Here is a 144,179-nt window from a genome sequence, read left to right as displayed (position 1 = left end):
ACAGGATCATATTGTCTGCTACCTCCAAGTGTCACTGACAAAAAATTAAAATAAATACATTTATACATAATGCACACAAATCATACATACTCTCACAATCACAATCATAGTGTCAGAATCACATCAATTACAACTTCTATCTGTACATTGTGTTAGGAGGATTGCTATCAAAACGTTTATATTGGAAGAATAACCTATTTAATAAAAGGTCTTTTTCTCTCACCTGTCAATACAGGGAGCTCCGCTACACCAGCCTCGCCACTGGGCATTGGAGAAGACTGATTGCCAGCCTCCTGCCATGTGACTATGGCCCCTGGGATGTATTGCCTGCTGATGATTGCTACCAACTAGGTGGATTTGGCTATGGAACTTGTGTAGTGCCCTCTGTTTTTAGCAACAGTAATATGCACTACCTGAATAGCAAGACTGGTAATTTGCATATTTGCATATCGCTAATTCTGCATGCAGGAGAGACATTTTGTGTTAATTATGGTCTTCCACACCCATTTATAAATATATAATTATGTTATAATAAGTCACTGTATGTTGCCTGCTATGATTTGACTGTTTGTAATTTTATTGAGCTTTCACAGCAATGTTAATGTAATGACCATATGGGCTAGCCTCAAGTTAAATAAAGTTTTAGTTTCACATCATATTCAATTTGGAGTCATGTCTCTTGTTGGGGCAATTTGCTACAAGTTATTGCTATGCTCTGCACATTCCCTTGTTATAATCACTCCCAAGCTCTTTTAAGAGCTTGTTCCTGCTTTACTCTGAAGGAAGAGAGATTTGTCCTGTGGTGGTTGTGGTGTTGGTTAGAGTGCTTGGAAGTCTCAAGAAGTGCTAGGAGCATCCATCAACGGAGGTACCTAGGTGGGATGCCAGGTGATCCGCTACACCCTCTATGTGTCTCATCCCCCCAGCCACTCCATGTTTCTCATTTCCCCCCAGAAAATTCCCATTCCCCAACCCCCAGCCTCTCCATGTGTCTCAAAAGGTTTGCTGTATCTCCCCCTTTTCTCACATAAGCATTGCTGGCAGCACAACAGTCTTAAGAATACTACAAGGCAGCCATTTTCATGTGCTGTCATGCATTGCATATGCCTCTCTGCTGTATTCAATAAGCAGTGTGTTATGGTTATTTTTAAACTGAGGCACTAATATCCAAGTTGGATAATTGTTTATCTCAGCCCTGGCCAATACAAAGGCAAAAGGTGCTGTAACCACTGCAATCAGGTGCAGTGGTTATGGTGATCAATTTTTCTGCAGCATACTCTTGTTTCTTGATTGCATCAGACTATTAGATGGTAAAGTGAGATTCATGCCTCCAGAGAACATGTTTCCAAAGCTGCAGAGTCCAGTGGTGGTGTTCTATATGACCCCAACCGATGCTTGGGGAAGATACAAGCGCACCACATTGATGTGAGGTTTGCGCACAGCTCCTCATCCATGGAAGCCCATGTCATTAAACTCCCACAGTTCTCATGCTTCTCAGATTCATGGCGAGCTTCAACCCCCTGCATCTCTGTGGCATCTTCAAGGCTGTTGCTGACAAGCTGACCTGTGCCTATGGTGGAATGCTATGACAGTGCCACATTTAAAGTCCCTAAGCTCTGGGTAAATCAACATACAAATCCTTCTATTGAGTACCCTGGCGTTATGTAATAAACTGAGAACGGTCCATTTAGGGACCAGGATTAACAGCTGTGGATCTCTAGAGTTGGTTAAGCCCGAAGCACTTTGTCTTTTTTACAGTAATCTCAAAAAAGTTGAATTGTAGCTTTTGTAGAGTTCATATCTCTTCAAGTACTCCGAGGGTTAATACAATTAGAAATGTGGAGTTTGAGCCAAATGGTGGCCTAATTAAACAGATCAATGTATTGGTTCTAATGTCTATAGCATGTCCCTGCAGGCTTTTTAATGTAAGCACTGCCTAGAACATCTCTAGTGGCAGTCATTCTAGAACCTAAATAGTTAGTTTAACTCTATAGTGACAGGAATACCTGTTTGTGTTCCTTTAACTCTCGCGTTTGCTCACAGCATTCTCACAGTCGTACACATGACTCAGCACTGGGCGTCATCGGCAGTTTTTGGCATCTAACGATGCTGGCAGATGTTCAATTTGTACTGAAAAATATTATTTCTGATCCAGCTAAAACAAAGTTTCACTTGTCCCCTTCTAATTAGTTCTCCATGAAAACAGTTCATTGTCTCACTTAAAGTGGCACTCTCACCGTCTGGGGACTTAGCATAATTTGCACAATTTGGCATCACCGATGGTGGTCCATGGCTGGGGGAGGATAAGGTGAGATTTACTTACCTGAACTTGTCTCTCACAGGCATTTTTAATTCAATGTCTTTTCCTCTATTTTTACTACTAACAAATTATGGTGGATTTTTACATTTTAAACTCAGCCCTTCCGCGGGTAAAGTGTTATACTGTCCTAGTTGCCAAGCCTAAATTCAGTTTGATAAAATATGTTGTAAACTAGGAGAGGTTTATTACAAAGAGTATTTTCTGTTCTTAAAGAGACACTATATGCACCCAGAGCATCATTGAAGTGGTCTGGGTGCAGTGTCCCTGTCCCCCTCAGCCCTGCAGACGAAAACATTGCGATTTTAGAGAAACTGCAATGTTTACGTTGCAAGGTTAAGGCTGCCTAATAGGTAGCCACTAGAGGCGCTCATGCCGTTTGGCGGAGTTTAACTTTGTGAAATGATGCTGGACGTCCCTTAGCATCTTGTACAACCCTATAGGAAAGTATGATTCAATGCTTCTCTATGAGAAAGGCCTAATACGAATGCCGCACTCGCTGTGCATTAGGTTCCCCGTCGCTTTGACATCAGCAGAGAAAAAGACTGAGGCAGCGACAGAACTTGCGCTAATTTGGTAAATGTTTAAAGGTTTTTAACCCTTTGATAGCTGGAGGCATGGGGAGGGGGGGGGGGGTGCAGGGGGAAACTATAGTGGTAGTAATACAGCTTTGTATTCCCAACACTATAGTATTCATTTTGTAGCATTTAGTATGAGGATACTGGATATTATGTTCTGAAGGAATTTTTATAAATATAGCTAGGAATCCAAATCAGACGTCCATATTTTGTTGTAACAATTATTACAGGCATACCCACAAACACATACCATTAGTGGGCACAGTCCCTATTGTCGATACAAATCCCTCTGTCCCTCTTTTCTAGGAGCTCCATATTGTTGGCGTTTCTGAGTGTACAACGGAGCTCCCCAGCAATAATACTCCCAGTAATGTGTCTGAGTGTATAACAGAGCTCCACAGCAATAATACTCCCAGTAATGTGTCTGAGTGTAGAACAGAGCTCCACAGCAATAATACTCTCAGTAATGTGTCTGAGTGTATAACAGAGCTCCACAGCAATAATACTCCCAGTAACGTGTCTGAGCATATAACAGAGCTCCACAGCAATAATACTCCCAGTAATGTGTCTGAGCGTATAACAGAGCCCCACAGCAATAATACTCCCAGTAATGTGTCTGAGTGTATAACAGAGCCCCACAGCAATAATACTCCCCGTAATGTGTCTGAGTGTATAACAGAGCCCCACAGCAATAATACTCCCAGTAATGTGTCTGAGCGTATAACAGAGCTCCACAGCAATAATACTCCCAGTAATGTGTCTGAGCGTATAACAGAGCCCCACAGCAATAATACTCCCAGTAATGTGTCTGAGCGTATAACAGAGCCCCACAGCAATAATACTCCCAGTAATGTGTCTGAGTATATAACAGAGCTCCACAGCAATAATACTCCCAGTAATGTGTCTGAGCGTATAACAGAGCTCCACAGCAATAATACTCCCAGTAATGTGTCTGAGCGTATTACAGAGCTCCACAGCAATAATACTCCCAGTAATGTCTGGGTGTATAACAGAGCTCCACAGCAATAATACTCCCAGTAATGTGTCTGAGCATATCACAGAGCTCCACAGCAATAATACTCCCAGTAATGTGTCTGAGCGTATAACAGAGCTCCACAGCAATAATACTCCCAGTAATGTGTCTGAGTATATAACAGAGCTCCACAGCAATAATACTCCCAGTAATGGGTCTGAGTGTATAACAGAGCTCCACAGCAATACTACTCCCAGTAATGTGTCTATTAACTATACTAGTTGGATAAATTGTTGTTTGTATGTCACCTAAAGCAACTCAGCAGTCACGCCCCTGGCCATACCCCCACTCACACCCTAAAATTGAAGTGGCCCTATTTGTTTATTTGAAATATTGGGAGTTATGCAAAGATTCCATAGATTGGTGCAATTTGACTGGAAACACTGTAACACTTGGTTCTTGCTTCATACTTCGATGGGAGATGACTGGAAGACAACCTTGGAAGACATTACCTCCTTAGAGCCCTCTCTCCCTCATACCTGCTGTATGAACACAAATGCCACCAGGGCACAATAATCTGATTAGTGGATGTGGTTTGGTTTGACTGTGACTCATTTGTTCCTTCCAGTGTCTCAACAAGTTTTCTAAATTGGCTGAAAACTTGTTTCAGCTGACCAGTGAGGCCGATATAAATAGTATAATCATGGCTTGGAAGAGTACGCTAGCAGACGTAATGTGAGAAAAATTTTCAGCAGATATTAATATTATTTTGCCCAAAGTTGTTTCATAACAGGTTTAATTGATTTCAAATGCAGCTCTTTGTTATAAGGAACTGGGAGAAAGGTCTAACTGAGGACAAATACGAAGTGATACCGGAGAAACTGACGGAAGCCAAGCACAGAGAGATGGACACAGGTTTCTTCAGGAAGGAAGAGATTCTTTATTGGATCACCGATCGGGACTCAGAGGGACTAGCGTCACCAAAATACAGCAAAGTCTGAGTACTGAATACATAGAGTACATTCCTTATATAGCACTGTAGCTCCTCCCACAATTAACTACACCCACACATACCCTTAACCTATTTAATGAATAGAGTCTAAACTCATCCATCCGGTCTAACCACGTGGCTCATCTGATACAAAGGAGAGGGACGCGTAATTCCAGTTCTTACATTCCTGCACCTGGTCAGTACAGTGATGACAGTATCTTAGCTACGTGTTATTAACTAACTGATACTACAAACACATATACATACATATGCCTTGTGGCAATCTTAGCCTGCTAAACTTGTATTTTACTGGAATTACATCACATTCCCCCCTTTGATGCCTCTGATATTTCACAATTACTTGAGGCATCACTTAACCTTGGTTTGCATATACCTCAGGTTACCATGAACCAGACCAGACTTATCTTATGATGTGAATCTTTTAACACTCATCTTCCTGCATTGGTTCTCCTTGATCTAGAGCCTTATACTTATATATCGCCATTATCTGTGCAGCAGCCTTCCTCTCTGCTATACTTCCTATCAGGCTTTGCACAGACCTAACTACTAAGGGTATAAGACACGGTAGGAGTAGACACAACAGTAAAATCAGTAGGACTCCACCTACCACTGCCTTAAGCCCTCCAAACCACTCATACCAGCTACCAAACCAACTACTTGGATTGTACCCTTTCCATACCTGAGTAGGCACATGCGCTAGTTTAACCATATGGCTAGTAAGCTCAGCTATTGCTTGCCCTTCGTCATCTATTTGAAGACAGCAATTACTTAGGTTAAACTTCCCACATACACCTCCCTCTACTGCCAAAAGGTAATCCAAGGCTAATCTATTTTGGTAGACTGCTGTCCTCATCCTGGTGTTATGCTTCGCTAGAAGATTGAGCGCTTGTGATGTCTCATTTGTGATAATCTCAACCACCGCCTGTAATCTTATAATACGGTTGAGCATATAAATAGGGGTTCTATAACCAAAGGTACCATCCTCAGCCCACGTGGCTGGCCCATAGTAATCTATGATACGCTGGGGAGGCCATTCATTATCTTCCCAGGTGCCTATCTCTAAGGGTCCCCTTTTCTTCCTATGATTCACATCATACACTTTAACACCTAAAGTCTCACCTGTTTCAATCGGTAACAAGAAGAAGGATGGTTTGAGCATACCCAACACACATGCCCCTTCCCAGTCCTGTGGCAACTCCGAATAGGCTTTCTTACCACAGATCCAGTACAAATTTGCTGGGGCTCTCCAGGTAGATGTGATGGATAAATCAAACCACACATCCTTTAAACTGGCATATCTAGCAAACGGGTTAGATGGTTCTGAGACATTTGAAGCCGACCACCAAGTTGTATTTTTAGTATCATCATCATAAGCTTTTTGCCCTAGACAAGTTAATTCTCCTACAGAAGTATTATACATTATTCCTTTCCTTGCTATGCAAACATAACCTATGATGGAGGTCTTTAATCTCCACTCAGATTTACCTCTAACACTCATATGATAATCGGCTTGTGTAGATATTAATTGGTCAACTGCCTCAGAACCGGACATTACCTCCTTTGCTTCCCAAGGCCATTGGTCTCCCATGTTAGTACCTCCACACACATAGCAGTTGGTAACATTAAGACTACCGGCAATACTTTCAGCTAAATCGATGAACAGGTTTTTAGCATTATGGGGGATCTTATTATCTATACTCATCTCTTCGTAAAAGGAATGGTATACTTGATGAGTCTGGGAGGATACCGTATCAGTCTCTATTCCTATAAACAATAATGTCCCAGGATCTAAACCCGTCCCGTATATTTGAAACCCAAATAAATTTCCATACTTATCTAAGAACTTGTCGGGGTTATTAATGAGTATATGGACTGGGTTGCATTCCATAGACTTACAATAAGGGCTAGTCGGCAACTTAGTCACTATCATGTCTTTGTCTACTGTCTGTCCCCAAGTTGCCCACCCCACACAAGACCAATATGGACAAAAGTTATAGTCTTTATTTGGGCATCTAGGACTCACATATTTATTTTTACTACTGGGACAAATATATTTATCATTAGACCCATACGTCCTCTCCCATCTAAGATCCCCACATACATTCCACGGTTTTCTACCACTTGATATCGCCTTACATGCATCAAATAGCAGAACACCCGAAGAATGTACGGATTCTAACACCGTCTTATTAATTAGGGTCCCCTGAGGATCTCCATTCCTGAGAGTCAACCAAATTGTACGAGGTTGATACTCTGGACTGAAGCACTTAGGTTCTCCTACTCCTAAATGGCACACACTATAGTCTATATTTAGGTATCTACATCTTGATACCTCTCCTTTACATTCGTATTGTGAATGCCAAATTAGGGTTTGGGAAATATGGTTACCTGTTCTCGTAGTCTTAATGCATACCTCACAGCTAGGAGTGTCGGTACCTCTACCTTCCTGAATATAAAAACACATATAAATAAACACAATCAAAAGCACATCTTTCGCCGTCATCCTCAGTCTTCGTCCGTGCGATGGCGCCTCAGCTTCCAGGATGTGAGGGGCTGCAGGGAATGGAGTTCTGCTCATCTTCACAGGTGTCCCTTCGAGACTTTCCTGGCTTATACACTATGTGATGGTAAGCGGACAGGCTTTATTATGGCCTTCTCACTCACACCTGTAACAATAAAATTTGTAATCCACAATAATTCCTCGTTACTCCGACTGAGTAGTGCGTTTCAACCGGATCTTGCAGGGATTCTCTGGATCTGCTGTAATTTGCCAAGAATCGACTGCTGCTGGTTTAACCCTGGAGTGATGTATCCACGGAGTTACTTCGGCTACTTTTATCGCTGTAGGGGTAGACAAAAGAACAACATAAGGACCTCTCCACTTGGGCCCTAACGGTACATTATTCCACTCTTTAATCCACACTTGGTCTCCTGGATGATAACTATGAACAGGGGGATAAATATTCACAGGTAATCTATCTTGTACCCATTTCTGTACCTCCTCCATAGTCTTACCCAACTCTACAACCTGCTGCCGAGCAATTCCTTCTCCCAACTGACTCAAGTCCCCCCTTAAGTTACCAAGTACGGGAGGTGGTCGCCCATACATGATTTCAAAAGGAGAGAGGCCCATCCTTCTGGTAGGGGTACTGCGGATTCGCAATAAAGCTATGGGTAAGAGAACGTTCCACTTAAGTTGGGTTTCCTGACACATTTTAGCCAACTGGTTCTTTATAGTTCTATTCATTCTCTCTACCTTACCAGAACTCTGGGGTCTATATGCAGTATGAAGCCTCCACTTTATACCAAGCATATGAGTCAGTTGTTGTAGGCACTGATGAACAAAAGCTGGACCATTGTCCGATCCTATAGAACAGGGTAGTCCATATCGGGGTATTATTTCTCGTAGCAGGAATCTCACAACTTCTCCTGCTTTCTCTGTACGAGTAGGACATGCTTCTACCCAGCCTGAATAGGTGCACACAATTACCAGCAGGTAACGATGTCCACCCGACTTAGGCATCACTGTAAAGTCTATTTGTAGATCGGACATGGGGAGTCCCCCCATAAACTGAACTCCTGGTGGCTTTACTGGTCCTTGTCTTGCATTATTCTTAGCACACGTTACACATCTGCGTACAATGGCCTGAGTCAAGTTGGACAATCTTGGTATGTAGAAATGTTTTCTAAGAGATTCTTCAGTACTGTCTCTCCCAGAATGTGTCCCGTTGTGATAATTTTGGACAATTTCTACCGCTAGCGATGCTGGTATAACTATTCTTCCATCTTCTAGCTGATACCACTTGTTCTCCAGATACTTTCCCGGTTCAGTCTTTAACCACTCCTCTTCTTGAGCTGTATAAACTGGAGTCCATTGGGACAGTGGAGTTGGTATAAGAGCAGCTATATGCCCTACATACTCCTGTCTTCCTGATTCAGCAGCACGCTTAGCTGCACTATCTGCCATCCGATTTCCTTTGGTTACATCACCATCTCCTCTCAGATGCGCTCGACAATGTATGATACCGACTTCTTTCGGCTCCCACACTGCTTCCAATAGTTGTAGGATTTCGGCTGCGTACTTGATTTCTTTGCCTTCTGAATTCAGTAGTCCTCTTTCTTTATACAAAGCTCCGTGGGCATGAGTGGTTAAAAACGCATACTTAGAGTCCGTATAGATATTTACTCTTAAACCTTCAGCCAATTGTAACGCTCGTGTTAGTGCTATTAATTCTGCCTTTTGTGCTGATGTTCCTTTCGCCAGTGGCCGAGCTTCTATCACCTTGTCTATTGTTGTCACTGCATATCCTGCATAGCGGATCCCTTCTTTCACATAACTACTGCCGTCGGTGTAATATTGAACATCGGGGTTCTGGATGGGAAAATCACGAAGATCTGGTCTACTTGAAAATACTTCATCCATTACTTCCAAACAATCATGTTGACTTTCAGTAGGTTGCGGCAAAAGGGTAGCTGGATTTAAGGTGTTTACAGTCTCTAAATGCACTCTTGGGTTTTCACACAACATTGCTTGATACTTGGTCATACGGCTGTTACTAAACCAATGATTTCCTTTGTAATCCAACAACGTCTGTACTGCATGTGGGACTCGTACATAAAGTTCTTGACCCAGAGTGAGTTTATCGGCTTCAGCTACTAGCAGGGCGGCTGCAGCTACGGCTCTTAGACAAGGTGGAAGTCCGCTGGCCACTGCATCCAGTTGCTTAGACATGTAGGCAACAGGTCTTTGCCATGATCCCAAGTACTGTGTCAATACTCCCACAGCCATTCTTCTTTGCTCGTGTACATATAAGTAGAATGGTCGTGTGTGATCAGGTAGACCTAATGCTGGGGCACTCATCAAAGCCTTCTTCACATCTTCAAATGCCGTTTGCTGTTCTTGGGTCCATAAGAAGGGGTCGTGCTCTGTACCTTTGATAGCTGCGTACAGAGGTTTTGCTAGTATCGCATAGCTGGGAATCCATATCCTACAGAAGCCTGCTGCCCCCAAGAATTCTCGCACTTGTCTTCTATTCTTGGGTATTGGTATTTGGCAGACAGCTTCTTTTCTCTCTGGCCCCATAATTCTTTGACCTTCAGAGATATGGAATCCTAGATACTTGACAGTTGGCAAACACAACTGAGCCTTCTTTCTAGACACCTTGTATCCTGCCTTCCAGAGAATATGTAGTAGATCGTGCGTTGCTTGCTGACATTTTTCTTTTGTAACTGCTGCTATCAACAAGTCATCTACATATTGTAACAATACACATTCTCCTGGGATAGACTCGAAATCCAGTAGATCTTGACTTAGAGCTGAACCAAATAGGGTAGGTGAATTTTTAAACCCTTGGGGCAGTCTTGTCCAAGTCATTTGGCGTTTTGAGCCCGTTACAGCGTTCTCCCACTGGAAAGCGAAAATACATTGACTTTCTGCGGCAATTCGGAGGCAAAAGAAGGCATCTTTGAGATCTAAGACTGTGAAGTAAGTAGCCCCGCCCGGAATTAAAGCAAGCAGGTTATATGGATTGGGTACAACTGGATGTATGCTAACAACCGCATCATTGACTGCTCTTAAGTCCTGTACAGGTCGATACTCATCTGTACCGGGCTTTTGAACAGGCAGCAATGGGGTGTTCCAGGGGGAAGTACAGAATTTTAGGATACCATACCGTATGAACTTATCCAGATAGGATTGGATGTTCTTCTTAGCCTTCTGCGGAATGTGATATTGTCTTAGGCTCACTGGATAAACCCCATGTTTCAGTTCAATTTTTATTGGTGGAATATTGCGGGCCAGTCCTGGTGGGTTGTTCTCTGCCCAAACTCCTGGTATGTTAAACAATGTCTCATCACTCCTAGGGTTTTGGCTAGTCAACACTGTATAAAGTCGCCACTCTTCTTCCTTTGGTACGGATAAAGTCATAATACCTGAAGGTCCATTAAACTTTAAAGATGTTGTTCCATCTGGTAGGAACGTAATCTGCGCTTGTAATTTGGATAGCATATCACGTCCCAGCAATTGGACTGGACATTCAGGCATATAAAGGAATTGGTGTTTTACTACGTGGCCTCCCAATGTACAGAGTCGACTTTTAAGAACCGGTCTTTCAGCACTTCTTCCAGTTGCTCCTATCACAGTAATAGTCCTTCCAGATGGAGGAGCAACTAGATTAGTCACCACTGAATGTTCAGCACCAGTGTCGATCATGAACGCACTCCTCTTTCCCCCTATTGATACATCGACCATAGGCTCCGCTCGACCAAGGGGGATGGAGCCCGGTCGGTATCAATAGTCCTCCATGACAGTGTCAGCCAATCCTACAAAGTCCCTACCTTCTCTATCGCGGGACCTTTGCGCTGCTGGAATATACCTGTCTTCCCTAACACTTCCTCTGTTCCCATTACTCCCTCTATAACCATTACTCCCTCCGGGGCCTCCTCTACCTCTCGCTCTACCTCTAAAGTTTCCGTAGCCTGCCCTGGGTTGGTCTCTCTCGTACTGCTCTCTTTGCGGACATTCGTTCCTCCAATGCCCTTCTTCCTTGCAATACGCACACTGATCCCTACTCAAAGGCTCCCTACTCCATCTATTATTGCCTCTATCTGGGCCCCGTTTATCTACGCCTGCGATCGCTACCGCTAGCATATCAGCCTTTTTACGCATCTTGCGCTCCTCCTCTTTCTTGCTTTCTGTTTCCCTATTCATATAGACCTTATTAGCTACCTCCATTAGTTGGGAGATTGACATACCTGCAAACCCTTCTAACTTTTGTAGCTTGCGCTTAATATCTCCGTAAGCTTGGCTGACAAAGGCGGAGTTAACCATTCGGGAATTGTCTGCGTCTTCCGGATTAAAGGGGGTGTACAAGCGGTACGCCTCCAATAATCGGTCATAAAAGACACTGGGCGCTTCATCGCTTTTCTGGATCACCTCAACTGTCTTCGACATGTTAATGGCTTTCTTTCCTCCGGCTTTCATGCCAGCAATTATAGCGTCTCTATAGGCTCTGAGTTGAACCATATCAGCACCATTTACGTTCCAATCGGGATCGGTGTTGGGATAGTGTGTCGCGGCCCATGCTGCTGGATTGGCTTGGTTCAAAGCACGGGCTCTATCCTCTAATGCTTTAATGGCTGCTTGATTTATTCTTGTCCTTTCCTCATTGTTAAATAAAGTCATTAGTAACTGCTGGCAATCAGCCCATGTCGGATTATGCGTCTGTACTATTGAGGTGAACAGATCAGTCATGGCTTGTGGTTTCTCAGTATACGAGGAATTGTGGGTCTTCCAGTTTAAAAGATCGGTTGTAGTGAAGGGAACATATACGAAGACAGGGTCAGCTTGTGCCATTTGACCTGCGGCATTAATATAGGCTGACCCGGGATTCAGACGAAGAGGCATCTGATAGTGTCTCAATTGTTGGGCACCGGTCAACTGTCGGGTCTGTATGGGGCTACGTGGAGGGGCGTCAGTCATGGGTTCCGGTCGGGGAGAGATAGGGTATGGGGATGTGGGAGGTTGGTTTTGGGAAAAGGTGGTAAATAGAACACTTCGGGCCGAGCTAGATGAAGCTTGACCGGAAGTCTGAAGTGGCGCCAAATCAGGATATTCGTTTCTAATGGAGGTTGGTCTATCTGGTTCCGGAAGGGGGGATTTAGTACGAGGGGGGGTGGATCCTGCACTGGAGGAGGAAGCGGAAGTGGATGAGGGTAATGAGGGAAGGGTTACAGGACTTCCTGTATTTGCGTCACTTCCTCTTACCGGAAAGTAAGGGGGCGGCAAAGGGATCTCGGACTCAGGGGGCGTGTCCAAAATGGGCCTAACACCAGTCCTAGTGGACGAACAAGTCCTAGCTACCATGAGGCGACACTGCTCCTCGTGGCATGTCCGGAGCCATTTTGGCGAGTCATTTACGGCCTGTCTCCAACAGTCAATATAAGGAAACTGGCCGTAAAGTTCAGGCCTACCCGATACAGCCACGTGTAAGCGCTGTACCAGAGTTGGATCCAAACTGCCACGTGGCGGCCATGCCGCAACCAAAGTAGGCCACTCCCTAGTGCACAAAGTGACCAAACGTACAGGAGACATCTTTACCCCAAAATCACAAACTTTGAATCCCTTTTTAAAATTCTTAACCATACATCCTAAGGGATCCGGAATCGTTGACTGCGACGCACCCATACTTAACAATGGAACGTCGTCGACAACGAATACTATACACGCGTACTATTCAACAGTCACACCCGTTTCCTCTGGCAACAGCACCACGTGGTACGGTTACCAAGTGAAACGTACACAATAACAATAAACACTCAGGGAATTCCCGTACACACACAGCTGTTACACCAGTCACTATATAATCAATATTATGCCCTTTGGCGTAACTATACAGTCACCCACGCTATAATTCTCTATATACGAATTACCCGTCTATAACACACCCCAGTAACATCGTCTTTTACAAATAGCGGTTACAGTACGGTTAGCATAGGTCAAAGCACAAGTTAAGGTCACAATACAATTATTAGTGGTTATGGTGTTAAACATGCAATGGACGACAATGATTAGTACTTATTATATAATGTCAGTAAATATACAGGGTTATGGTACCGTGCACTATAATACAGCAACACACTATTAACACTCTCGCTAGACGGCTGAGCTCGCGCTATCTAACAAGATATACACTTTACTAAAACAATCGTTAACACATTTACAATTCCCAACTAAACTATTGGCCAGTACCTTGAATGGACTACCTAAAACTATATACACCCGTTTTGGTTAGCCACACTGCCCAATCACCACATATACATAGCGAGCTAGAGAACCGAATTTACACAGGCGCCTCTTAGTCGCACTATACAACGAGCTAGAGATCCGAATTTACACAGGCGCCTCTTAGTCGTACTATCAAAAGTCTAGTGGGTTCCAAATTTACACGCCTTCCCACTTAGCCCAGATAGGATGAGAACTAGCGAACCGAATTTACACAGGCGCCGCTTAGTCTCCCGGTCCCTCCGACCTAGCGAACGTAATATACACCCTAGAACGCTAGTCTAGACAAGACACCGGTGTCCGGCTAGGGCTATCTTACACCAGGACCCCGCCTGACTAACCAAATCAAACGGTCTGACTAAAGAGCGTTCGATCGAGCGGTGCGCCTTCGCTCCTTCCCTCCGACAGAGGGGGCAGATACACAGATTCAAAACCCCTTTGGGCCTACCGCACAATCGGTATACCCCTAGTGGGTCCTGCCGTCTAAAACAGCAGTTATCTTACCTCCTCGTTCCTGAACCTGAGTTCACACTCATCGACGGGGACACCCCAGCACTTCTCACGTAGAGGCCGATGATCTCCTGGACAACAGACCAGTGGCGCCGAGACGAAGGGAGGTCCACGCAGAAGTTCAGGGGTGCAGCCGTAGAGAACGTGGGCAAAGATAGACCGTCTCACGCCTCTGCCTCTCAGCTACCGTTGAACGATGAGCTTCCCGGCCAATGCACCAAATGATACCGGAGAAACTGACGGAAGCCAAGCACAGAGAGATGGACACAGGTTTCTTCAGGAAGGAAGAGATTCTTTATTGGATCACCGATCGGGACTCAGAGGGACTAGCGTCACCAAAATACAGCAAAGTCTGAGTACTGAATACATAGAGTACATTCCTTATATAGCACTGTAGCTCCTCCCACAATTAACTACACCCACACATACCCTTAACCTATTTAATGAATAGAGTCTAAACTCATCCATCCGGTCTAACCACGTGGCTCATCTGATACAAAGGAGAGGGACGCGTAATTCCAGTTCTTACATTCCTGCACCTGGTCAGTACAGTGATGACAGTATCTTAGCTACGTGTTATTAACTAACTGATACTACAAACACATATACATACATATGCCTTGTGGCAATCTTAGCCTGCTAAACTTGTATTTTACTGGAATTACATCACAGAAGTGGGGTGAAAGTCAGAGAGTATGGCCAGATGGATTAGGTGGAGAAAGGGGATTTTCACAGAGGGTCACAAGAAGGTATGGCCAGATAGGCACAAATAGGGTAGAATGAGAATATAGACAGATGGACACAAGGAGGTATGGGGCTTGGAATATGGGAGGGACACTAAAGAATGTTATAAACATCAAGACTCAAGTACAGGACAGAGAGAGACACAAGTAGGGGAAAGTGGGTTTGGGAAAGTGTGACTCAAGTGGGAAAAGGAGCCACAAGTGAGAAAAGGGGGTATAGGCTGATTTTATAACACACTCTCAGGTAACTAAAAAAACAACAGGGCAAGTGATGCCAGAGAAGAACTTAAATAGGCACAAGTTGGGGAACAATAGGGGTAATTAGCAATGATAAGATAAATGTGTTTAGCTGGGCTGGGTTGTCTCTTTAGTTTAGGGCGTAACTAGGCATTCCGCGTCATAGATACATGAAGTCAGAGCGCACAGCCCCTATTTCATGTGTGCTTGCACATTCTGCATCTGCCAAATGCCGGTGACGTGGTGGACGAAGAATCAGCATTAGCCGAATGAAAATGGCCTGGACTTGGAAATAGCATTTTTATGAAATACTCGTACTCTTCCAAGCCATGACTACTTTGTCTTTGTATATTTCCTACACCCCACACTTCTAGACACTGGACAGAGTTACCGCCATCTAGAAGTGTCGGCTGCAGGGAATTGGCTCTGTCTTTGGATGATCCAACGGTCTTTGGATGATCTCGTGGTCTTCAATAGACCTCAATGCCATACTCTTGTACATGCGCGAGAGTGCAGCAATGTCCCTGTGTTAAAGCGCCAGGAGGACCCGCCAGAGGAAGATGGCTGCACCCGTGAGGGATAGGTTCAGGTAAATAAATTTCCCCTTTGCCTTCCCAATCACCCGGCCACCAGATACCGAGCGGCGATGTCATCATCAGGGGCCTTTACGAATTCTGCAAATTCCCCAGACGGTGAGAGTGCCGCTTTAAGAGAGAGAAAGGATGATTGCCAGTAAAAAGATTGTGTATGTAAAATAAGGGTCTATCACTCTACAAATAAAGTAAAAAAGCAGAGCACCCACTCAGGCAGTTTTTATAATTTAATCATTTCGGTCCGTTATCCCTTTGATCTTTAGTCTGCTGCTTACTCTTCAATGCAAAGCACCGTCACTAAATACAAAAAGCACTAAAATGCAGAAACCTTTTAAGGTGCTCACACTGTCTGTAGTAAGGACATTGAATCTTGTGGGTTTTTTTTGGAGCTTTGTTATGAACTTTTATCTTTTGGGCCATACATACCTTAAACGTGCACATTTCTGCTGTGATAAAATAAATAGAAATATTTTATAATCTGTGTAAGCTCAATGTCACCACTTAGTGGCATTATATATAAATGCAGACGATGCACAACAGTGTATACACACACCTTTTTCTTTCAAATATAGTTTTTATTGAGATTTTTTTGTTTATGTTTTCAGAAGTGAGAATTCGAAATGAACAGAGGGCCTCACAGGGCCCGTAATCAGTAAATACCAAAACATTCAAGTCTTACATCCATAGCAGTTGTTTACAATAATAGTATGAAAAACATTGTATGTAAGCATTTTTGGCTTGACATTTTTTAACTACCGTCTTTCCCCGAAAATAAGGCCGGGTCTTATATTGATTTTCCCCCTGAAAAACGCAAAGGCTTATTTTCGGGGGAGGTATTATTTTGGGGAAAAATGTGTGGTAGAAAGCAGGTCGTTGTTCGGGGGAATTCCCCAGTTCACAAGGCCATGGAATCCTTCAAATCTATGTTTGGGGAAACTTTTGTGAACATAGGTTAACTTACTCGCTAATAGAATAGAATCTTGCGTATCTATGTTCCCCAAACATAGATAAGCTTACTCGCAGATGAAATTCCACAAATCTATGTTCGGGGAAAATTTCCCAAACATAGAATAGCGAACAACGAGGGCTTATTTTTAGGGTAGGGCTTATATTAGGAGCAACCCCCGAAAATAAGCTAGGGCTTATTTTCGGAGGAAGTCTTATTTTCGGGGAAACACAGTAGGATAGCGTACTACCATACCCATAGGGTGTATTTTAGGGCAGTGCATTACCATTCCCTCAGCATATCATGAAAATTAAAGATATTGTGTATCCTTGCCCTAGTGTGTGTTGCTTTACACGCACCTTTTTATCCTGCAACTACGCACCTACATTTTATCTCCATGTCATTCATCTTTAAAAAAATCTGTCCTTTGCTCCTGGCAATGTATATTCCAGTAAAATGACAAAGCAGATTTAAGAATAAAATTTTGGAGTGATCAGACAATTCATTTTTATATAGCAGAAAATCAGGAGAACCCAGAAAAAAAATCTTCTAATATCCATATATTAAAAGAAACCACCTTAATTTCACACTTTAGCACAATAAAAAAAAAAGAAAAAAAGTAGAGTGCAAAACAAAGCAATTCACGGATACACATGACATAGGCACTGTCGTTATTCGGCAGGTGTTAGTTTAAAATTACCTTAATAAGACTCGGACACCAGTTATTCTGTTGGAGTATAACGTCCACAGCTTTATTAAATCTCAAACAAATTAACAAATTTAGGGTCATTGTCATTTCTGACATTTTGTTACTATCCCCCCATACAATACCCCTGACAATGACCCTAGCACTTAAACAATAAATAACATTTCAATAACATTTAACTTATAACACACGGCCTACCAAAGAGGCCCCAACCAAACGTAACTGTAGGGGTGTACCCAGACACCCCTACCCCCTAGGTTCGTAGCCACCGAAGAGCTTGAACCTACCAACACTCTTATCCACCTGGCCTACTCCGGCCTAGGCCTTCCAATTCCAGCCAACTTCCGACTTTACCATGCCCTGTTCCGCCATAGCACATGCCTTGACCCCTTAAGGACATGCGCGACCCCCACTACACAAAAACAGGGCCCTATCAACACCCTCCTGAAAACCCAGGTTCAGCAAGTCAGTCCCTACATCTGACAAATGAACCCCGTCTCTCCTGAAATAACCGGGCAACATGCCCTCCAACTCCCTGTGTCGGACAACTACTCCCCCCAAACGTCTAATAAATGCTGACATTGCCCTATTCACCTTGCCCCTGCAACGGGCTACCGCATCCAAGTCCCTAGCGTGCCTCCACGCAAATCGGGGGACCATCTCCGACCACACCACTACAACGCCAGGGACCAGCCCTACCAGCCGGTCCATGTCCCTCTTCATCCATCTCACTAACTCCCTCTGAGGGACAAGACCCAAATCATTCCCCCCGCCATGCAACACTACCACATCAGGCTTCGCCCCCCCATACACTTTCCTGAACAAAACACTGCTCAAACCTTGCCAGCTAAATCCCCTAAAACCAAACCATGAGATCGCCACCCGCTCCCGAGGAAAGCCCAGCTGTGTTCCGCTCCTTCTAGCTGCAGCTCTCTTCTGTGCCCAATACACGAACGAATGGCCGATCACCCACACCGTCCAACCTGAAATGAAATAAAAGTTAGTACTTCGTCATCCAAACCACCGTCCCGTCACCAACACCACCACTCAAAATACTTAACTTTCAAAATGCGTTTTTTTTTTTTTGAACTTACACCAGCCTGTCTGGCCTCACATACGATCGGAAACGCAAGGATTCCCACCTACCAATCCTTTTTATCCTCTCGTCACCCAGACCTAACCTCGCCGCCTCTGTCGCGGCCCCAATACGGAATGAATGAGTACCAAACTGCATGGGCTCCAGGCCCATCTTCCCCAGGCCTATCCGGAAGACCCTGGTAAACTGGAAACGTGACAACGCTGACCCGTCAGCGTGTATGAAAAAACAGCCCTTACCCTCTGGCCGGAGCGCTAAATAACTAGCACCCCGCAACACCGGGCACACCTTGGACCCCGGAAACCCGTACAATACCACCGTGCAGCCTTTTCCAAAAACATCAGTTTTTGACCTGCACAATCTGATACTCACCCTGTCAGCGCTGACCACCACGTCTTCCTGCTGCAGACCCCCAACCTCCGCCTTGTTCGCACTCACCAGCTTGCCGACTCGAAACGCCCCAAAAAAGGCCCACACAAATGCACCTGCAAATAATTTAACCTCGAAAGGCGAGCGGCATATCGAGGGTAGCAGCTCCACCAACTGTTGAAGCATCCCGAAAGCCTCGAGTCAGCCGTTTTCTTCCCTCTCCTGAAGCCCTTGATAGCCTGCCGAACCAAGAAATGTTTAGTAACATCTTCCCACCCGTTGAACTTAAATAAAAAAGCCAGAGCCGACATATGTCTGTCGACCATGGCCGGCGAGGCCTGCTTAACAAACAATTGGCAAAGAATCCACAACAAAACGTCCAGCCTCCTCTCCGCGGAAAGCTCCCCCCCTACCTGAAGCACCGTCTCCTCCCATACTTTCCAGACCTTAACATACGCCGACCAGGTGCTTGGCGCCAGCGACTTCCTTATGCACTCCCCAAGCAGGCCATCCCGAGTTGCCACATTTCGACTGGGCACACCTGCCCCACCTTCGCTGCACCAGGAGCCGCTTCCCAAAAACGTTCCCACTGTAAACGAGATAGAGCATCAGCCACCACCTTCTTACACCCCGGAATGTGCCTAGCCTTAAACACAATGTTAGATGACATACAGAGCAAAACCAACCGCCGCAACAATCGCACCACCGGAGGCGAGCTAGCAGACAGGCTATTAATCGCCTGCACTACCGCCATGTTGTCTGAATGAAATGTGACCCTCTTGTTGGCAAGCTCCTTGCCCCAGAGTGACACCGCGACCACCACGGGAAACAGTTCCAGAAACGCCAGGTTTCTGATAAGCGGGGATGACAACCACGTGTCCGGCCACCCCTCCGCGCACCATTCTCCCGCCAAATAAGCACCAAAACCAATACTGCCCGACGCGTCCGTAAACAACCCTATAGCCTCAGACGACACAGACAGCTCCCTAAAAAACACCGTTCCATTAAAATTGGTCAGAAAATGATCCCACACCTCTAGATCTTCTCTCATGTCGGCGGACACTCTAATATAGTGAGACGGCCGCCGCGCCCCGCTGGTTGCCTGAGCCAACTGTAACGGATCCACTGGCACCCCGACTGGGTACCTCCGTTGAAAGATGCTCCTAGCGCTTCCAGAGGACTCCAAGCACTCCACCAGACACCATAAGCACCGCAGGCTGCAGCTATCTCCCTTCAGAACGAAGCAGGAACAAGCTCTTACAAGAGCTCAGTGATTATAGCAAGGGAATATGCCTAGCATAGCAATCCCTTGTAGCAGATTCCCCCAATAAGAGACAGGACTCAAGTTGAGGGTAAAAAATAGAACTCTCTGGCTGCTAGCTTGCAGCCCTTTTTATTAGGTGCTCCCATGAAGGGGAGGGACACACACAGTAACGTACATAAACCAATCACACAATAGTTACATCCCACACATAGCCCTCCCCTCTACCTGTAAACTAATTATCTGTACACACAGGAAAATACAATTATCCTAGGTAGGGAAAATACAGTTTTTACACAACATTCATAACTCCCAAAATATACATCACATTCGCATAAATACATATACACAATCAATCCATTCGGGGGAACAACATACTCAAAAATCATACGAATTGGACCAGGGGTTCAAAAGTTAGTACAAATGTGCATTTGACCTTCTGGAAGCATGGTTTTTAGAAGCTCAAACTAGTTCCCCAGAATCCTCTATCCTGGAGACAATGGAGAAGCTGATTTAATTATATCCAGGGACAAACACAGCCTCCATTAAGCACATGTTACCAGCAACCACCAAAAGACATAAAAATACATAACTCCTGTTATACTAAACAGAACCCCCACATTCAACCCATCCCCAGATGGCTTGGATCTGAGCGCTCAACATATCCAAACAGCGTTTAGATGCCACAAACACAGTTCAAACGCCATGGGGTTTAAGTTTCGTATGGGCTGATGAGAGGGCCCATAATCCTGGGGCAGCCCAATAACCCACAGTATGCCCAAATACCGTGCATAAAGGGCCAAATCGCCCAGGGACCGTAGTCACAGGGTAAGAGGCGGGCAAGCAGCCCCCTCCAAACCACAGTGGCGAAGTGGCTTTCGCTACACCAACCTCCTACAGCATATCCTCCCCATAGGAATGACCCTGCATGCAAAGTTAAGGCTCCCTAGAAGAGATTGCAAGCCCCGTAACGTAACCTTCCTTGCCCTTTTTGCCGCGCCTACCACCTGTCGTATAATCTGCAGCTTATCTACTGGCAACCTGCACTCACCAGCACACGAGTCAATCTCCAGACCCAAGAAACAAATGCACGTAGTGGGGCCCACTGTCTTATCCGCAGCTAAAGGCACCCCGAATGCATGCGACACCCACTGCAGAGTCCCCAGCAGCTGACCGCACCTACCCGAATCACGAGGGCCGACACATAGAAAATAATCGAGATAGTGCACCACCGATCCCCCCCGCCGACTCTTTGCGCACCACCCATTCCAAGAACGTGCTAAACTTCTCGAAATAGGCGCATGACACGGAGCAACCCATAGGCAGGCACAAATCTACAAAGAACCCGTCCTCGAAATGACAACCCAAGAGGTGATGACAATCCGGATGGATGGGGAGCAGCCGAAACGCTGCCTCCACATCCACCTTCGCCATTAACGCCCCCCGACCCGCTCTCCGTACCAGCTCGACGGCTTTGTCGAATGATGTATAGGAGACCGAGCACAGGTCCGCGTCAATGTCATCATTCACCGAACCCCCTTTCGGGTGCGACAAATGATGAATCATACGGAATTTACCCGGTTCCTTCTTGGGAACCACACCCAAAGGGGATATCCGCAGATCCGCCAATGGCGGGGCCGCAAACGGACCCGCCATCCTACCCAAGGAAACTTCTTTCAACAACTTCTCCCCAACCACCCCCGGATGTTCCATTACAGACTTAAGATTTGCGCTAACCCCACTCGGACCTTTTGCCTTGAAGGGGATCCGGAAGCCTTCCGTGAAACCCTTCCATAAAAACTCTGCATCTTGCTGACTATCGTATTGCCTTAGCCAAGGCAACATCACGTCGACCTTCACCGGGGACCGCCCCAGCGGTAGTCGCTGTAGCAGCGGTTCCTGTCGTACCTCCCCCTGTGCTACTCTTCCCTTTTTTAAAGCATCTACTGACCCCGTGGCTCCCGCCGCAACCGGAACACTCGTGTCTAAACCTACACGAAGCCCCCCATTTACACTGGCCCTCGTTAAACGCCCAGCAAAAACCTTTTTTCGGACCCGCCGACGCAGCGCTCCCAGTGGCCGCGCTGGCTGTCCCCGGAAAGGGAGCAGATTTCTGCGCCATCATCAGCCGCATCCATAGCGGCAGGTCCATCTGGTCCCACCGCATGGATGCATTCGCTGCTAGCCGTTGACGAAACTGTTCGTCGTACTTCCACCATGCCAGCCCCCCATAAGTCCGGTACGCATCACCTATTCCGTCGAGATAGCAAAATAGCTGGGAACAGCAATCCAGACGCTTTTCGCCTATAACGCTGGCCAAAATACAAAATGCCCGCAGCCAATTCCCAAAAGTCTTCGGGATCTTCCTATACTTACGCCTCTTTTCCTCCTCCTCTTTCTTGGCGTCCTTTTTGTCCTCCTCCTTGAGGTCTAGGAACTCCTCTAGGGGAAGAAGGGAAAAGATTTCCACGAACTCACCTTTCCATATCTTTTCCTTCACCTCCCCTTTTAAATGACAGCCAAGGGGACCCGCGAAGGACACGTGCACGTTTTGCCGTGCGGCCTCCGAGATGTCCCCAAAACCTGCGTCCTGCTCAAACGCCCCTTCAGTCGATTCCACCAGCGGAAGCGCGGCATTCGCGTCCCCACTGGCAACCCCCCCCGATAACGAACCTCTACTAGTAACTACCTTACCTCGGTCCCCGTCTGTGGCCCATACTCTACCAAACTGCTGTGACTCCCTACCTTCCTCCCACGAGTCCAATAAAGATTTCAAACAGCCTATGAGTGTTCCTGGATGTAATGCAGAGCTCGACTCACCACTGTTGCCCCCGGCCGCCTCAGGCCCAGGGGATGCCGTCCTTCCACCGGCCCTGACAGGCCCCGGAGCTTCCGTAAATCGCCGACTCCTGCTCTCCTGGTCTCTCCTCGGAACCGCTGGCGTGTGACTCCGCGACCTGTAAGGAGACGATAACCTGGGCAGTCTGTTCGATCGGTCCCCTGCCCGCCCGTGCTCCCTACGCTCTTCCCTTCCGTCCCAGTCCCGGCTCTTCCTTGCCGCCCTACGGTCCCTGCTGACAGACCTCAGCCTCCGATCCCGGCCACTCCTATCCGAAGAACCGGATGCACTCAGCCGACTATTCCCCCTCCAATTCCTAGAAACGGACCTCCGCTGCCTAACTCCGCAACTGTGCCTGGAGTCGCTACGCCTGTCCCGCGACGGGCTCCTGTCCTCACTCATCCGACCTCTGTCCGTGCACCTACTTCTGCTGTGCCTGGCGCTAGCGCTGCGCCGCTCTTTGCTCCTTCCCCTCCAAACACTAGGCCTCCTATTCACACCCCCCTGGGAGCTGCCTGCCGGGCCCTCCCGCACTTCTCTGCCTCGCCTGCCTCCACCAGCTGTCATGGGCCCCGGCCCATCCCAACCCGGCTGGCCGCTACTCGTCGTCTCCTGTCCTCCGCTGACCACTACCGCCTGACTACCAGAAGCATCCCTGGCTGTTGCCGCTCTCTTCGAATTGTGGCTGAGCTCGCAGCGCCCCCTCTCTCCTCCCTCTGTCCTGCTCCCCGACCTGGCTCTCAATAAGGCCGCCCTCTGTCCACTGCTGACCTGATCCCCTTGCTCCTGAGACGGGACCGCTAGAGAAGAGCCTGCAGCAACACTCTCGCCCTGACTCCCCAAACCCCCCCTGGTGTTCGACTCACCGCTTCCCGACAATCTGGCCTCCCTGGCCTCCTGGCCGCTTCCCGACCCACTCTTCTCGACAGCTGTCCCGGAAACCGGCTCTGTTCCCGCCTTCCTGCCAACCGCAGATCCGCAGGGCGCCATCTTCCCCCGCGCTCCCTTCGCTGTGGCCTTCCTCGCCTGGCTAGCCGTCCCAGTGACCGGCGCCGCCTGCTTCGACAAACCGCTGCCGGAACCAGTCGCCATTTCCCTATCCTCTACGGGCTCCTCCTCCGACGAGTTGCGGGTGCCACACCCGGGCTGAGACGCTGCGGCGGCCTCGTCCTCCGTGTAGGCCTCCGCTCCGACTCCCGGGAAGTTGCAGCAGCGCCGAGCTGCTGATGTAGCCACTCCATGCCCCGGTCCCTGACAGCCGCTCGGACTCCCTCCAGGATTTCTTCTAACGACGCCATACCTGCAGAAACGAGAAAACAGAGGAAACCCACAGACCTGACAAAGAACAGGTGAGTGAATTTCTGTTAAAATGGCTCCTCTCTAAGATGGCCGCTATTTAACTCGCTCTTAGACCACCCCCACGCTGCATTACCCTAAGCCCACCCCCAATTCTTAACCCTGCCCACTCTCTGGCCCTGTCAAGGCCCACTCCCCCTCTGCGTTGTTCCGTGGGCTTCATCAAAAGCAGCTCTCTGACAGCAAGGGGGGACATTTGAAAAGGCAGTTCTATCTGGAGGGCTCTATCCAGTTCTATCTGGAGGGTTCTATCCAGTTCTATCTGGAGGGTTCTATCCAGTTCTATCTGGAGGGCTCTATCCAGTTCTATCTGGATGGCTCTATTCAGTTCTATCTGGAGGGTTCTATCCAGTTCTATCCAGTTCTATCTGGAGGGCTCTATCCAGTTCTATCTGGAGGGTTCTATCCAGTTCTATCTGGAGGGTTCTATCCAGTTCTATCTGGAGGGCTCTATCCAGTTCTATCTGGATGGCTCTATTCAGTTCTATCTGGAGGGTTCTATCCAGTTCTATCCAGTTCTATCTGGAGGGTTCTATCCAGTTCTATCTGGATGGTTCTATCCAGTTCTATCTGGAGGGTTCTATCCAGTTCTATCTGGAGGGTTCTATCCAGTTCTATCTGGAGGGTTCTATCCAGTTCTATCTGGAGGGTTCTATCCAGTTCTATCTGGAGGGTTCTATCCAGTGCTATCTGGAGGGTTCTATCCAGTGCTATCTGGAGGGTTCTATCCAGTTCTATCTGGAGGGTTCTATCCAGTTCTATCTGGAGGGTTCTATCCAGTTCTATCTGGAGGGTTCTATCCAGTTCTATCTGGAGGGTTCTATCCAGTTCTATCTGGAGGGTTCTATCCAGTTCTATCTGGAGGGTTCTATCCAGTTCTATCTGGAGGGTTCTATCCAGTTCTATCTGGAGGGTTCTATCCAGTTCTATCTGGAGGGTTCTATCCAGTTCTATCTGGAGGGTTCTATCCAGTTCTATCTGGAGGGTTCTATCCAGTGCTATCTGGAGGGTTCTATCCAGTGCTATCTGGAGGATTCTATCTGGAGAGCTCTATCCAGTTCTATCTGGAGGGCTCTATCCAGTTCTATATGGAGGGCTCTATCCAGGTCTATCTGGAGGGTTCTATCTGAAGGGTTCTATACAGTTTTATCTGGAGAGTTCTTTAGGGTATGTGACTTCCAGCAGTGGTTGCTGTTTGGCATTCCCTATAATTAAAAAAAAAAGCCTCATCCCTTTTGTGTCTCTCCTTACCACTCTCATCTTTATAGGCATGTCTCGCCGTATCCCATCACCCCATCCCTATATGTCTCTCCATAAACCAATTACCCCTTGTTTGTCTCTGCATTCCCCCTTTTGTGTCTTTCCTTTCCTTCTCACTACATTTTTTGTCTTTCCTTAGCTCCTCACCGTTATTTCCCGTTGGCTGTGCTATCCATTACCTCCTTGTGTCTCCCCTACTTTCCTAGATGCAGATTGATAGAGCCACTATAAATTGCAATGAAACCGCTTTTTCACATGTTTCTCCATTGCTGCCAGAGAGCTGCTTTCACTCTATATGTGTGAACTTATAATAATGGTAGAGCAGGTCTGCAGAAAAGGATGTTTCTGTGCCTGGTGATCAGTGTGCCTGGTGAATGGAGAGAGTGTGGGATATGACTTTGTAGTTATTTGAAGTCATACACCTCACCCTCACTTACACTGCTGCAACCCTCACAGAGCATCCACTGCGGTCCTGATCCACTCTGCTACAATGAGGGACAGAGCAGGAAGGGGTGGTTGTATGTGGCGGAAGAGAACGCGGCGGAAGAAGAATCAGCATCAGCAGAATGAAGATGGCCTAGACTTGGAGACGCGTCACTGCTCAATTCTCTGCCAATTAAGAGTTAAATTACTATGTTTATGGGGGCGGAGTCTAACCTTCCATGGAACCAGACGTGTGATTCCTGAGCTCTCTTCCCCCCGGGCATTGTAACTGCCATCATCCGCGATTTTACTGAACAATCCCTGCAGTTGAACATCCACATACCACCCACAATCCGATGAGGGGAAACAAGAGAAAAAGAGACCCGACTCCATCAGTGGCCACGATGTTTTGCGGGCCTAAAGACACAGGGCGGCCATCTTTGTCACCAAGCCTTCCCGACACGGACACCGACTCCGACGACAGCGAGGTAACCGCAGGGCCAGACGCCCCACTCACTAAAGAAGACCTCCGAAAAATGCTAAGAGAGGCCACAAGGGAAATCAAAGCCCACACCAGCGCAGAGCTGGAAAAACAACTCTCGGGCCTACGTGAGGACCTGGAGGCTCTCTCATCACAGATGACGCAATCTGAAACTCAAATAACAGAAATCACTAACAGAACAAACTTCCACAATAAAGAACTTACGCGGCTTAATGAGAAAATCTCACAACTGGAAGATGGTCTGGAGGACCTCAATAATCCTTCGAGACGCAACAACATAACCACAGTCCTTACACAGCACGGCTGGAGGTATATGTGGGGACACCCATTTAAGCTGATTGCTCGCAAGGGCAACCTTTCCTACACTTTATTCCAGGTGACCGACATGACTGACGTCACCAGGAAGATCCCACCGCTCTGACCCCGCCAAACTCCAAAGAAAAGGCCAGCGACAGCAGCCACTAGAGGACACCCACAATCTACAACCTGACCACAGACATTACACCTCATGGACTCATCTACGGAACAGCCGCTCAGCGCTCAATAACCCTTCCAAAAGACACCAGTTTCTAGGCTGGGCGAATAGGACCTGGGCAGACATACTCCTGTTACAATAAATACACTTCATCCAGGGCAGACTACTCCCTCTCCTGAGCCAACATTGAAACAAATTCTACACAGCTAATTCCTCTTCTGGCAAACAAAACGTAATAGCAATCATACTATGGAAATCATGTCCCTTATAGATCCTACGCAAGCACGCAGACCCCCAAGGGAGATACCTCACCATCACTGGAAACATAGACGCCTGTAAATACACGATCACCTCAATTTACGCACCTAACCTCCCGAATAGTTCCATTTGGCAAGCGCTCAAAGTACACCTGTCTCTTTTTCCTTTCCGCCACCTTATAGTAGGAGGGGACTTTAATGCCACCCTACACCCCACCACAGACAGACGACGCTGAAACACATCTGGGCAGCACACAAACCGGTACTCCGGGGCACAATTATAAACCTTGCCTCCATAACCAAAAAACAATACCGCACCAGCCTAGAACACACTGTCACGGAACTGCGAACCCTGGAACACCAGTTCACGTGCAACCCTACTCCGACCCTTAAAATGCAAATAACTAAATGCCATACAGACCTTAAATAATTCATGGCCACTGACTCAGCTAAGGCCCTGCTGGACAAAACAACTATTCTATGAAAAATCGAACAAAGCTGACACCCTCTTAGCACACAGATTACGACAACGAACTGCACACAAACACATTCACAAAATTGCCACCCCAGACAGACAATTAAAAGAACTCCCCAAACAAATAGATAAAGTCTTCCAAAATTATTTCTCCGCACTGTACGATCATAACCCACAAGCTGGCTTGGAGCTTGAAGTGCTCCAGACCCTAACTGAAAACTACTTAAAATCGATACAGCTACCAACCCTATCCCAGACGGCATCAGACATGATAACAGCAGAAGAAATAGCACGGATACTCAAAATGCTCAAACCAAACTAAAGCCCCTGGTCAGGGACCCTTATTCCATATCTGTGCGATTCATCCAATACAATTTTACAGGGGGATCCGTTACCACAAGAGATGCTTAAGGCCAACATTTGCCTCCACCCCAAGCCAAATAAGTCCCACCTGAAACTTCCGCCCCATATCGCTACTGAATGTAGATATTACATTATTCACTAAACTACTGGTGGAACGCTTAAACCCCTTCCTCCGCAAATTAATTCACCCTGACCAGGTTGGATTTATCCCCTTCAGACAGGCATGCGACAACACCCGATGTATGTACGACCTCATTTGGTATTTGCCACCACTGCTAACAGCTTTACACGAATATGCCCAGATTTCAGGCTAAAAACTAAACATAGAAAAAACTTTCCTACCACTCCACATAGACACACAATCACTCCATATTCTCGAACATACTTACCCATTTGACCTCCGGAAAATGGACATACAATAGTTGGAAACCCGAATCCGGACAGACTGAACACTGACATACCACCTTAACTACATCCCACTTCTCCAACAAGCAACAACAGACCTAAAAACCTGGACAGGCCTATCAATCTCATGGATGGGGAGCTTGGCATCCATAAAAATTAATTTATTACCTAGATTCCTATACCTGTTCCAGGCTTTGCCCATCCACATATCCGCCCCCAACTTCAAGGCCCTGCAAACCTAAATAGATCAATTCATCTGGGCAAACAAGAGGGCCAGGATAAAATGAGCAACCTTCCTAACCGGGCCAGAGGACTTGGGCTCCCCCACTTCACGCACTATTAACACGCAGCACAAATGGCACAAGTTCAACATCTGCATGCACCATACGGAATAAAACGCTGGGTGGATCTGGAACACATCATTGTGGATAGGGATTTCCCATCCCTCCTTTTCTGGCTTCTTAAACAAGCCAGACCCCAACTACCCACTACCTCCCGCGCTTCTTAACTCAGTCAGGGTATGGGACAAGCTCGTAACCAAATGCTCCCTCACGACACACCCGTCACCCAAATTCTGTGCAACACTCAATTTACCCCGGGGATGACCCCCTAACACTTCGCTACATTTGAAAACAACGACAGATACATAGCTTTCTGGACACACCCGCCAACAAAGAAGCAGGTACCAGGTCCCTTACTTTCTTCAAATGCACATGCATGCAAATCCCGATCCATAAAAGCCAAATATCCACTCTGTACCCTGTCATACTCACAACCTCCTACAAAGGTTCACTGTCATATGTGTTGGCTTGGGAGAGGGATCTGTAAGACCCAAAAAACTGGGGGCCATCTAGGAAGCCTCTGCCACAATTTCCATTTGTGTCACCCACAAGGAACAAGCATACAAAACCTTAATGAGATGGTACTGTAGCGGAGCTCCCTGTATCCCGACTGGGTACCTCCGCCAAGGACCGCTTCCTAGCTTGAACAGGGGACAAATCTCAGCACTCTTGCTCTCAGTCGGCGTGGCTTGACTGGGGTCCTGGAACCACTCCCTCCTGGAGCCGAATGGGGAATTAGCTCAAGACACCCCCAGGCACTGGACGACACTCAGTCCTGGGAGCTCTAGTCCTTACAAGGACTTTCCCCGTTGAATCCCCTGCAAGCTGGAACAGCAGACACAGGAGTAAATATTTTCTCCCTCCAATAACAGGACGACACACAATTTTGGACTGTGAGCTGGAATAGATTTTAATGGAGCCACACTTGGCCCTATATGACAATCCCCATGCAAGGGATATGCCCACATGGACCTTGTTGGGGACAGGGACACAAACTTGCAAACCAATAATAACACATTTACAATGTAAGGCACTCGCACGTATGATGCACAATCCCTCCACTCTGCTTGGGAGATAATTGGATCAGTAACTGTACTAATTCTAATCCAATTATCTCCAAGCACATAAAAAAACATACATTTCTAAAAAGTCCTAAAAGTACCATAAAACCCCACAAATGTTACATCCCCTGATAGTCCTGATCTGGGTGACCAACATATCCAAAAATCATCCAGATCCGTTCAGGGGCTCAGGAATTTCCTGGAAGTCTTATTTTTGACCCACTGTGCACATCCAATGCCCAAAACAGTTCCAGAGAATTAGGGCTAACGGTAGGTCTCTCTGTCTGGAGTACACAAGAACAGAGCCTTTTAAAGTGCATTGGGCAAGGTAGATTGCAGGGCCCATAGTCCTGAGGCAAGAGCAGGCCCCTCCAAGTACCTGTGACGAGCTTCAGTTCGTCACAGGGCCATAATCAAAGGGTAGAAGGCTGGCAAACAGGCCCCTCCAAAAGTCAGTGACGAGGTTACTTTCGTCACTGGTACATAACCCCTCTCCGACTAAAACAAATGGGCCTATCAGATTCGGATTTGTGCTGGAAGGCTTGCGGGTGCAAAGGCACATACCTTCACCTATGGTGGGAATGCGCTGAGATAGCAGACTTGTGGCTCCAAATTTCACAACTAATATCCAGGGTACTACATACAGACGTACCACTTGACCCCTGGATATGGCTCCTCTCAAAACCGCTCAAACATACCCCACGATGCCAAAATAAATGAATAACTAAGGTAGCACTAGCGACGAGGAGAGCAAGGACAAAAAAAAAAAATGATGCAGCTATAGTCACACCTCCCCTGGTTGAGACTCAGGCAGCCTCTCTATAAACTTCCTGGAAAAGAGTCTAAATTTTTGGACTTCTCTTATCGCACAGTATTTTTAATTTACAATGTCTTATCTCCTGGTCTGTTATTCGCCTGCAAGAGTCTGCAAAAGTCTACTGTGCATGAGTCAAGTTTAAATGAGCAGAACATGAGATAATTTCTAAAGAAAACACAATGTGTTGTAAGATCTAATTGGAAATTAAATAATTTTTTCCTGTAGGTTGTGTGAGTCATAGGCGGGTGAGGTGTGGCTAAGGCTGCATAAACAGAAACAAGTGTCTAACTCCTAAATGGCAGAAAATTGAGCAGTGAGATTGCAGTGGCAGTAAAAATGAGCAGGTAGTTACTGATAGAAGATTGTTAGTAGAAGTGTAATTAATGGGTTACTGCAAGCACCATTCCCACTTCAGTAATTTTAAGTGGTCATGGTGCCTGGAATCTGTATGTGCAGACTTTGGCAATGAAATGCTGCACATAAGGAGATTATTATTATTATTATAACGCCAACAAATTGCGCAGCGCTTTACAATTGGTGGACTAATGAACATGTAATTGTAACTAGATAGGTTTGACACACAGGAACAGAGGGGTTGAGGGACCTGCTCAATGAGCTTACATGCTAGAGGGAGTGGGTTTAAGTGACACAAAAGGTAAGAATGGTATTAGGGAAGTAGATTGGTAGAATAGTATTCACTGAAGGCTTAGTGTTTTTTTTATTTTATTTTAAATGACAGTTGCAGGAGAGAAATCCGTTGGGAGCCATTAACAGTTGAATTTATACGCTTTTGTGAAAAAGTGAGTTTTTAAAGATTTTTTGAAGGAGTGGAGACTCAGTGAGCATCTAACGGGAAGGGAGTTCCGCAGGAACGGTGCAGCCCTAGAGAAGTCTTGAAGGTGAGAATCACAGTTGGGAGTATAAACAGAGGATAGACGTAGGTCTTCAACAAAGCGTAGGGGCCTAGACGGGACATACTTGTGTATTAGGGAGGATAAATAGGTGGGTGCAGCATTGTGTAGAAATGTAAGAGCAAAAACCAGAATTTTAAAATGAGCCCTATATCTTACGAGACCCCTCTTCTGCAGGGTGTGTAACTACACCGCTACAAGAGTTACTGGGGTGTTATCAGCCTGCCCAGAACCAAAGTTTCAGACTAACTAATAATGTCAATTCTGTGTAAATTTCTATGCATAGAATTGCAGTCATTCGGTGAGAGCATTGCACTGAAACTGGGGCAGAGCTGTAGTGATGCTTGAAGTAACTCTTCTCATTGCTTTTATGTTATCTAGAACACGGAGTGTCCACAATATTCCCACATGGAATATAATAAGTGTCCTGCAGAGGGCAGACCTTACACACTCAGAGTAATTAGATGTTTTATTCGAGAACGTAACTAGGAGACAGAAATAGAAGTTATAGGGGGAAAATAAGAAAATGAATATTAAATCAACGAGTAATCACTGGGCAGAAGAATTAAGGTGATCTAATTCTATAGAGGAATTTGCAAACTGGACAAGTAGACAGCACTTGGAATCTAAGGTGTCATGGTCAGAATTCTGTTTGTACATAGAAAAAAAAATAACACCTCGGAACACACAATGAACAAGAATTTCTTAAGGCTGCTCTGCCACTTTCTGGCATCTTTGCATATTTTGTGGACGGTGGCACCTGGAAGCAGCGGAGGTGGGTTATAATTAGTTTATGTTGTCCCCCGTTGGCTCTGCCATCTTCAAATTTCAGGTCCTGCTGCTTTACCCGCCAGGATCCCATGGCAGTGCTGAGACTGTGAGAACCTCCACAGATATTGACTGGCAATGAATGAAACAATGACTTATTCCCTATAGCAACACCTGTGGGATGTGACAAACCGTGAGTGTGGTAACTCTGCCTTTTGTCAAGTTTGGTCAACGTCAGGATTAGACATAACACAAAATAGCACTTTTGTTTTATGATATATTTTGACTGCATTGGAATTTTAATTAAATTCCAACACAGTCTTTATAAGGTTTTCTTTTCTTTTTTTTTTTTTTTAATTCTTTATTTTTGTTGTGCATAGGGGATTACAACAGTGCTTGTATAGCCACATTCGCTCTCACAAGCTCTATTTTCAAAGAGTGATAACAGATATGTGGTATGTAGAGAACATGCACATTTTTTTTTTTTTATAATTTGACTTTACATAGGCTTATTGACAAGTTTAACGAAATAATAACATTAAAAATAGGTAGACATATGTGTAGAGTCGAGTAGTACTTTAAAAAATATTCTTTAGGCTTGCAGTGCATTTCAATGGTACACATGCCAGCTTATGATAGGTTGCGAGAAACAGGTAACGGTTGCAGGACATATCATGAAAACAGTAATCATAGAAAAAAAAACAATGCACTTATTAATATGATATAGACAATCATTTAGGAGTCGGCATTTCAGATCAGATTTTGTTATGTTATAACTAGGTAGACTAGGTATGTCTTGCTCGTGGGTTGAGCAACATCTTATTGTGTAGGTGGTGCAGGCATGTATCACCCTGCGTTCTTGTGCAGCCTGATTGTGAGTATGTAGGTCAGGGAGGGAAGGGGGTGAGGGGCTTGGGTTGCATACGGGTTGTCTTGGCCCTGCCGGGTCTGTTCAGGAGATTTTCAGGGTGGGTCGGCAGCGAATGTCTTCACCTATTGCCTAGCTTGTCAAGGTGCAGGGTGAATGGGGTTGGGTGGTGCATGCTATGCGGTCACATATTTCCGACCCCTAACCTAAGGGGGCCAGGCAGGGGGGTCTATAGCGTGTTCGGGCGAGAGCCGTTGGTAAAAGAAGTGAATGTATAAGTTGGAGTAACTAGCGTGTAACAGTGTAATGTACATTATGTATAACAATCATGGAACATATAAAAGAGACTTGGGCGTAAGAGGACACCGTTGTTGGCTCACGGTTCATGTGACTGCCTCCTTTCCCTTGTTTCTTCGTGGGACGAATGGGACAGTCCTGCCTGGGTTCCAATTGTGTGGTATTGGTTGAGTAGAAGGGGACATTGCCCCCTGTGGAATGCCCAGCGCCTGAAGGAAAGATGATGCCTCCGATACCGAGGTGAGTTTCAGGATGGTATTGTCCCGGGTGACTGCCAGGGCCCTAGGCAGGTGCCATCTGTAATCCACTTTTGCTGTGCGGAGGAGGGTGGTAATTGGCGTCAGCGTTTTTCTCCACAGTAGTGTGTTTCGGGTAATGTCCTGAAAAAAGGTAAGCTTGGCAGATTCAAATAGGTATGGGGTCTTGTCCCGTACTGCTATCAGTAATCAGCGTTTGTCTAGTAGAGAGTGGCATCTCACTATGACATCCCTCGGGGCTGTTATGGGTGCCTGCTTGGCTTTGTTGATTCGAAATTGTCCGTCAAATTCCATCCTTTTGGCTTGCGTGTGTGGCAGGAGTTCCGCAGTGAGTCTTCTTAGGTAGTGCGGTAGTTCGGTTGTGCCGACGGTATCCGGGATTCCCCTGATTTTTATATTTTTCTGTCTGCTCCGGTCCTCTATGGTGTCTAGTTTTGTTTGGACTGCTGTGTTTGCGGATTGTAGTTGACGGAGGGTGTCCCCCATGTCCTTCACCTCCTGGTGTAAGTCCGTGATGTTATCTTCTGTGGCCTGGACTCTCGTGGTCACAGCTTGTATCTCTGTGTGGGCCTTGTTTAAGTCTGCCTCATACATTCGCTTCACCTCTATTAAGAGCTGCCTAATGTCGTGCTTTGTGGCCTTGTCATCGCTCTCACCTCATGGATTGTGTTGTGATTGGGGTTGTTGATGTTCTCCCTGGTCTTCTGGGCTCATCGCTGAGCAATTGGAGCTCGTCTCCGGGTCGGGCTCCGCCGCCATTTTGTGGCTCGTGGGTCGCTGGAGCAGAGTCCGGATGTCTCGGGTGTCTTTGGGTGCTCCCGTTTGCTGTTTTGGGGTTTTGCGTCCCATTTCTTCGAGAGGCAACCCCTGCTTGTTTGCGGGGGGTGTTTGGTACCCGAGGCCTTGGAGCAGCTGCAAGGTTAGCCGCAAGGCTTCTGTTCATTAGATTACGTCGCAATTGTTCTCTTCTAGAGGACTTTGAGGAAGAGTCTTTGGAACTATGTCAACGCTTCTTGGATAAAGATTACGATCCGAGCATCATCTATCAGGCATACCAAAAGGCTAGAAACATCCCTAGAAGCTCACTCATAGATCCCTATATTGATCAAGAGTCTTCAATTACACCATCTCTGTTATCGGTCAAACATAGGGAAGTGTTATCCCTTTTGGAAAATTCAACTCCTAAAAGATGACCTAATTCCCAGAACAAATTCAATATCAGCACCAGGGATGTTTCTCTCAATAAAGGTCCCATATTCACCACTACTTTTAATAGGGCATATGACCAGATTATCTCTATTTTATGCAAACATTGGTCCATTTTATTATTGGATCCTTGGTTGAAATTCAGTATTGCTGGGTCACCCAGAATAACCTTCAGGAAAAATAGAAATTTGAAGGATCTGTTGGCTCCATCTAAACTTGCCTTAGTAGAATCCCATAACACATTGGTACTCTCTGGTGTAGGGAACTTCAAATGTGGCTCGACGCGATGTTTGACATGCCAGTACATATGCCATGGAAGTTCTGATTTTTTGTCTTCCTGGAATAATGAGATCTTCCAAGTAGCTTCAAGGATTACCTGTAACACCCCATACGTCGTCTATTTACTGAAGTGTTCATGTGGACTACTTTATGTTGGCCAGACCTCTAGGTCATTGAAAACCAGATTTAGAGAACACAGACTAGCGATTATCAACCAGGATAGGAAATCCCCGGTAGCTAGACATTTCCAGATAGCCCATGAGAGTAACCCTTTATATATATCAGTTATGGGTATTGAACACATCCCAGAGAAGACTTTCAATAGAAAAGCAGCCCTTATTGTAGCTGAGACTAGGTGGATTTTCCGACTAAATACACTTAACCCTTATGGGTTGAATGAGGAATTGGAGCATATTACCTAAATTTTCCCCCCTTGCTTTGTTTATTTCAAGCTTTATTCGTTCATGGTTTTGTTTTAGTAGTGGGGAGTGTATCATACGGGATATGAGGGTTAATTAATATATTTCCAGCCATATGACCCTATCCCTCTCGGTTCTGTTTAATTATAACCTGTTCATTTGGACAATTCACCCATTGTTCAATTTATATGATTGTACGATATGAAATTTCCCTAAAAAAGTTTTTTCATATGCTACATATTGATCATATACAAGATGTATGTGTTTCCTTGTGTTTCTTTATTTATGCAATTTTTAGTGATTGGGATCATTATTATTAATTTTTCTATAATTTTTATTTGCTGCACTTATATCTGTTTTATATATTACTTTAGAAGCTTTTGAGAGGTTCTAATCAATAAAGTATAAGTAATGAAGTTCTTTATTCACACACAAAAATCCTCTGTGTTTTGGTTGATGTGAAAGGATATATACATGTATGTATTTATGTATATACATGTGTGTATACATATAGAAACATAGAGAACCATAGCATATAAGTATTCTTAAAATATGAAAAAGATAAGAGACACATGTAAAAAGTGGCTTTGTTGCATGCAGCCTTGATTTCACATGTTTTACCTGTCAATATTATCATTAAATAGAGAGAGTGATATCACTTATTAGCTGATGATTATTAATACCATATTTTGCATTACAAGATTCTTTATGATTTACAATTATTAATATTATTTTGATGTTTATATTGCAGTTTGTGTTTATTTTATTTTTTAAAATGCACACCTTAGGCGATCCGCCCTCTATCAATTTACTTTTAATCTTCATTATTTCTTAATTGAATGACCACTCCTTTAGATGCAGGGTATATAAACCCAGTTTGTGGACAGCAGATCTTTGTCTTGAGAAAGTCCTCCAAAGGGGACGAAACGCGTAGACGATCTGTTTTCCGTCTCCTCTGTTTTCCACCCGGCTTTATATACGGTCCAGGAGGGATTTTCGGCAGCTGTATAATTCGGACCTACACATCCTATCTTGTGGTAGGGAGTTGGCGTGCTCCTCTTACCTTACACGAAGGTCGGGTGAATAGGGTAAGTTGCTCTGACTTACTCCCTAGGTTTGCAACTTTGGGAGATTATTCACAGCGGCACCCTCTACCTTTACCTAGTTGTTTGGCGGGTTTAAGAGCTCCCTCCCCCAGGAACGATATATGTGTTTGGGGTCTGATATTCATTTTTTGATGTTCTACATTTTTTAATTTTTAATTTTGATGTGCACAGTCCTTTGGTTTTTATTTTTATTTTTGATACACTATCAATATTAGTGTTGGGGGCCCCACACTGTGTATCTTTGAACTTTGGCCTGGACATATATTTTTGTGGCAACATTAATTTTTTTCATTGTATTCATGTTTGATTCATTTTATTGTTTATATATGTATAAATAAATACTTTGTGTATATTTAATTTTTTATTCAACAGCTGCTGCTTTGGAGTATAATTTCTAGTGGTCATATTTTGATTTGGAGCGCTCACATACCATTGTTGGTTTGTGTGTGTAGTGAATGCACTGTCTGTGTAGTGAATGCACTGTCTCTGTGTAGTGAATGCACTGTCTCTGTGTAGTGGATGCAGTGTCTGTTGTGTAGTGAATGCAGTGTATGTTGTGTAGTGGATGCATAGTGTGTGTAGTGAATGCAGTGTCTGTTGTGTAGTGGATGCGGTGTGTAGTGGATGCAGTGTGTGTGTGTGTGCGTAGTGAATGCAGTCTGTGTGTAGTGGATGCAGAGTGTGTAGTGGATGTGTAGTGGATGCAGTGTTTGTTTTTTTTGTAGTGCATGTAGTGTGTTTAGTGGGGTTGAATTGGGGCTGTGAGCATTAAAAAAACAAAACAAAACAAAAAAAAACTTTAATTAGGCTTCTTCCTCCTCCATGCCTCGAACCTCTGGTGAGGAAGGGGGGACACTAGATTACTTAATAGTCCAGTGGCACAGCATGTTTGTCCTGTGAAGAGGGGGCCCAGAAGTCTAATCTGACAATGTTCCAGTCTTATAATGTACAGTTTCCATAGCAGATACCCTGATCATTTATAAAGTTGAATGCTCATGCATTGACTGTAATTAGACCTACACGACATATTTTAAAACGAGACCTTAATGTATATTTCTTGGTAAACCACTTGGTAAATAAATATCTCTTGCTGTGTGTTCTTGTTTAATGTGAATTAATTAACTTCCACTAACTGGCCTTATAATTACTTAGTCTGCTATTACTTTTAGTTTGACCCTGTCTTTCTTCAGCATATATAACAAGCCATCTTCAGATAGCAGCATGTTAAACAAAAAAATCCACAGACCACAATAATAGTTTCTATTACACAGCTCTGTAAAAATGGCGTCACTAAGAAGAGTCAGAGGGGCCCATGCCTCCCTAACATGATGCAGTGCCTCCCTTGTGCCCCCTGAATGAAATGGTACCCAGGACTGCAGGTCGGGCTGGCCGATTGGGATATTTCTGGTGTTGTTGTACCGCACTGAGTGGTTTCTCAATGGCGAGCGCTCCCTTGGGGCCAGGCAGGGTGTATGGCCGGTTGAGCATTGCCTGCACAGCTCCTACACGCGCCCTGTATTGCTGAAATGTAATGTCACTCCAGCCCAGGCACATACAAACATAGAATGTGACGGCAGATAAGAACCATTTGGCCCATCTAGTCTGCCCAATTTTCTAAATACTTTTAATTAGTCCTTGTCCTTATCTTATATCAAGGATAGCCTTGTGCCTTGCCAACTTTAGCAGGAAAGCTATTGCATGCATGCACTAACTTCTCAGTTAAGTAATACTTCCTGATATTATGTTTGGGGAAGAAGGGTGGTGGTGGTGGTGGTGGTGTGGTGTGTGTTTTCAGCAGGGCCAGCCCAATACATTGTGCAGCCTGGGTCCAAGGATGAAATGTTGCCCCCCCACTGATACGCTGTCACTTCCTCCCAGTTCTCTGTGCAAAATAGAAAGGACCCGGTCGCGCTGTTAAAATGCCACAGCGCACGACTGGGCCCCTCACTGCATATGTCCATCTTAAGGGCATGGGCCACACGATGGACCCTCACACAGGTTCCCAACCCATGCGGTGCAGCTGCACCGCCACCATGAGTTGGGAACTACTGTTTTAGATTATGACAAAATGCCACCCCTGTCAGAGTGCCACCTGGAGCCGTGGCTCCACCGAGGTTTATGGACAGGCCGGTACTGCACTTCAGCTGTACCTAAGCCACCAGAGAGATGGAGCACAGTCCCCCACAATACACCCCAAGTATAGTTTGTTTAAGATTCCCAATACATGAGACCTCATTTTGTTTACAATTTAAAACTCTTTTGTGTATTTTTTATCATTCCATAATGACGTAACTCATAACTTACAATAGAAGCTTCAAATCACTGTTTCCACTTAAACTAACGTAACAGTCTCACTCTGTATGTAGGGTTTAGTTCTCTTAATGCCAAACCTCCAGCTTTTGCCTCTGATTTTAGACCAGCCTCACCACTTATGTTCTGGAAGGTGACTGTAGATGGCTGGAACCTTAGTCATGCCAAGGCTGGTCGGAGTACCAAGTGCAAGAAACCAATAATAGTGAACCTCCCTTTACTAAGTTCTACCTTTGTCTGGTAGAAGTACCATATAATCAAAGACATATATATATTATAGTATTTTTTGTTGTTCTTTTTCTTCCTGTTAACGTGTTTTGGGGTGTTTTATTTTGTCCGGGGTGACATTGGATTTTTAAATTGTGCCGGTGGTAGTCACTTAGTTACTGTTATACCTAATTCACTGTGGTTTAAATTAACCAACTGAGGCCCACACTTTCCAAACTTTGGATGACCACCTTGATTTTTTTAACCCTATATGTAGAACTGTATGAACTCAAAATGTAATCCGGTGTTGCACACTGAAGAAAAGAAGCGAAGATCTAATGCCCAACCCCATATAATGTGGAGGAAGTCTTTTGCCCTCCAAAAAATAGTTGAGAATCCATGGGTTCAACAGGGTAGGCACAAAAATTAAAGTATACTGGAAACAGGCACACAAAATAATTTTCTTATTTTGTGTTCCTGTTTCCAACAAATTTTTATTTATGTGCCTAACCTGCTGAACCCATAACTAATGTTCTTACATTTTGGTCAATCCATGGCCGGATTTACCATAAGACCATTGAGGCCTTGTAGTCGCGGTGGTAGACAGAGGAGGAGAGACATTGCCAGAACCCTGTATCATTGGTGGTACACAAGGAGTGCTCAGGCAAAAAATAAAATAGCTCTTTCCCCCTTCTCCTCCAGGAACTATGGCAGCAGGTCATCACTTCCTGAGTAAATTACAGGAGAACATACAGAGATGGCGTCAGCGTCACAACCCTGCACAACCTTCTGTACCTCCAGCTGCTTATGATTGCTGCTTAAGCCCTGAGAGTTGGGGTATGCTTAGGGGCAAATAGGAAAACAACCAATTGAAAAGGGGAGATTAGACAAGTAGGGGGAGAAAAGAACAATTGTCTGAAGGAGGGGGACAGAATAGGAAAACAGGTGACTGAAGAGAGGTACAAGTGAAATATGGAGATAAAGTAGTAGAGAACACGTGAGAGATGGGGGAACGAGAAGAGGGGAACAAGTGAGGGATGGGGGAATGAGATATTTGGGAAATGAGATGAAGGGAACAAGTGAGATGGGGGAACGAGAAGAAGGGAACAAGTGAGGAATGGGAGGAATGAGAAGAGGGGAACAAGTGAGAGATTTGGGTAATGAGATGAAGGGAACAAGTGAGAGGGGGGATGAGAAGAGGAAACCGTGAGAGATAAGGAGAACAAGTGAGATGGGGAAGAAGAAGAGGGGAACAAGTGAGGGATGGGGATAAATAAGGGGGGGGGAACATGAGAGGGCAAAAATTAAGAAAGGGAGGGATATCAGGAGAGGAAGACGTGAGAGAGAGATAAATGAATACATAGTACATAGTTCATAGTGCAGCCTCACAATATGTACCAACATTCACTTATTTGTTTGTCATTGGATGACGGATATAGAATCTCATAAAACGTGACGGATATAGAATCTCATAAAACGTGCAGTTTTAAAACACACAGAGCTATTACGAGAGCCATAAAAGTGGGGGAAAAAATTGTTCTTCACAAGTTATTTAAATAAATATACTTTTAGGTCCATAATGTCAGACTTTGTCATGGCTGAACACTCAAGGTATATTCCAAGTTTATGAAAATACCACACTGTGGAGAGATAGGCACCTGCATATGAAGGTGTGCAAGTCCACCTCATTGTAGCATCAGACTACACACAGTGACTGGGATCTCCTCATTTAACCGATTGGATAAGCACTCACAAAAGTGAGACTGGATTTAAAGGATTGGCTGGTAGGCTTGTTTGCTTTAGTCATTTACCAGGTCAATAAATGCCACTAGGTATCATCCACCAAATATAGTCCAAGCTATTGTTTAAGGAGTAGAGCAAACTGAACATTAATGGGTAATGCAGAAAGTTATAGAAAATTAAGAGAGTGGGGGCATTAAACTTTACATGGGAGGTTTGAACCAACAAGCAGGAAAAGTATTCAGCAGGTACGTTCTAGAGGCAAATAAGAAACTAGTTTACTGAAATTTGCAGAGTCGTGGATTCCAAGCTTTTGTAAACTACCCACCTTTGACCAAAGGCCCACAATTGAAGACCCTACTCTGTCTCAGGCTCAATATAGTTCATCAAACTCTAAATTCAAGTTATTGGGTGTTTGAGGGAAAAAAAAGGCCACAATAGTGTTGACCCTGGGGTCGAAGGACAGCAGGTCTAACAGAAAAGACCACAGTGGTGTTGGTCAAGATTCGGGGTACAGCAGGATGTCACAGAATTTAATGACATGGCCTGGACATTCTCTTGCTCTATGGACCTATTTACCCTCTTCAAACAAACATTCACAACTATATAGATCAACAGAAATAATTGTTTTAATAAAAATTAAAAATGATTTAACTATCTTTAACCCCTTAAGGACACATGACATGTGTGACATGTCATGATTCCCTTTTATTCCAGAAGTTTGGTCCTTAAGGGGTTAAACCTATTTATCACACCTTGCCTCGACACCTCAATTTCTTTGGTGTATGGAGTACTGCTAGGGAAATTAACAGAGTGATTTCATAACTTCGGAAATCAAGAGTTGCTCGACGCCACTTTCTTCGAAGCATGACATCTATTTTTGGAGTTTTCCATCTACAGAAGCCATTTTGTTAGTAATGTATTTTCATAACTTAGACACAGTTCTCAAGATGTTTTCACTTCATGGTAATGCTTTCTAACGATTGATAACTGTGCCCTGTAGCGTTTTTAGGGAAGTATCACTTAGCTTCATGTACCCAAGCACTCTCATTGCTATTTGTCTAGTCCAAGTGAAAAGTCTAAACCACAGGTTTAATGCTCAGATTGCTTCTATGCTTCATGTATCATGCAACACAGTAAATGCATGAAAATTGCCCATTAAGGCAATTAACGTAATCAGAATAATGAAAATGTATATGCATTTCACAATACACTACATTTGTTATATAAAGAGATTATACTGTTACAAATAGACAGGTTTATAATAGTATTCAACAGATTAATCTTGGCCTGATGCAATGGACAAGCCAAGAGATCAGAGGAAATCATAGCAATCCGGCTTAGTATGGTTTTGATTGTGGATCTGTGAAGGTAGAGAGCAGAATCTAAATTACTGGATTTCCCCAGAGAGCTTTTCCTTCATTCCGTAACATATGTGTATGAAGAATGGAAAGAAATTATTGGCTAAAAATATCCTGGGCCGCTCATGTAGCAGAGGCAGGATTGTGCCTCTGTTTTTTGCCACCTAAGCCAAACCCAAGTTGAGAGATACAATTGAAATGTCATCAATCGAAGTTCCTCCAAAACTTCTCAAACCCCTTTTCACAAAATAAGAGATTCCACATGGACGGTCTCTGCTCAATAGACTTCTTGTACTCCTCTCTACGAATCCCCCCCATCTTCCATATGCATCTGTAGGGTCTTTACAGTTACCAAATAATGATTTTGTCTTTTAATACATTGTTTTATATTATACATTCATAAACGGAATGGGCACAATACTATACACAACTTACCTTAGCTACCTTAAAAATTGTATTACCAATCCATTCCTAAGATACTTATGCAGTACAGAACTGATAATTTTATATGTTCTTGTTCTTTACTTAAAAAAACAAACAAAAAAAAAACACCTGTGTGTAGTGTAATACCCACAAATATTATAATGAAAACATTTTGAAAATGATAGCGTTAATTACAGGCTTTGCCATTCAGTTTAAAGGGACACTATAGGCACCTATTGAACTGGTCTCTGTGCAGTGTCTCTCTTTCCCCAGAGAAATTGCAATGTTTACATTGCAGTACTAAGTCTGCCTCCAGTGGCTGTCCATCAGACAGCCATTAGAAGGCTTCCTGGATTGAAATAGACCTTTGGTCCGGTATCTGACACTGGACGTCCTCACGCTCTGCATGAGGACATCCAGTGTCAGATTTCCCCCCAAAAAAACGCCTGCCCGCTCATCGAGGGACATCGGAGGGAGCGGAGCATCGACCCAGCACTGGGATAAGGTAAGTAAATAAAGGGGTTTTTATTTACCAGGGTGGGGGGCGAGGGAGGGAGGAGCGACAGTGCCTGGAATACAACTTTGTATGCCTGGCCCTATAGAATCCCTTTAACCCCTTAAGGACAGTGAGCGTACTATGCTATCCTCGAAAGGATGAGCCTAAACGCCAGAGGGCGGCATAGTATGCCCAGCCGTCCTCCCGCCACCCTGTACTTACCTTGGCCTAGTGATCCCGGTTGGGGGCTGAGTGCCTGAGAGCCCAGTAGTCCCGCTGCAGCAGCACCAGATACTCCAGCCCTCCAGGGCCATGTGATCATCATGATCACATGGCCGCAATAGGAGTCTATGGAGCTGCCTGCAGGGGGACTATCTGAGCTGTCAGGCAGTCCCCCAGCCTGCTAAAATTTAAAAAAATAATCAAACATGTTAAAAAAAATATATAATACATATATATATATATAATGTATTATAAAATAATTCAAGCATTTTAGAATATATTATACATATATATGCATGATATATATATATATATATATATATATATAAAATCTATTATAATCTTCAATTACCGTATATACTCGAGTATAAGCCGACCCGAATATAAGCCGAGGCCCCTAATTTTTCCCCAAAAAACTGGGAAAACTTATTGACTCGAGTATAAGACTAGGGTGGGAAATGCAGCAGCTACTGGTAAATTTCTAAATAAAATTAGATCCTAAAAAAAATATATTAATTGAATATTTATTTACAGTGTGTGTATAATGAATGCAGTGTGTGCGTATGAGTGCAGCGTGTGTGTGTATGAGTGCAGCGTGTGTGTGTATGAGTGCAGCGTGTGTGTATGAGTGCAGCGTGTGTGTATGAGTGCAGCGTGTATGAATGCAGTGTGTGTGTATGAGTGCAGTGTATGAATGCAGTGTGTGCAGGGCCGGTGCAAGGATATTTGCCCCCCCCATATGTCCTGACCTCCCCTCCTCCTCCCTCAGTGGTCCTTACCTCCCCACCCCCGTGTTCCTTCACCCCCCTTCCCCAGTGGTCCTGACTCACCCCTCCCCTAGTGGTCCTTACTTCCCCCTCCCCTCCCCTAGTGGTCCTTATCCCCCCCTCCCTCCCCTAGTGGTCCTTATCCCCCCCCTCCCTCCCCTAGTGGTCCTTATCCCCCCCTCCCTCCCCTAGTGGTCCTTATCCCCCCCTCCCTCCCCTAGTGGTCCTTATCCCCCCCTCCCTCCCCTAGTGGTCCTTATCCCCCCCTCCCTTCCTCCCATAGTGGTCCTTATCCCCCCCTCCCTCCCATAGTGTTCCTTTTCTCCCCCCCTCCCTCCCATAGTGGTCCTTATCCCACCCCCCTGCCTCCGATAGTGGTCCTTATCCCCCCCCTCCCTTCCATAGTGGTATAGTGGTCCTTATCCCCCCCTCCCTCCCATAGTGGTCCTTATCCCCCCCCTTCCCTCCCATAGTGGTCCTTATCCCCCCCCTTCCCTCCCATAGTGGTCCTTATCCCCCCCCTTCCCTCCCATAGTGGTCCTTATCCCCCCCCTTCCCTCCCATAGTGGTCCTTATCCCCCCCCCTCCCTCCCATAGTGGTCCTTATCCCCCCCCCTCCCTCCCATAGCGGTCCTTATCCCCCCTCCCTCCCATAGCGGTCCTTATACCCCCCTCCCTCCCATAGTGGTCCTTATCCCACCCCCTCCCTCCAATAGTGGTCCTTATCCCCCCACCCTCCCTCCCATAGCGGTCCTTATACCCCCCCTCCCTCCCATAGTGGTCCTTATCCCACCCCCTCCCTCCCATAGTGGTCCTTATACCCCCCCCCTCCCACAGTGGTCCTTATACCCCCTTTTTTTATTATTTTTTTTTATTATTATTATTTTTTTTTATTATTATTTCTTATTTTTTTTTTTTTTCGTCCCCCCTCCCTGCTTGATACATGGCAGGGAGGGGGGCTCTCCTTCCCTGGTGGTCCAGTGGCAGTTCAGTGGGGGGGAGAGGGGGGCTGGCAGAGCTGTACTTACCTGTTCTGCAGCTCCTGTCAGCTCTCTCCTCCTCTGCGCCGTCCGTGCAGCTCCTTCTATCAGCTCACACTGTAAGTCTTGCGAGAGCCGCGGCTCTCGCGAGACTTACACTGGGAGCTGACCGAGGTGCTGAACGGACGGCGCGGAGGAGGAGAGAGCTGACAGGAGCTGCAGAACAGGTAAGTACAGCTCTGCCAGCCCCCCCTCTCCCCTGGTCTGTATTATGGCAATGCAAATTGCCATAATACAGACCTTGACTCGAGTATAAGCCGAGTTGGGGTTTTTCAGCCCAAAAAATGGGCTGAAAAACTCGGCTTATACTCGAGTATATACGGTATTTTACAATATATCATATATATGTATAATACACATAAATATTAATTTTTAAAAATTTAAACACACACACACACACACACACACACACATACCCCCCAAGAGAGTTGTGGTGGGGAAAAAAGTGTGGGTGACAACCCCTTCCACCTGAAGTAAGTGGGTAGTTAATACATTACTAAACACAAATACACACACCAGTCAAGTCATAAGACTTGCTTTTCCCACAGAAATCTCACTTTAACAGTGCTCTCACTACTGCAAGGGATTCTGGGTAGGCGTATGCAAATAAGCTCAACAAAGAACCCCATTTGTGCCTCATAATTACACTTTATACATGGATTCCTTGGAGTATGTGTCGATGGGGTTAATTTTCATTACTGGGCTGCTATATGGTCTCAAAGGCAACATAGGCCCAGCAAACCAATCTGGCAAATTTTAATGTGCAAACATGGAAAAGGGGAAAGCCCTACATTTGACCCTTGTAAGTTTCCTAAAACCCATAAAACCTGTACATTGGGGCACTGTTTTACTCGTGACACAATTCTGAATACAAATATGTGTAATTTATTTCAGTAAAATCCAACAGTATTATGACATTCACAGTTAACAAATGTCTTGCATAACTTGAAAAATAACAAAATGTCTTAATTTATAATACTTTTAAAGTTTTTATTCATATTAAATGATGTATCACATATAAATATGTGATATGAAATAAAAGCCCTGTTTCTCCTGAACAAAATTATATTTAATAAGTGCGGGTGCACTTTATATGAAAGAGGTGAATTATGGTTGAACCACATAAAGCACAAATTCCAGGTTTTGTTTTGATCACAACTTGTACAATTGGCTCCATCCTTAAGAGGTTAATCTAGATAAACAATAATGACTAGTACAAAACACACACACACACAAAAAAAAACCAAAAAAAAAACCAAAAAAAAAAACCACAGAATGAAACCAATTTAATTTCCATTAAATTTTTATTGAACCAAAACAAGAAAAAAAATTCTACAAGTAACAACAAAATAAAATTTTAGCAAGTATAAATGATCTACTTTTACAAACAAACCCCGTTGCTCCGTACCTACAGTATAAATATATTCTTCAAACCTTCAAAAAAGTGCAGATTTGTGAATTCCTGTTAGCATGTTATTACACACACGCGCACACACTCTCACACTCGCAGACATCTGTAATTTATACTGCATCTTCCGAGCTCTCGCTAAACATTACTGAAAATCTGATCCTCATTTGCAATTGGCACAATAACCCCTTCAGTTAGTATAGTAGCAATGTATTACAGGCACGTGTTGCTCTCCTCTTAAACACTGAAGGAGGGTTTAATTGCAAGTGTACATAGAATTTAAATCAGACATAATAATAATAATAATAAAAAAGTTAGAATTTGCAGTTTTGCTAGCACAGCAAAAGCAAAAAAAACAAACAAAAGTCTAACAAAAACGCTAGTGTAATTGTATCCATTATATCTACAGTCAGAGTAAAACCTAAAATGTACAATATAACATATAGAGAGAGTAGCCTATATTCAGCACCCTTTGGTTTGATGCCAAACACTGCTGTACTGATTGAGTAGAGAATCGAAAAAAAAATCAAAGCAAAACCAACTGATTCTAAGTGTTTTAACAGTTAATGAGAATAATTTGACATGATAGATTGTTGAAATGTCATCAATATCTTGAAGCAGAGATGTCCAACTCCAGTCAATGATTTATTGCTTGCCTATAACGCTCAGAATTCCAGACACCATTTGGAGAACAGCAAAGGATTGTGGGAGTCAAACAAACAAACGCAAGACAGTCATTGAAGGGCATCCCTGCATTAAAAAAAAGCAATAATTCCTATTCACATAACATTTCGAAAAGTTAAGGACAGAAAAGAGATGAGATTTTATGACAAGTTTTGGACGCCATGTCATGAAATCATGAACCTAAACAGAGGGAATTTTGTTACAAAGAAGGGGGTTAAGTGAGGGGTTGGAGTAGGGGAACCACATACCGCAGAAGCAAATTTATATTTATTAAACCCAGTCTGTGTATAAAAAAAACCAAGAAGTAAGGCATTTATATAGTACATCTTTCTTGTCAGCACACTACAGTCCTCCACAACAACAAAAAAGCAGAGAAACAAAAAAAAATGAAGACGATAAAAGAAGATGATAAAAAAACAAACAAAAAAAAGAAAACGTATTTTTCAACTAAAGTCGATTACGGTTAGACGTAACTTTAGTTTAAAGAAGCATAGTCTCTACTTCATCTGGGTCCATTAAGTAGCAGTTTTAATCTTAGTTTAAGTGGATTTGTTGAAGAAAAAAAAAAAAACCCAAAAGAAAACAATGAAAAAAAAAAAAACTACCAGATTGTAAACCAGGAGTAAAAGGATATTGGCAAAACGTGCCAGCTTTATTAAAGGGAGCGATTGCAAGTAAATTGGAAACATGGGTATATGAAAAAGTTAAATTCACATTTTAACACTGTCAGCCCCTTAAAATTATATTTTAAGTTCTACTCCTTAAGGGGCACAAATGTACTCATTTTCCTGTAACAAAATAGTTTGTAAACTTTTACTGATACAGCTCCATCAATGTTAAAATATGCAAGATAATTCTATAGTTTAAAAAAAAAATAAAAAAATTTCACCCTACACATTTTACAGAATTCAGTATATTCAGTATAGCCTCATATACATGGTTAGTCAGGGACAGAACGCCAAGAACTTTCAACTGTTTATGAGTTATCATCGTGAGGAGCAACAATAGGTAGCACATTGCTCAATCTTGACATATGGCCTTGGTTAATGACTAAACTCCCATAAATATTTCTGAAATCGTAATCGTGTGCTAGCTACTTATTGAAACTAGATAAGTTAAAAGACCCTGCTGTATTAAAGTGACTGTGTATATGTAGAGGTAATAAAATGACACTGTTCTGATTTAGACACTGTAACTACGTGAAACCCAAGAAGTATCACGGGTTCCGTTACTAGAAACATATTTTAGTAATTCTACTTATATATGGACCTCTAGGTCACGGATGTGTGCTTCACATTACCCAACGGGTATATCTGCTGTTAGCAAAAGAGAAAATACTTATTTTCCTTACAAGTGGAAATGAGTAGGCAAGCTTATACTGTGGGTGAGGGGAAGAGGAAGAGTACCAAAGAAATAAAATGATATATTTTTTATTTACTTATTTTTTAGCTCCAAGTGTCCTCCCAAAAATGGACCTAAAAATTGAAGGTTCAAAAAAAGATTTTCTACCAAATAAACCTAATGGTTTTTTCAAATGCGGTAATTGTAGCACCTGTAAATATCAAAAAAGATCCACCACCAGCTTTAAAAGTTCTGTTACAGGAGAACTTTTTGAAATTAAGCACTTTATAACGTGTAGTAGTAAAAATATAGTATATTTGCTGGAATGCGTATGCGGTATGCAGTATATAGGCCGCACTATACGTAAACTTCACGAGAGATTAAGAGAACACTTTTATGGTATAAATAAAAAAAGTGACAAACACAATGTTCCTCGACACTGTAATCAATGTCCTGTTTTTGTCTTTAATAATTTTGTATGTATAGGTATCGACAAAGTGGTTCCACACTGGCGTGGGGGCGATACTACGAAAGCATTAGCCAAAAAAGAAACAGAATGGATATATAAGATGAAATCTTCCACTCCACGAGGTCTGAACACAGACCTAGATATTTTAGCTTTTATGTAATATGGGTTGAAATGTATTTTTTCCGTAGTTTTTTTAGCATATCTATTTTGATGTATGTGCAATGTCCCCGATGCTAGATATCACACATGGGTATGTTTTTCTGTGTTCTATTTACTATGCTTTAGTGCTATAGATTACTTAGGCATTAATGATATTTTTTAAAAATTTAAAAATTAGGTATCAATTTGCATCACAATATGTCTATTGGAAAGCATGTATATATTTTGTATCTATGTCGATCATTATATCTAGATGGTTATGGAAGTTTAACATATGATATACACCCTGCTAAGTGAGAAAGTTTTTTTCTTTGACCTTAGATTGTAAAATTTTGCCCCTAGAACCTCTGATTTTAGATTGTAAGGTTTGCCATAAATTTACTGGTACACACCACATTTAATTGATCATTTTTCTATCTACTAAATACAATTATTTCCAATATATTTTTTTATTATTTATTTATTTTTTCTACATATATAACTTTTATTTGTGGCAAACTGTAGGCTGCATATAGTAATTGTGAGCATCAATTGTAACGAACAGTTTTGACACATATAACGGCTTTGAATGGAGCCTAATGTTATAATGTGTCTCTACTTCGGATGCTAATAAAGTTTTCAGACGCACAATTTTAGCCACGCATGCGCATCGGCCATTCCCGACAGACACTGGGGGCGGACACATCTATGTTGTGTTCCGGCAACATTTCAGACGGAAGCTGATGTCCGTTTTGCGCATGCGTATAGGGCTAATTTGCGCGCGAATTTCAGAAGATAAGAAGAGACCCCGGAAAGAACAGAGGCCATCCACAGCTCCTGAGGAAGTCCCGAATACAGCGGGACGAAACGCGTTGAGCCACATCTATCATCCAGCCGACGTCCAGAGACCTTAACATCATTACCACTGACCGAGTTGCAAGTATTTTCAGCCCTGGAGGTCGCGACCAGGAGCTGATTAGTCTATCTTATACTTCACTCTGGTTATATAGTGGTTTATGCAGGGCTTGTTTTTCCCAGGTCTCATAATAGGACTGTTCACTGTGTATTATTTGTGCATTAGAGATTATTATATCTTGTTTTTATGTTTTTTATATGGTTTTACTGCACTGTGATGCAGAATAAAGCTAATTTTTTCTAAGAGATTACTCTATTGTATATAGAGTTTTATTGCTTCACTATTTTTTACAAGGGTACTGTTTATTCCTTGCGATTAGCGCCCCCATTAGGTGTGATTTATTTCCACCTTTTTTGTGTGTTTATTTTTTGCTAATACTGATCAATACTATCAAGCTACTAGTAATTGACGTTTCACAGCATATCACTTATCTTGAGGACAAGATAATAAAATTAAAATCTAAATTTGCTGGTAGTTTGATAGCCCTTGAATGCCAGATGGGTAGGAAAGCCAACGCATTTCACACCCATCTGTAACTTGAAAGGCTAATACATTCATAAGGATTCTGTGCAGCAATATTGAAGGTACAAACACATTTGTATCCAGTTCTTTTATGAATCCATTCAGTGCTTGGATGGGCCTGCAACATGTCACCTTAGCAAGTTACAGTTTAAGAAATATACTCCGCCTGATTCACAAAAGGATGAAAGGGATCGGTCGCATTATGTTCAGTGCGACACGGATAGTGACACTGATCTCCAACATGTTTTGGCCGAAACAGTGATGGCTAAGCACTCAACATAACACTTCTCAAAACTAAATGAAAAAGGCAAAACTATGCAGTCTAACTACAAAGGGACATATAAAAAGTGCTATTCCTACCACCTTGGGCCAGTCTGATTGTGTTGCAATAGTTACAGATTGTATAGGTTAGCAAACTACTGTTTAAGCTTATAACATGAATTACACACCAGACAGAGGTCCACGTCAAGTCATGGAGTCCCAATTTCATGTTGAGTAATAGTATTCATTAAATAACAACATAAAGTGTGAACTGAGATCTCATGAAACCATCCAACATGTTATACTTAAAAAAAAAAAAAAAAAAAAAAACACTCAAACCTTCTGCAACACAGCAGGAAAATACACAAATCAAACACAAAGTTGAAACTAGTGTATTCAAAAAACAGATTTCCTTATGCTTCATTATTTTTGCTCTTTGTATTGGTAACATAAATTTCAGCAGCAGTTATCTAAACTTTTGTTGTCCCACATATTCCAGAAAACTCTGCCATTAATGATTTCTGTGAGATATAATACAACAGATATGGGGACTGCCAAGGTTGACAAACACTGGTTAAAAATATTCAAGAAAGCCAGTCCCAAAGTGAGGAGAATTGGGAACCAAGTTGTAGGTATCTCCTATTCATGAGGAGTCTCACTCAAAAATTTTCAACAAATCAAAAATAAATCTGGAGAGTTTTGAGGAATTAATCACTTTTCACGATCTACTTTGGCCTTTTAGAATAGTATTTATTTGGTTAACCCCAGTTAATAAAGTGATGGACCATTACAATATTTAGAGCACAATACATTCAAAATCACTGATCTGACAATTCATAACAGCTGATAAACAGTCAGACTGAGACACAGCTCCTAGTGTCTTATAATTACAAGATTTGGAGACACCGTATGAAAAAGCACCCAATATTCACAAACTGGATGTACGACAAGCTCATTTTGATAGATAGGTATATCTATATCTATAAACTATGCGGGCAAATTGTCAACACGAGTATAGCTTGAGAAACGTACTTACTTTTGCTACCTCCATGTACAGATTTGAGTCTTGGAGAGGACATGGCGACCAGAAAGAATGGGTGACCTATAACTATAAGCATGTGCTAGCAGTTGTGAGATGCCGTTGGGTCACTCGGAGGCTGGTTTGGCTGCATGTGAAGCCACTACAGCGCTCCATGATTGTACCCTTTACTGCTGTGCCATCAGTACAGCAGGAAAATCTGAAAAAGGTCATATTAATGTAAAATTAAATCACTTTATCTTTATATGAGAGAAGACCGATAGCACAATGTACAAATAACCTGTACTTGCTAAACTCAGTGTCTTCAATTACTCAACTAGTGAGATGACCCAGGTTTTAAAATAAATGAAACGCTATATAGGTTATAAAGACCATATATTTATTTGCACATTTTTGTTAGGCCTTAAGTGTTTGTTGGATGAAGGATGGCCTACATGATGAAAAAAAATAAAAATGTTTGGAAATGTTCTTAAAAGTATAACAATTGATTCAGCCATGGGGATATTCTATGAACTCAAACAGGACTGGGGAAAGCACAAATTCATCAACAACAAATACATTTTCATTCTAGTCTAGATCAAGTTGGATGCTTAGACACTGCTCTTAATGTCTGACTATCTTTTGGACAATGCATTATGTCAATCAGCTCAATGCATGCTTAAAATGGGCTTACTATAACAATAGTCACAAAATCGAAGGTAAAATTTAACAGGCCTCCCAACTGTCCTGACTTGACTGGACAGTACTGATTTTTGGGTCCGGTTTGCCATCTTGACTTCGTTCTTGTGCTACAGACATATCAAAGAGGTGGACTTTTGAATGGACAAGAATAAGAAGGACAGGTCAACCAAACAAATGTAATATGGTGGGTTTGACATAAAAACAAATAATAAAACAGTTTCTTTTTCTCTATAAAAACCTGAAAAAATATCCTGATCACAGAAATCAACTTAAAAACGGCCATTTGCAATATCTTAAAATGCAGAATTAAAAGCAAAACTAGCTCTTATAATTTGGTAGACTGTCACCATCTACCATCACACTGAAAATGTTTATACACTTACCGAACATCGCGCGTGTTTGCAACCGCGAACACGCTATGTTCGCTGGTGAACGGTTCGGGACATCACTAGCAGAAATAACACACACAACTGATAACATACAACAGAAAATTAACAGCTGGTATATGGTCTTTAACTTTTGTAATGCTTTGGCTTTTAAGTGTATTTTAAACGTGCACCGTTTCTTTTCTAATAGGATAGAAAAATAGCCAACAAGAAATTAATATTTTTCTCTTTTAAAGGAAAAGGCGAAAGAAAAAAATATATATTTTAAAGTTCACAGGGCACTTCAAGCCTCACTCATACAAAAGGAGCTTGTGCTAGATCAAAGGTGGTTTTAACAAAGGACCCCAAAGAATTATGGGAGCTGTAGTTCAACTTCACCTGGATTGGGACTCTGCTTCCACACCCCTACCCTAGATTAATATTGCACGTTTACCTTTTTTTGTTCACCAACAATGCACACCTGTAGAATCACAGCTTGGAGCCACCATTAGTATACTTATGGATGCAGGTAAATTATTCAGAGTAAACATTTCTAAAGTTAAGAAAAACAAAACAAAAAAACCTAACAACAAATAGGTCAAGTACAACAGGCATCCTGCTCTTGCATAAGCAATAATTATGGACACTAAAAGGATGTGCAAAACTTGGTATTTCAGGTATTCCTCTTCCAACTCCTTTGAGGACCAGAGGAGTTGTGATACTATGTTGCATCATCCCTCTTGTAATGTTGAGTTAAGAGCCTTTTGCTGGTGGGCTTATAACACTTTTTGTATTTAAATGCACAATTGGCCTTTTAGGACCTAAATGGATGAAGGCACAGTCTTGTCTTGGAACAAATTGAGACATCGGGGCATTGTCAGTAGAGGTGCATTTTAAATCTCCTTCCATATTTTATTCTGATAACATTTAACTGTTAAGGACCAAGGAAGGTCAATGGCATCATAATAACTTGGTCTTAGAGGACATATTCTAAAATCAAATGTCTTACTCTTTTGTCAAACGCATGATGTGTTACTGAAGGTGGCCATTTTATGTTGGTGTAAGGTCATTCTGGAGAAGACGGTCATTGGTCCTTAAGGGTCCAATTGGTAGAGTCACCTATAGGACTACTAGTTTTAACATATAATAAGCATTTTGTTGGAATAGCAACAAACCTGAAAACAAGAAACAAGAACTACCGTAGCCTCACTTTTGTCATACAGGAAGCTGCCATCCTACAAGATACATGTAAATAGTATATGAGCTGTGTGCAAACATGGTCTTTTAAAAAGGCATCTTGTTTCTTTTTACTGATAAACCATGAATAGCCAGCCACTTTGCTACATGGCTGATGGCTGCATGAGAGGTTTGGTAATGTACGGATCCACATGTTTACTAGATTAAAGCTGTTTAGCATTCATATTGTGCAGTACTACTGCAGTCCCAATTTACTAAGAGTTATGGAGGTCAAATATCCACAATTGTGCATCTGAAACAAGAGTGCTATTAAATCGCAAGGCGTAGAAATATATTGAATTCAGAGGATTGAAAAGAGAACGAAATTAGCATAGTTGTATGTATACACATGTACATTTGAGCTGTGTACTGTGAGTAGCTTGCTGCAGAATATACTATAACATACTTAAACTTTTCACATTTTTTTTTCCTCTCATTTAAGCCAGAAACCAACATCTACTTTCAAGAATGTCCTTTTAGCAGAGTTGGGAGAATTAAAGCACCAAAACTAGCTCGCGAGCCTGCAGATGTAGACGTAGCTTCACTTTGCTAGCAAATAATATGTATACATCTAAAGATTCCATTTATGGCACATAATTGTGTATTTTTTTTTTGTTAGCAAACTGGTTAAAGGAAATAGAAAAAAAAAAAAAAAAAAGCTTACAATTTATATATGTAAATATACATTTTTAAAAGTAGCCAGGTCAGCTGAATTACCTTTTTTTTGTGTTTTGTTTTTGCTATGGCAAGCAAACACACTACAGTTAACTGGAACAAGTCAAACCTGATTTGCTACAATGAAATGAGCTTAATGAAGATCTAAACAATAAGGTTGTTGGAAAGGCAGTCTGCATTGCAGTGGCTGCTTAGAAAATAAGAATAGTAAAAATTATAGTAGTGAGATTTCTGCAATATTAGTATTGAAAAGCATCAGATATAGAAAACACAGATCATTGCACATAACTGCCGCAAGTGTGGCAAACGTTGACGCTAGATATGCATATATGTTTGATGCTACATCACAGACCACTTCTGTTGCTATCTAGTTAAAAAGAGAGAGAATTGGTTTTGCAGGTAGTCGCTTTCTATGCCCAACACTCAGGTCAAGTGACGGGTTATGGCACGGAGGGCGTACAGAAGTTCTGCTTGCATGCGAGCTTCCATCAAAAGCAGGTTCACGTGGACCTGAAACACACAAGAGACCGTTAGGAATATGGCATGACACAGAAACTCTCACATGAGACAATGCAAGAAATCAAATCTTTGATTTGAGGCACTATAGAGCCTTTTGACCCCCATCTCTCCCCCAACTTAGGCAGCTAAAGGGTTAAAAAAAAACACACTTTAGTCATTGTCCCTAGTCACTGGGTCAGCGCCCTACCTCCTTCAAAGTCAAGCTTAACCTTTTGTCAAGTTTTGTCAATTTAGTCTTTGACTATAAAATAAAGTAGCTCCTATGATAACTTTTCATTGCATTGGTATCAGGGATTACATTTCTTAATTTGAAAGACTTAAGTACAGATTTATTTTGTGGCTAATGCTCATTGCTTTCCTGTGGGGATTTTACGAACGCTGGATGTCCTCATGCAGAGCGCGTAAGGACGTCCATCGTCAGTTAGGCAACCAAAAGTCGGTTAGCCACCAGGAAGTGCCTCTAGTAGCTGTCTGATTGACAATCACTAGAGGCAGTCCTAGTCCTGCAATGTAATTAACGCACTTTCTCGAAAACTGCAGTTATTTACATTGAGGGACTAAAGGGGACATGGACACTGCACCAAGACCACTTCAATGAAATGACATGATCTGATGACTATAGTGTCCCTTAAATCCAGTGGAGATTGTATTTGCAGGTTTAATGCTCTTAAATTTAAAGCTAGGTTGTGCATACAATTCCCTGCACCCTCTTGCACCCCAATTCTTGTTACACTCTTAATAGAGATTTATCAGAACATGGGGGGCGGCACACCATGACTCATATCAACATAACCACCGGAGAGACCTGCAGTGGTTATATTGCTTCGAGTTTCCATTAAGGCTCATCTTTTTGTCTATATCTTTTGTCACAAAAAACACCAAGTGAACCATTTTTAGCTCCTGACACAGACAATTAGGACAGCAGATAACACTGTGCAGCTACAATAAGGGAACTGCTTCATAGTTGGTGTGGATAGAAAGTGAAATAGTCTGCCAAAACCTTTTCAGCAAAAGTGAAGAGTAAGTTTAACAAATACTCAATAAAATGTTACAAACATGAATTTACTAAAAGGTGCCACATTCAATCTACACATACAGCAACATAATTAATGCTATAAAGTAGTAGGATTTGATGGTACAATTAGGACAAGTCAGTGCCATGCTTTAAGACATATAAACTAGAATATAAACAGCTAAGACAAGTAAATGACTTGGTTTATTGCAAACAATGGATGAGACACAACATAACTGTCTCAGTAGTAATATTTTTACAGAACACAGAGCTGGCTTTCTGGGTTTGCATCACGTACCTTCTCAGAGTGCTTGAACTGACGCCAGTAGCCGTCGTACATTCGTTTGGTTGCTCGTTCGGGGTAACAGGTCACTGTTTTAATGTAAACCTTCAAGCTCCGCTCAAGTAACTGATTAACTTCTCCATAATCGTAGTCGTCGTACCTAGGGAAAATCAGGTCAGACAAAGAATATCAGCTATGTTTCACACAATTTTAATTGGTTGGAAAGCAGAACTCTCGTGTTAAATACTCTTACAGTTCTACGAAAATGTGAACGTGCAGGGTTTTTCCTGACATTGTGGAAAACGTGTAATAGATCAATAACTTTAAAAACACTTGTACATTATTAATTTATCTTTATCTGTCTCTATATCCATCACCAAAATCATCTACCTTCAGATCTATCCACCCATTTCCATCCTTCTATTATATCCATACCCACCCATCTATTTCCAGATCTATCCAGCTACCTATGCCCATCCATCTACTCTTTCGTCCATCTGATTTATGTAGTTATCTGAACGATTGTAATACTTTAATTTAAATGGCATACAGAACCTACAAACCGAATTATTGTAGAAATATATTATACAAACTGAAATGTATTGCACCAACACTGGCAGTTTGGAGATTATTAGAGTATTGACCGTATGGGCAAGAACATGTAAGAAAATGATGATTTGAAGTACAGAATGGAATGTTTCCATGATGTTTTATGGCTGGTAAAAGCTAGAGAAGGGATGTGCACAGACTTGAAAGTCTTGAGCATCACTATAAACAGGAGTCTAACTTGTGATGAATAACCAGCTCAAATAAAAGTCTTTAATTACACTACTTATCCCAAAAGACTATCCACCTACGCCAGAGTGGAAAACTACCATCAGGATAAAATAAGTTCGATTTGGATGAATATAGGCTATTGTATAAAAGGTCATCAGTGCGGTTTTACATATAACAAAACCTTCCTCACTCCCAAGGTGGTGTAAGGGGACACCCAGCAGGTAACATGAAGATATATTTAACAAAAAGTCCCCGTTGAACAAAAGGTGACTACAAGTGGATGCATGGAATAGCCTTCCAGCTGAAGTGGTAGAGGTTAACACAGTGAGGGGGTTTAAGCATGCATAAGGCTATCCTAGATATAAGATAAGGCCAGGGACGTTTTAAAGCATTTAGAAAATTGAGCAGACTAGTTATTATCTGCCATCACATTCTATGTTTCTGTGTGCATTCCAACTGGAGAAATTTAAAATATAAAAGAATGATAACTACTTGCTAACTGGCTTCCATTCACATTGATTCTATGGAGTTTATCACAACATGCACCTTCTACTATAGAAATCAATGTGAGCATAAAGATTAACTGAGAGGCCTCAGACAGTTCCTGATGGAACCATTATTCAAATGGTTCTGAAGCCATCTGACAAAAAACGGTAGCATTCCCTGTCACACTCAGCACCTGTTAAAGATGTTCTAAAGAGGAAATTTCAATCATTAGATTCCCAAATATTTGTACAGCAAGAGTACACACTGCGCAATAAAAAGCTGCAAGCATGGGAGAATAAGAGAATTTGGACACTGAATCTCTGTAAGCGGTTTGGGATGGCCAAATTGTCATTGACCCTTTTGGCTACACCAAATTCATACAAGGGTTTAAGAGGGCTAGAAAAAAGAAAAAAAACCAAAAAAAAAAAAAAAAAAAAAAAAAAAAAAAACTCTTGCAGGTTTACATCCATAATAAATGTGCTCGTCTTTACAATTAGGAGTCAACCATGGGCTGCTCTTGAATTTGATAGCTTTGCTGCAGAGTTAGATTGCAATGCTTTTACCAAGCACACCTTAAGGTGCAGGCCGTTGCATGACACCCCAGTCAGAATCCACAGGATGAGATGAATATTGTTTTACTAGAATTGTACGTGTGTCGTAATACATGGAACACATACCTGATCCCAAACATACAATGGACATAATTAAATAAGGCTCTTCTTAACATGGTGGTATCCACATCCTCGTGGGTAGCCATTGTGTTATATGTGAGATTGTAGACCATTCGGAACTTGTCGTCTAGTAGGTGTCCGATATCGGAGTAAAGTCTGTTAACGAGCGAAAAGCCATGATCTTCCCAAGAGTAGTCCTGTTACACAACATTAAAAGAATCCATGGTTTAATAATGGGAACATTGCTTTGAATTGAACAGATACAATATAAATAATAAACCGAACACTAAGTGTCTGCTAGTAGCACAGATGGCATCACATGGCTTCTATATTGCATAATCAACCTTGGCAAAGTCAAAATTGAAACCTTCCATGGGTCCTACTGAGCAAGACTACACTATCTTTAGAACCCACACTCCTTTACTATGAGCTCAAAATGTGTAATGTTTGTAAGTGAATCCCAGAGCTGCACAGCTTAACCTGAAAATTTTTTTTAAAAAAAATCGCTCTGGCTTCAACAATGCAAAGAAAAACATACATCGGAACTCCACAATATCGATGGCTGGTGGAACTGACAAAACATGAAGCTTAACCTTTTGTCAAGTTTTGTCAATTTAGTCTTTGACTATAAAATAAAGTAGCTCCTATGATAACTTTTCATTGCATTGGTATCAGGGATTACATTTCTTAATTTGAAAGACTTAAGTACAGATTTATTTTGTGGCAAATGTCCATTATTACAGCTGGACACAAAGTGGACCTACCTGTGCCCGGAATGTAGGCAGATGTTCCTCTCCACGTCTGGCAAAATCCTTATAGCCAAACCCAGGATCCTCAATGTAACGAGAGGCATTTGTCATAGAAACCATATCAGTATCGAAAGCTGAAAGAAGCAGAAATTGCAGGTCAGAAGAGGCCAAGGAAAATTGCAACACAAAAATAAATAACTTCAAACACATAAAATTGCTGTAACAAGTTTGCTCAACTGTTTGCAAAATCTTTTTTTTTTTTAAATTGTTAAATATTTCTGTTTGCTGTTTGCCTTTAACAGAACCAAAAACACTGTAAACTGAAATGGTCTTCTTAGTTATTTTCAAAAGGCATTCATGGTAGCAGTGAGATTTGCTTGAGAGATTCTGCTATGGTAAACTTAAGGATGGAGGGGGACAGATTTAGGGTAGATAATTATACGGTAATGTAACAGATTTAGAGTGATCTTTAGGTAAGAGGGGCTTAGAGTGGTGGGTCAAATTGACTTGGTCAGCATCAAAAGAACTGGATTGGAAATGTGTAGCAGTGCACCGGTTTGTGGATAGAATTAGAAAACAGAGACATATGCCTGCTTTCAGAATTTGCAATAAAGGAAGTATAAACATTAGATGACTCTTTACAGGAAGTGTTTAGGAAAACTGCAAGGTGTGACTAGGGCTGCATAAACAAAGTGATCTAGCTTCTAAATGGCAGAGAATTGAGCAGTGAGGCATGATCTACACACCAAAACGGCTTCATTAAGATAAAGTTGTTTTGGTGAATATGGAGTCTCTTTGATGCTTACATTTCTCCAATATCATCACTTTTTTTACCCAAAATTTTACTATTCTGTAATTTTGCAGTTTTTATTTCACTACCATTTGGTGTTTACTAAATAAACTAATCAGCTTGAAATAAAGGATCTAAAAGCACGTGCAACATAAAGCTTAATCACTGGAGATATAAATAAAAATACAGCTATAAGATGCGGCTGAAACGTCAATTCAACAGATAGGAGTCTAGGTAGGCAGGGGGAATCAGGGCTGAAGTAAAGCCAGTATTTGCAGTAACTAGGCATTTCTCTAGATCTCTAACAATGTTTTACTTGGCAAATAAAGTTCCTTTATCTATAGTGAGAGAGTCGTTTATTTCTGAAGAGGCAGGTGGCTATATTGTGTAACCACCTTGCATGGAGTTAATTACCGTCAGGCTGACTGCATCTGACCTTGGTGGTAATTCTCAGACTGCATGCTTCAGAAATAAAAATGCCATATGGCCTGAGATAGCTGGCAACTAGCACTAGTTAAAGGAGAAGTTCCTTTGGAAAAAAAAAAAATTCTCTGACCTTTTGTCTTTTATTGTTACATACTTACTTATGCCATTTTTTTTGCAGTGAAGAGAATAAAAAAAAAAACAATAGCATTTGAACAAGAGTAACAAGGTACTCCTGCTTTTTTTTTTTTTTTTTTTTTTTTTTTTCATTTGGATTGGTTTTGAATAATTTGCTGTTCTGTCCCAGCCTGGCATGTGATGCAAATTAAAAAAAACGTCCCATAATTCCCTGGGGTAAGACCTTGCATGAAATCAAGGAAAGTTAATGTCAAGAGAATATTATTACAGAGTGTCTGTTAGGGAAAAAACAAACAAAAACCAACTGTGTACCTCACCTACATATGCAGCAGAGGTAAGTTTGTTTTATACTTACCTTCCCGACATGCATCACCAACATACATATTTCAATTCCATTAAATGGGAGAGAGAAAAAGGAACACCAATAGAAAAAATATTTATCTTTAAAGTGGACATCACACAGAGATGACATGATAAGATGGGCACATATTATGTGGACATTGTGCTATCCAAATAGCTTGCAATTATGTAGCCGATATTTTATTTTAACTTGGATTTCAGCTCCCACAATTCACAGCCCTTCATATCTCAGTCCTTTATGTTGCTCCACGCTAAGCATTATGGTATATTGTGCCCCGTATGGTTTAAGTGAATGCATGTGTACACCTGGCCAAATCCGTGCAACTTGCAGCATTATTTATGCTCTGCCTGTACAGCAATATATTCAATATTCCAATCGTCATCAGTGAATTCCTGGAATACGAGCCGACTAATAGTAATTTGGGATTTAATTCAGAGTTTTGGTCCTTGGGAATTACAGCCTTGTTCAATCTGTTTTTGAGAAATGTTGATGTTTAATGTGTAAGTAAGACAAATCAGCAGTGTGATCTGTAAACATTGCAGCCAGTTAGGGTGTTAGCTTAATGGTTTAGAAACAGCCAGTTCTATCTCGATAAGACGTCGCTCAGCCATGATCTCTGACTCTTTAGAGGAAACTTTGCCAGCTAATGGCACAAAGTACAATAAATAAATCAAAATAATATACTAGACATTGATGTCCTGGAAGAATAGTTGTTGAAATGCTTTTTATATAATGCAGTTGGGTACGACAACATTTTCAAACAAACATGAATCAAATTTGTAAATTTTATATTAAATATTTCTATGAAGCGTTAAAAAAACAAAAGCACAAACAAAAGAAAAGAACCACCTACTCCCAAAACGCTTTGGGGGTTATATAATATTTATTTCCTATTTAATTTGATTTCACTAGGCATTCCATTTTTAGCAAAGTTTATGTGTGTCATATTTCCAGGTTTGAGAGTTTACCTGGTTGTTGACGATAGCCCCCTTTTTCACACACCTCTTTAATAATCTGTTAGTTTCCCAAAATTCTTTAGGCATGGACGCTGTAGTTGGGGATCTCAGCTTTGGCCGTTCCTGATAATGCATGCTGCCTGGTTTAATTTTTAACACTGCCTCAAGTAATGCTCTGTAATTGTGGTTTACAGATAGAGATTGAGTTGCAGATCTATCTGGTTCCCACAGCTGCACCCTGGCAATCCCTATTTTTATGCGATTTTACAAGGGAAAGGGGTCACAAATATTTCCTAGGCTCAGTTTGCCGAAACAGGGATTTACATTTACAAGATACTTCTCCTCACTCCATTTAAGAATCAAAAATATTAAACAGCCCAGTCTAGGCACTATAAGCACCGCATCTTATTGCACTGGGCACTCCAACATAGGACTGTCTGCCTAAAGAGGTAGGCGGAGCTCTGAGCTCTCCTTTAAAGCTCTGTCAGAGAGTTCCTGGCACTGAGGATGTACGTGTGTGGGGGAAAGGAGGTGGGGGGGAGACTTCCAGGAGCTGCACCTTGGGAGAAAGCACAAAGACTGCCCCATGCCATGTGCCAACCGATAAAGAGCACCCGTAGCCATCCCCAGAACCAATCAGAGAGACAGCGGCAGTCTTCGACTTTCAAGTGTCCTTCCGGGGAGCAGTGACATACTAATGTCACAGTTATGTGAGCTGGGAAGTGAGATTTCTGGGATTCTCAGTAACAGGGCTTGTAAGTGGGGCAATGAGCTTTGCATTCAAGCCCTATTTTGTCAGTCTGACAAATTAATCAAACATAATATTGCATGGATGGCACTGCAACTACATAAATAAGCTGAAGTGGTTATGGTTCAGAGCATATCCCTTTAAGAGTAGAGAATAATAGTGTTACCTTGATCTGTGTTTGGTAAAAGTAGGCATGTGGAAAAAAGTATAGCAGGTATTATGGATAGATTACCTAAAACCAAACACAGCACTGGTGCAAATGTATAGGATGACAAGACTAAATAATATTACCATTTATAAAGTGCAACGCTGGACAAATGAGGGAACTAAACAGTACAATATAAAAGACACACTAGTACAAAATGAACGGAGGACTTATGAGCCTAAAGTCTAGCATTGCCAAAACGTTTACACACGTTTACACAAAGCCACGAAGGGTAAAAATAAAATAAATAGCGGTTTACCTCCAGAAATAACGAGAAGACTTTCCTTCTTTTCTTTTTCAAAGCGAGTGGCCATTTCCTCCTGGGATGCTTCCTCCTCTTCTTTCTCTTCCTGCAGCTTTTTCATTCTTTCCATCAGGGCCTCTAGTTCACTTTCCGAATCCATGTTCTGCTAATTAAAGGCAGGGGCATTAGTGTTACCTACTGTCCTGTAGAACAAAACAATAACATGTAATACAATCCCCCAGACTACCAATACAGGGTGGGTCAGGAGATCGTTCAGCAACTTTTGTGGATCTACAGCTACCCTGTTGGTCAGACATACGCAGTTTTTTTGTACTTGTGTTGCACCGATTCTCCCTCTTGAATCAATTGTCAAAAGCAGTCATGGAAATGGGTCAGAATTGATTTATCACTTCCCTCTATATACACCGGCTACATGCCACTTTACTTTAATCAAAGTAACACCCCCCCCCCCCCCCCCACACCACCTCCTTTTCTGTTTTTTTTGTCATGTCCTTTTTCTCTGTGCTGGAAGAGGGCTTTAGGCTCTTTCACTGGGACTGTAGTGCATTAGCAGCTAAAGAATCCGTTTACACACTCTTGTTCTACATGTGTGCACTAGGGGCTAAACACAAAGTATATGTTGGGGTAAACTGATAAAAGAGTGGTAAATTTAGGACAAATCAGCTGAAGAGAAAATGGAGCACCTTGTCTAAATCTTGCAAGTTTGTTTTAAAATCACTATTTATTGAAAAAACTGCCAATAGGAAAAACAGCATGGGGTCCTGACTAACGAATATGTACTGGACACCTCGTAGCAGCACTCATTTACGTCAATCAAGACAGCTAATGGGAGTTACAGAGCCCGTCTCTTAGAGGTGATTAAGAAAATTAGAGAAATATGTGACTGCTGGAGATTTCTTTATGGAGAGAGGCGCCTGCAGCGTAAAGCAACGTGTTAATACGGGCATAGCAATAAAGCAAAATCCCTGCCTTTTAAACATGGTATTTGATGATTAATCTGCATCCACTGCTAAATTAGCATGTACAGCATTATGCGTTAAAATACTCCACTGCTTCTGCCTCATCGCTGGGATTACGAGACAGTCACCAGTGGTACTTGTATTTGCAAGTCTATTCGTGACTTGGTAGGGTGTGTGAACATACATAAAATTATATAGTCCATTAATTAGGCTATCCAGATGTATTGTTCGGAGATGAAAGAAAAATGAAAATCGAATGGTTTTTTTTTTTTTTTTTAAAACGATTTGCATCCTGATGTCATCTGGTAGCTTAGTACTATGGAAGACTTCAAGCTATCAATAGCAATAAAGAAAATCAAATAAGGTTACTGCTTTTAGGTAAGGATCCAGCTAAAATCAAGACTGACAAAAGTGCAGTCCTTAGGTGCCCCTCTATCCGGACACACGTATGCGTTCTATATCTCTTTGTATGCTACCAATTACAAAACAAATGACCCATTGGTTATTATTATATACAGGGGTCTGTACACGGGCTGCTAGTGAGATTGATGTAGAGACTGGACTTTGTAGACAAGAGCAAAAAAGTGTGTATCTCCTGGCAAATGTACCTCTTACCTTTTGGCAAAATTCTGGAAATGTGCAAATTGTGTCACTCGAAAAAGCTTATCCAACTCATCAGAATATAAAATAAATATCCAGAAAAGCGAATACAATAGCACACAAACACAGCTACAGCAAACAGATCTGTTTTATTATAACCAGGTAACCTAAGACCTTGCATTTTACATTGTGTTAGGGTTTTTTTTTTTATAACTGGTTGCAAAGTCATTAAAAGACTTTGATGATTAGAATCAATTAGACTTTTTTTTTATCAGATTTAATTTTAGTGTATGCAAACAATACATGGGACTGAATGAATAAAAATAGTCACTTTCACAAAATTCAAATTTTGATTTTCGTAAAACCCATTTCCTGCCTGGTTCTATTAAGAAAAACCATAGAAGCAGAGTATCAGTTGTCACATAATCAAGATAAAAAATAAATAAAAAAAAGAAAACCATTAAATACCTTGGCTTATAAATAAATGTAAGCCAATGGCAGTTCTTTGATTACAGCGAACTAATAATGCCACCAGAATGTTAAAATACATACATATATAGAAATTACAGCTAGACAACACGTCTGAAATATAGAGGACATTGTAGGTTGCAACTGCAACCTGTAAAAAGACATCTCTCAGTGTGCCAGAGCCCTTGCTCCCTCCTCTTCTCCTACTAGTTGTCCGAATGCAGCCTCAAAGTTTGACCACAAATGCTGCTGTAAGGTGTATGAGGAGGGAACAACGTCTGTTATTTTACAGTCCCTTCTAAAGAAGATGTTGAGTGATAGAATAGGACCTTGGCATTGAAATGTGTCTCTATGGTGAAAGCCAGCACTAAAGCAAAGGGGAAGATAAATAAGGCTTAGGCTAAAAATTGCAATTTCAATTCAAAGAACAGGTGGTAAAATTTTATGAAAAAGCGGATATTGCAGATGTAGAACGGAGATTAAGCTAAGAAGGAAGAAGAAAAAAAAAAAAAAAAGATTAATTTTCTCACCACTGACCTCGATATTGTTACTCGTAAGACTTGTGTTTTCTATGTTATTGTCGTTGGCAAGATCGCAAACGCAAAGCTTGCTTTTCACAACCGGGTGGAATCCATTTGATGCATCCGGGTCTCTTTCTGGGTTTATGCCACTACCAAACACGAAGCTCGCCAGTGCATGGTAATGAGCCAGCAGTACCACGGCATGTACCAGCTCAGCCAGTGACCAGTTATTCTCTCCGGTCTTCACCAGTTTCTAAAGAGGGATAAGAATGTATAGAAAATCACAATAACTGAGAGAGCCATGCCAGATACAAACACGAATCACAGATACAAACAACTCATTTTTGTTTATAGTTGCATTTGGTTTGACCATTTTGAACTTTGATAATGACACAACACTAGAGTATTATTAATATTTCTTATTCTATGCGTCTTTGAATGCCCTATACTAAAAGAAGGAATGACACACAGTGATATATTTTTACTTCTTCTAAACACTGTTACATATACAAATCTTAAAACATAAAAAAAAAAAAAATGTTTATCTATTGCAAAGAATTAATGCTGATTAATACAAATCTTATTTACAACTATTTGATTAAGACAACTTCATGTGGTTCTTTTTTTTTTTTTTTTTTTTTGCCAACTTGCAAGTTGTAGTGAGTTATCCAATTTATAAAAATTTAGACTGGGAGAAAAAAAAATGTAACTTCTATTTTTCAACTCCAAGATTTCGACCGAAATTTTGCATACCGACGCAAACCCTTATGGCAGAGGTGTTTAGTAGACATGCTCTTCAGATGTTTGATAACTCCAATAATGTTCACTTGTCTTATGGCTGGCAGAAAATTATGAGAGACACTGACAAACTAGGTTTGACACACTTTTGCACTTTGGTTTAGTCCGGGGTTCCTCAAACGGCAGCCCTCCAGATGTTGCTGAACTACAACTCCCATGATTCTTTGAATTACATAGACAGCCAAAGAATCATGGGAGTTGTAGTTCAGCAACATCTGGGGGGCCGGAGTTTGAGGACTCCTGGTTTAGTCAATGACCTAAACCATTGACCATGGGATACCCCAGCTTCTTTTAAACCAGGTAAAATAAATATTCTCTCAAACTTGACACCTCAACTAAGAAACAAAAATGATGTATCCCTATTTATTTTGGTAAAAATTTACTGTAGAATTAAAAATACAGAAATAAACAAAACAAACTAAAACAAAACTTAATCTTGCATGTTTTCTGTAGGCAAATAAACCTTGCTGTTTTTACGGAATATTATTAACCTTTAACCAAGGCGATCCCCTAGTAAAATAAATTATCAACAGACAAACTAGCAAACGGCACAGATAAACTAAACATTCACCGTAAAACACGTCTGTTAATGCCATGTCATAAGGCAAGTGTGTACCTGTATGTGCTCTTTTGTTATTAACCATGGTCTGTGTGCCAGAATTTTGTTTATTTCGTTGAGATTTTTTAGCCTCTGAGGTACATATTGCAAACCTTTTAGCCATTCAGATGATCCCCCAGTATTCAGAAACTCGTCGACATGCAAGTTTATCAAATATGTGCACTGATGCCGGGCAGCAGCCTGTGTGAAATAAAACCAGAATACTGAATAAATGACGAGGACAGAAGTAAATGTATTATTCAATGAGAGTATTTCTGTACTGTGCGCTCAATCTGTGGATTTCTAATGTGCACAAACAAAGCAAGTCCTGTGTCTGTGTATTACAATATGTGTGCCTCTGTCCATTTCCTTAGCACACAACCCCCAAGCTGACACAGATACAGAGAGATTAAATAGTATCTTTAGTGGCCAATTTTAGTTTAGTTTATACAGTTCTCGAAGTTTGTCAGGAATACATGTTTGTGTTCAAAGTGTTCATTTAAGGCCAAAATAGCCAAACTGCCAGCATAGCCAAATTGGAGAATATTTCCGGTTTGGCTACTATGGCCTTAAATTTAAAACTCACATGGATTCTTAGCTTAGTGAATAGTCCTGTGCATCTCATAATAGCCATTCAGCCTGAAGTCCCACAATGGGGCAAAAGTGAGAGTTCGAATAAGTGAGGCAAGGCTTTTGGTTTAGAACAAATACAGATCTATACTTGTATATTTAAATTTGTGGTAGGTTGAGGTTTGATGGCCTTGGAGGGGAAAAAAATAAAAAAAAGATTAATAAGTAAGCGATAGGAGAAATTAATTTATGTAACTGGATTTTTTTTTTTTTTTGTATGTTATTATGTAGGCTTATTTGTTTTTTCTTTGCAGAGGGAGATGCGACGATGACACTGTATCAAAGTCTGCAATAATCAGTACGGTGACAAAGACACTGTGTCCTTATCAGTAAGTGTGACGGAGAAAGCAGCTAATGGCCGTGTTTTATCCTGCATTAGCCCATATCAAGGTTACAATAGTTACTGTGAAAATGCAATACTGTGCTTGGAGATGTATGGAAAAATACAAAAACTGAAGTATAACCAGACGTTGGTGACATCGCAGTTACCTCAAAAGTGTCAAGATCTCCCAGGTATATTTTTGTTAAGCTATGTTTAATGGTGTACCTGGGTTTTTTGGCACCTGGGAAGGAATTGTCTGTTGCCCGCCTTTGTATGTATCTAGTCACAGTATACGTCATTAGAGCAAGACTGTGTAAAAGGGTATCAAGGCCAAAATGGTTTAACTCAATAATGCACAGAATCGCGTGAAATTCTTCCTAAAGGGTTAAATATGCCCTGCATTATGCATTCAAACAGGTTTTAAAAAAATCTTAAACAATAAACCAGATATATCCAGATATCTAAAGAGGAAGAAACAAAAGCTACATAGGGTAATAGCGTCGGGTATCAATAAACCTGCATATCATAGCTTGCACTCACAGACTTGGATATAGATAAGCCAGTCAGGAGAAAATCAGGATGGAGATCTCACAGTATAGGAGGTATACGTGCCCATTCAGGTGTGGTATGATTCTCTGCTTATAATGGAGATAGTGCAGATTGTATATGTAAAATATTACATTTATTCAAATTGCACCAATGATAAAATAAATTAAAATAAACGTCCCAAGACAAATAAATCCGGAATCTTAGGATGATATCCAGTGCGTTTCGTCTGTCTGGACTTCTTCAGGGATATGTAGGTAGAAGTCAAGACAGACAAAATGCGTTGGATAGCATCTTAAGATTCCGGATATGTCTTGGCACGTTTATTTTAATTAATTTTATTATTATTGCTGCTCCTGAAAACCTACCAGCTTCTGAAGTGATTCACATCACCAGGATCCGCTGGATGCAGAGATATGCTGATTTTTAAGCTGTGTTTTTAAGAGCAATTTGAATACATTTTACATATCCAATCTTGTGTTCTCCTTCTCCATTATAATATATATATATATATATAATCATACCACACCTGAGAGGACATTTATCCCTCCTATACAGCGAGATCTCCATCCTGATTTTCCCCTGACGGGCTTATCTATATCCAAGTTTCTGTGAGTGCAATCTATGATATGCAGGTTTATTGATACCCGACGCTATTACCCTATGTAGCTTTTGTTTTTTCCTTTTTAGATTTCTGGTTTATTGTTTCTTAAGGTTGTATAACCTCCTTTACATAGGAGATTTTTTTATTTTGTTTCACCCCACTTAATATTCTGCTAATTTATTGTTTGGTGTATAGAGGGCACACTGTTTTAAGTGTGGGTGCCCAAATAGCATTGTTAGTGGTTATATATTCTTGTCTTTGTTTTTGCAGGTTTTTAAAAACAATAGTTTTATCCCACCAGTTGCATGTATTAGTATGATACTTGTAGTACCCACCATAATTGCTATGTAGTGCCTGTAATGGTACGGTAGGGGCCCGTCCATGCGTAGCATGTAAAACTGGGTACGTAGGAAGGACTCTAGGTACTGCGGGTGAAAACTCATGACTTGGGTGATATTGTCCAGACGTCCGGAGGTGCTGTATTCTTCCACCAGCCTGTTGACGAGTTTGTCTGCATCGTTCGATTGGCCAAACTAATTGAACAATAAAAAAAAAATTTAAAAAAAAAAACAACAACATTGAAACAATTGTACAGCAGCCATGTGCTTAGATTGACAAATAAACAAAAACAAGAAAAAAACAAAAAACAAAGGTTCGTCAAGCTTTGCTGGCAGCAAGCCAATAGGATGTAGGCTTCTAGCAAACCAGAAAATATTTATATTCCAAACTTTTTAAAATAGCAAGATTTGATAATTTTATAATTGGTTATGAATATGCTTTAAATTGTATGGAAATATTGATCCATAAAAGGTTTAACATAAGCACACGTAAATAAATATAAAATAAGGAGTTGTAATTAAAAGTTGATTGAACTCAATTATGTGAAACCAAGGATTTTAGATTGCATCTTGCAAATAAAGACCGAGCTAGTTATCTTTTGGTCCACATCCACTTTAAACATGGATTCCTGAGGCTTGGGCCAATTACACAGACACAGGCAAGTTCAAAGGCTAACAGGAAAACCAGACAAGCAGCTGTTTCAACATTCTGCGATTCATTAGACTGCAGCAGGAGTAGTCCGAGGCGGATAAACAATGCACTTATTTTGCAATTGGGAAGGGCACAGTAGCTTAATTTTACTGTATACTTCCAAATTATGGCATCACCCACAACATGCACAGAAGACAAGACTTCTGATAAGCCAGATCTACAATGTGTTAGAAAAACATGCAAGCAAATGTACAGTTTATATATCTGGGATACTGCAGTCGGTTTGCGCACATTGCTACTAAATGAGTATGGGATGAGATGCTTGGCGTTATAGGAAAAACATCATGCATGCAGACTCACTGCTGACTCAGATATATATAAAAAAAAATTGTAATATACATATTGTTTATAATTATATAGTATGATTACAGTGCTTGTTAAAGGGACATTATAGTCACTTCAACAATTTAGCTTAAAGGACCACTATAGGCACCCAGACCACTTCAGCTCAATGAAGTGGTCTGGGTGCCAGGTACCCCTAGTTTTAACCCTGCAGCTGTAAACATAGCAGTTGTGTACATTGAGGGTTAATCTAGACTCTAGTGGCTGTCAACCTGACAGCCACTAGAGGCCGCTTCTGTAACCCTCAATCAGAAAATCGCATTGAGGACACGCTGGACGTCCATGCGCATTCAGGGCCGACGTCGGCAGGGGGAGGAGAGGTCACCAGCGCCGAGGGAGCTCGGCGCTGGATAAAGGTAAGTGGCTGAAGGGGTTTTAATCTCTTCAGCCCAGCAAAGGGGCAGACCTAATAACCCTATAGTGCCAGGAAAAGAAGTTTGTTTTCCTGGCACTATAGTGCTCCTTTAATGAAGCAGTTTGGTGTATAGATCACGCCCCTGCAGCATCACTGCTCAATTCACTGACATTTAGGAGTTAAATCCCTTTGTTTATGTAGCCCTAGTTACATCTCCATGCACGTGACTTACACAGCCTTCCTAAACATTTCCTGTAAAGTGTCATCTAATTTGTATACTTCCTTTATTGTAAATTCTGTTTATTTTAGACTTCTGATCTCTTGCATTGCTAATAGCTTGCTAGACCCTGCAGGAGCCTCATGTATATAATGAAAGTTTAATTTACAGAGCAGGAGATAGTAACTTTTAAAAGTACCGTAAATTACATCTGATGGAAAGTGAAACCATTTTGTTTTCATGCAGGCTGTGTGAGTCACAGCCAGGGAAGGTGTGGCTAGGGTGACAAACAGAACCAATAGGGTATTTAACTCCTAATTAGAAGATTGTAGGATTGAGCAGCGAGACTGCAGGTGCATGATCTATACACTATTTATCATTATTATTATTGGTATTTATATAGCTTATTCTGCAGCACTTTACAATAAGAGGGGAATTTACCAAATGAGACAATAACAAAATGTAACAGGAACAATAGGTAGTTGAGGACCCGGCTCAAACGAGCTTACAGTCTATAATTGCTTCATTAAGCTAAAGTTGTTTTGGTGACTATAGTGTCCCTTTAAAGCAGAAGTAACTCAAGTTATGAAATCCATAGCTTCCACAACATAATGTACTAATCAGCCCAACTTGCCAACAGCGTAAAAACAGGAATAAGCTGAAAAAAGTAACAAAAACGTTAATAAAAATAACAGAAAACCAACTATGCATTTGACTATTATAATTGACAAAACTAGGTAAGCAACTACGGCTATAAGCTGGAATACAGCAAGACAACACCATCTGTAGCAGAGAAGTCATCCTGTTTTTGATTAGTCTATTGCTAAAATAGCTACAGCTGCAGTTTCTCAGTAAAATACTTTATTATTATAAAGACCTTTTTATTTTGACAAAACATACAGATTATATATATATATATATATATATATATATATATATATATATTTATTCCACTGGTACCCCGCACACACACTTTCAAATATTAGCAAACTGAACTGATCCTGATGAAAGCCACGAGAGATGGCTGAAACGTTGATGACTAGAATTATGTTTTAAGAATATTGGAATAAAGAAGAAATATTTTACCCAGATACAGACCGTGAGTGCAAGCCTTTTTTCAGTATACTATATATATATATATATATATATAATAATAATAATAATGTCCAACAGTTGAAAGAACCCCTAAACTATAAAACGGATCTCACTTGTTAATTGAATTTTTTTGGGGGGAAATATTAAAGTGCAATTGCTTGATTTCTCCAATCTAAAAAAAACAAACAAACAAAAAAAGTTCCTGTTTATGAAAATGAATATGCTCTAAGCTTGTTTATGTTCTGGGTTTTGACTCGATGTGAAATTTGAACGTATCTCTGCACAGGAAACAACACGACTGGGAAGTGTCAGCATATGGTCTGGAAGGGATGCAATGAGATTTGAGATTGAAACGTGCATATTTGAGGAGAGTAATGGATAATGCATAGGTTTTATGGGAAAACAGTTGGAAAAGCCCCACAGTCCCAAGGTTAGGCGATCAAAGTCAAGAGATTGACATAAAAACACAGTCATTAAACTAAGCAGGGAAGTCTTATATAACAAACTTCTCAAGGGTGCTTTACAAAGATTAGTAACTGCAGTCACCGACGGCGATAAGACAAAAAAACATATATAATAAGGTCAGATGAGTTGAACACAGTAAGACTGGCAAGGAGCAGGTCAGCTGGGGTCAGAAAAGGCAACTTGACTTTGGGACAAAGTTTTTTGCTGAATATGTGGATTGCATGAGTTGATGAGGAAAAAGTTGGGTAGGGAGAACGTTGAACAGAGTTGGATAGAAGCATTAGAAAAAGGGTATCAAACACAGGTTGTGGACACAGAGGCGTATCTATTGAAAATAGCAAATATCTGACACCTTTCTTTTAGATAATTTTACCATAAAATCAGCTACAAAAAATACAAGCTGTATGTAAGGTGTGTGTGCGCGTGTGGTGTGTGCTGGCGGTATGTAATTTGTGTAGTGGTGCTCTGTATAGCTCTGCTTTCTTAAAAGAAGGGAGGTATTATACCTGGTGGTCCAATGGGAGGGGCATACTCTCTGGTGATCCAGCAAGTGGGGGCGGTTAACTCTGCCTGGTGGTGTAGCGGGTTTCCTGAGTGTGGGGAGTGTGAGGTTTGCACCACTGGCGGATGCAGACCTCGGTAACGGTTTCTTTGCAGTTCGGCACTCAGCAACTCAGAAGTACATGCGTCGCCGGGAACATCCATCGCATGCTCTGACTCACCAGAAAGCACCGGAACGCAATGGAGCGATTACGGAGTTCTGCACCCGCCGGAGGTGCAAAACAGACACTACTAGTTCTGATCCTTCCAGCTGGGCTAAAAGAATAAAACAAAGTGACACAGTGGCGTCCCCTTCAAGATGAACCCAGGGGACGTGTCCTAGCTGCCATACCCTAAGTACACCACGTTGTGGAAATAAGAATGGAAAAATTAGAAAAGTGAGCGATCATCTTTGCCAATAGATGGACAAAGGGAATCTGTACATTAAGAATTAATATAATAAAAACAAAAATATTTTGTAGCAATTGCAAAGCAAATAATTTTTTTCTATCTATTTTTAGATCACAAGTAATCATAACATGTTCCCCTTTTTCAGTATTGCCAAGAGTTATTTTGAAAGGATTATGCAAAAAGAACAAATATTCTGCCCCCGATTGATGTTGCAGTCTCAGCAGTTTGCTCCTTTTACTTAAATAAAAACATTGATCCTTTATCACAGGGAAACTTACGTACATGAAAGATTCATAGCGGGAGGTCTACCTCCCTCTGGTCTATGTTATCCCACATATGCATTCATACAACCTTTAAGAAATCGTATTGTGTCAAAGCAAACCCTTGGTACAGAGAGATTAGTCTAATATTATTATTATTATTATTGGTATTTATATAGCGCCAGCATAATCCGTAGCGCTTTACAATATTATCAGAGGGGGAAATTTAACAATAAATGAGACAATTACAAAAACTTACAAGAACGATAGGTTGAAGAGGACCCAGCTCAAACGAGCTTACAGTCTAGAGGAGGTGGGGTATAAAACACAATAGGACAGGAAATAGCAATCAAATAAGGTGGGAGTGAAGCAGAGCTGGAGGAGAGAATAGAGTGCTGCCCTTTAGGAGAGAGCAAGAGACAGGTATGCGAGGTAGACGTTACTCTGGGAGGCCATAAGCTTTCCTAAAGAGAGAGAAGTTTTAAGGCACTTCTTAAATGATTGAAGACTAGGGGAGAGTCTGGTGGTCGTAGGCTATTCCATAGGAAGGGAGCCGCCCGCGAGAAGTCCTGCAAGCATGAATTGGCCATACGGGTGCGGGCAGCGGACAGAAGGTCACGGGCAGAGCGGAGAGACCGAGAAGGGGCATACCTATGGATCAGTGATGAGATATTAGAGGGGCTAGAATTGGTCAGTGCTTTATAGGTATGGGTTAGCACTTTGAATTGACTCCTATAGGATACAGGAAGCCAATGTAAGGACTGACAGAGGGGAGAGGTGTTAGAGGACCGACTAGAGAGGAAAATCTGTCTGGCAGCACCAATGCTTCTCACAATGGTCAGACAATGCACAATTTTCCCAGATAGCTATGTATAAAATAAAATAATAAATAAAAAAAAAAGTGTTTCTGCAAGGAAAAAAATAAAAAGTCATCAATAAAGGCAAATATATCTCGGTGCTGGATGCGGCAAAACAGAAATAATTGGGGCGGGGCCGGACCGCCAAGCTGGATGGCCGCAGATCAGAGCGGCTCCAGCAAAACGCTGCTGAAAACTCGACAAAAACGAGCATTTCCAGCCGAAATCGGACCAACAGCACGGATGCCCAGAACCAGTGGACTGTTGGACCCGGGGAGAGGCTGGCTCATTGAGCTTCAGTCCCCTGGGGGAGACAATTTCTTCTCTCGCGGTGAGCGGGGCAGACGGCCGCTGCCTCACTATCCTGCACCACAGATCCTGGCTGGGGATTCAGACCGGCGCGGATCCGGCTCCGTTCCCCCCCCCCCATGGACCGGGGGGGTGATCCCGGTCCTCACCCGGCAGACGTGACTCTTCTAACAAGGCCGGGGAGCCCCTGCATCCAAAATGGCGGGCGACATGTGCGTGAGCGGCACAGAGAATACCCCCCTCCTAGTGTCTATTGGCAGCAAGACGGCTCCTGGTGTCCAGTCCCGCCACATGGGGATGCTACAAAGCCCGTGGCAATCCTCACAACCACTCCAGCCACCAGCACGAGACACAGGCGGCTCTAAGAGGCGAGTGAGGGGACAGAACGTCAAACAATGACTATTCCTGCCCGGAGCGACCGCACCTTCTACCCAGCGAGACACCCTCAGTAGCGGACCGACCCAGTGCTCGCCCACCATACAGCCTGCAACAGAACAGCCCACGGCAGACCCTTGCAAATATTATCCAGCCATTACAATATGGCGAACACCAACCGACGGATGACCTCAAGCAACAAGCCTACCACAGCAGGACGGCTACCTGGAGGAACAAACGGACAAAACACATCCTGATGCCTGATACCTCACTCCCGTCTACTCCGACAACAGAGCAGGACTCTCTCAGGTCCAGCCGGGGCCGTGAGGCTATACATTCTGACACCAACTGCCTTGGGCCGGTTCAGAGACGCTCAGAGAAACTAGATATACGGTACCTTATCAACTACAGTGCTCGTGAGTTCCTCATTGTGCAGGTGTCACTGGACGTTTGGGGGCTGTTATTATTGTTATTTTTATTGCTCTTATCCCTCACACCACCGACAACCACTACCATACATTCAAGTAGCAGATATGTCCACGCAAATACACACAGACTGGGGGGCACAGATGACATTAAACATCTACATGAGGCACTGTACAGACACATGTCACAGCAAACTGCCAGAATGCCTGATTTTATATACACGCAGGGGCTCCTGCTACTACTGGCCTGGGGTGACTGATTGAAGCCACTGACCCACTCTACCTGAAAGCAACATGTTTATACAACGACTCCTAATCGACAGTCTTTTCTGACATAATAAAAATGTGCATAGTATCGTGTTTACCCAAGCTTGATAAAAATATACAAAAATGTGCGAATTTTCATGCCGCAGCCTAACTAATGTAACTCTTGAAACACGCTGTTGTGGCGTACGTCTATACCCTGTAACTGCCTGCACATCAAAAATAAAGAATTTAAAAAAAAAAAAAAAAAACCAGAAATAATTTATCTAAATATTAATTATTCTGTTCAAGTTTATGTATAAACACAAGTGCAAAAGTGCATTATTTTTTTAAGATCGTTTCATCGTACTGCAATTATTTGCCATCTTGTATTTGGCATCAGCTGTGCTGCAAGAAAAAATTGCAAAAATAAAATGAAAAGTACAAAGTCCATTTAGACATCTCTTCATATACCAGAGGGCAGGGGTAGGCAACTTTCAGAGCTAGAGATGTCGTGACCTACATCTCCCAACATGCTCGTGCAGCCATAATGCTGGCAAAGCTTTAGGAGACATGTTGTCCGCAACATACGACTAACCCCGCCATTGGGCCTAAAACTGTAAGTCCTACAATACCTGCCAGGCCCTAAAGTTGCTGAATTTTTATTTGCCTGGGCTAAATTCTCACTACGTGTGGGTTCAAAAGTAATATATGACCACACAGACCATGCTTAGGACAACATTACCGATACTCTCAAACAATATGGTGTTTGCCAGTTACATGAAAATAAAATAACTAAAAACTGAAAGATGAACACTACACCATAGGTTACAGAGACATACAGTAATTCCACTCTATGCATTCATTTCCAAAGTTTCGAGTCAATGCTGTGACTGCGTAGGCTTGCGAATACATCATGTATACATAGGAACTCATCCAATTCAACTGTTTCGGACTAAAATTTGAAATTCACTTCAAATGGCCAAGAATTAAAAATTTTGTTAACCTTGTAAATACTAAAAAGCACCATAGGCCAACCCATGAAGCTGCCAAATCCATGTGTTTGAATGAATTAGTTTAGTGGCTCTATATTCTCCAGCACTTTGGTGAATGCTCGGACATAGGTTAAGGTCTAATGAAGGCGTTATGCTATACCTCCGAAGTGTCCCCATTTAGGAGGGACGGTCTATTTTATATCCAAATTCCTCTAGTCCCTCTTTTCTATCCCGATGTATTTTCTAGGAGCTCCATATTGTTGGTTTTGTCTGAGTGTATAACAGAGCTCTACAGTAATCATACTCCTGGTAATGACAAGTTTTAAACTACAATAAATGTGTTAAGTAATCAATCTGTGTAGATAAGATACATTGTTCTTGTTCTACATTACGTTTTAGTTGCATAAATTGTTATATATACTTCGCCTGAAGACTGGTGAAGAATGGCTCTCTAGTAGGGATGCACTGAAATGAAAATTCTAGTCTGAAACCAAAATTCGTGATTGCCTTGGCCGAAAACCCAAACCGAAAATGACTTTTCCCCTAAATGATTTAAAAAATTACAAAAAAAAGTTTTCCCCTAACATTTTATTAATATTAGACTTTCTAATGAATTCAATTAATCTAATATGAAAAACTTCCCTTCTCTTTTAGTGCCCCCTCCAATTAATGTTCCCCCCTCCCCTGTCCCATAGTGTTCTTCCCCCCCCCCTCCCCTGTCCCATAGTGTTCTTCCCCCCCCCTCCCCTGTCCCATAGTGTTCTTCCCCCCCCCTCCCCTGTCCCATAGTGTTCTTCCCCCCCCCCTCCCCTGTCCCATAGTGTTCTCCCTCCCCCCTCCCCTGTCCCATAGTGTTCTCCCTCCCCCCTCCCCTGTCCCATAGTGTTCTTCCTCCCCCCTCCCCTGTCCCATAGTGTTCTTCCTCCCCCCTCCCCTGTCCCATAGTGTTCTTCCTCCCCCCTCCCCTGTCCCATAGTGTTCTTCCTCCCCCCTCCCCTGTCCCATAGTGTTCTTCCCCCCCCCTCCCCTGTCCCATAGTGTTCTTCCCCCCCCCTCCCCTGTCCCATAGTGTTCTTCCCCCCCCTCCCCTGTCCCATAGTGTTCTTCCCCCCCCTCCCCTGTCCCATAGTGTTCTCCCCCCCCTCCCCTGTCCCATAGTGTTCTTCCCCCCCCTCCCCTGTCCCATAGTGTTCTTCCCCCCCCTCCCCTGTCCCAGTGTGTTCTTCCCCCCCTCCCCTGTCCCATAGTGTTCTTCCCCCCCCCTCCCCTGTCCCAGTGTTCTTCCCCCCCTCCCCTGTCCCATAGTGTTCTTCCCCCCCCTCCCCTGTCCCATAGTGTTCTCCCCCCCCCCTCCCCTGTCCCATAGTGTTCTTCCCCCCCCCCCTCCCCTGTCCCAGTGTTCTTCCCCCCCCCTCCCCTGTCCCAGTGTTCTTCCCCCCCCTCCCCTGTCCCATAGTGTTCTTCCCCCCCCCCTCCCCTGTCCCATAGTGTTCTTCCCCCCCCCTCCCCTGTCCCATATTGTTCTTCCCCCCCCCCCCTCCCCTGTCCCATAGTGTTCTCCCCCCCCCTCCCTTGTCCCAAAATGTTCTTCCCCCTCTCCCCGTTCCAAAATGTTCTTTCCCCCCTCCCGTCCCAAAATGTTCTCTCTCCCCTCGTCCCAACTGCAGTATTCTTGACTTTTCATGTTATCATTACTATCTTGCATTGTGATATATAATCATCTGAATTGTTAATGCAAGCATGTCTGTTAAACTATGCAATACCAAAATAAAAAAAAAAAGAAATATGTTAAAAAAATAAAAATAAAAAAAATTAAAATTTCGGCAAATTTGATCCGTTTTCAGATAGGCCCATTTTCGGCTGAAAATGTTGGTGCATCTCTACTCTAGCAATTAAAATTGTTTCCTGAGCTACCACCCCGTACAAAATTTGAGTGCCCATTAAAAAAGTAAGTTGAGAGTCCCTAGATAACAGAGATGTTGACTACACTCTAGACCTGTATTGCTGCACTGCCCCCAGCATTCATCTACCTAGTGTGCCGACTCCGAGTAATTAAAAGTCTGAGTACAGTAGGCCCTAATAACCAGTAGCAAAAACAAGCAACAATGAGGAGTAAGGATATGGGCAATTTAATTAAGCACATGGGACTGCACACAACCTTACTCCTTCCGCCATATCCCTGCTGCAGCAATGGTGCCAACCCTCTTCTCCATGATAGAATTCCATATGGATAGTTAAAATTATTATTCAGGAGCCAGTTTGCAGCTTTGCGAAATGCAGTCTTATTTATTCTGGAAAATAATAATCTACCAGGTGATCCAATTACCAAGTGCTAGTTCAATATAGGGGTTTGCCAGGTCGTGAACTTAATTAACTATGCTACTATTTGCCATTACAAACACACCTTCCCTTCCAGGCATACCTTGCTTTGATGAGGCACACTATTTGCATTCTACTAGATCAACAAGAAGCTGACCTGGGGAGGTCAAAAATTATCCAGTTACGCAATCGTAACAAAACACACACACCTATAGGACTGAAAGTGTACCCTCAACATATAGCGGTTTAAAATTACTGAAAACAACTGTGTTGATTCCCTTTATGTATTTAAATGTTTCATATCCCCCTGTGTCATCTTTCCTCCAAGCTATACATGTTAAGATCCTTTAACTTTTCCTGGTAAGTTTTATCCTGCAATCCATGAACCAGTTTAGTAGCCCTTCTCTGAACTCTCTCCAAGGTATCAATATCCTTCTGGAGATACGGTCTCCAGTACTGCGTACAATACTCCAAGTGAGGTCTCACCAGTGTTCTGTACAATGGCATGAGCACTTCCCTCTTTCTACTGCCAATACCTCTCCCTATACAACCAAGCATTCTGCTAGCATTTCCTGCTGCTCTATTACATTGCATGCCTACCTTTAAGTCATCAGAAATAATCACCCCTAAATCCCTTTCCTCGGATGTTAAGGTTAGGACTCTATCAAATATTCTGTACTCTGCCCTTGGGTTTTTACGTCCAAGATGCATTATCTTGCACTTATCCACATTAAATGTCAGTTGCCACAACTCTGACCATTTTTCCAGTTTACCTAAATCATTTGCCATTTATCTTATCCCTCCTGGAACATCAACCCTGTTACATATCTTAGTATCATAAGCAAAAAGACATACCTTACCATCAAAACATTCTGCAATATCACTAATAAAAATATTAAAGAGAATGGGTCCAAGTACAGAACCCCGAGGTACCCCACTGGTGACAAGCCCAAGCTTCGAATACACTCCATTGACTACAACCCTCTGTTGCCTGTCACTTAGCCACTGCCTCACCCATTCAACAATATTGGAAACCAAACTTAAAGATTGCAGTTTATTGATAAGCCTATGTGCAACAGTGTCAAAAGCTTTACTGAAATCTTGGTAAGCAATGTCTACTGCACCACCCTGATCCATTATTTTACTCAATCAAAAAAAAATCAATAAGATTAGTTTGGCATGATCTCCCTGAAGTAAACCCATGTTGTCTCTGATCTTGAAATCCATGTGTTTTTAGATGTTCAACAATCCTATCCTTTAACATGGTTTCCATTACTTTCCCCACTACTGAAGTAAGGCTTACTGGCCTATAGTTGCCTGACTCCTCCCTACTACCTTTCTTGTGAATGGGCACAACATTCGCTAACTTCCAATCTTCTAGGACTACTCCTGTTAACAATGATTGTTAACAATGTTAAATAAATCTGTTAATGGTTTTGCTAATACACCACTAAGCTATTTTAAAGGACCACTATAGTGCTAGGAAAACATACTCCTTTTCCTGGCACTATAGTTCCCTGAGGGTGCCCGCACCCTCAGGGTTCCCCTCCCGCCAGGCTCTAGGGGATGGAAGGGGTTAAATTTACCTCTTTTTCGAGCGCCGGGCGGGGGACTCTCCTCCTTGTTGTCATCTGCTGAATGCGCATGCGCGGCATGAGCCACACGCGCATTCAGCCAGTCCATAGGAAAGCATTCTCAATGCTTTCCTATGGATGCTGGCGTCTTCTCACTTTGAAAATCACAGTGAGAAACGCGGAAGCGCCTCTAGCCACTAGAGTTTGGATTAACCCTATTATAAACATAGCAGTTTCTCTGAAAATGCTATGTTTATAGAAGAAAGGGTTAATCCTAGCTGGACCTGGCACCCAGACCACTTCATTAAGCTGAAGTGGTGCTTTAATAACTATGGGTGTATTCCATCACTTACCGTATATACTCGAGTATAAGCCGACCCAAATATAAGCCGAGGCCCCTAATTTTATCCCAAAAAACTGGGAAAACTTATTGACTCGAGTATAAGACTAGGGTGGGAAATGCAGCAGCTACTGGTAAATTTCTAAATAAAATTAGATCCTAAAAAAAAATATATTAATTGAATATTTATTTACAGTGTGTGTATGAGTGCAGCGTGTGTGTGCATGAATGCAGTGTGTGTGTATGAATGCAGTGTGTGCAGGGCCGGTGCAAGGATATTTGCCGCCGTAGGCAAAACATTTTTTGCCGCCCCCTCCCCCCCCCATATGTCCTGACTTCCCCTCCTCCTCCCTCAGTGGTCCTTACCTCCCCACCCCCGTGTTCCTTCACTCCCCCCCCCAGTGGTCCTGACTCACCCCTCCCCTAGTGGTCCTTACCCTCCCCTCCCCTAGTGGTCCTTACTTCCCCCTCCCCTCCCATAGTGGTCCTTATCCCACCCCCTCCCTCTCATAGTGGTCCTTATCCCCTTTCTCCCTCCCATAGTGTTCCTTATCCCCCCCATCCCTCCCATAGTGGTCCATATACCCCCCCCCTCCCTCCCATAGTGGTCCTTATACCCCCCCTCCCTCCCATAGTGGTCCTTATCCCCCCCTCCCTCCCATAGTGGTCCTTATCCCCCCCCCTCCCTCCCATAGTGGTCCTTATACCCCCCTCCCTCCCATAGTGGTCCTTATACCCCCCCTCCCTCCCATAGTGGTCCTTATACCCCCCCTCCCTCCCATAGTGGTCCTTATACCCCCCCTCCCTCCCATAGTGGTCCTTATCCCCCCCCCTCCCTCCCATAGTGGTCCTTATCCCCCCCCTCCGTCCCATAGTGGTCCTTATACCCCCCTCCCTCCCATAGTGGTCCTTATACCCCCCTCCCTCCCATAGTGGTCCTTATACCCCCCTCCCTCCCATAGTGGTCCTTATCCCCCCCCTCCCTCCCATAGTGGTCCTTATACCCCCCCTCCCTCCCATAGTGGTCCTTATCCCCCCCCCCTCCCTCCCATAGTGGTCCTTATCCCCCCCCTCCGTCCCATAGTGGTCCTTATACCCCCCTCCCTCCCATAGTGGTCCTTATACCCCCCTCCCTCCCATAGTGGTCCTTATACCCCCCTCCCTCCCATAGTGGTCCTTATCCCCCCCTCCCTCCCATAGTGGTCCTTATCCCCCCCCTCCCTCCCATAGTGGTCCTTATCCCCCCCTCCCTCCCATAGTGGTCCTTATCCCCCCCCCTCCCTCCCATAGTGGTCCTTATACCCCCCTCCCTCCCATAGTGGTCCTTATACCCCCCCTCCCTCCCATAGTGGTCCTTATACCCCCCCTCCCTCCCATAGTGGTCCTTATACCCCCCCTCCCTCCCATAGTGGTCCTTATCCCCCCCCCTCCCTCCCATAGTGGTCCTTATCCCCCCCCTCCGTCCCATAGTGGTCCTTATACCCCCCTCCCTCCCATAGTGGTCCTTATACCCCCCTCCCTCCCATAGTGGTCCTTATACCCCCCTCCCTCCCATAGTGGTCCTTATCCCCCCCCTCCCTCCCATAGTGGTCCTTATACCCCCCCTCCCTCCCATAGTGGTCCTTATCCCCCCCCCCTCCCTCCCATAGTGGTCCTTATCCCCCCCCTCCGTCCCATAGTGGTCCTTATACCCCCCTCCCTCCCATAGTGGTCCTTATACCCCCCTCCCTCCCATAGTGGTCCTTATACCCCCCTCCCTCCCATAGTGGTCCTTATCCCCCCCTCCCTCCCATAGTGGTCCTTATCCCCCCCCTCCCTCCCATAGTGGTCCTTATACCCCCCCTCCCTCCCATAGTGGTCCTTTTACCCCCCCCTCCCTCCCATAGTGGTCCTTATACCCCCCCTCCCTCCCATAGTGGTCCTTATCCCCCCCCTCCCTCCCATAGTGGTCCTTATCCCCCCCCTCCCTCCCATAGTGGTCCTTATCCCCCCCCTCCCTCCCATAGTGGTCCTTATCCCCCCCCTCCCTCCCATAGTGGTCCTTATCCCCCCCCTCCCTCCCATAGTGGTCCTTATACCCCCCCTCCCATAGTGGTCTTTATACCCCTTTTTTTTGTTATTAATTTTTTTTAATTATTATTATTTTTTATTATGATTTCTTATTTTATTTACAATTTTTTTTTTTTCGTCCCCCCTCCCTGCTTGATATATGGCAGGGAGGGGGGCTCTCCTTCCCTGGTGGTCCAGTGGCAGTTCAGTGGGGGGGAGAGGGGGGCTGGCAAAGCTGTAACTTACCTGTCCTGCAGCTCCTGTCAGCTCTCTCCTCCTCTGCGCCGTCCGTTCTGCTCTTCTGTCAGCTCCCAGTGTAAATCTCGCGAGAGCCGCGGCTCTCGCGAGATTTACACTGGGAGCTGACCGAGGTGCTGACCGGACACACAGAGGAGGAGAGAGCTGACAGGAGCTGCAGGACAGGTAAGTTACCGCTCTGCCAGCCCCCCTCTCCCTCCAGTCTGTATTATGGCAATGCAAATTGCCATAATACAGACCTTGACTCGAGTATAAGCCGAGTTGGGGTTTTTCAGCCCAAAAAATGGGCTGAAAAACTCGGCTTATACTCGAGTATATACGGTACTTACTTATTTGGCTTTACTTTTGAAAGTTGAAATAGAACCTCTTCCTCTCTAAACTCACATGTAACAAATTACTCATTTGTCCTTTTTCCTAACTGAGGCCCCTTTCCTTCATTTTCATCTGTAAATACTGAACAAAAATATTCATTGAGGCAGTCAGCTAGACCTTTATCCTATTATACATATATTTCTGCTTTTGTTTTTAATCTTTTTAATCTAAACTAATCCTTGTTTTACTTTCCTCTTCTCCTTAATGTATCTAAAAATGTTTTGTCCCCTTTTCTTTTTTTTTTTTTAACGAAATGTGCTATGTTCTCTTCTGTGTGTGATTTGGAAGCTCTTATAACTTGTTTAGCCTCTTTCTGCCTAATCTTATAGGTCATTCTGTCTTCCTCACTCTGGGTTTTTTATAATTACTAAATGCTAACTTTGTTTTTTACTATTTTGGCCACATCTGCAGAGTACCACAGTGGTTTCTTGAATTGTTTGCTTTTACTGACAAGCCTAATGCAATTTTCTGTTGCCTTCATCAGTGCAACTTTTAAATAATCCCATTTCTCTTGGACTCCATTTAAATTGCTCCAGTCTGATAATGACTCCTTTACACATATTCTAATTTTAGAAAAGTCTGTCTTTCTAAAGTCTAAAACTTTAGTTTGTGTGGCTGATGATCACTGGATCCTAAACTTTCACCTACAGTAATGCAGTAATATGCGATACCAAATCTCCATTTGTTAACACTAAATCTAGTATGGCCTCTTTACGAGTTGGCTCCTCAACGACTTGTTTCAGAGGCAATCCCAGTAGGGAGTTTAGAATATGTGTGCTCCTGGCACAAGCAGCTATTTTTGTTTTCCAATTCACATCAGGAAGATTAAAGTCGCCCATGATGATAACTTCCCCCTTCATTGTCATTTTGGCCATTTCCTCAACTAGTAGATTATCTAACTCTTCTATTTGTCCTGGGGGCCTATAAATCACACCTATAAGAGTTACTGTGTGATTTCTAACATAACCCAAACCCGAACGGATGTTCGCCTCACTAACTTTTATTGGGCTAGATTTTATGCTATCCTTCACATACAGGGCCACCCCTCCCCCTTTCTTGCCTTTTCTGTCTTTTCTATATAAAATGTACCCTGGTATTGCTATGTCCCAGTCATTTTTTTCATTATACCATGTCTCAGTAACAGCGACTAAATCTACACTATCAGTTGCCATTATTGCCACAAGTTCATGGATCTTAATCCCTAAACTGCGAGCATTTGTAGACATGACTCTAAGCTTATCATTTTTTAACACACTTGCTACACGCACCTTCAGTCCTTGTTTTGGGGAGCAATTGGATTGATGTTTTATCATCCTTTTGCCCCCCTCCACCCTCACCTTCCTAGTTTAAATACATCCTAGCAAAACCTCTGAACTGCTCACTGAGAACATTTGTTCCCTTTTGAGAAAGATGCAAACCATCTTTTTTGTACAGTTTATTTCCATTCCAAACAGAGCTACCATGGTAAATTAAGCCAAATCGTTGCTCTCGACACCATTCACCAAGCCACAAGTTAAAGTCCCTAATACGCATCCGCCGGTCATTCTGAGTGTTATACACAGGCAGAACTTCAGAGAATGACAGTGTGGAAGCAACCTGCCATATATCATTGGCAAAAACACAAAAAAACTTCCTTTACCTCTGAAACCTCAATGCAAGCCAACTAATTTTTCCCTAGATGGGCAAGTACATCCAATTCCCTTTCCTGCTTTGCTCGCTTAACAATATTACAAATACATCTCCTGTCTCTGTGAGCAGTAGTTACATGAAGACATCTCACCAGACCACTATTGTCCAGCTCCACACCTCTTATGATAGAATCCCCCAACAACAACAACAACTTCTATTATATATAGGGGATCGGGACGGGATTAATGTATGGAAGCAACGGCATTGAAAACTATCCTCCCCCAAAGCCTGTTTATCTGTATTTTATAACTTCATACAAATGAACTTAAAGGGGCACTTGAGAGAATATTTACTAACTCCGAAAATCATTATCAGCTAAACGCAAACTAGAAAATGTGTACAAATATTTACTATTCCTCATTTTATTGTTTAATTACTATCTATATTATCTGCATAAAGCATTTAAAATGGGTGGTAACATTTTGGAGAGCGTGCCTTATCTCGTTAAACATAACAGATTGCTTTTAAAAAAATGAATAGTCGGCATTTAAATATATAGTTTTCAAGTATGCAAATTTAATTTTTATGGGATTTTGGATAACATGCAGGGAAAAACAAGGGGAAGCTGATATAGCATACGTATGTCAAAACATGAATAGTTTTATTTTTTTATAAATACCTCAAGTATGCATTTTATATATTTCAATAATTATATAAATTAAGGACACACAGAATGGGAAATTCATTTACTATCACAAACTTTTAATAGTTATCTTAAATGGCTGTAAACAAAAAACTTTTTTGTAGCATTTTCTAAGACCACCCCTGGGTGATTGATGTAATAAAATTCTTCTACTTGACCTTGAAATTGTTTGGTGTGCAAGTATTATTATTAACTGTATTACATCTGATCAAGATAAAAAAAATAAAAATAAAAAAGTATAATTTTTTTTATGAAACCATTTATTTTAAATTTGTTCTAATTCGGTTGCCTTTTTTTTCTACATGACGTTTGTCATAAATTTCTTTATTTACCAACTTAACAAAAACAGTGTAATATTTTTAAAAAATATTTCAACTTATCAATATGGGGGTGGTGGGGAGGGGCAGGCGCTCCCTATAGTTATATAGGCACATTTTTATATTATAACCATATAAAAGGTACATATTTAAATCTTTGGCAACATTCATCTTGAATTTTTTTCAGATGGAAGCATACAGGTTTCAAGCAGAAAATAAACTCTTTTTTGTTAAAGTAATTCTAATACACTGAGAAGAGAGAAAAAAATATTTTGCATCAAGAAAACAAAAACATTTTTTAATTTGTATTAGTTTAATTACAATGGCTAATTAATAATAATAATAATGTTACACTAACTCACTCACATAGAAACACAATATTCCAATGGTTATTATTGTTTTTAACATTTATATTTATTTTATATAATTATAACAATATAGTGCTAAGAAATTTAAATATTTAAAACCTAGAAAGAAGAACTAGTCATTTAATTTCTTTTATTATCTAGTATTACATATTTACCTCTTTTTCTGGTATAAAGGCACTTGGTCCTCTTGAAGGCTGAGAGATTAGCATTTTCTTTTCCTAAAATGAAATGGACAAAGGGCTCATAAGGGATCAATATTGATTTGAATAATATACTTATTGTGACCTTACGATTGCAATAATTTACAGGATACACGCTTTGTGTATAATTCATATTTTGGAAAGTTATATTAAGTTACATAGTTACATTAAAGCATAGTATTTTACAGGCTTCTAATATAATACATAATTTGGGCAAGATTCATCAATAATATCACTAATAAAGCTATTTATATAACTATTTTTGCCAGGGGGATTCCAGGAGTTTAGCTTTAGCTCTCTAACATAAATGGCAGCTAAGTAATTTATGTTACCCATTATCTAGCTCATCTATATATTAACTTTGGGAAGATGAAAGGCTGTTTTGGCCCTGCAACTATGAGCCTTGAATGAATGACCTCCATCAAGCAATATGACGGCTTTCATTAGTAAACTCTGAGATGTTTAGTCCCAGAACAGCCGGATATATTGGTCTGACTGCTACAGTATTCCAGAACAAGACAGTTTCAGTTAGAAATGCAAAATTGAAGCCTATTCTAAAAGAATGTTGGAATTCGAGATCAGGGTTCTATTTTTCTGTTACTGATACTTTCCTGATGGCAAGAGAAGTGTGGAAAGCTACGTAAATTGCCTCCCAAACCTGCTCGGATTGTCCTTTGGTAGGATGCGACAACATTATCTAGAATGCAAAGCATGAATTCTAAACATTCTATACGTAGGATGGTCAAAAGGTACACAGTACAACACCACATCTGACTCTTCAGGAATTTATGAAATTAAGAATCTATAGTTTGCATCAACCAGAGTGCGAAAGGACGGCCATACTTTCTGCATGAATGGACTAAAAATGACATCTTCTTTGGGCAAGTCAAGCTAGTTTTTGTTCAAATGACACATCTAAAACAGTATAAGACTGTGATTCTACCCGTTACAGAGAAAACAATCATGCACTAAGTGTATGGTCGGCTCCGGTGAAATCCCTGCTCCCTACGACAAGACACTTCCAGTTCTCTGCAACAGGACATTCTCTAAAGAAGGGGTGCCGAAAGGTAGTTTCCCAGATGATGTAGAACCACAACCCCCATGATGCTTTTCATGCCTTTAGAATGAATATGAGCAGTTTCCAAACCAGTCGTCAACGCACGCCTACCAGTTCCGAATTTAGGTTTTACCCAGTTGTGTCAAGGTGTTTCTCTTGTTGTTTATAGAAAACACAGTGACACAACTGGGTAATCCCTATATCCGAGAGGACTGGAAACCACCTGCTTTAAAATGACAAAACATCATGGATGCTGTAGTTTTAAATACATCTGTCAAATCTACCCTTTGGGTACCGCTGCTCCAGAATATGAATGATTCTAGAAGTCACCAATTTGCACATCTACGGGGTAGCTGGGCTAGAAATAGAAGTTAGCGCTGTAGTCAAAACACATGTTGAGGACAAGTTTCACATTATCGGTCTGCATTAAAATGGACAACCATGATAAAAGTATAAAAGAGAGGCAGACAGCAGATATGACTAAATGCTGATCCTGGTTCAAAACGTATAACTTAAGTGAACGTCAAAATAAGAACTAAATGTTGTAAAACAAAGGAGTTAATAACAAACGCATAAAACTTCATGAAACCCGATCCAGTGTTTATTATGAAGTGATTTTCTAAGAAATGCACACATTGGCCATGGATTCAGCCTCCTCCATATGATAACGTATCTTGCATCTGCCGTGTAAGAAAAAAAATAAATAGAAAAATGAACTTTACCCTGTACACCACAATATGCACACCACTGGCAGCTTAACGGCACAATACTGTTCTACAAATCCTCCATTATGATACGAAGCTCTATGAAATGATAATCAATATTCCAGATAGTACGACGAAATGCTCAATTTCCAAATAAATGCAAACAGAATAGAGAACGTAAATACATTTTTCTTTTTCTTTTTTTTTTTAAATAGCTAAATCCTCAATTTGTTTACTGTCATGCTTTCTTTGGTTTTAAAACCCAGGTGTGGAAATAGCGCAGTAAGATATAAAAGTACAAGATTGTGTGTGTTCGAGTTTTGTGGCGAACGTGACTTTCTGTGCAAGACTCTCCCTTTGTGTTTGAGCTGCCGTGAACTTGTATATAAACGTCTGGTGCACGTCAAAACATTACATGATATGAATCTTCGGTTCATGAGCTGTAGCTGGCCACTTGAATGAACGATACTCAATATTTAGAACTTGGCAGAAATACTAGGCCACTGTAATCATGCCTGGGCACTCCATCTTCTCCAATCATGTTCCCCAGCCCCATACAATTATATCATCACTAGAGGGAGCAGGCAGGATGCATTTTCCAGCTAACCAATTTAGCAAAGTCCCCAAGTTTGGCTACAATGCATCAACACCATTCATGTCCTAAAAACAGGCTGATGAACTAGAAGACTTCCCACACCTTAAAGGGACACATGGATTATGTGGATAGTTCCCAGTACTGCACATGTACAAATAATATTTTGCCCTGCAGAGATACTTCTCCTCCATATGAAAACCCCCCTTGCCAAACGATGGAAATCTTGCCTACCATTCTTACTGCTTGCAGCTAAATCCTTCGTACCCCTTAATTAGAGATCACCCCAAGTACCCTCCATAACAGAATGGAGAAACAAAGTTGAGGATATCAAACCACTCTCTCCCTAAACCCTCACTCCACATTTTCAAACTTTTGGCATCCATGGGCCATTAATACCACCAAGCACCATAATATGTCCTCCACATATACCTCTGGCACAATACCAGGACCCACTTTGGGCCTCCCTGCTCGATCGTAGTTAAAGGGATACTCCAGGCACCCAGACCACTTCTGCCCATTGGAATGGTCTGGGTGCCAACTCCCACTACCCTTAACCCTGCAAGTGTAATTATTGCAGTTTTCATAAACTGCAATATTTACATTGCAGGGTTAAGTCCTCCTCTAGTGCCGCGCATGAGCATTAGGTCTCCCCCGCCGGCTGACGTTGGCGGGGGATGAGAGTAGAAGCCTGACCCAGCGCTGAGGGACATCGGCGCTGGACTCCGGTAAGTCACTGAAAGGGTTTTAACCGCTTCAGCAACTTGGGATGGGGGGTGGGAGGGAGAAGGGCACTGCGGGAACCTGCAGTGCCAGGAAAACGAATATGTTTTCCTGGCACTGGAGAATCCTTTTAACATCCCTGGTAATATGTACCTGACACTACGAGTAAGGCTTTGTAACATTTGAGTTTGTTTTCGAATGTGAAACATTGCCATTTCTATCCAGTGTTTTTCTTTCTCACTTGCTTATTTTTGTATTATATTGACTACATAATACACGTCCAAAAGCCTCTTCACCCTGTACTGACTGATGCCAAGTACTGTACCGCTGAAATGGTCAATAAAATCTGTAAAAAAAAAATAAAAAATGAAGGACTTTCAACATCAAGACTTAACCTTAAAGGTATACTAAGTACCATAACCACTACAGTAGATTGCAGTGGCTATTGTGTCGAGAATCTATGGTGTCGAGAATCTGCCCTGTTTGAGTGGTTTGACAAAAAAAACACAAAAAAAACAGGGTTTTTCTGGCACCCAAAGAACACTCCCGCTAATGCTGCCAATAAAATACAGAAGATTCACTTCTGCATTACCCATACAACATGTCTCACAACCATCTTAATTTCGGCTGAAGTTATCTCCAACATTTATAGCGCGAGCACATCATTAGACGCGCTTGCGCTATGTTTAGGGGACTAAAACCCTGCAGGGTCAGCCCCTGTGGGCGGTCTGCACTATGGGCAGATAACCTGGTGTATATTCACAACAGGCTGACCTGCCAGTAATATGGGCAGACACGTCCCCATTTCTGGGTGGTCCTGCCCATTTTGGGCAGAGTCAGTGATAAGATAGCACCTCTGATGAGACTACTTCCCTGCCATCGGGGTCCCGATTCTGAGAAGGCCGTTGTTGGGAGGTATGATACAAATAGTTCCAAGTTTAGGTTGTAACAATCTGCAAGTGCACATATTTTCTGACTAGAATGCTGCACCCTAGCACAAATCCTACAATACCCTGTAGTGGTTATGGTGCAAAGTGTCCATTTAAGACATTTCTAAAGCATTTCTCTCAATGAGTGGCGAGTGACAGACTGACAATGTTCCAAGTGCCCAAGGTAAAAGCTTCCGAGCCAACAATGGACAAGAAAACAGAGGGGTCGAGTTGACAGGGGCTGGGAACACAACTCTGAGGTTAAAGAGACAGATCCTAGGATCTCCAGACCTTATAACGACTTCATAGGCATTGCTATGGGACCTGGAGTAGTCCTTTAAAATAACATCCCCAGACAAGCTTCCCGTCAATATCCCTTACAAAGTGGTTTTTTTCTCAGAGTCTGTTTGAAAGTGTTAGTTGCTGTATATGTGGCCTCTTTCGTAACTAGTTTAAGCTTTTTAAATTTATTTATTCTTATTGTCTAATATAGCAACATTGGTTTATGTTTCTAATAAACCTGTTCATTAGGTTTTTATATAATCAAGTTTAATGATAATTAATTACACAAACTATAGAAACAGTTAAGCAAATGGAAAAAATAGAATAAGCAGGGCTGTTGTGGTAAATCCCATTACCAATAGCCTGCTGGGAGCCTATTATTTGTCTTCTACTGTGTAAAATGCATTAGTATTTACATATGTTTCTAATTCACTTTTCTCAATGGAAGACCAGTGATAGTCTGACAGAGTCAGCTGACACCAAGTCTACCACTGGTGTAGAAGTTGGATCCAGGAACTGAGGCAGAGTGGCCATGTTGTCTGGAAACATTGGGACCACTTTCAAGTTAAAACTCCTTCTTAAACAGGTTCAAAAACAAATTTAGGAACTTTCTAAGTCAGCCACATGGCAAGAAAGGCCAGAGCCTTGAGAAGACAGTGAACATCAGGAACCAGTCCCTTGGAGGGTGGAGTTGAAAGTCCAGCTGGTAACCCAAAGAAACCAAACCCAAGATTCACAGGTCCAAAGGTCAGAGCTTCAGCAAATCCACCTTTCTCCTGGGAGACAAAATAGGAATGGAGTAGTGTACAGAAGGAACTAGAGAGTGTAGAGCATGTTTAAGTCTGATTCTACCACCTCTTTTTCAAAGGAACTTTACCCCACAATTTAGGACGCTTGGACTGTCACCATCCAAGGAAGAACATTTTAATTACATTCACATTTTTGCTAGGGCAGACAAATTCTAGCCTACAGCCATTTAACACCGACTAAACTGCAACATGGTGACCGTGTTACCATAGCAGCAGATATTAACAATTAAAAGGGTGTTGTTTTCAAGGGTTTACAACACCCGAGAAAACATCAAATTATTTTTTGTGTGCTTAGTAGCCTAGAGCAGAGTAAGACAATATTTATATGCTATGGACTACATCTCACATTAAACTGTGCCAACCAGAAGGGAGATTTAGTTCATGGGACCTGGAACGCTAAAGGTCTAATCGTGTTCTAGAATGCAGGATTTTATGCTTTCTTTGGGTGGATCAGCACTTTTAACTGTTGATCAAATAACTGAATAATAAGATGATTCACTTATTCTAAGATGCCTGTTGGTTCTTGTTAATATTTACATGGACAGACTCTGACTGTGGAAAAACACTCCAAAAGAGCTGGTATGCCAAGGCTTGCACATTCAAAGAAAGATATACACTGGTGTTATTCACTAGGCTGTGGAGATTTGGGCCAAAATAGTCCAAATTTGAAAATAATTCCGCTATATTGGCACTTCCTTGTCAATTCTCTAAAGTTCCCTATTTAGTAAAATAACCCAAAACAGAAAATCCTTTCCTAAACGCCTTTTCATTTTCAGGGTCCTAGAATATTTCGCAAAGACCCTCAAAGATGAAATGTCTGCTTAATATATCGCAACCGGTGAGAGAGGCTAATGGGTATGTACTTACCTGAAACTTTCCCTCGATGTGCCACCATCTTCCTTATGGAGTCCATTTTTGGCTTCTTCTTCCAGAAGCCCTCTTTACTTTTAGACCCAGGGGATCCTCCATAGAACTCCAAGAAAATGCCTTTTCCCAGAGCCGCAGTAGCAACGACTGCTCGGAAATAAAGTTCACAGCAGAAGCTCCGACTTTTGTCAACCATGGCTTTGCCCAGTAGACAAAGTAGTCTCATGATATAAATTGATAGCTCTTGAATGTCACTGAAATTGTGCAAAATATTTTTTTTCATGAAGATTTTGTCTCTAAAAACATCTTGGGATAGATGCTCGAATATATATATATATATATATTTTTTAAATTTAATTGAATGTTTTAAATCAGGAGGAAAATAAAATAACATTTTTGTTTGGGTGACAGTTCAAATTATGCCTGGAAAAATAGATTCCAGAATAGTGCAGGTCAGTAAGATATAATGACGTTCAAAATCTTATGGTTAGCCTGGCTAAACTCCAGGGAGATTTAGCTTTTTAGGATTAACATGCGAACTTATTTTGCGTTTAAATATTATTCATTCTCCCCATTGTTTTGCCATTTGAACGCTTGGCATTTGGCTCTTTCACTTCTTTTCGATGAAATATCAAAAGTAGACAGCAGAAAATAATAAATGTGCAAAAAAAACCCCCAAAAAACAACAAGGCTTTAAAAGACACTTTTTTTTTTTAAATGAACGTCTTTTTAATTTTCATTTTTTATAATCCTTAGCCGCTGCATTTAATGCGGTTTACACATTTTATTTCACTTCCCAATAGCCAGCTAAGAAAATGAATGTATTCACGCTAAAACGGAAAACTCTTTTTTTTTTTTTTTAATCACTTAAAATATATGATTACTGAGCAAAAAACATGCAATTAAGGCAGGGATTCAACAAATCCCAGGCCACCCCATTCAGTCCCCGAGGTGGCTGGCTCATAGAGAGCTGAGGGAGCAGTGTGTGTGTGGGGGGGGGGGGGGGGGTTGTGAGTGGGTATGTGTGTCAGTGAGTCTCTTTGTCAGTGAGTGTTTGTCAGTTTGTGTATGTCTGTGTGAATGTTTAGGTGACTTGCCGCCCTCCAATCAAATGGGAAAGGTGTTTACTCTCCCTTTTTTCCCACACCGTGCTGGTGACACGTCGGCTGGCCCCACCTCCATGGCTGAGATCAATCTTGACGATCTCAGCCAATCCAATGTTTCACCACAGGAAATCATTGGGAGACTATTGTGCATGTGCGGCAAAACACCATGTTGAACCAGTCAACTTCTCCTCAGAGATGCATTGAATCAATTCATCCCTATGGGGTGCCCCAGGAAGAACCTCTAGTAGCCATCTGAAGAGTGGCCACCGGAGGGGTCACTAAGCTGCAGGGACTGACTATACTCACCAGAACTACTACAGTCAACTGTTGATTGTAGTGTCCCATTGAGGACTACATTTAACCATTTGGATCCCTAAAGCCACAAACAGATTGGTTGAAAACCACTGCCCTAGCCTATTCTACAAGAGTCCCTAATAAACTGGTCATTGAATAGTAGTGTGTAATATGTTCGTGTAAACCCTGGAGGGTCCCTTTCAGAATTACTTGTTTCACAGTTCCCATGTGGATCTTCTGTACACATATATTTGCAGCAGAATTGGGGAAGCCAATATTCTCTTTCCCCTTCCTCTTTCAAAGTCTTACACCACCAAATTCCCCATCCCAACATATTTTGGACATTTTATTTAAGGCGGTTATATATAAAAAAAATAAATAATAATAATCACATAGCATTGTAAAGGAACTTAAAGGGATTGTAGTCTTAGGAATACAGATCTGGTCACCCTCTTCCTCGCAGCACCCACCACGGCACATAAAAGGGTTAAAAAATAAATGTAAAAAAAAAATGTACTCTCTCTCTCTCCTCTGACGCAATCCGACGAGGGGGGGGGGGGGGGGGGGACACATGTGCGGCGATCACTTTAGGCCCTCACCATAGGAAAGCATTGCTTCAGATCGGGAGAACATCTAGCATCAAGTAGGCAACCTAGAGTCTGTTAAACACCCAGAAGCGCCTCTAGTGGCTGTCTGGTAGACAGCCCCTAGCGCCTGTCTTATTGCTGCGATGTAAATAAATAAACATTGCAGTTTCTCAAAAACTGCAATGATTCACATTGCAGGACTAAGGGGGACAGGGAAGCAGCACCCAGGCCATTTCAATGAGCTTAAGTGGTCTGGGTGCTTATAGTGTCCCTTGAAGCTATTTAGTTATTTTTGTTAAAACACAACTATACAATCAAATAGTGCTTCATGCAATAAGCCAGCTTGAAAAAGACAGTGTGGGAGATAATAAAAGTGACACTAACACACAAGCACAAAGTGGTGCAACGTTCTTCAGGACACCATTAAATCATTCCTGTAGTTTCCATTGCAATGCTCCACACCCCCTACCATATTTGAGAATGACAAATAATTAAGATAGATATGTACGTGAATCAGAAACTTTGGTTGTCAAATCATCATAAAAAATGTAGATCACACAAATACTTACAGTGCAAAAGTTATCCATCATTCCCTTACATCCTTGTTATACGAAAGCAATTAGAATTACTTTGGGTATTATTTAAAGATGGCGGTCAGTCTATAGACACCGGTTTCAGTACCCCTGGCTTTGAATTATTATTTTTTTAGTTCTTCATAACAGTCAGAATTGTGATCGTTAAGCGCGTAAAAAAACAAAACAAAAAAAACCCTCAGGATACAGAATATTTAAACAAGTTGATGTCCATGTAACAAATAATTTATCGATGGTATGTAGATGCATTAACAATCAAACACATTATACATTACATGACAATCCAGACCCCTAAAGTTTGCTGAAGTGCTTTATCTGTGAAGTGTATGTGTTCTTCTTTACATTTTGCAAAAAGTGCTGATTTCAAAAGAAATTGGTACTTTTCTAAATTAACTTTGTCGTCCCCTCCCAGGCTGTCCGACATCTATTCCGGTTACATCCTGGTTTGATTATCTCAGTGAAGCTAAACTCAAGAGGTAGCAATTGCCCAGAGCACCTGCCTTGCAAAGACTTCTCATTGAGCTGCATTGGGAAGTCTGTGATTGGACAGGCGAGGTTAGTAGGGCATGGCTTGCAAAGGCTTTAGAGATCTGCAGCTTTTGCAAGCGGGTTTTAGAATTATTGCCAAATAAAAAAAAATAAAAAAATGCATAACTAAATGCATGCATGCTTTCAATGGGGGCATTTTTACTAAAAAGTGATTTGAAAAAATATATATATTTAAAGGAATAGCACTGTAGTGTCGCTGTCCCCTTAACCCTGCAGTGTTTATATTGCAATGATAAGACTGCCCCTAGTTTCAGAGAAACGGCAATGTTTATATTGTGGTGATAAGATTACCCCTAGTGGCCGTCTCACAGACAGCCACTAGAGGCGCTTCCTACATGCAGAATATTCAAATGCCCTATAGGAAAGTCCTGTGGTGGAATAATTACCCGGAGGTGATCAGAGGGATTTGTTGGCCCCCCATTACATCGGGGGAGGCACCCTAAGAACGCTTATATCTGTCTACATCTAGTGAGTGCAAATATTGCTGTGCACAAAAAAAAAAATTGTGTTTTAACAATATCACACTATGTTTTGTTTTATGTCCTTTCTGTAGATTTACACAGCCATAGCCCGAATTGCTTGTTGTGGATTTCTATGGGGAAGGTCTAATGAGCATGCACATTAGCCTCTCCCAATTGATGATGTCGGAGGAGTCAAAGACGGAGCCAGCGCTAAGGAACTAGGTGCTCTAAAGAGGTAAGTGTTCAAATGTTTTTTTGTTTTTTCAACTGTTTCAACACCCAGTTGAGGGTGGCAGACAATAGCTTTATTCTTGAGGAACACTATAGCGTTAGGAATAGACTCTTAAATTTTAACGCTATATATTCCTTACATTTTGTTCCCCAAGAGTCTGGTCTTCAAACTTCAAAAGGAGGGTCTGAAGAAAGTAAGTTGCAGGGCAGTACAGGAGAGTATGATAACATGTTGTCAAGTCAGTGGGTACTTTAAAGAAAATCGGTTATAAAATCAATAAAAACCTAATCTTTACTCAAGAAACATGGAAATTCGAAAAATACTCGTGATTGTTACGCACTACTAACCATGTTTATTTGAGAAATGGTGTGCTGCAGGGAAGCAATTTGATCAACACAAACAAATTTGCACAGTTTATGGCAAAATAGTGGCGTTGAAGGAATTCTTCAGTTCGGCTGTCAATGTTAAAATCATTGAAACACTGCAACAAGGAATTGTTGGACATGTGCTGGGAGCATTGCAATCCACTTAATTTACAAGTCAACAGTCCAAAAGAGACAGAACACGGGATGGGTAGTAATGAGCTGCTTAAACTTTTCTACAGTGCATCCTAAAAAAAGAGAAATGCGTTGAAAGCAAGTTTTAGTTTGTGGTTTTAGTGTTTCTAAACAGTTTCGCCATCCCTGGCAGGAGTTCTAAAAAAGGTAATAAATTCAAACCACAGCCCAAGATAACAAATTATTGTGTGATCAGGGGAATTGACAAGTTAGTAACAAAGTTTTCAATCAGGGACACCAAGAGCTCCGATCTTGTAACCTACACCGAGTAACTGATCGGCGAGGAGTGGGGGAAAACGACATATTCCTTTGTAGTATCATTTAAAAACTACACAGCATGCACAGCAATGTAGTATGTTAAGGGGTTATGGATTTATTATGAAAAGTGAGAACTGCGGTTTTTGAGGGAAATCTAGGACAGGCTAGCCATGTTTTTTGTTTTTTTTAAGTATCCTCTGGCATGTGAGCGCACAGCGCACAGCGCACATAAAGTTTAGAAAGAGACCCATTTCATCGCTGCATATTAAAGCAAAATTGAGGGCTATTTGCACAACCTGATAACTTGTTTTAAGCTAAACTTCGCTTTGTAAATGAGTTTAACTCTTGCAGTGCTATACCCGCAGGGGCCGCAAGCAATATGGAATGGGCACCTATGATGGCAAAGCATGCATTAACACGCCTGTAGCATCACAGGGTCAGCATGTTTCCCTGGACACATGAAGCAGAGGTAAATGTATTTTTTGTGTTTTTTTATTTTATTTATTTTTTAAACTTACCTCTGCTATACTATTCACCGCGGTAAGTGCTTCAATACAAAATGGGTGCTGAAATGAGAATCTGTCACTTTAAGACAGCCAGATGGCTACAACCCACTGACTCAAATACAATGGAGGAAGTCTATAGATTGATAGCAGTGTAACAACGTGTAAAGATATAGCAAGAGCCGGATTCTTACAATATACGCAGCCGCACCATAATTATAATACAGCCCATATTTCCCCTTTAAATATACATCACAAAAACACCTTCATGTAAAACCAGAACCAAAGTCCGATCTCATCTCATGTAAAAGTTCAGTTAATTATACATTGAGAGTACAGGAAAGGGTAAGATTCCGACACACGTACAGCTCCACACACAATCTGATTTTACAGTTATGTTCCAAGTGGCCTGCTTTACTGCAGTTTTATTTGCTAGTTTTTTCTTATCTGGTTAAGTGCTGACTACAGAGATCAGAATCTGTTCTGGGCAGCAATTCAATTCTCAGTGCTGTGTAATGCCTGCCCTAGGACTGCCAGATAAAAAAAAAAAAAACACAACAGGAATTGTCACATCCAATCCATCACATCCGCCTTTGGTTCCACCACCACTGAACAGTTTTGGAAGTCTGCTCTACATAAGTTAAAAAAAAATAAAAAAAAATGCACAAATTTTACAAAAACAAAATAAAACAAGAATATAAAAAAAAAAAAAAAAAATCTGTGAATGCAGGAAAAAAAAAAAAAAAAAAAAAAATGATTAGCCTGGTTAAAAAATGTATTATTAGTCTAATGCAAAAATAGTTGTTAAAGAATATCTCTATGGCAGGAGGTTAATACACTAAGTTCTCCGTTCACTAAAATTGGAATTGTTGAAATTTAAGTCACCCCTGATTTATTATAATAAACTCGTTCTGAAAGACTCCCGTTGATTGTGTTGGAATTTCAACTTAAAGGACCACTATAGTGCCAGGAAAACACTCGTTTTCCTGTCACTATAGTGCCCTGAGGGTGCTCCCACCCTCAGGGACCCCCTCCCGCCGGGCTCTGGAGAGAGGAAAGGGGTTAAAACGTACCTTTCTCCAGCGCCGGGCTCTTCTCCTCCGATCTTCGGCTGAATGCGCACAGGCGGCAAGAGCTGCGCGCGCATTCAGCCGGTCTCATAGGAAAGAATTATCAATGCTTTCCTATGGACGCTTGCGTGCTCTCACTGTGATTTTCACAGTGAGAATCACGCAAGGGCTTCTAGCGGCTGTCAGTGAGACACCCACTAGAGGATTTGAGGGCTGGATTAACCCATTTATAAACATAGCAGTTTCTCTGAAACTGCTATGTTTATAAAAAAAATGGGTTAACCCTAGAGGGACCTGGCACCCAGACCACTTCATTAAGCTGAAGTGGTCTGGGTGCCTAGAGTGATCCTTTAATTTTTTTTAAAATTACAACTCCCCTATTTATCAAACTTGGCCCCAAAAAAACACCAAACACTTGTTGAATTTACCCCAATCTTCAGTTTATTGAATAAATGCCACATGATTGTGACTAATGTGGCCTAAAATTGCACTCTGAATTTCCTAGAGCTCACGCTTTAGTAAATGACGCACTAAAGTTTAAAAGATAAACAGATAAAACTCAAGTGCCCTTAAAGTAGTTCGTCATATCGCTTGAAAATCTTTATAAAAAATGTTCATATTGACTGTGTTGAAATTTCACTGAAATTTGAATGCAATCAAAAAAGATCATATGACAAAGTAGGGACCACAATGCTTGATCAACAGTGCTTTTGCCATCACAATTTGTCAACTCCCATCACGACAGCTGTGAGAGGCAGGGTAGTTTTGTACAATGACGTGGGCTCATGGAGGATGAAGCACGAGGAGCAGCCAAGGACCCCTAAAGGTGACAGTGACGTTTCTACCAGGCACCATGAAGAATTTTTCCAGTTCTGCAATTGTAACTTAAAACGTGCAATTAATTTGTCGATTCCCGGTTTAGCGAAAATTCATGTATGAGATTTAGCCATTGAACGTCTCATATTCAAGTCTATGTTTGGGCCAAACTTATAAAGTGAAGGGTGTCTCTTGGGTACGGATGAAATATAGTGCCTGTTCTGCGAACAAAAAAAAAAACACAGAACACAACAATTGAGTAAATTTAAGAATTTGTGTAAGTAGGTTTCCAAAAATTATCCCAAGTTACATTCAGAGACTTCTTGGAGGAACCTAATTTGGCAGTGAGTTTCACCCAAGATGAGATATTCAGAGAGCAACTTTGGCTTACAGTTAAGAAAACTACGCAACTTGATAAAAAAAATTAAAAAAAAGTACAGCATTTACCAGGAAATGGACAGACATCGGGTGGGAGAGAAAGATTATTCACACCTTGGGTATACATTGACCTTTTGGAGCAGGGTCCTAGTAGGAGGGGAATCCCACCAAATTTCCCCAAGTTGGATAAAAGGTTTTTTTGGGTGAATACCTAAAGACGCTTAGCTTATGTCATTTTCACCACTTGAGGTTGAAGTGATTAAAGGAACAATAATAAATAAATGGATTTAATTTTAACTCCAAAAACTATTTATTTTTACCAGTGAAACCAATATAACATCTCAACATTCACAAATATACATTTCTGACATTCAAAAACAAAACAAAAACAAATCAGTGACCAATATAGCCACCTTTCTTTGCAAGGACACTCAAAAGCCTGCCATCCATGGATTCTGTCAGTGTTTTGATCTGTCCACCATCAACATTGCGTGCAGCAGCAACCACAGCCTCCCAGACACTGTTCAGAGAGGTGTACTGTTTTCCCTCCTTGTAAATCTCACATTTGATGATGGACCACAGGTTCTCAATGGGGTTCAGATCAGGTGAACAAGGAGGCCATGTCATTAGATTTTCTTCTTTTATACCCTTTCTTGCCAGCCACGCTGTGGAGTACTTGGACGCGTGTGATGGGGCATTGTCCTGCATGAAAATCATGTTTTTCTTGAAGGATGCAGACTTCTTCCTGTACCACTGCTTGAAGAAGGTGTCTTCCAGAAACTGGCAGTAGGACTGGGAGTTGAGCTTGACTCCATCCTCAACCCGAAAAGGCCCCACAAGCTCATCTTTGATGATACCAGCCCAAACCAGTACTCCACCTCCACCTTGCTGGCGTCTGAGTCGGACTGGAGCTCTCTGCCCTTTACCAATCCAGCCACGGGCCCATCCATCTGGCCAATCAAGACTCAATCTCATTTCATCAGTCCATAAAACCTTAGAAAAATCAGTCTTGAGATATTTCTTGGCCCAGTCCTGACGTTTCAGCTTGTGTGTCTTGTTCAGTGGTGGTCGTCTTTCAGCCTCTTACCTTGGCCGTGTCTCTGAGTATTGCACACCTTGTGATTTTGGGCACTCCAGTGATGTTGCAGCTCTGAAATATGGCCAAACTGGTGGCAAGTGGCATCTTGGCAGCTGCACGCTTGACTTTTCTCAGTTCATGGGCAGTTATTTTGCGCCTTGGTTTCTCCACACGCTTCTTGCGACCCTGTTGACTATTTTGAATGAAACGCTTGATTGTTCGATGATCACGCTTCAGAAGCTTTGCAATTTTAAGAGTGCTGCATCCCTCTGCAAGATCTCACTATTTTTTACTTTTCTGAGCCTGTCAAGTCCTTCTTTTGACCCATTTTGCCAAAGGAAAGGAAGTTGCCTAATAATTATGCACACCTGATATAGGGTGTTGATGTCATTAGACCACACCCCTTCTCATTACAGAGATGCACATCACCTAATATGCTTAATTGGTAGTAGGCTTTCGAGCCTATACAGCTTGGAGTAAGACAACATGCATAAAGAGGATGATGTGGTCAAAATACTCATTTGCCTAATAATTCTGCACTCCCTGTAGTGACACAAAGCGTCTAAGTCGGGGTAATGAAATAGGTTGTGTGGCAGAACCACTGCTTATTTGTATGTTTTCCCCTTGGTTTTCGTGTCCTGTACTTTATTTGGGAGCGGACATAGGAACAGGATCTACTAGTCTCCCGAATGGGGACCACCCCCGTGCCCCATTAGAAACCTTACGCCAATTCTTTAGAATGTTCGGGCTTGCAACATAACTGCAAAACCGCAAGGGAAGTAATTAATGAGTGCTCCACTGGGTGGCCGCCATTCCATATAAATGAACGTCAACCAGGGGGAACATGCGTATCCCGAAAGGAGACGCTTCCATTGCATGGTTTCAGCACAGGAACCTCGTGAACGGATGCTGGTTGGTGAATGCGGTTGGGGGGGGACCGGGACACTGGCTAGTTTGGCGGGCTTTTCTGTGAGAGGCAATCTCCTTTTCCGCGCCTTGGCTCCAGGCACAGAGGTTCCTGGGATGAAGACCCCCTGTTGTCTTGTGTGGGAGACCCCTCGCATGAGTGGCGTGCTTTCTACACTTGGGAGACAAAGGGACAGCGACCCCCCCGTTCCCGTGCTTGGGCTCCCAAGTATCCTGGGACACAACCCCTGTTTGTCTGTGTTGAAGACCCCTTGCATGGGCTATGCATAAAAGCTATGTTATTATAACCCTTTCAGCTTTTTACAGTTGTTATGGTGCTAAGAGGTTATGGGTGTAGTACGCCTCTGTTTCAGCAAACTGTTTTCAAGCTGTACAAAAATGTGGATGTAGTTAAACTTTCTTATAATTATGGGGTTGGTTAAGTGAACTCAGAATCAAACAGTGTTTGTCAAACTGTTAATAAAATAAAATGATTTGAAATTACACATATGTGTTATAAATTGAAAAAAAAAAACACACACACAAAAACAAAAAAATAAGGTTGTGATGGTGGTGGAGCCTTGAGAATCCCTTTAAATGCAAAGCATTCCCAATCCAGCGTTAAATGACTTCTGACAACTGTAACAAGATAAATTAATCCAAGTCCTCATTTCGCAATGTAATACGAGATACAGCAGGGCTCAAGGTAAACAGCCTCATTACCGAATCGGGCCAGGGTTTGAAAGCAAATCAATAAACAATACAGAAAAAACAAGTTTGAAAGGCACAAGAAAAGATGTGGACAAGGTGTGTGTGTGTGTGTGTGTGTTTTGTCGTTACATCACTTGTCAGCCCATTCTCACACAGAAAAAACAAAAAGCAACATCTGTATAAAAAAACCTTCTTATGGAATCTTTCAACTAATTGAATGCAACACCAACTACCCTCAGCCAAATTTAGAATGTAAAATAACCAACCATCATTTCAATTGAAGAATAAAACGGTACGTCAAAAAGATTCCTTATTTCTTACCCAAGTACAACTACCTATATAAGCAAACCAAAATGTAACTTAAAACAAAATCATAAATCAGTAACATTACTATTTTTATTTATTTTTTGCTTTGAGAAGCAATGCTGCAAAATTAATCAAATCATGTCCTTAATGAGATATCTAAACACACACACATAAGTATAATTACCAGGATGTATTTTTCTGCTTGAGCAGGAGGTTATGGTGAACAATACACAAGCAACAAAAGATAAATTAATCACATTGTTAATATGTCTACATTACCTAGGCGTCAAGCATTATTGTACCAATTATTCCTTTTCTCTCCCCCCCCCCCCCCTCACCCTTCCCCCAATTTTCCTTCTCCTATGCACCTTATATTAATGATTATTTTTCAATCTTTTGCACTTGTGTTTATTTATATGTAATATATTGTCTTCCTTAAATCATATCTTAATACCTGGGCGCCTCCATTTTGTTCTCCTCTGTCCAACATCTGCAGTTTTCCCTTCCGTGGGAATCATTTTGACTGATGGATTGTGGATAAATTAGCTTCGCAACTGAAGCAGAACTTTGCTTAAAGGACCACTATAGTGCCAGGAAAACAAGCTATTTTTACAGGCACTAAAGGGTCTTTAAGTCCCCCCCACCCTCAGCCACTTACCTTTATCTAGCACTGGGCTCCCTCGGCGCTGGGGAACTCTCCTCCTCATGCTGACATCAGCGCCAAATGCGCATGCGCGGCAAGAGCCGCATGCGCATTCAAACCGCCCATAGGAAAGCATTACTCAATGCTTTCCCATGGACGTCCAGCGTCTTCTCACTGTGATTCTCGCTGGATTCACCCTCAGTGTAAACATAGCAGTTTCTCTGAAACTGCTATGTTTTCAGCTGCCGGGTTAAAACCTGGGGGACCTGGCAACAAGACCACTTCATTGAGCTGAAGTGGTCTGGGTGCCTATAGTTTAAGCTCCATCCTTTTCCAACATTTGCAAAAGATCACTCTCTCCATAACGAAAAAAATAGTCCCTACGTCTTATGTATAACTAAACAACTAGATTGACTTTAAAATAAAAAAGACAACAAGGAGAAATAGAGGTACAAAAAGGATTAGTTAAAATTAAGCAAAATACTTCCAAAGTGACTGAGCCGCTTAAAATAACAAACATTTACCTTTTAAATACTAACTCCATCTCACACAACAATTGGCAAAGAGCCTTGAAAAGCATGGTAACCTTCCTCCACTAACCGGCTACTGTTCCATTTTCCCAGCATGGTCAGTCACTGCCCAAGCAGGACTACAAAAACATGTTAAATATGGTGCAGTTGTTCTAGTGCTTACAAAAACAGCTTGTAGCCAATATAATTTTCACTTTTTTTTTTTTTTTTTTAAATCTTACCCAATATACTATGGAGATAATCCAAGGAGTAGTAACAACATACCTCCCCAAATGTCCCTATTCAAGAGGGACAGTCCCTATTTTGTGCCCATATCCCTCTTTCGCATCCTAACGCCCCTCTAGGACGTATTGTCAATGTCTCTAAGTTTATAACAGAACTCCACAGCAATAATACTCACAGTAGAAATATTGGGAGGTATGTTTCCATCTATGGATTTTACCAGGTGAAGAACCTCACACATTCTGCAAATATTTGATCAAAATTACAGCATCATCGAAATATACCCATAGAACAAAGCAGGAATTACTTTGATGAATGTTTTCTTTGTTTTGTGGTAAAATATAGGTCGTTTCACTGGCCTGCCCCCTTTAGGTCTATTCTTGTCCTGCTTTACACAGGATACATTGACCAACGTTTGGTTCATAATATCGGTGATTGTGGAACAGTAATGGGATTGCAAAGTACAAAGTGCATAAGTGCAAATGTGAGGTTTTTAGAGGTTACTCGAGAGAATCAACAACTTCAGTGCTTGGACCCAAATTCTTGGTCAAGATTTTACCATAATAAATAAAGTTTTAAATCAGAGCGCTACACATCACGTTCAATCCCACACACGTCACACACTGATCTGTACTCAGCAGGGAGAGCAAGGCTTGTTTGGGTTGGATCTGCAATTTCCTCTTTAGTGAGCTAATGTAAAGAGTGAAAAAATGTTGCGAGACCTGAAAACACTTCATGAGGGACTCTGGCTTTCTAGAATCTGATAAAATGGTGGGGGAGCTTGAAGAGGATATATCGAATGATTTACTGGCATTTCAGGCACATAAAGGCAGACCAAAGTAATCTCCTTAATATTATCAATAGGCATATGCAAGAAAAAAACGTATCCAATGTATGGCAAAAAGTAGATAAAGGGGTTCTAATAAGTACACCTGAATATTTATTGACTTTTTGTACAGACTTATTTCCCCCAAAACATTTTGCCGTTAGGTAATGAATGTTTTATATTGCATTTATTTTTAAATATTAGGTTTAGGGCTAAAATATCTTTAAAAGGAATACTCCGGGCACCATAACATCATAGAAAGTAAGTCGTTAAGGAGCCAGGAGGTCAAAAAGCAGTTTTTATGAAAGGGGAACTACCGAATGGCTTAAAGCATCAGCAGACCACTCTAAGCCAGCCAGCTGTGCCCCTGTCCTGTGCTGCCTGAGCCTTCTGTGTTTGCTGAATTTCAGAAAGGGGAAGTATGGAGAGGCTGAGCGATCCTGTGCTGCAGCACAGATTTTGGCGTTAAACCGTTTGTGAATGGTGTAACGTCTAATGATGATAAGCGCCCGGACCTTCTGGCACCATAACAACTTTATTTTGATGAAGGTGTTATGGTGCCCAAATTGTTCCTTCAATCATAATACAGCACCGACATATACAGGTCATGGCCTGCCCAATATTGCAGTTTACACACCTGGTGCAAAGTGCTATATGTGGCTGCCGTTCTTAATTCAGCCTCAACATCCTTGGAGAGAAACTGGGGAGACAGATCGTGCAATCCTCTCCTCAGTTCCTCTCTTAGCACATTCATAAAGCAACAGGGACTGAATTAAATGAATTTAAACTCCCAGCAATCTTGAGTAGTCTAGTAGGCGTTGTCCCGGTTCTACCCTGCACCTCACAACACACAATATGGTATTTTTTATTGCACATGTGACATCAATCACTGTCCATGCATTATAGGATTTGAACACGATTTGCCAGTTGAAGTAACATGCAGATCACGTATATTAGATAGATCATACAGATATAAATATGCTCCTGTCACGTACTTGCATGCATATTTACACTTTTCATTGGACGATTAGTGCAGAATTTAGGGGATAGTAGGGATATCAGCCAAAAACAAACAAAAAAAAAAACATGTCTCTCTCTCTCTCTCAAATGAATGGACTTGAAAAACTTTCCAGAAAGGTTCTCTTATTCACAACTGTTATACATTACCGATATATTTATTCCAGTCCCTGCTGTGATCTCAAACACAGAATGCATGTGTTAAAAAAAAAAAAAAAAAAAAAAAAAAAGTAAGAATTTTTGAAAAATAAAATAAATAAAAATTGGAATATTTGCAATTCTGCAGTTACCTTTTACATGTCAAAACAGGACTAGCAAACCTTTGGCAGTCAAAAGATTAAAGTTCAAGGATGACAATCTGTTACAATCCAATATGCTTTTCCTCACTTCTTGTTTACGTATCCAAAAGGAAACGCCACAGAAAAGGGAGAGGACTTCCCGAACAATCCCTTCCTAGACCCATGAAGAGGAAGGATTTTGGTTTAAAATGAAAAAAATACTCTGTCCTTTACAAAATACATAATAGAACATTATCATAGACAAGATTCTAATGGATCAGGTCTTTGGGGCTGTGTGAATCTAACTTTGTGTCAAGGTCCACCGTGAATATAGTTTATATTTAACTTACAGTAACTTTTATCAGGTAATATCGAACAGGTTTTGAAAACAATGAAATACGTCACTAAGGTGTCTGTATAATGGACTCCATTCAAAATGTGACCTTGTGGAGAACCCAGCAGCAGCAATTTTATCACTGGCTACCTATATACAAAGCAACGTGCTTAAAACAGCAACTGTGTATCGAACACTCATAGTTTGTCATTCTTGAAGTACATTAGACATTTTTTAGAGGTAATATTGTTGACAACACCTCTTTATTTCCCAACAAGGCTGGTAAGTCTATGCCATACATTGCATGTTCTGATCCTGTTAGCCGACAGGCTGGGATATTACGTTCACATGCAGTACAGGCTAAAAGGCCTTAATACTAATTTTTACTAGATTCGGGTGCGGTTATTTACCAAGTGGGTTCTAGCAATAATCTTGCAGCCAAACGGGAAGTACTGCAGTGTCTCCTGAAGTTTTGTAACTCCAAAAGGATGATTACCTTGGGGGCACTTCTTGAACCAACGTGGTCTTTAATGAAGTAGGCCTTTAACTTCGATCTTTCCAAACCATAACTATATGGCGGCCAAGCTTCCAGGGGTTCAGCATTATCAAGCCATGTTCCAACAGGATTACCGATAAACCTGGATTGTTTAGATCCTATTTGGACTGAGTTTCATATTACATAGAGCAGATAGGGAGCAGAAATTGCTGTCCACCACATGCCCTTCTGTATTCTCTCTTCACATTGTCCAAAGCAGACTCTGCGCTTTTTACTTCCCCAATCTGAAATATTCATATGAATACACCCACAGTCAAACACTGACTCTTTTCAGTAATATGTTGTAAATACGCGTGTTGAAGACCTACCCAGTCTTTCCCTAGAGAAAACATTACAAACTCCCCTGTATGGCAACACATTTCCCAAGAAAGGAGCTCACTATGGAGAATAAAATATGAATTCTCCTAACAGATTTTGGAAAAATGCAAGAGAGAGTAAGCCACAAAAACAAGTGAGCTAATTAATATGTACCGGCTTTTTTAGATCTTACATTTACTCAACTGAACAGATTAAATTAATATAGTTGCAATAAGATGGAGTAGACCACCTAAAAACCAAAAAAGTTGAGAATGCCCAGAGCACGCTTAAACTCATGGCCACATCCAATAAGACAACAATATTGACCCATAAGCTCCTGATTGGTGGACCTCCAGATTAAACCTTTCTTCTGTTGGTGGGCTCCACACACATATAGGTCAAGACAAGACTTTTGTTGACAAACTTACTAACCACAGCCTCTATCTGTATCTAAAATTATGTGGCTGTTATGCGCTTATTTTATATATTCCCCTGGGGAGCAATGGGTTAAGCTTGGGGTGGCGGATGAGCATAAAATTACCTGCCAGTTTGAGCAAAGCGTATTGAAGAAAGTTGCAAATTCAGGACATTATAAAGGGGAAATGTTAAACCGCTGAATAAAAAAAAAAAACTTTAAAAATCAAATGTATGTTTTTCTCATGAGATGCTTTCTTATAAATGTATAATAAAGTTTTACCACTTGACATCACGAACTAGTTCAATCCTGGCATAACCATGGCACACATTGCTTTGGAGGATGAAGGGGGAAAAAAAAAAATAGTTTCTCCTCCTCACTAAGCTCTCTCAATACAAAGGTCACAGCTTATAACAATGATTGACAGAGAACCAAAATGGAGACACTCCGTTTCAGGAAAAAGGGTTTCTACATTCTAAAATTCAGACCTCACAAAAAAATTGCATATATTTATAGAATGCATTAAAATTTAAAGTTGCGCCAATTGCCGTCCAGAGATATCGTTTAATTGATTATGAAGCAGACTGTGATTGACTTCTAAAATATCTCTAAAATCGAAACTTTTAAAAATTAAAATCAGATAAAAAAAAAAATGTAACTTGTTTCCCCACCATACTCAAACTGCTTTGAAGCCAAAATCTTCACATAAAAACAGATCAAATGAAATGTTATAGAATTGCTAGCAAGCTATAAAGGTTTTACGTTATGTCGGCATGCCGTTCAGTGGGCAACAGCAGGTGCTTACATTTCAGTGGTTTGGTTTTTTTTTTCCTGGTTTTTTTTCAGCCACTTGATTACATTAGGAATGAGGTGGCGTACTGTCATTTTGCCACCGAACAAGAATTAATCATCAACATTTACATTCTACCACACACAAAACCTCTTACTTGGCAGAGACAGCGAGAGCATGCTGTAAAAAACAACCTTCCAGCAAAGTATGACAGCCACTAGCTTATCATTTCTACCCAAAGCTCCTGCATGTTTATTTGGAAGGGGCCTTTTATAGGGGATCTGCGTTTAAAAAAAAAAAAAAGCCATTCAGAAGCTAACAATAATATTTGGTATTAGCTGGTCCCAGTGGTCTGCTAGTCATGTTCTGCTCGGGATCTGGAGCAAGGATAGGGGGTTATGAATATATACCCTGTTAATTCTGCTCGGTCTTGTTTTTTCATTTAAAATAAAAGTGATCATGGTATTCATCTTATAGTTATGGTTCTTTCTCCCTGGTTGCAATACCATAAAGGGACCCTATAGTCGTCAAAACAACTTTAGCTTAATGAAGAAATTGTGGTTTATTGATCATGGCCCCTGTAGTCTCACTCACTGCTCAATTATCTGCCATTTAGGAGTTAAATCACTTTGTTTTTGCAGCCCTAGTCACACCCCTCTGCATGTGACTTGTACAGCCTTCCTAAACCCTTCCTGTAAAGAGTCATCTAATGTTTATACTTCCTCTACTGCAAATTATGTTTAAATCTCTTATTTTCTGCCCTGTTAACAGCTTGTTAGACTCCGCAGGAGCCTCCTGTCTGTGATTACAGTTCAATTTACAGAGCAGGAGATAAAAACTTTTAAAGTAACTCACATGTGATTCAAAATAATTCTTTGTCATGCAGGCGGTGTCAGTCACCGTCAGAGTAGGTGTGGCTTGGGCTGCATAAATAAACAAAAGTGATTTAGCTCCTAAATGGCAGAGAACTGAGCAGTGAGATTGTAGGGGCATGATTTACACACCAAACCTTCTTCATTAGGCTAAAGTGGCTTTCCCTGATGCTCAAATTGATTTAAGGTTCGTGCTCAGCCAACAGTGAATATGGACTTATTGAACTACTACAAAGAAAATGGAAAGGTTGGAGAACTAGAGTTTAATGCTTTATTAAGTCTTCAGAATGAAAGGCCATAAGATAAAGTAATAAATATCTTTACCTTATAAAGTATGTTCAAAAAGACTTTCAGGGAAAAAAGATAAATAGATAAAAACAAACAAAAAAGGGGAAGACTGATTCATTGAGCGGAGGTAGGTGATCTAAAGTAATTTAGTTTTTTTTTTTTTAATTCTTTATCTTCAGACAGAGAATTTCGCATTTCAGGTCGTAAACCTTGTTTAAAAAAAAAAAATAATAATAATAATACTGGTGATCTAAAAGGAAATTTATTTTGTGCACAAAATGAAAAAAGGGCAGATACAGACTTCAAGAATTCCAGGTATGGGAAGCAGTCACCTGGAATTCTGACAAAGCGCATTAAAGGGGAGAAAAAAAACCAACAACAAAAAACATCTAACTGAGCGATTTGGAAAAGTTTTCTTTTGAGAAGGGTGAAGAAATGCTGACAAACAGTGTAAGGGTGAAAAATGCTGACAAATGCTAAAATTGAATAGGTCTGTAGAGAAATACACTCACAGGAAGCAATAAAAGCAGGGACAGTTGTGTACAAGAATGTTAAACGTTTAGATTGGAAACAACTTTTTGGGTGGGTAAAACACAAACTATTGTTTATTTAACAATGCCAAGAGTAATTTTTAAAAAAAAAAAAATTAAAAAATTTATTATTTCTCAACAAGATCTTTTCTTCAACCATTCTACCACGAAGCAGTGAGGCTCAGTATGACCACTGTTTAGGGAAACTGCTCACTGGTCTGCATTATTGGAGAACACGATTGCTTCAAGATCTGCTTATTCAGTACTTTTTATATTTTATAACAAATCCCGTGATCGAGAAATCCCATAGTGCTCACTGGTTTTCTTAAATTTTATCCTAACCCTTTTTAAAAAAAAAAAAAAACGTTAAAATGCAGTAAAATAAGTAATAAATGTATCTGGAATCCAGCTCCCCATGCTTGTTTCCATGCCCCACTCCTACATCACCGCTGTAATCGCAACATGCAATCAATGCCAGCAGGGATATTGAGAATATCCCTGCTGTAGAGGTGAACACAACGAGGCATTAGGTCTATATGCTACACACCACTACGATTTTGTTGGAGCCGGACAGCTATTTCTGCACGATCCAGTTCCCCCCCTTTTCCAATACTTGTTCTACACTTTTATTCATAACCCCCAGTTGGCTCATCCCTTAGCTATAATCTTATTTTCCCATCATGGCCTCGCATGTCACATGACACGGGCCAAAGCGCCATTTTCCCCCCACTAAGCGCATCCAACTTACAACTCTCACGGTGGGGTCAATTTTCCGATTTTAAAATCCCCTTCCTTTCCTCACTCCCCTATGGCCATCCATGGTACAGTAGTTTTTTGAGTATATTTTTAGGCCACATCAAATCACATGGACTGACTGACAGGACTGCGGAACCATCTTGCTACACCCCCATTTTATATCTCTCGGTTTTCTTATGTCCTAAAGACCCCAATTTTATACGTTTCTAAACTCCTCTATTGGTTTTTGTTTAATGTGAGCTGTTTTTAAGTTAATTAAACAGCCCTATTACATCATGTGACCGTTCCTTTCAAATTGTATACTCTGGAATATAAGCAGTGAAGGGCCCCTTATCTGTAAACACTTTGGAATAAATGTCTACTTACTGGGTGAAATGCATTGTGTGCTATTCTATGTTATTCTTTGTTTTTATTATTACGTTTCAAATAAAATTCATGCATAATCACTACCTCTGGACGTTCTGGTTATGCCGATGCTGCGACATCAACTTCCTTGGTGGGGTATATAACACCTATGCCATTGGATTGAGCAAAAACTATTTTTGCTCTAAACCGAGTGCATTCCCTGTTATTTTACAACACAGTGTGCACTTTATTTTACATGTTTTTATAGATCATGGTGAGGATTTTAATCTGCATATAGCCAATAAAGGGTACTGCACATAGATTCAAGAGTGGGGATTCTTCCACTGCAAGCCCTACACAAGCAGCCATCAAAAGGCTCCATTAAATGTGAGTGTTCACTTCTAAATATATTATCCTCTTCTCTGGAAGTCTGACATACTAAACTACATCAGTGTTATTGTTATTCCATTTTTATTATATATCCGAACTACACTCCATTGGACTAAGACTTCAAGCTTATATCCACAGGAGGCGAACGTACCACCAAGACATCAACTGGAGCCAATTTGTAACTCCAAATACTGTAAGTGCATTTCTACTTTGTCCCATTGTACAAGCATCTACCTACTACACTATATTTCCTTCCTTTTTTTCCCCATTCCATATCACCTTGAATCAGAGGACCCAATCAAGGCACTGATCCCTACCCATCGTTCCTGTAAGTTTTCTTGTAAATGTCCTATTTATAGTTAAATCCTCCCTCTCATAATATTGTAAAGCGCTACAGAATCTGTTGGCGCTATATAAATGGCAATAATAATAATAAATATCTTCTCTACCATGCATCAGTAATCAGATAGGAGAAACATTGGTTTGGGTTGCTCAAGCTGCCCTTCACATTGGACAACAAGAGCTACAAACCTTTGAATTTGACCGAAAAGGCACAGCTCTCTCTTTTTTTTTTTTTTTTTTTTTTAAAACAAAATCGCTATATGCTACTCAGACCAGTAACATTAGCTTGGGGCTCTGCAAATGCATATACACACACACCGCTGTCTTTGTAAAATGATTGACAACTGCAATCCCCATTATGCTCAGCCAACATAAATACCTTTAAGAAAATCCTCCCTTACTGGACTAGTAAATAAGTAAGTTCCAGTATTAAAAAGTGTTTCTTCCTCTATTAACTGCTAGCAAGTGGCCTCAAACATTTTTCATATGGACTGCCTCCAGAAACACCTCCTACAGAAAGCATTCCTGTTCGGAAAAACAAGTTTGAAATTCACGGTATGAGAGCAGCCAGCTGGGAGCAAATGGGTTAATGTAGGCAGTGATGTGCACATTCCCCCTCTGCTCGCCAATGGGGTGGTTGAAAAGCATTTTATGTAATCTGATCCTACGAGAGTTAAGGAGAACATAACTACACACACACACACACACACACTTTTCATAAGACGTTAAAAAATATATATATATATTACTATTAGCTGTTTGTTACATTTATTTATTATTTTTTTAACATGGACAATCCTGCTTAGCAAAGCAATGAAAGCTGCATGCAAAACGTATCTGTAACTTTTTTCCCCCCAATAACAAGATCATTTTACATGGGATCAAGCTGCCAGAAACAAGGGAAAAGGGCTGAAAAAAACTTCTGCTGGCTACCAGCCAGAGTGAAAGAGAAAAAGGTTTTTTTTTACTTGAAGAATTTAATAAAAAGATACAGTTTAAAGCTACAATTTTGATAACAAACTCAGGTCAAAACTTCACTTTTTAAAATTAAACAAAAACAACCCATCTCCCCCTCCCCCTACCAACAAAACGGCTATTTTCTTTTATTTACTAAAGAACATTAAATGCTATAATTACTATTTACATGTACACTTAGTGGAATTTTTTTTTTTTTTATAGCCCAACAATAGGGATACTCGAAGCAATGTAACTACTAGAGTATTTTATGAAACACACATTTTCATGGCTTTTTTCGTTCTTTTTTTCTCTCAAATCATCAAGTAGTAATTATTGTACGTATAGAGTGCCATTAATTCCCTTTTTTTTTAGGCGTACAATTACCCAGCATTGTTGTGGAATGAAGAGAGATTTTACATTTAGTCTTCGGCGCTTTACTGGTAAAGTGGTTGGTATTAAAATGAATGCTTAAAAACAACTAACATTTGGTTAAATTAAGTGTTTTATTCACTAAATATACAGCAGACGAGTACAGCTAAATTTTGATTAAACCAGCAGATTTTAAAATAAACAAATAACATTCTATAAATGTCCTTTTTTTTTTCCACGCCCCCTCACCCCCCACCCCCCCCCCAGGCTTCCCACCAAAACCACTGTGAGCACAAGCATGACAGAACAACGTAACATCAAGACCAGCACAGGCACAAATGACAGAAAATCAAAACAAACAGGATTATTCACTAGACATGTGTAAAAAAAAAAAAAAAAAAAAAAAATTAGTTTCACGTGATTAGTCCGAATCGATCTCATCAGTAGACTTCACAGGTAAAACTGTCCTCAATCGATTTGTTCAAAGATTGCCAGGAATTTTATTTGGACAAATTGCTTAAAACTAATTTTTGAACAGGACTACAATTTACTTAATTTAGAATTCAAAGTGAATTTCAAATTTAAAGTCATAATAGCCAAATTGGGAAAATTCGGAGCTAAGTCACCCATGCTTACATTTTGGTTACTTTGGCCTTTTATTTAATGAATAACCTTGTAAGACCAGTACATGCACCTGTTGGTTTGTCACTGCCATGCAAATGAATAGTCGGGCCACCAGTGTCTGGGGAATGCCCATATTTTCTGCCAAATTGCTTGAAAATGGTTGGATACAGAAACGGGGATCAAGGTCCACAGAGCCTACTAGCATCATAACCACTACAAAAGTACTGTAGTGGTTATGGTGCTTAGACTGACACTCTTATCCTTGGGGTGTAGACAGGGAACTTTCTCTCCCCTGGCAATGGAAAGGTTAATGTGAGTATCTAGACCTATTCACCAAGGCAGACATTGCTTTGGTTATATGACGCTGCATGAAACAGATTACTTTGCTGAACCTTCTGACACTAAAAAGGGATAATCTCCTTTCCAATGAGATTATGACCAGCAGCGGAATGCATGGGAGAGAGTATGAAATATAACAAATTAAGCCATCAGGAATTCAGTTAATATGTTTAAAGGAACGGTTTGCATTTAATCTCTCACCCCACTGGTCACCAACTCCCTATTCAAAAGTGTCCTGAATTCATCTTTTTAGATGACAGATTTTCTATGATGTTGAGCTAGCTGCCATGTTGTCTATAATATGATGGGAAGCTGGAGTTCTACAGGTTGTGTACATCTGAGAAAGAAATGCAAGCAGAACAATAGTAGTTACTATGTTACTTTATGTCCTCTCCAATCTGGTATTCCCCCACCTTTTTCTCCAAAAATACAGGCGTACATGAGTTTATAACTAGGTTTTGGTTGGAGAGGTGTAGTTTAGTTCTTGGCGCTATACAGTAATCTGACAATGGAACTATAACATCCTGATACTCTTGCATGGCCACAAAGAGCATACACACGATGGTAGAAGCTCAGCTGGCTTAGGAAGAGCTCACTACAGAAGATGCATGGCTGGAGATTTGCAGCAAATGCAGGAACATCAAAATACGAGTGTCCTTTCTATAGATTTATTTTACATATTGCAATGCATTAAATAAATACAGCACGTGAATAGGTCGACTCCGGCATGAGTTAACCCATAAGGTCTATCTGCCTTGGCTTGTCATGCAGATATTTTATCCGAGGGCAAATAAAGGGTTAAAAACTATTTTTGGGATTTTCAAGAAGCTGGACATCCTCTTTGGATTAAAGGAACACTATAGACCACTTCATTTTACTGGGTACAGTGTCTCTGTCCTCTTAGCCGTGCAATGTAAAATATTGCAGTATTTGAGAGAAACTGCAATATTTACATTACAGGGTTAAGTGTACCAGACAGCCACTAGAGGCATTTCCTGCAGTTTGTATGCAGGGTTGGCATAGAGGAGCCAGACACTGCATCCTGCACCAATGGACCCTTTAGTGTAGATAGCATGTTTAAGAGCAACTTGTATAAGTGTAACTAATTAGGTCTGTATGACTAACTAGTGAGAGTGTGTGCATCACTAGCCAATAATGTGTGCGGCTAATACATAAGAGATGGCTAACGGTTTGTGTTTAAAAGCAATTAAAGTGATACCATTGTGAGTGTAGACAATTGGGTATGTATGTATGACTAACAAGGGCTGTGCGAGTGTGAAATGCTAATTAAGTGGTGAAAGTCTTGTCTGGATCCTAACTTATGATTTTATAGAAAGCTCTTTATAAACAGACAATAGGAACTGCATGGCTACACTGATCCTATGAGAAAGGACAGGAGGGAAATCCACATCACACAGTGTCCAGAGACTGGCTGAGAGGTCTCAGCCACGCAATAGATGATTTTATCTACACACCAGGCAAACAGGAGTCTTGAGAATAATCTGCTAAGAGAGACATCCCCAAGTTTGTATTTTTATTTATTTAATTAATTTCGGCACTGCATGAATTAAAAATTTTGCAAAATTGAACCTGGAATATGGCTTTAAACATAACCTTCACTCACTTCAAATAAGGGATTCATCTTTTTAAAGAAGAGTGGAAAGTAAAGCTTAACCCCTTAAGGACCAAACTTCTGGAATAAAAGGGAATCATGACATGTCACACATGTCATGTGTCCTTAAGGGGATAACCTACTCCAATTCCCAGGGAAGTTAGTTATTCAATGAGAATGTAAATCGATGGGAATTCAAAGTCAATTTCCAGTCTTAGTTCACAACTGCTACATCGGTTAGTTACTGTAATGTGAATTATAAGCTGCAAAGTTGCATTTTAGTGAACAAGCTTGAGTGCTTTGGCAAAATACACTGTCCCAGTATTCGTCGTGCAACTTCCTCAGATTCCAATGTGCGTAGAGGGGTATCAGCATTACCTCTCTGGCGAGGCCTGAGCTAATCTGAAAGGACTGTGTGGCTGCAGTGTCAATCACCTAGAGGCGGCTTCCTCGGCATGTCAGATTTAGTTCCCTTGGAAAGTGAGACTTCTCTAATTTTAAAGGGACACTAAGCATCAGAATCACTTCACCTTACTGAAGTAACATGGGGCATAGATGTGCCCTTGCACATTTACATTTCTGAAAACTAGCATGGTTTATTTTTTCCAATTCAGTGACTTCTCAGAGAGAGCGATTGCCACTCATGTGCCGTAAGCCCACATTGGTTTTGCAAGGGAATAATTTGATTGGACAAAGAACAGCAAGCCTAGTGATCTCACAGTACGAGTATTGGGCTGCGGTCTGGAGTCTGTCCCAACCTGGATTACAGAGAAGTTTAATGGTGGTTTAAAAAAGTTATGGATTTGTAGTTATGGCCTTTTTCTTTTTTAAAAGAAAAGCAAGATATTTAAAGGAACACTATAGTCCCCTAAATTACTTTAGCTAAATAAAGCAGTTTTAGTGTATAGATCATTCCCCTGCAATTTCACTGCTAAATTCACTGTCATTTCGGAGTTAAATCACTTTGTTTCTGTTTATGCAGCCCTAGCCACACCTCCCCTGGCTATGATTGACAGAGCCTGCATGAAAAAAAAATGGTTTCACTTGCAAACAGATGTAATTTACCTTAAATAATTGTATCTCAATCTCTAAATTGCACTTTAATCACATACAGGAGGCTCTTGCAGGGTCTAGCAAGCTATTAACATAGCAGGGGATAAGCACATCTTAATTAAACAGAACTTGCAATAAAGAAAGCCTAAATAGGGCTCTCTTTACAGGAAGTGTTTATGGAAGGCTGTGCAAGTCACATGCAGGGAGGTGTGACTAGGGTTCATAAACAAAGGGATTTAACTCCTTAATGGCAGAGGATTGAGCAGTGAGGCTGCAGGGGCATGTTCTATACACCAAAACTGCTTCATTAAGCTAAAGGTGACTAAAGGTGTTCAGGTGACTATAGTGTCCCTTTAAAAGAAGCACATCTAACATATGATATAGATAAAAATGTATTTTAAAATCAGAGTGTTCCTTTAAAGGGTTACTACAACCAAATCAGTGGATGAGGTAACCAGTGTCTGGATGACCCCATGCAAGTTTTCAAATTGTTAGCAAACTGTGTTTGATTTTTTTTGTTTGTCTTATTAATGCATAATAAATATATATACAAAAGACAATACAAAATTACGAACATTACTAAACACCAACGCAGTAAACCCTCTCTGAAGCAGGAAGAACTCATGATGTTCACTTACTTGAAAATTGAAAACTCACATTGCAAAGATTCCCGTGTTTTGCCCAGAAGAGAATTCTAAAGAGATAACGGCACGTGTGTCAATGATGGCTGATGTAATTTCAAAATAGGACCTGCAACTGGGAACACACACTGCCCCCGAATTATGTGGCAACACTCAGGTAAGGAACACTGTACCAAATTAATTTCCTTTATATTTTTACAGTGTTGCTACTGAAGAAAGCAAACACCTAAACCACAGCATCCAGAAAACAACATGGTGTCATGAAGACGTAATTTTGAAGAAAACAGGGAACACTCTGTTTGGTTGGGAAGGGAAGAAAGACTGGGTTTAAAGGGACACTATAGTCACCAGAACAACTACAGCTTATTGTATTTGCTCTGGTGAGTATAATCATTCCCTTCAGACTTTTTGCAGTAAACATTGTCTTTTCAGAGAAAATGCAGTGTTTACATAACAGCCTAGGGATACCTCCACTGGCCACTCCTCAGATGGCTGCTAGAGGTGCTTACTGGGGCAGTGCAGAACAGTGTGACTGACATTCAGCGTCTCCACCCTCTGCATGGAGACACTGGACTTTGCTTATAGAGATGCATTGTGATAGGCACAGAACACAACTTCTGATGACGTCAGCCAAGGATGCAGAACAGGGGCAGAGCCAGCAGCAGCAGACTGCAATAAAGCTAAGAGTTTGCTTTATTTAGGGGGGGGCAGATGGTGGTTTTAATACATGTTCCTGACCCTATAGTGTTCCTTTAAGATGCAATACAATTTATTACAAAGAAAGGAAAATACATTGTAACTAATCTAATGTGTGCATGCACCTAACATTTGTGTGTCTGCAATGTGACGTTTTTGTCTGTCCCTTGTACAAATTTGAATTGCCCTGCAGGAATGGGGTGGGGGGGGGGGGGGGGGAGGGAGAGAGGTTGGGCCTTCAAATTAATTGAGAATAGGCAAATTCATAGCAAAGTTTAGGTCCAAACAGACAAGCAGCAAAAGTAGTTTGAAATGATTATTCCAGTTGAGCTATTTTGGGATAACATTTGAAATGCCCAGGTGCATTCTCCGTAATTTTCAGTGACTAAGCTAAACTATTTTACTTTGGTTTCAAAACCCAGTCAGTGTGAAAAATACATAAAAGACAAATTATATAAATAATAAAAAAATACAATTCACCTACATTTTTTTTTTTTTTTTTAAGGGACTATATATTAAATAATGAATCACTATGTAATCACAAAAAAACCTTATGACCTTGAGAAAAAAAAAAGTTAATATGAGACAAGGAACTAATAATAAAAGCAAAGTATACAGTCTGTGCTGTGTTAACACTGTACACAATAACAATTATGATTTATGGCTGACTAGTGTGAGGGCACTGGTATAAAACATGAATATGATGTGTCTAAATAAAAAGTATAGAATATGTATAACATGTATTCGAATAGCATGTCTGATTATATACACAGAATTATTTAACACTTTCTCTGCTAGTTTGATCACAAGGATTTAAGAGGTGCTGTTTATGTTGGAGTTCAAGGTAAATTCTCTCCTTTGTAATATGTTCTATATACACAAACACTATACATCAGTGATAGCTCACTTAGGCACCACAGAACTGTATGGGCACCATAACAACTTCATCGTTATACCCAGAGGTCCCTGGTGCCTTATTACCTGAAGGAGTAACACCAGTGATTCCCAAATGTATTGGGTTCAAGGCGCCCATAATATGTCAATATTTAATATTTCATCAAAAAAAATTCTAGGTTGTATACATGTACAGCGCAGCGGCATATACTGAGCCCCTGTTCGTCAGAAATGCTTGCCGTTCAGGCGCAGATTCAGAACCTAATCTTGGGAGTGGCACTGGTAGATTATTTAAAGAAACAATCCAGGCACAATAACCACTACATTACGTTGTAGTGGTTATGGTGCCAGTAGTGCCCTCCCAGAGTAAGTAGTCAAACTGCTTAAGCACAGTTTGACAACCTGCCTGGGATCTGCCAGGATAGGGACTGTGGTAGGGGATAGGGGCAGTAGTGTGTGAGGGGTGCAGTGAGTGTACAGGGTGCATTGTGTTTGTGAAGGATTTAGTGTGTGTATGTTGGACAGTTTGGGGGGGGGGCAGGTTATATGAAGGGTACTGTGTTTGTGTGTGGGGCAGAAGAGTGTGTATGTATGGGGGAGCAGTGTGTGTGTATGGGGGGGGAGTTATTGTGTCTCTGTGGAGGTAGAAGGGCAAATTCATGAATATATAATTTATTTCTTTTTAAATTAAAATTATATTCATATCCCCCCACCCTGCTTACCTTTGCCTGGGAGGGGGGACAGTACTAATCCCTGGTGGTCCGGTGGTAAGAGTGAACTCTAGCCTACAGCTCAGGCAACAGTTCACTCTTGCAAGATTTGGAGCGTTTCTGTGGTAACCACGGCAGCGTTCTGGGCTTGCAAGAGGAGAACCCGGCGGAGCTGCAGATTAGAGCTCCCCCGGGTCCTCTCTCCCTCCCTCACCTGCCAGCATTACAGTGCAAGCGGGCTGGTGAGGGAGAGCTCTGATCTCCCCACCGGTACTGCAGAGCCGGCAGGAAGAGGGAGGCACAGTTCCCGGTGCTATGATCATTTGATCATAGCACTGGGAAAATATCTCCGTTTTCGAGAACCGCTGGGTTAAACCATTAGAGATCGGTTTAACCCCGAAGGTTACTCACCAGCTAGTGGTTTCTGTGCACATTGGGTGCCAAATGCAGCCAAAATTGCAAAAGATTGTAACTGATTCTGTACAGTCCAGGCACCATAACTACTGCATGTAACTGTTGTGGCTGTGGTACCAGTAGGGGCCTGGCACCCCCTCCATTGTAACAAGTCAAACTATTTTTGAACAGTCTGATTTCTTACCCGGGATCCGCCAACTGATTAGCCCAGCCTACACCAATGTCAGAGAGACTAAAGTTCCTATATGTGAATTCCCATTAGCTCTCCTGAGCCAAGTCTTGCAGGGCGTAGCCTATTAGCTTAGAGCGTCAGCTCTTCATTGTTAGTACTGAAGGTAATGAGTTTAACAATTCAAAAATGGTTTAACTCCTTACAATGTGGGGCTTCAAGGTACTCCTGGCAAGATAACCACAGCACTCTGTAATAGTTATGGCGACTGAAATGTTCCTTAGAATTATATGTAATTTATTAGCAGTCTTTATAGCCCCATAGCAAAGCACTATTAAATATTTTGGTATTATACAAACAATATTAAATATTCCACAAAATGTCTCACAACTTTCTGTTTAACAGATTTATTCTACAATGAGTTTTTCTTAGTCCAAATTCAGCATGGTTACTTAAAATTATAAATTGATTCTGATGCTATTATATTGGGGATTATTTATCACTAAATTGGACGTTTGGGAAAAAATTGACAAGGGACAATTTAGTTGGCATAATTAAAACTTTCCACTTTAGTTACTTTGGTCTTAAAAGTGTAATGAATCCAATCCCATATGAATTTCAAAGATTGTAATTTAACCAAAATAATTATAGATGGTATCAAATAGGTTTAAGCAAAAAACAACAGGTTAATTTAGCAAATAATAGGTTGTGGTGAACTTAAACCAGGAATTGCAAAATGTTAGACTGAAAATAGCCCAGTTAAATTATCCAACTGAGCCAATTCAATGCCAGTGTGTGGATTTCTGACCTACATTTTGCTAACTTGGTTTCCACTCTCCAACATTTCCTTTTAATGATTAAACCCCTGAGCAATTTATTTGGCACACTTCGCCGAAAACCAGGAATTGTAGAAAACTAAAAAGTGAATTGAGATTGTTTACATTTTAGCTGTAAAAATAGATGAGAGTTGTAGAATTCTTTGAATTCTGTCTAATTTGGCTTACAAATTGTAAAATTCCTCAGTCCATTTTCCATAATAACTGGCGTAGTGAATAACCATAATTAATATTATTAACCAATAAAACTGGGCAAATGGACATTGCATCACGTTTTAGCGATTATACAGAAAATAAGTGGGTTATTTACATAAAGTGGGAGTTCAAAGGGGATTTCAAAATTAAGGCCACAGAAGTTCTCTTGAATGCATATGCGTCTTTTTTCCCCTATTAAAATGATATATTAGTGCCTGAATGGGAGTGAATAAAGAAGGCTAGTTTTTTTTTTATTATTATTACATGATCACATTATAAGTAAGCATCTAATTCACCAGAAGAACACAGCGATTAGTAAATTCGGACTATTTGCTAGCAACAACCGCAGGTTACCTACACAGAAGACTAACGGCGAAGAGAGATTATATAGAGGTTTACCTATGATTGTCACAAGGCCACTGTGAAGTCAAATAATCAAAAGAGGTTTATTTTTCTAATGAGTGACTCAACAGCAGAGAATCAACAGGGCACTTACACAAACTGAGCCAAAAAAAAAAAAAACTAACATGTTCTCTATCCAATTTAGCCGTTTTGGGTTTAAAGGGATTATTTACTAAACTGTGAAACTGAACGGTCATGGATTAAACTGAGAAATTAAGAAATCAAATCAAAGAAAAAAAAAAAGTGGAGGATTTTTTACTTTTGCTCCCTTGGCCTATTGACGACCGACGCGTTTGTCAGCGACTGGCCATTCACAGCTCATAAAAAGCTTTAGTGTGGTTATTCAATAAATTGGAAACTGTGGAGAATTGATAACAGAATTAAAAACGTCAGGACAAAATAGCCAGATTGGAAAAAACAGCTAAAATTTAGATTTTTTTTTTTTTTCTTCAGTTCTGCTACTTTTGGCCTAAAAATGGAGTTGGTGAATTATTCAAATTTGACTGTTTTAGCATAAAATTCGCATTACCATCGTCAGTCATTTAGAAACCTTGGTTCAGTGAATAAACGAGAATGGAGCTTATTCACTAAACAGTGAATCCTGGTTCATTAGCCTACATTTTGCAAGTCACTTTTCAAATGAACGTTAGGTGTTGTGCTTCCTTTGTCAGTTTGCTATTTAGCGATTAAACCCAAAGAGACAAATTTGCACTGGGTACTGGAGCAGTGCCTCCCGTTCTAATGATCCCTTTAGAATAGGACAGTCAATATATGGAATTCCATTATGGATTTACAGGCTGGGTGGCAAACAATGAATTAATGAATAAAAGGTATAACAAAAAAAGACATTTCATCAACGATAAGAAGTCTATTTCAAAACTACTTAGTTGTACAAGACAGTATTAACCCTTGAGAGCCAAGTGACAGTTTTATCTCACTGTGACATAAAAAGGGAAAATTTGATTTGCTCCACTGTTTAGGATAGATTTATAAATGGTCTTTTGCATACCGGTCACATTGCAAATAACTTATCACAATGCATTAAAGTCTTATTGAAATAGATGCTGGATTGGAGCTTGACAGTCTCCCATGGTCAATGAGGGGTTAATATTTGAGGTTTGAGTGAGGGGAATGGTTTGTTAGTGGCGTGTGGTAAAAGAATGGTCAATGCAGTGCAAGTTAAATAATCTGAGAGTAAAAGGGTGCAGGCATGTTAATGGTCTGAATGAGGCAAAAGGTTAATTATTTATATAGCGCCAGCAAATTCCATAGCGCTGTACAATGGGTATGTCTGTTGCCCATATGATAGGGGCGTTGTAACGTGTTAATGTTCACAGTAGTTTGAAGGATTATTGCATGTTTACCAATCACAGTTAAAGGAAGGGTTAATACATGTAACTGATCACAGAGACAGAAAAAGGGGTTAACGCATGTGACAGTGATCACAGTACCAGGGAAGGGTTAACATATGTACTCTAGGTTGCAAAATGACTTAAGTCCATGGAATTTAACCTTCCATCACAGCGAGAGAAGGGTTAAATGCATGTTACAGATCTCGGCCATAAGAAAGGGTTAATGCATATTATTAGTCACAGTGAGACAAGGAAGGGTAAATGCATGTTACTGATCACAGAGACCTCTCACTGGGATCAATAACATGCTTTAACCCTTGGTTCACACTGTGATCAGTATTATGCATTAACCCTTTCCGCACACTGATCAATAATATGCATTAACCCTTTCCGCACACTGATCAGTAATATGCATTAACCCTTTCCTCACACTGTGATCAGTAATATGCATTAACCCTTTCCTCACACTGTGATCAGTAATATGCATTAACCCTTTCCTCACACTGTGATCAGTAATATGCATTAACCCTTGCCTCACAGTGTGATCAGTAACATGCATTAACCCTTGCCTCACACTGTGATTGATCAGTAACATGGATTAACCCTTGCCTCACACTGTGATTGATCAGTAACATGGATTAACCCTTGCCTCACACTGTGATTGATCAGTAACATGCATTAACCCTTGCCTCACACTGTGATCGATCAGTAATGTGCATTAACCCTTTCCTGCAGTGAGTATAGCTTAGGTGTGAATATACCTGATTGGTAATGGTTATAGGTAGGTTGCAATGTGAGTGTAGGTTGCAATGTGAGTGTAGTTGCATGTTGATGATTGCATTTTTATTGTAGTTGCTGTGTGATTGTGTTTGTGTGAGTGTGGTTGCAGTGCAAGTGAATGTATGTTGCAGTGTTAGTGTGTTTGCAGTGTTAGTGCAGTTCGATTAAGTGTTATTGTGAGTGTAGGGTGCAGTGTACTTGCTGTGTGAGTGTAGGGTGCAGTGTGAGTAGTTGCTGTGAGTGTAAGGTGCAGTGTGAGTACTTGCTGTGAGTGTAGGTTGCAGTGTGAATGTAGGTTGCAGTGTGAATGTAGGTTGCAGTGTGAATGTAGGTTGCAGTGTGAATGTACTTGCTGTGTGAGTGTAGGGTGCAGTGAGTGTAGGGTGCAGTGAGTGTAGGGTGCAGTGAGTGTAGGGTGCAGTGAGTGTAGGTTGCAGTGAGTGTAGGTTGCAGTGTGAGTGTACTTGCTGTGTGAGTGTAGGTTGCAGTGAGTGTAGGTTGCAGTGAGTGTACTTGCAGTGTGAGTGTAGGTTGCAGTGTGAGTGTACTTGCTGTGAGTGTAGTTTGCAGTGAGTATACTTGCAGTGAGTGTACTTGCAGTGAGTGTACTTACAGTGTGTGTACTTACAGTGTGTGTACTTACAGTGTGAGTGTACTTGCTGTGAGTGTAGAGTGCAGTGTGAGTGTAGTTGCTGTGAGTGTAGGGTGCAGTCTGAGTGCCCTCTCAGAGTGAGCCTACCTTGCTGAGCACTCTGTGGCACTGGCTGCAGATCAGATAGTCGCTGGTGGTGGAGCACAGGCTGTCCGTGCCGGCCCGGTTCATGCTCACTGTGCCTGGCGAGCTGTGCAGCCCGTACCCCGGAGACACGGACTGACACAGCACATGCCCATCATCTGACGGAACACGCCCACCAACCGGCTAGTCACGCCCATCGCTCAGCTAACCGCGCCCACTCGCCTAAACAAAGTAGCTCACCAAGGCATGACAAACATCAAACCACGCCCACTTAGCGTTCTTCCTCCATCTCCATAACGCATGCCCCGCCCACAACTCTCACCATAATGATTCCCAGCGCTCTGCCTGTCACTAGGACACGCCTCCTCACCGCCTCATTGTTTCCTCAAACCAATCGCAGGCTTTGTCACTCTTTGCGTCACGCCCCCCGGTAACTGCTCACGCTAGCCAATGAGAATTCGGCAAGAATATGGACCAATGAAAAAAGAACAAAAACAAGCGTCTGCGAAGAAAACCCCGCCCCCTGCAGATCCGTCTCCTGACAAAGGGAAAACTGAAAAACAACTCGCTGTCAGTTACCGCAGTCTGTCACAGGGGGCGCTGCGCTCGCTGTCAGTTACCGCAGTCTGTCACAGGGGGCGCTCGCTGTCAGTTACCGCAGTCTGTCACAGGGGGCGCTCGCTGTCAGTTACCGCAGTCTGTCACAGGGGGCGCTGCGCTCACAGTCAGTTACCACAGTCTGTCACAGGGGGCGATGCTCTCGCTGTCAGTTACCGCAGTCTGTCACAGGGGGCGCTGCGCTCGCTGTCAGTTACCGCAGTCTGTCACAGGGGGCGCTGCTCTCGCTGTCAGTTACCGCAGTCTGTCACAGGGGGCGCTTGCTGTCAGTTACCGCAGTCTGTCACAGGGGGCGCTCACTGTCAGTTACCACAGTCTGTCACAGGGGGCGCTCGCTGTCAGTTACCGCAGTCTGTCACAGGCGCCGCTGCTCTCGCTGTCAGATACCGTAGTCTGTCACAGGGGGCGCTCGCTGTCAGTTACCGCAGTCTGTCACAGGGGGCGCTGCGCTCGCTGTCAGTTACCAGAGTCTGTCACAGGGGGCGCTCGCTGTCAGTTACCGCAGTCTGTCACAGGGGGCGCTTGCTGTCAGTTACCGCAGTCTGTCACAGGGGGCGCTCACTGTCAGTTACCACAGTCTGTCACAGGGGGCGCTCGCTGTCAGTTACCGCAGTCTGTCACAGGCGCCGCTGCTCTCGCTGTCAGATACCGTAGTCTGTCACAGGGGGCGCTCGCTGTCAGTTACCGCAGTCTGTCACAGGGGGCGCTGCGCTCGCTGTCAGTTACCAGAGTCTGTCACAGGGGGCGCTCGCTGTCAGTTACCGCAGTCTGTCACAGGGGGCGCTGCACTCGCTGTCAGTTACCGCAGTCTGTCACAGGGGGCGCTGCGCTCGCTGTCAGTTACCGCAGTCTGTCACAGGGGGCGCTCGCTGTCAGTTACCGCAGTCTGTCACAGGGGGCGCTGCTCTCGCTGTCAGTTACCGCAGTCTGTCACAGGGGGCGCTCGCTGTCAGTTACCGCAGTCTGTCACAGGGGGCGCTGCACTCGCTGTCAGTTACCGCAGTCTGTCACAGGGGGCGCTGCGCTCGCTGTCGGTTACCACAGTCTGTCACAGGGGGCGCTCACTGTCAGTTACCGCAGTCTGTCACAGGGGGCGCTGCACTCGCTGTCAGTTACCGCAGTCTGTCACAGGGGGCGATGCTCTCGCTGTCAGTTACCGCAGTCTGTCACAGGGGGCGCTGCTCTCACTGTCCGTTACCGCAGTCTGTCACAGGGGGCGCTGCGCTCACTGTCAGTTACCACAGTCTCTCACAGGGGGCGCTCGCTGTCAGTTACCGCAGTCTGTCACAGGGGGCGCTGCACTCACTGTCAGTTACCGCAGTCTGTCACAGGGGGCGCTCACTGTCAGTTACCGCAGTCTGTCACAGGGGGCGCTCACTGTCAGTTACCGCAGTCTGTCACAGGGGGCGCTGCTCTCGCTGTCAGTTACCGCAGTCTGTCACAGGGGGCGCTGCTCTCGCTGTCAGTTACCGCAGTCTGTCACAGGGGGCGCTGCACTCACTGTCAGTTACCGCAGTCTGTCACAGGGGGCGCTGCTCTCGCTGTCAGTTACCACAGTCTGTCACAGGGGGCGCTCACTGTCAAAACTCTGCATCAAGACTGAGAGATAGGGTATGTTTTTGTGATCTAGGGACTACTTTAAGAGAATAGCGTTGGTACACACATTGTATCAAAGTGCCTGTCAATGACCAACTATGTGAGGAGAGGAACAAAGCTATGTTATACGCATGTCCATACACGTATCACAATGTCAGGCTTTCAATTTGCAATATGCAGTTTGTGGCTTGTAAACTCAAGACATATCGTAAGAAAAACAGTTTGAACACCAGACTTAGACTTGAGAGATCAATGAACAGTGGGCCAAGATAGATAAATGAAACCTTTTACAATTAATATATTTTCTGTAAATTACTTTATTCTCTGTATCAACTATGAAATATTAAAGATAAAACAATTACATCTAAAAGCCAACTATTAGTGTGCATAGGAATTACAAGGCCGCTCATAATGTGGGATAAAGAACACAGCTTTTAAACCGAATATTCTGTCATCACAAAATGACCTTGTAGAGATAATTCACTTGCAACAACAACAACAACAAAAACAACAACTTTTCTCTTAACCCCTTAACGACCTAGGACGTTTCAGGACCGTCATCGGCATTTTTGCATTGCCGACCGGTGACGGTCCTGAACCGTCCTAACAGTGCAATGTACTTAGCCGATCGCCGTCACTCCCCCGGCGGCGATCGGCGGCGATCGGCGTTGCTCCCGGCGTGAGAAGACTGCCTGCAGCCCAGACAGTCTTCCCATGGCGGATTTGGACCCCTGGGGCTATGTGACCCCATGCATACAAAACCCATTCACACCTCCTGTCACTTTCTCTCCTCCTACTTCTAGCAGCTGGTGATGTCTCTCCCAATCCAGGGCCCTTCACCTTCTCTACACACACTAAGACAACCAGAAACCCCACAAACCTCATCACAATACCCTGCCCTTTACCCTCACTTACCAAAATTCATTGTGCACTCTGGAATGCCTGCTCCATCTGCAGTAATTTAAAATCAACAACCATACACGACTTTTTCATCTCAAACTCACTCACACTGCTTGCACTTACAGAGACCTGGCTGTCCCCCTCTGATAGCGCCACTCCTGCCTCTTTATGTTTTGGTGGGCTACAGTTCTCTCACACTCCCAGACTCAACTGTAAAGGAGGTGGCGTAGGCAGGGCCTCACCCCCTCTCCTGTGTTCTTCTCACCTCCCCCCCCCGTGTCTTCTCACCTCCCCCCGTGGTCTCTCCTCTCCCTTCTCCTCACCCCCCTCTCCCTGTGCTCTCTATAGAGCGCTCAGGCGGCTGAAACATTTAAAGGGCTGGCGATGGGGGCGCAGGGCGTCCCCTCCTATATGGCGCCCTAGGCGGCTGCCTAGTTCGCCTTATAAGAAGCGCCGGCCCTGGGCGTAGGCATCCTTCTCTCCCCTCAATGTACCTTTCAACCAATCATAACTCCCCCTGCCCTATCCTTTTCTTCTTTTGAAGTTCACACTGTCCGCCTATTTAAACCCACTCCTTTAAGAATTGCTATCATCTACCGCCCCCCCCGGTTATCCTAGACTATTCATTGAGCACTTTTCTTCCTGGCTTCCCCACTTCCTCTCATCTAGCACTCCTTCCCTTATACTTGAGGATTTCAATATCCCAATCAATAACCCCAATTGCACTGATGCCTCTCGTCTGCTCTCTGTAACCTCCTCCTTTGGCCTTACGCAATGGTCCAATTTAGCAATCCATACAGCAGGAAACACTCTTGATCTTGCCTTCACCAACCTCTGTACTGCCTCTAATCTCTCCAATATTCCTTTTCCTCTATCTGACCACCATCTGCTGACTTTTGACATTGGCATACCTAAGACCCAATTGACACCACCGTCTGAACATCACTCTCACTGAAACCTCCAATGTCTTGACCTAGAGCATTTCTCCACTAATCTCCAAACAATCATTTTACCTATCTCAAACCTCACCTGTTCTAGTTCTGCAACCTCCTTCTACAATTCCACCCTCTCCTCTCAACTACACATCATGGCACCTTGTACATTTAAACGCCGCAGGCCCCCCCAACAACAACCCTGGCACACCAAGCTCACTCGATACCTCCAAAAATGCTCCAGAACTGCTGAACGCTGTTGGAGAAAGCCTCACTGTGCATCTGACTTTCTCCACTATAAATTTATGCTGAGCTCATACAGCTTGGCTCTTTCCTCTGCAAAAGTTTATTACTTCAACACCCTCATAACCACACTCTCCCGCGAACCCAAACGACTATTTCACACATTTAATCTCTTCTTCGCCCTGCTGTTCCCCCTCCACCTACTAACTTGACCGCCTCAGACTTTGCAACTCACTTCACTGACAAGATCTCTACAATCAGAGAAGAGATCTCTCATCTTTCTTCTTCCCCTTACAATATTTCCCCTAACTTCACTCCCTCTGCTGTTCTATGTTCATTCGCACCCACTACATTGGAAGAGGTTTATGCTCTGCTCCAGTCCTCCCGCCCCACCACCTGCTCCCTAGATCCAATTCCCTCGCATCTCATCCGTACTCTGTCTTCTTCTCTTTCTCCACCTCTCACTAAAATTCTCAATCTCTCTCTCTCCTCTGGTATATTTCCATCGTCCTTCAAACATGCAACTGTAACCCCAATTCTAAAGAAGCCCAATCTTGACCCTAACTCCCCAACTCCTCTCTGTTGGTGTCCCCCAAGGTTCAGTCCTTGGTCCCCTACTATTCTCCATCTATACTGCCTCCCTTGGTAAACTCATTAGCTCCTTTGGCTTCCAATATCATTTCTATGCAGATGACACGCAAATCTACCTGTCCTCTCCTGATCTCTCCCCGTCCCTCTTGACTAGTTTCTCTGACTGCCTCTCTGCTGTTTCTAACTGGATGGCTGCCCACTTCCTTAAACTAAACTTGACCAAAACTGAAATTCCCTCAAGTGTTGTTACTCCTGTGTCTGTCTCCCTCCAAGTCAACAGTGCTACCATCAGCTCCACCACGCAGGCTCGCTGCCTAGGTGTTCTCTTTGACTCCGACCTCTCCTTCAAGCCTCATGTGTAATCTATCGCCAAATCCTGTCATTTCCATCTCAAAAACATTGCGCGCATCCGCCTCTACTTAACGCCAGATGCGACTAAGGTGTTGGTCCATTCCACTGTACTTTCTCGCCTTGACTACTGTAACCCGCTTCTCAGTGGTCTTACGTGCTCCCAACTTGCGCCGTTACAGTCCATAATGAATGCGGCGGCAAGGCTCATCTTCCTGTCCGCCCGCACCTCCCATGCCTCACCCTTCTGTCAGTCCCTACATAAGGTAAGTATGTCCCGTCTAGGCCCTTACGATCTGCTGAAGACTTACGTCTATCTTCTGTCCGTACTCCCACCTCTGATGCTCGCCTTCAAGATTTCTCGAGGGCTGCACCGTTCCTGTGGAACTCGCTTCCCTCCTCCGTTAGATGCTCACCCAGTCTCCACTCCTTCAAAAAATCGTTAAAAACCCACTTCTTCATAAAAGCGTATCAATTAAACTGTTAATTAGTGATGTCGCGAACATAACATTTTCGGTTCGCAAATGGCGAACGCGAACTTCCGCAAATGTTCGCGAATGGGCGAACCGGGCGAACCGCCATAGACTTCAATGGGCAGGCGAATTTTAAAACCCACAGGGACTCTTTCTGGCAACAATAGTGATGGAAAAGTTGTTTCAAGGGGACTAACACCTGGACTGTGGCATGCCGGAGGGGGATCCATGGCAAAACTCCCATGGAAAATTACATAGTTGATGCAGAGTCTGGTTTTAATCCATAAAGGGCATAAATCACCTAACATTCCTAAATTGTTTGGAATAACGTGCTTTAAAACATCAGGTAGTGTAAGGGTTACGCCCGCTTCACAGTGGCAGACCAAACTCTCCGTTTAACGCACCGCAAACAACCGCAAACAGTCCATTTGCACAACCGCAAACTCCCCATTTGCACAAGGTTCCTTGTCCTCATTGATGTCATTGAAGGTCTCTCTTCCTCCACCCAGGAAGCGGGAGATGGAAAAAGATGCTTGGTCGGTCCTCCTACTTCAAATTTGGGGCACTGCGCATGCAATCTAATGTGCCACCAGATAGGAGTGGTGTGTTAAGTAATACTATTCCCAGGGGCGGACTGACAGGTCGGGCAGATCGGTCATGGACCGAGGGCCCGAGGCAGTCAGGGGCCCGGCAGCACAGTCATGCTCTGGCTGAGGAGATAGAGTTATTCCAGTGATATGCTGCAGGAGCCCTGCAGCATATCACTTTGTAGTTAACCCCCTTCATCCCTCACCCGTTTTCCCTCTCTTAGGGAGACCTGGCAGTGAGTATTCAGTTCTTGCTGCCAGGTCTCCAGCCGTGCGGTGCTGTGTGAGGAGGAAGAGGCGGGGCTAGAAAGTGACATCACTTCCTGCCCTGCCTGAAGAGGAGCTGCAGCAGCCTGGCAGACAGCTCAGGTAAGCTTTTTATAGATTATTTTCTGCAAATCCTCATTCCGCTCATCACCACCTGCAGTCTCCCTGAACCCACCCCAGCCCCCAGTACCTACCTCTGCTCCCACTTCAGCCCCCCTGTACCCACCTTAGCCCCCCAGTACCCACCTCAGACCCCCTGCTTCTACCTTAACCCCCCTGAACCCCCCCAGTACCCACCTTAGCCCCCAGTACCCACCATAGCCCCCCAGCTCCTACCTCAGCCCCCCAGTACCCACCTCAGCCCCCTGCTCCTACCTGAACCCCCCAGTACCCACCTCAGCCCCCCCTGCTCCTACCTGAATCCCCCAGTACCCACCTCAGCCCCCCCTGCTCCTACCTGAACCCCCAGTACCCACCTCAGCCCCCCCTGCTCCTACCTGAATCCCCCAGTACCCACCTCAGCCCCCAGTAACCACCATAGCCCCCCCAGCTCCTACCTCAGCCCCCCTGAACCTACCTCAGCCCCCAGTACCCACCTCAGCCCCAGTACCCACCTCAGCCCCCCTGTACCCACCATGGCCCCCCAGTACCCACCTCAGCCCCCCAGCTCCTACTTCAGCCCCCCAGTACCCACCTCAGCCCCCCAGTACCCACCTCAGCCCCCAGTACCCACCTCAGCCCCCCTGTACCCACCTCAGGCCCCAGTACCCACCTCAGCCCCTCTGTACCCACCTCAGCCCCAGTACCCACCTCTGCTCCCACCTCAGCCCCCCTATACCCACCTAAGCCCCTAGTACCCACCTCAGCCCCCCTGTACCCACCTCAGCCCCCAGTACCCACCTCTGCTCCCACCTCAGCCCCCCTGTACCCACCTCAGCCCCCTATACCCACCTCAGCCCCCAATACCCACCTCAGCCCCAGTACCCACCTCTGCTCCCACCTCAGCCCCCCTGTACCCACCTCAGCCCCCTGTACCCACCTCAGCCCCCTGTACTCACCTCAGCCCCCTGTACTCACCTCAGCCCCCTGTACTCACCTCAGCCCCCAGTACCCACCTCAACCCCTCTGTACCCACCTCAGCCCCAGTACCCACCTCTGCTCCCACCTCAGCCCCCCTGTACCCACCTCAGCCCCCTATACCCACCTCAGCCCCAGTACCCACCTCTGCTCCCACCTCAGCACCACTGTACCCACCTCAGCCCCCCTGTACCCACCTCAGCCCCCTGTACCCACCTCAGCCCCCTGTACTCACCTCAGCCCCCTGTACTCACCTCAGCCCCCAGTACCCACCTCAACCCCTCTGTACCCACCTCAGCCCCAGTACCCACCTCTGCTTCCACCTCAGCCCCCCTGTACCCACCTCAGCCCCCTATACCCACCTCAGCCCCCAATACCCACCTCAGCCCCAGTACCCACCTCTGCTCCCACCTCAGCACCACTGTACCCACCTCAGCCCCCCTGTACCCACCTCAGCCCCCTGTACCCACCTCAGCCCCCTGTACTCACCTCAGCCCCCTGTACTCACCTCAGCCCCCAGTACCCACCTCAACCCCTCTGTACCCACCTCAGCCCCAGTACCCACCTCTGCTCCCACCTCAGCCCCCCTGTACCCACCTCAGCCCCCCCCTGTACCCACCTCAGCCCCCAGTACCCACCTCTGCTCCCACCTCAGCCCCCCTGTACCCACCTCAGCCCCCCCTGTACCCACCTCAGCCCCCAGTACCCACCTCTGCTCCCACCTCAGCCCCCCTGTACCCACCTCAGCCCCCCTGTACCCACCTCAGCCCCCTATACCCACCTCAGCCCCCAATACCCACCTCAGCCCCAGTACCCACCTCTGCTCCCACCTCAGCACCACTGTACCCATCTCAGCCCCCCTGTACCCACCTCAGCCCCCCTGTACCTACCTCAGCCCCCTGTACCCACCTCAGCCCCCCTGTACCCACCTCAGCCCCCAGTACCCACCTCTGCTCCCACCTCAGCCCCCCTGTACCCACCTCAGCCCCCCTGTACCCACCTCAGCCCCCTATACCCACCTCAGCCCCCAATACCCACGTCAGCCCCAGTACCCACCTCTGCTCCCACCTCAGCACCACTGTACCCACCTCAGCCCCCCTGTACCCACCTCAGCTCCCAGTACCCACCTCAGCTCCCACCTCAGCCCCACTGTACCCACCTCAGCCCCACTGTACCCACCTCAGCCCCCTGTACCCACCTCTGCTCCCACCTCAGCCCCCCTGTACCTACCTCGGCCCCACTGTAACCACCTCGGCCCCAGGACTAACTACTATAGTCCCTATCCCTTTCAGTACCCACCACAGCTCCTATGTCCCCTCCTGCGCTCACCACAACCTCTATGTCCCACCTCATACTCTGTCCAGTCCCACCCCCATCTAAGTCCCCGAGCCTCCCCGTGCCCACTTCAGTCCCTGTGCCTCACAGTGCCCACCACAGCCCTCCCTGCACCTATTTCAGCATCTATCCCCCCGCGCACACACTACAGCCACTATCCAACTTATACACAGTAGAGCCTCTATTATCCAAACACACACACACTACAGCCTCAGTAAACACCAGATGCCTACTACAGATTCTATCCCACAGACACTGCAACACAGCCAGCCATATCCACTCACATAATGCACTGCAAATCGCCCCATTCACACACGCAAAAACCCACAAGGAGCCTCACCGTATAGACACAATCCCACAAGCAGCATCCCCCCACACATACAAAACCACATGCTGCCTCCCTACACATACACATCACAAACAGCATACCCACCATTGAAATACTGCACACACATACATCACTTATATAGCACCAACATATTCTGCAGCGCTATTAATAGGTAAAACAAGAGAAACGATTAATCTAACACAACACTTTGACATACAGGAACACAACATCACTAGCAACATCCCCACACATGCAACCCCACAAGTAGACTCCAAACACATGTGGCTACTTGAATGGTTGTACATGTGGGGTTGCTGCTTGTGATGGCCTCAGCAAAAGTGGTGAAGAAGTGTGTTATTAAATTTGCTTTATTTCTTTATTTTCAAGGGACACTATAGTCACCCAGACCACTTCAGCTCAATGAAGTGGTCTGGGGGCCAGGTCCCTCAGGTTTTAACCCTTCAGATGCAAACATAGCAGTTTCAGAAAAACTGATATGTTTACATTTAGGGATAATCCAGCCCCTAGTGGCTGTCTTCCGGACAGCCACTAGAGGCGCATTTGCGACTCTGAGACGCATTCCGCTTCCATCACGCAGAGCGTCCATAGGAAAGCATTGAGAAATGCTTTCCTATGGATACTTTTAATGCGCGCGCGGCACTGCCGCGCATGTGCATTTGGCTCCGCTGACGTCAGACGGGGAGGAGAGGTCACCAGCGCCGAGGGAGCCCAGCGCTGGATTAAGGAAATTGGCTGAAGGCGTTTTTAACCCCTTCAACGCCACGGGAGGGGGACCCTGAAGGTGGGGGCACCGTCAGGGCACTATAGTGTCAGGAAAACCGATTTGTTTTCCTGACACTATAGTGATCCTTTAATTGCTGGGAAGGCACGCCAGCAAGGGTTACTCCATCTAAGAACAGTGTTTATTAATACACTGTTTTTGGTTGGATTAACTCCTTAAAAGTAAATCTGGCCATTTTTGTGGGCTCTGTTAGTGTGGAAGTCAGGGCTGTGTGGCTCTCACACAGCCATTCTGTGTGCTGGGCAGCCTACACATAATATATGTGTAAAAGCAGCAGAAAGAAGGGGGGGGGGGAGAGTAGCAGGGGACTAGAAAACCTTGTACCAGGACCAAGAGGGGGGGCCATTGATCACCCACTGCCCGAGGGCCCTGTGAGTGGTCAGTCCACCCCTGACTATTCCTATCAGTTTAATCCCTGTTACGTCTCCTATCAGGGGACGTGTATATAAGGCATCGATTTTAGGAAGCGCCACAGGTCAAGCCTGCACACCCAGTAGTCAAGGAGTTCATCGCTCCTCAGAGTGTCGATATCTGCAGTTAAGGCGAGAGAGTCTGCTACCTGTCGGTCGAGTCGTTCTCTGAGGGTGGACCCCGAAGGGCTGTGGCGATGCGTAGGACTTAAAAAGCTCTGCATGTCCTCCATCAACAACACGTCTGTAAAGTGTCCTGTCCTTGCCGGCGTGGTCGTGGAAGGAGGAGGATTACTTTCACCTCTTCCCCTGTTAGATTCCCGTTGTGCTGTGACATCACCCTTATACGCTGTGTAAAGCATACTTTTTAATTGATTTTGGAACTGCTGCATCCTTTCCAACTTGACGTAATTCGGTAACATTTCAGGCACTTTCTGCTTATACCGGGGGTCTAGTAGCGTGGACTCCCAGTACAGGTCGTTCTCCTTCAGCCTTTTTATACGAGGGTCCCTCAACAGGCACGCCAGCATGAAAGACCCCATTTGCACAAGGTTGGATACTCATGTCCTGTTCCTCGTCCTCAGTGATCTCTCTGAAGGTATGTTCTTCCCCCCAGCCACGTACATCACCACGGGTACCAGATAGGTGACAACGAGCACCCTGGGATGCCTGTTGTGGTTGGTCTTCCTCCTCCTCCTCCTCAAAGCCACATTCCTCCTCTGACTCCTCTTCCTCACAATCCTCTTCCAGCGTTGCCGCAGGTCCAGCAAGCGATGCTGATAAGGCTGTTTCTGGTGGTGATGGTGACCACAACTCTTCCTCTTCACGCTCATCTACGGCCTGATCCAGCACTCTTCACAGGGCACGCTCCAGGAAGAAAACAAATGGTATGATGTGGCTGATGGTGCCTTCGGTGCGACTGACTAGGTTTGTCACCTCCTCAAAAGGACGCATGAGCCTACAGGCATTGCGCATGAGCGTCCAGTAACGTGGCAAAAAAATTCCCAGCTCCGCAGAGGCTGTCCTAGCACCCCGGTCATAAAAATACTCGTTAACGGCTTTTTCTTGTTGGAGCAGGCGGTCGAACATTAGTAGTGTTGAATTCCAACGTGTCGGGCTGTCGCAAATCAAGCGCCTCACTGGCATGTTGTTCCGCCGCTGGATATCGGAAAAGTGCACCATGGCCATGTAGGAATGCCTGAAATGGCCACACACCTTCCTGGCCTGCTTAAAGACGTCCTGTAAGCCTGGGTACTTATGCACAAAGCGTTGTACGATCAGATTACACACATGTGCCATGCACGGCACATGTGTCAACTTGCCCAAATGCAATGCCGCCAACAAATTTCTTCCGTTGTCACAAACCACTTTGCCGATCTCCAGTTGGTGCGGAGTCAGCCACTGATCCACCTGTGCGTTCAGGGCGGACAGGAGTGCTGGTCCAGTGTGACTCTCTGCTTTCAGGCAAATCAACCACAAGACGGCGTGACACTGCCGTATCCGGGATGTGGAACAGTACCTGCGGAGCTGGGGGGGTGCCGTTGATGTGGAGCAAGACACAGCAGCAGAAGAGGACTCAGCCGAGGAGGTTATGGAAGAGGATGGAGTAGGAGGAGTAGAGGAGGTGGCAGCAGGCCTGCCTGCAAGTTGTGGCGGTGTCACCAACTCCTCTGCAGAGCCACGCATTCCATGCTTGGCAGCCGTCAGCAGGTTTACCCAATGCGCAGTGTAGGTGATATACCTCCCCTGACCATGCTTTGCAGACCAGGTATCAGTGGTCAGATAGACCCTTGCCCCAACACTGTGTGCCAGACATGCCATTACTTCCTTTTGCACAATCGAGTACAGGTTGGGGATTGCCTTTTGTGCAAAGAAATTTCGGCCGGGTACCTTCCACTGTGGTGTCCCAATAGTTAAAAAATTTTTGAACGCCTCAGACTCCACCAGCTTGTATGGTAAAAGCTGGCGGGCTAAGAGTTGAGTCAAGCCAGCTGTCATACGCTGGGCAAGGGGGTGACTTTGTGACATTGGCTTCTTACGCTCAAACATGTCCTTGACAGACACCTGACTGTGGGCAGATGAGCAGGAACTGCTCAAGGCGAGAGACGGAGGGGCGCATGGTTGAGAGGGGGCAAGGAGGACAGCAGTGGTTAACGTGGCTGAAGATGCTGGACCAGGAGGAGGATGGCGGCTTTGAGTTTGTGTGCTGCTTGTACTCATGTGTTGATCCCATAGGCGTTTGCGATGTGCGATCATGTGCCTTCGCAAAGCAGTTGTACCTAGGTGGGTGTTGGACTTCCCACGACTGAGTTTCTTTTGGCACAGGTTGCAAATGGCATCGCTGTTGTCAGAGGCAGACACACAAAAAAATGGCACACTGCTGAGCTCTGCAATGACGGCATTCTGGTGGTGGCAACAGCATGCGTTGATTGGCGTGCTGTGTGGCTGACCCCGGGTGCCGATGCATGCTGTCTGACTGAGCCACTAGCTCCTTGCAACGACCTCCCCCTGCTTCCAACTCGTCTCCATCTCCTCCTCTCTGTCTCCCCATCTGAACTTTCCCCCTGTTCTTCTTCTCTTCTAGCGGGCACCCACGTGACATCCACGGACGCATCGTCATCATCAACCGCTTCACTTGTATCTGACAACTCAGCAAAGGAAGCAGCAGTGGGTACAACATCATCATCATCACACCGTACATGTGTAATGCTGCCTGACTGAGACATATCCCTGTTATCTACATCCTCTGGCAATAATGGTTGCGCATCACTCATTTCTTCCAACTGATGTGTAAATAACTCCTCTGACATACCAAGTGAAGCGGCTGTGGTGCTAGTGTTGGTGGTGGCGGCAGGCGGGCGAGTGGTAACTTGAGAGGTGCCCGAAGCTAAGCTGGAGGAGGATGGTGCGTCGAGGTTCCGAGCGGAAGCTGTAGAAGATTGGGTGTCCTGTGTTAGCCAGTCAACTATGTCCTCAGAACTTTTTAAGTTCAGGGTACGTGGCCTCAGAACACTGGGCATTATTCTAGGGCCAAAGGGAATCACAGCACCACGACCACGACAGCCCCTGCGGGGTTGCCTGCCTCTGCCTGTCATTTTTTTTCGATTAGTGGTACTATGCGTGCAAGCTACTGTGACAACAGATATGAGTGGCACTGGTGTGACACTGTGCCCTGGCAGGCCCTGAAACGCACACTCGTGAAGGAAACTGACTGCTATTATATTACAGTCCAAAAAGTTTAGTTTTTTTGTTAAATGCAAGCTATTGTGACACCAGTGAGTGAGTGGTGGCACTGGGCAGGCCCTGAAACGCACACTAGTGAGGGAAACTGACTGCTATTATATTACAGTCAAAAAAGTTTAGTTTTTTTTAAATGCAAGCTATTGTGACACCAGATGTGAGTGGTGGCACTGGGCAAGTGGGCACAGTATACGCTGTGAGCCTGACACACACGCTGGCAGACAACTAACTGCTATTCAATCTATTACAGTCAAAATTGTATTTTTTTTGTAAAAATGTACACTACTGTTACACCAGATATGAGTTGCACTGGTGTGACACTGTGCCCTGGCAGGCCCTGAAACGCACACGTGTGAAGGAAACTGACTGCTATTATATTACAGTCAAAAAAGTTTAGTTTTTTTTTTTAGTTTTTTTATTCTTTATTTTTATTGTGCATAGGAGATTACAACATTGCTTGTATTGCCACAACAGCTCTAACAAGCGCGGTGTTCATAGAGTGATAAACATAGTTGTGGCATAAAAATAACTTGCACATTTTTTGGTTAATTAGACGTTTCATAGTATTGCTAACAAGTTTAGCGTGAGAGTGGTGAAAGTAGAGAAACATAATATTAATATCGAGTAGAAGTTTAGCAGGTATGTGCCATGAGGAACAGTGCACTTTTTGCGTAATTTTTACATACATCGGGGAAGGCAAATATGTGCATCAAGGATAATATGTAGCTTTACAGTTTCATGGTATAGCGTATTATTTAAATACATAGCAGAAAATAACATAAGCCTACAGCACACAGTTTAGTCAAATTATGTCACCATGTATGTCAGTCTCAAAACGTTATATTTAAAATTATCAAAAAAGAAGGTTAAACACGAATAACGCATATATTAATTTCAGTGATCCATAACAGTCGTCTACAATTGGTTATGTCAATTAATGAATGCTTATGAAAGAAAAATTAATAATAAAACTTTAAACAAGACGGGAGCAGCGTTGTCCTCAGCCTCTGAGCTTTCAGTAGGATGAGTCCTTTATGTTGTCGAGTTAAGATGGGCCATTCACACCCGCGGGCATCTCCGCAACGGGTCACCCTCTTGTGCCCCCACCCTGGGCAGACTCCAGTCCGTCGGTGGGTAGATCCTTGGTGCTGTGGGCACTCGGTTACTTGGGCAGTCCGGCTGATCCCCCCCACGTAGAATCCTCAGGTCACCCGTCCCCTGCACCTCCCCGGCTCTCCCAGATCTACCCCTAGGCCCCAGCCATTCCATGCCTCGTCTGGTTCCGGTCACATACTTGGTACCAGTGCGCGCCCCCCGGCCACCGGTCCGCCGGAGGGTCATGCACCTTCCGGTCCCACAGGGCTCACTGAATCAGGGGCAAAGTCCTCTGGATCCCCACCAAGTCCAAAGGGCCTGGCCGGCTACGTGCCGACACACCGGTCACCCGAGGGCGGGCATCCGTGGGTCCGCCACCGCAGGGGGCCCGCGGTATCCCGGCCTGGTATGTGCTGTTATAGGTGCATATGTCCCTTACCCGGGCTCCAGGAGGGAATGGGTATTGTATTGGGTAGGATTCTCATCTGCAGTTGCTATAGTTGGGACTCAGCGTGGGCTGTGGTGCCTCCTCAGATGGTTGCATTCGTCCCTGTAATCCTCATTAGAGTGTATTCCTGATATTGTCCATATCTGCTAGCAGGCTGTTTTCCTTGCAGCTACCTATCAAATCAGCAGCAGCTACACTGTCCCTACTCTCACTAAGAATGCAGCTTCACAATGAATGTAAAATGGATGCTGTCCAGGAGGTGGGAGGGTCTAGGAGGGAGGGTCTGCTGCTGATTGGCTGGAATGTGTCTGCTGACTGTGAGGTACAGGCAGGGTCAAAGTTTACTCAATGATGACGAATTGGGGGCGGACCGAACAGCGCATGTGTTCGCCATCCGTGGCGAACGCGAACAAGCGATGTTCGCCAGGAATTATTCGCCAGCGAACAGTTCGGGATATCACTGTCACGATTCGAGGAACCCAACACGCTAACACACACACAGACACACACACAGAAAGTGTGCAGTACCGGTCCTTAGAGTGGCCGGGCTAAGCACACACAGAATAGTCAGGAGACAAGCCGAGTAAGGGGAACCAGAAAACAGAATAACGAGAAACAAGCCGAGGTCAAAGGGTAGGAGAAAGTCACAAAGTCAGTATAACAAGCCAGAGAGTACGTAACCAGAAATCACACGTTCAGAATCAATACTAAAAAGCAAAGACCACAACAGGGCAGGGAGGAACAGGAAAGGTAAGTATTTAAACCATCAGGTTAATTCTGATTGGATAATTTCCAATCAGAATTAACAATCACACGTGGGAGATATCTAAACCTCCCACTGTGATTGAGGCACTGTGCCTTTAATGCCGGGTCAGGTGACTGACCCCGGCGTGACATATCTTGGGCAGTCTTCCAGCGTGCAGCGTCATGCATGCTGCCGCTGGGGGGCGTGGAGGAAGACGCGGGCGGCATCCGAGGCTGGAGGGATGCCGCTCGCCGAGCCCACGTGGAGAAGGGGACCGCGGACGGCTGGAGGGTGAGTGCCGCGAGCGGACTGCAGCCTCCCCTTGCAGCCGCCCGCGGGGTCCTGACAATCACTACTGTTAATAACTCCCAACTGATTCCTCTTCTGCAACTGTCACTAGTCTAATACTATCCTTACCTTTTGTGTCATTTTACCCCACTCCCTCTAGCATGTAAGCTCATTGAGCAGGGCCCTCAACCCCTCTGTTCCTGTGTGTCCAACTTATTTGGTTAAAACTACATGTCTGTTCGTCCACCCATTGTAAAGCGCTGCGGAATTTGACGGCGCTCTATAAATATCATAATAATAATAATAATGTGATCGCTCAAGAGAGCGATCACATGGTCACAATAGGTGTCCATGTGTCTGCCTGCAGGGGGACTGCCTGTGCTGACAGGCAGTCTCCCTGCTAGTGTCAATAAAATAAAAAAATAAAGGTTAATATTAATAAATAAAAATAATAATTATATATGTGTATATAAATATGATATATAGACATATATTATATAAATATAATATATGTATTTATATCATATATATGTCATACAAGTGTATTTTTATATTAATATGTACTTATATTAATATAAAAATACACTTATAATTAAATTACACACATACCGTATATATATATATATATAAAATATATATATATATATATAATAACTATAATATTGTGTGTGTATATATATATTATTATAAAACACAAATAATAAGTAAATTAAATTAAATATTTTTAAAAAAATAATAACAATTTAAAAAAAATTATATATCTATATGAAATTTTATTCAAATTGTATTTTGATATTAAAATATATATATTTATATCAAAATACACTTAGAATGAAATTGTCTATATATATATATATATATATATATATAAATAAATAAAAATAATGCGAAATATACATATGTCCATATACAAAACTTTATCTTTATTTGTGCGCTGTTCCTTAATATGTATTTATATACATAATTGCAGCAGCATATTGCAATTATTTTACTCATCATGTGTGGTTGTGGTATACACGTCACTGTGGGCTTTTCTCTTAGATTTAAACCCCCCTTTAAAAAATAAAAAATACAAAATAAATCAGTTCCTGGCTCTTGAGACAGCAGACTGCTTAATGCAGCCTGGTACAGCATGTAACTGCTCTTATTACCTAGTCTATATATTTATTTATAAACAACTGATATATTTATATATAAACAACACTGATATTTCATTTTATTTTATACTAGAGAAATCCACTGAGATTACTTGTCTGATCTGATTGCTGGCATATTAGGGAGTTTACCAAATATGTATATATGTTTCTCTTATGATATTAATTAAGATCCACAATTTCAGCATTGTATGCCAATTACAATGTACTTGGCACCTGAACTCCAAGTGCCTTGTACAAGTTCACATAAAATCTTCTCTTCATGATGAAGATCTCTCTCTAAATCTAGGTTACAAATAGTTTATTAGATTCTTGATGTCACGGCAAGGGTGCATAATTTATTATTACACTATGAAATATTATCCTTTAATATAATTTGTGTAGTAAATGGCACAAATTACAGAGATGCTATTGCTGAGGTCAACAGGGGTTACATCTTTTGAAGCTGGAACCCCCACAGAGGTCAGATGACAGAAGGGGTAGTATGAATGGCATAGGAATGTGAAAAGGATTTTACT

At 42.7% G+C, this 144,179-nt stretch overlaps 1 protein-coding gene across 3 annotated transcripts; it reads right to left on the bottom strand.

Moving 5' to 3' along the window:
• Positions 1–53,209: 53,209 nt before the first annotated feature.
• SESN3 (sestrin 3) lies at positions 53,210–126,410 on the bottom strand. 3 transcript variants are annotated; one of them, XM_063430585.1, is made up of 10 exons: positions 126,188–126,410; positions 87,562–87,624; positions 69,874–70,071; positions 67,455–67,637; positions 66,057–66,293; positions 63,487–63,637; positions 59,622–59,740; positions 58,864–59,054; positions 56,939–57,083; positions 53,210–55,619 (listed from the first exon to the last, which is right to left on the bottom strand). In XM_063430585.1, the coding sequence occupies exons 1-10, from the start codon at positions 126,269–126,271 to the stop codon at positions 55,533–55,535; spliced, it is 1,458 nt and encodes a 485-aa protein (XP_063286655.1). In that variant the 5' UTR covers positions 126,272–126,410; the 3' UTR covers positions 53,210–55,532. The 3 variants fall into 3 exon arrangements, with proteins under 3 accessions (XP_063286655.1, XP_063286664.1, XP_063286672.1); XM_063430594.1 differs by having other exon boundaries at positions 63,487–63,634; XM_063430602.1 differs by lacking the exon at positions 87,562–87,624.
• Between the last annotated feature and the right edge of the window lie 17,769 nt (positions 126,411–144,179).

This window comes from Pelobates fuscus, chromosome 1, assembly GCF_036172605.1.
Source record: "Pelobates fuscus isolate aPelFus1 chromosome 1, aPelFus1.pri, whole genome shotgun sequence".
Taxonomy (NCBI): Eukaryota; Metazoa; Chordata; class Amphibia; order Anura; family Pelobatidae; genus Pelobates; species Pelobates fuscus.
The sequence above is the reverse complement of the archived record's forward strand: the minus strand, read 5'-3'. Positions and strand labels throughout refer to the sequence as shown.

What these genes read in the sequence shown, in the direction of transcription:
- SESN3 (XM_063430585.1), bottom strand. Translation starts at nt 126,271, where the DNA reads ATGAACCGGGCCGGCACGGACAGCCTGTGCTCCACCACCAGCGACTAT. An exon ending in TAACAAAAGAGCACATACAG is followed by an intron (nt 66,294 to 67,454) that starts GTACACACTTGC and finishes ATCCCTCTTTAG; the next exon opens with AAACTGGTGAAGACCGGAGA. An exon ending in CATTGTATGTTTGGGATCAG is followed by an intron (nt 57,084 to 58,863) that starts GTATGTGTTCCA and finishes GATTTTCCCTAG; the next exon opens with GTACGACGACTACGATTATG.